The following is a 138,918-nucleotide window of genomic DNA, read 5'->3' as shown; positions in this document are numbered from 1 at the left end:
ATCCGGAGCAGACTTTCAGCCAAAGTATAAATATTTATAATGAAGTTCAAAGTGTGGAGTGACATTGGGAGCGGGGAGGTGCTCTAGTAAAGAGTAAAAAATAATAATAATAAAACACCTTAAAGTGAAGCTTAGCACCAGGTTTCTAGACTAGAACAGCTCTCTGGCAAGCATTGCACACAAAATAAGAGCTCATCTATGCAACACAGAGAGCCTTTAAATTCAGCTAGGGAGAAAGCAGTAACACAACACTGCTTCCTAGGGGTCTCTTCTCTGTTCCCAAAGTTTCGGCACCTGCGGGAGCTCTCCAGGGTCCTGAGAGTTACGTCTTAACACCTTGCCTCTTCAAGGGATGTGTAGCAAACAAGCCATCTCATAATATTTCTTTGAAAAAAGCAAGAAAAGGCTGGGATAACTCTTTGAGGCTCTGGTGGTGGGGACGACCCATACTCAGTAGGGGGATGAGTTTTCTTAAAGGGTAGCTGGACGTGAACAAAAGCATTTAGTTCAGCCTCTGGAGCGGTTCGTCGGAGGAGCTGTCCAGAGTGCTGAAGTCCCTCGCGCCGTCCATTCCACGGAGCCGCACTCTGGAGACCCGTTGACGAGAATCGCGTGCAAAGAGCTTTCCAGATGCTGACGAGAGGACAGCAGTGACCCGGAAAATCCTGAGCGCAAAGACTTTGCTCTTCTCAGCACTTTGCACTGGAGGCTCAGACCCCTGATTTCTGCGCCAGCTCGCCTCAACAGAAACATCCCTTGGTGGCTGGAAAGAGCAGAAGAGTTCCACTCCATCTTCTCCGAAGATGATGCATCTCCGAAGGGAGACGATTCGACAACCAGGAGCTGGCGAAGGAGGTCAGTCACAGCACCTGAGACTTCTCGCAGAGGGAGGTGGGGAGAGGGAGGGAGGGTGTTGTGGACTTTCTCCTATCCCGTCGCTAGTTAGGGCTGCGGGGGTGTAGCGGGACTGTGCATCCTTGCCGGAGACTCGCAAATCCCGTTCAAATTGGACCTGGAGGCCAGAGTAAAGTATGAATCCATTGCGGTATATTTCTTCCTGTGATCGCTCCTCCCTCCCCTTCCCAAAAAAAACATAGTGGGATGTGCAATCAAGAGATAGGAAAGGGGGGGTAAGGAAAGAGGGTGGTCTTTCTGTGTCCGGTGAATTTCAGGGAGGGGAGTAAGCTGACCTGAAAGCTGGGGAAGCGCAGATCCTGCTTGGAGTAGCCCAAAAAGGGAGCTGGGATTACCTCATCTGAGTTGGAGGCGTAGCTGAGGCTGGCTGCCAGCTTGCAGCCAACCACATCTGAATGAAAATTGCAGAGAGCCTGTTACATCAGCATAGCCCAGCATTCCCTGGTCTTTCGCAGGCAACAGCTGAATGCTTTCCCCCAGCTGCATGCGGACCATTCAACAGAAGAGAGAGAGAGAGAGAGAGAGAGAGAGAGAGAGAGAGAGAGAGAGAGAGAGAGCCTTCCTACCTTCCATTTGAGGAATGGCAAGATCCAGCAGGCATATTGATGCTGAGGATAAAAGGTCCGGCTCACCTGCCTAAGCCACCCCTCCCCGCCGCCCTCCCGCCCCCGCGCTTCTCTGTTCTGAACGAGGGGAGACCCATTTTATTCTTCTGCAGTTTTTTCTACAGAGAGGGCACATTTCAGTGGATTTATCAGGATGATGGAGATAATTTTATGCACCACTACTTAAAAAAAAGGAGGGGTGTTCTGAATTAGAATACAGGACTGACAGGGACTCATTAATCCAAATGAATGCTTAGAATGTATAAGATGCAAGGACGTGCTTCATGGGATGTACGAGGAGGTCTCTCTCTCTCTCTCTCTCTCTCTCTCTCTCTCTCTCTCTCTCTCTGTGTGTGTGTGTGTGTGTGTGTGTGTGTGTTTGTGTACAGCCTACATCCCATCTGTTGGGTTACTCATTAAATCCAAGGATGCAATCCTGCTCCTGCTGAGCTCAATGGCAAAACTCCCTAGCTTACAATGGAGATGGCTTGGATCCCAAACTCCTAGTGTTGTGATTGATTGATTGATTGATTGATTGATTGATTGATTGTAATATCCTATGTAACATCATACTCTCTTGGACTGAATAATTTTGACCTAACATTTTTTTGTTTCTGCTCCCAGCCCCTTTTCCTTCTGCAGCAAAAGTTGTTTTGTGAAATATCGTCTTCAGGGTGACAGCACAGGATCTTTGAGTGCCATCCAAGAGTGAAATACGACTGGAGAACCTGGGAAATGTGGATTCTACAGCCATCCATCCTGCCCCCTTGAGATTGCAGAGGAACAGCTCAGTCTAACCACTGCAAGCCACTCAGTCCTACCAGCCACTTTCTTTGATGCTCTGTCAGGTTAATGCAGGCTGAATTAACGGGAATAATAAAGGCTGGCACAGGCTATGTGCACTGGAATTCTCACTGGAGCAGACTTTCATCTGAGGTTTGGTGGGAGAGGCTGAAGAGGGGTGAATATCACTCCCTCACGCCCAGCCCTCACTTCAAATTTGGAAGCTGGAAAAAATCTCAGGCAGAGGCAGCAAGCTTCTGAATGCCAGTTGCAGGAAAGCACTGAAGAGGGGAGTACAGTCATACCTCAGGTTACAGACGCTTCGGGTTGCACGTTTTTGGGTTGCGCACTGTGCCGAACCCAGAAGTACTGGAACGGGTTACTTCCGGTTTTTGGTGCTCGTGCATGTGCAGAAGCGCCGAATCGCGACCCGTGTGTGCGCAGATGCGGCGCTGTAGGTTGTGAATGCTGGGGGTTGCGAACGTGCCTCCTGCATGGATCACGTTCGCAACCTGAGCGTCCACTGTACTCTTGTGCTTGAATCCTGCTTGCTAGTTTCTCACAGCCATCTGGTTGGCTACTGTGAGAACAGGATACTGGACTAGATGTGCTATTGTCCTGATATAGCAGGCTCTTCTTATGTTCTTAAAGAAGCTGGATAAAAATCTCAGTTGGGCAGGGGAAGCAGGGAAGACATTAGAAAGTGCCTTACACCAAGTCAGACCATTGATCTAGCACAGTCCTATCAACACAAGCTGGCAGCTGTCCGGGTTTTCAGACAGGGAACATTACCACTCCTACCTGGAAATGTCATGGCAAAGGTGCTACTACATTAGCTTCCCAGGCAATGGGTTGCTGTTACTTACTGGGAGAGAGCTGGGGTGATGGTGAAGAGGAAGCTGGTGCAGTGCAAATGCACCAGCAGAGCCGCCAATCTGGTGCTTCTGCTAATGTATTTCCACTGCACTGAACTCCTCAACACCTCTATAGCAACCCACTGTTGGGAGGCTGCCCCACCCAGTGAGCTGCTTCTGTTTTCACCATCCCTAACCATTCACCATGCTCTCTGGGGCTAATGAAACTTATATTCTAATGATCTCTGGAGGGCATCGGGTTGGGCTCTGATTTGGTTGTAATCTAATGGCAGTATACCGCCCTTGAAGTGTGCTTCAAGGACTTCAAACTGAAAGCCTTGATTTCAAGTTGCATCTCAGTATCTATTTATTTGTTGCATTTACATTCTGAGTACTAGGGTAAAACTCTGTGAATAAAATGTCAACAAAAACACATCCATTAAACAACAAAACATTAAAACAAGATAAATAAATTGATGCCTAAAACTGCCACAATCAAAATACGAAAACTATCAGTTAAATGTCAAGTAGAAGAGAATTTTTAAAATAAAGCTATCAAGGAGGGGGCCAAAGGTAGTACCCATGGGAGAAAGTTCCAGATATGTGAGGCCATCACTGAAAAGGCCTTGCCCCTGCCAACAGCTTGTCCTTAACAGAGGACTAGAGAGCTCAGCTTGTGAGGTTGATCTCACAAGTGGTGAATTCACTAAGCACCAATGAACAAGTCATTATCTCTCCATCTGCAAAATGAGAAGAGCAGGAAACAAAAGTGAACAGGTGGAAATGGTCATACTTTTTGGAAGGTTCAATGAATATTTTGCCACTGCCATGGCCACCATGATCCAAGCTCCCATTTTGAACCAGAATTTATTATTTTGAGCCAATCTATCCAGTCTAATAACACCACACTCCATTAGGAGAAAAGGAGAATTTAAACATGCTGAAATGTTAACTAGACTGTTCATTATCTAACTACTGGAGGGTGTTTTTTTAGAGTTACAATGAAGAACTAAACGGTGCATGAAACTGTAACTGTCAGTTCAATCCTATACATGTTGCCTCTGCAGTAAGCCTAACTGAGTTCAAATGGACTTACTCCCAGGTAAAAGTGTATAGGATTGCAGCCAATGCTTGTCTTGTCAAGGAAGGGTGGTATTTTTGTTACAATCTTTATCAGGGACACTGTAAAACAAAGCAACACTATGTTTTATATGTGGTCTGTTAATATGTGATTTTTTAAATAGAATTATTGCTGACATTCAGGTAACTCTAACTTAACTTTGTCTTAATGAAGTGGGCTTTGTCTGCATATTAGAACACAAACAGTGAAGCTCCTGGTTAAATTTTGTAAAGTGGGTGTTTAAAGTAGGTTTTGACAGTAATATGAACTTAGAGTATATAACCTCTAATAGCTTCCAAGAAACCATTACTGTTAATTAACAGATTGCATGCTGTGTGCAATGCTGGCAGTTGCTTCCTTTTCTCAGTATTATGAAGATTTTAGATACTTACCCCCTCCTTTAGCACCCATTAAGCTATTTGCATGCTCTGTTGTTTTATTTGTGAACTTTATATACCACCCTTCATTGACAAGACAGTTTACTACATAGCAACATAATAATAAACAATATAATGTACCTACATCATAGCCATAAAACAGAAATAATATAATTATAACACGTCTTTCTGAAATTAGCCAGGCTTCATCCTCTCAGAAAGAGTAACCCTGCCTAGAATTTGCATTAAATTCTGCCCCAAATTTAAATATTAATGAATTGCTTTAATAACAACAACAACAACAACAACAACAACAACAATAAAAGACACAATGAAAGGTTCTCTGCACAAAACGCTCTAGATGGATCTACCTGAAATTTGGTAGACCTAATCCAGGGGGGTAGGGGGGCTCATTTGTCTTCAAATTTCATCCACTTGTGTGAAAAAGAGAAAGTTATGGCTGTTTTCAGACTCCCCATTCCCTAGTGAATCTCAAGCATAGGAAAACTTCAGAGATGGGTGCTTGTTAGAAATTTTCACTTTGTGCAGAGAATAGAAGGGGTGTAAATTGGAAGGATTTCCTCTTGGGTTCCTGTTAGACAGATTAAACTAAAGAGAAGATGCTGTTGCGTTTTGGGAAGCGGTCTGCTTGAGGTGCGCCTATTCTGGGGGGACAAAGGTATTTCTGAACTTTCTCTCATCAGGTTAGGTCATATTTTCTTGCTTTTCACTTTCAGGAAGCTGGAGGAAGATTGTGCCCTTTGGGTACTGAAGCACAGTGAAGTCTGTAAATCCAGCAGCAACTAGGGATGCAACTCAGCAGTAGAGCATCTGTCTTGCAGGCCGAAGGTCCAGGGTTCAATCTTCAGGTAGGACTGGGAAAGATTCCCTGTCTGAAATCCTGTACTGCTGCTACCAGCCAGTCTAGACACTACTGAGCTAGATAGGCCAATGATCTGACTCCGTGTGGCAGCCTCCTGTGTTGAATTGGAGGATAGTACAGCACTGAAGCTAGGTGGCTTTCATAACCATTTGGATCCTGGCCTTTCTTATTTCTGCCCATTTGTGAAACAAAATGAAACTCATTTCTCCAAAGTACAACGTATTTGCCTTGTCCAATTCTAGTGCTGTGCAAAACCACTCTCTCCTTTACCTCTCTCCAAATCTCTATGCTTGAAACTGAAGTTGACATCGTCACTCTCAATCTTGCAGGCTCATCTGTCTTTCAGAATGACAGCTTAGCAGCATGTCAGGATGAATCTTCATATATTTCTAGGGACAATGGTATTTCTGAACTTTCTCTTATCAGCTTGGGCCACATTTTATTGCGCTGGGCTTTCATAAACAGAGAGAGAGAGAGAGAGAGAGAGAGAGAGAGCGCAGTTTGGGTACAGAAACACATTGAAGCCTACAAAAATTCAAGTTTAGTTATATATGATTTGGAAAGAACATCTGGCAACAGTTTTCTAAGTAGATTCCCAACTTATCATTCTGATGCAATGTAACTTTTCTATACCTTTTTTTAATGCTATACCATAAATTTTCAAACTCTCTTGATATACTTTGGCACAGGGATGGACAAATCTTTCATTTTTGATTTCTCTCAGTTTGAGTTTTCCCCCCAAACTTTCTTTTCAAATCTTTCTCCACATTTCTGTAGCTATTTATTTATTTATTTATTTTAAACAATCCTCATTAAAACTAGACAAATCAGACCAAAAAAATTACTTTTCAAAAGGACCTTATATGAGGATATTGTTAAAACTTTTACCACTGCTATTTCTGCTACTACTTTTCTGACAACAGGAAGTGCCGCTTGTTTTACTCCACCATGGACTGGCAGTCTAAATGGCAACCACACTTCTCGATTTTAATACTATTATTTTGCTAAAGCTATGAAAGATGACTTCACTAGAAGCAGCGACTTTAGCCCTGCAATACCTGCCAAACAGCTCCTTGGGAAAACCAAGTTCTACATTAGTTTCATTTAAGTACACTTAACGGGGCAACATTCCTTTCAGACTTTGTGAGACAAACCATTGGGTAGAACTACTCTGTCTCCACCTGCTGGCAAACCTGTATGTCATCTGATGGCCCTTGCTTTGCCTCATGGTTAGATCAGGTGGTAGATCAGCAGAGGCTTTAATTTTTAAAGCACACACTGGTCACCTGTTAAGAACAGCAACAACAACAACAAGCACAGCTGTCTATTCTAGAAGTTAAGGGAGCATGGATTACTGTGGCCAGGTCTGACCTCTCTAAGAAATGGGACAACTGCCTCATCAGCCATCAGATAATTCTTAGTCACTGTGACCACCAGATCATCTAAGAGTGGTGCTACATCAAGAAACATCTACCCAAGCATCAAAGTTGATTTTTTTTTTTTTATAGTAGCATCACCCCATCCAAAACAGAATATGCACTTACTCCCAGATCAGGTGTCCCACTAAACCAGACATTCCTCTGTTTCTTCTGAATTAAGTTTCAGATTGTTCTCTCCCATCCACTCCCATAAAGTTAATTCCACTGCATCCCTAGGATCTGAAAGAAATGAGAGATAGAGCCGAGTGTCATCAGCATACTGATGAGTCCACAGCCCAATTTCAGGACAACCTTACCAAGCAGACGTGGAAGCATTTGAGGGATGAGATCAAAATGTTGTGGCGCAATGAAAGCCAAAGGAAGATTGGTAACCTTCTACCACAAGCATGCAGAATCTTTGAGCCTCCAGGTGTTGCTGAACTACAACTCCCATTAGCATCAGAAATAATGGCCAAGGATAATGGAAGTTGCAGTTCAGCAACACCTGGAGGGACAAAGGTTCCCCACACCAGCTCTTGAAGACCAGTATTCCCCCAGTACCACCTTGCGGGACGTATCCTCCATGGATGAGCAGAGCCACATGGCTCCTGTGCCTGACAAACTCATCCATAAATTGGCACATAAGAATTCCATGATCAGTGACATCAAAAGGATCTGGAGCAGCCTTTTTCAGCCTTGGGTCTCCAGATGTCCTGCTATGGATGATGGAAGTTGTAGTCCAACAACATCTGAGGATCCGAGGTTGAGAAAGGCTGATCTAGAGAAGGTTTCCCAAACTTAGGTCTCCAGCTGTTTTTGGACTACAACTCCCATCATCCCTAGCTAGCAGGACCAGTGTTCAAGGATGATGAACACTGTAGTCTAAAAACAGCTGGGGACTCAAGTTGGGAAACCCTGATCTTGAGAATCAAACAGGGACTTGAAAATCAACAGTAGAGATAGGTAGCAAAACATCCCCAGTTGATTCTGTAAGGCAGTCACAGGACATAGAAATGGATACAGTCTTGTGCATAGGAAGTCTGCTCACGTTTACTCCAAAGTAGTTCTCACTGTGTTCAGTTGGGGTAGTGTGTGCATTCTTTGGTATGTAAATAAAATGCTGATTGCTGGCTTCAAAGCAAAGGCAAACAAGAACAAGGCTTCCTTAGTTTTGTTAGGAATTCTGGGTCTGCAACTACCAATGGCATGCCATTACTGGTTGTTGTGGCACACCCCTTTAAGTGAAGAACAATGAAGCCTGCAATTTAAAGGATGTGTTTGTACATTGAGGAGAAATGTTTGGAGCTGAATGAAAAGGCAGAGTTTACGCTTGAGTACAGCTTGTTGTGCCATTCCAGCTGAGCTGCATCAAATGCAGACAACGGGAGTCATCAAGAAAAAGCAACCTGTGACTCACCTTCCATGGTCCCAGTGAGGTAAAGTCACATGGGAAGTAGGATGGAGTCCTGTAATTTAGAACTGCCAAGACATCCTCCATCTACAATGAAAACAAACGACTAAGGGATGCTATTGGTTTGAGTAGAAAGGATTTTCAAATGACTTACTTTGGAGCATTTCCATTGAAGTCAATGGGGCTACTCTGGCTTTAAACATCATTTAAGGAACACAGCAAGTCCTGAACCCTGTGATGATGATGATGATGATGATGATGATGATAATAATAATAATAATAATAATAATAAATTTTATTTATATCCCGCCCTCCCCAGCCGAAGCCGGGCTCAGGGCGGCTATCAACAATAAAACAGTACAAAAGGACAGCATAAACAACACTCTAAAATCATTCATTATAAAATTAATTAATTCAAGCCACTGGCAACCATTGGGCCAGAGCTCCGCGAAGATTGCCGAGGGAGGGAGTCAGGCTGTGCCCTAGCCAAAGGCCTGCCTGGTGGAACAGCTCTGTCTTGCAGGCCCTGTGGAAAGATGTCAAGTCCCGCAGGGCCCTGGTCTCTTGTGACAGAGTGTTCCACCAGATTGGAGCCACAGCCGAAAAAGCCCTGACTCTAGTTGAGGCCAGCCTAACTTCTCTGTGGCCTGGGACCTTCAAGATGTTTTTATTTGAAGACCGTAAGTTTCTCTGTGGGGCATACCAGGGGAGGCGGTCCCGTAGGTACGAGGGTCCTAGGCCGTATAGGGCTTTAAAGGTTTAAACCAGCACCTTAAACCCGATCCTGTACTCCACCGGGAGCCAGTGCAGCTGGTATAGTACCGGATGAATGTGATCTCGCAGCGAAGACCTCGTAAGGAGTCTCGCTGCAGCATTCTGCACCCGCTGGAGTTTCTGGGTCAGTCTCAAGGGCAGCCCCACGTAGAGCGAGTTACAATAATCCAGTCTGGAGGTGACCGTCGCGTGGATCACAGAGGCTAGGTCAGGGCGAGAGAGGTAAGGAGCCAACTGCTTAGCTTGGCGGAGATGGAAAAATGCCAGCTTTGTTATAGCTGCAATCTGCTCCTCCATGGAAAGGGAGGTGTCGAAAATTACACCCAAACTCTTAACGGACGGTGCTGGCACTAATTGTGCCCCCGCAAGAGATGGGAGTTGCCCCCCCAATCCCATATCGCCCCGTCCCAGCCACAGGACCTCTGGAGCAGCCTGAAATCTGGGATGGGAATTTGTGGCCCTGAAGATGTCCCAGCAGCCTCAGCCAGCATGATCAATGGTCAGGGATTATGGAACAACATCTGGAGGTCAACAGGTCCCCAACCCTTGTCTTAAACATTGTTGGGGGGGTATGCAAAAAGCAGAAGGAAAAACCCTGCCAAGGAAGATATATTTGAAGGGTTCAAAATTTTAATTTAGTACATTTAATTTCAATGGAAGGCTCTATTCTGAATTAAGTTCAAATGCAGTCTAGACCTCAGTTTTTATTATTACATATATCTTGCACAAGAGGTAGAAATCAGATCCTAACTGTTAAATTATTCTAACTATTGAGCAGTATGAAAGGAGGAACTGCTGGTTACATTGACTGTGAAACAAAAGTAATGCTAATAGGAAATAATGTGATCTTTCTCTCTGGTACAATTGTATGCATCCATCTGCAGAGTAACCTGGGGTTAATGTAAGTGCATTTAGCTTTCATCATTTTATTTGTCAGCTACAGAAAGCAGATCAGCCCTGGAGAGGCTGCTGTGCTAACACAATTTGCTTTTCTTTGCAAAGATTGCATGGCTGCTTTGTGTCATATTATACTGAAGTGAAGTGAGATAAGAGGGAAATGATTTTCCTTAACCATTGCACCTTTTAATCCACAGAGGATTATATCTGGCAATCTAACTGCAGGTCATACAAATATGCACACTCATAGACCGGAACAGAGGTTCTCAAACTTTCAAGCCCCACGGCCCACCTGAGAAGGCTGAAAATTACTGAGGCCCAGAGGGTGGCATAATCTCATGGTGATTACAGGCATCGTTTTCTACTGATATCTTATCCATCTTTGGAAATTGGTAAATGCTTTACCACAGCATTTTCCATGTTCCATAGCTCAGCTTTCCACAAGTTAAGTACGGCATTGCTCTGGGTGTATTGTGACTTCCTGCCCTCCCCCTTTCAGGCAGAATTTGCTAATCCAGAGGCTTTAAGTGGAGACCTCCCTTTTATATACAGTGGTACCTCGGTTTAAGAACTTAATTCATTCCGGAGGTCCGTTCTTAACCTGAAACTGTTCTTAACCTGAGGTACCACTTTAGCTAATGGGGCCTCCTGCTGACGCCACGCCGCCGCCACGCGATTTCTGTTCTCATCCTGAAGCAAAGTTCTTAACCTGAGGTACTATTTCTGGGTTAGCGAAGTCTGCAACCTGAAGCATCTGTAACCCAAGGTACCACTGTATTCCCTTCGTACTCACACATGACTCACCAAGTATTTTTCACTCATCTCCTGCAGTCTTTTCCTTCCATTCCCCTTTCGTACCTTATTCTCTCCCCTCCCTCACCCGCTTGACCTTTCTTCCCTGGTCTTTTTAAATCCACTTCTTCCTCCCACAACAGTTCTCTGTTTCCCCCACTGTTACCCTTTCCTCTCAGAAAGGGGAGACCTGTGAGTGTGTTTGTGGAGAAGAAAAGGCAGGCCTTTACAGGGACACAGGAGAACCTAGGATTCATTAATAAATCTGCAATCTGAAGGATAATTTTAATTGAGAGTATATTTAGAGTAAACTCTTCTGCTTCCCAATCATCTATTTCAAACTCTATCCAATGACCCAGATCAAGGAACTGAAAGGACTTTGCGCACACTATGCCTTTAAAGCACTCTCTTTCCCTCAAATAACTCTGGGCAATGGAGTTTACTGCTCAGAGTTGCAAGTCTGGTTGAGACTTTGGTATAAGGCAATGGGCAAACCAAATAAATGAATAAACAATGTGTGTGTGTGTGTGTGTGTGTGTGTGTGTGTGTGTGTGTGTGTGCGCGCAACAAAAAATTGCTCTTTCCTGTCTCCTATCTCTGATTAACAATGTTCTCAAGTGCTACTCTGGCGTCACACCAGTGAAGCTGGCAAAAAATTCATGTCGGCTTCTCATTTTTATTGACCCAGGAGACATTTCTGAGAGTCCCTCCTCTGTCCGGAAGGATGTGGATGTTCTTATCTGAATGGATAAACCCTATGAAACTGGTGAGCCTCTTTGCTGAACTATTGCTGTTCATTGGTCTGGCTGTGAACCAGTCAATGTAGTATTTCTTCTTTACCAGCACTAAAGCAATGTCCTATCTTGAAAACGTAACATGTTCTAGTAATAATGTGACTTCCAGGATACACAGAGACTATGTGCACACTCTCATCCATTGCACCCCTGCCAGTAGTTTGGGAAGAGTGCACATTAGCCACAATCCAGATCTATCCAGTATCTATCCCATTGTTTCTTATGAAACTCTGCCCTTTGATGCATTTTCCCCCAAGCTAGTATTGATCTGAACTGAAAAAAGAACAGCCTTGTGGCATGTTAAACCAGCACTGTGTACACAGCCTTAGATGATTGCAGGTAGACCTAAGGATGTCACAGGTCATCCTTAGAAGTAGAAGGCTTCAGTTTCACCTGTGCCCTCCCTTGTGGCGCCATATCTGTCCTTGACAATTGTGCTTCCTTCAGCACAATTAAAGTTGTTTCCACCGATATCAAGGAAGCCTTTAGTGCAGACTCCCAAAACAAGTGAGCAAGAACTGTCTATAAACAGTGATCCCTTACTTTAGCTCTGCCTCTCCTTCTCTGCCTCTGTTTCCCATTGCCCTTGGCACCTGCTGAAGGGAAAGAGAGAGGAGCTCAGCCCTACGGATCAGATTTTGCAGGGGTGGTGGAAGAGCCATCTGCAAAGTTGACTAAGGGCTTGGCTTGTAGGAGAAAGATGCCATATTAATAAATGTTTCAATTTAACCTTGTAGTCTAAGCCCTTAGACAATTATGCCACTCATCATTCTCTTAGGAGCCTGCAGGGAGAGATGAGCTGTGAAATTGACTTAAGGACTTGGCTTGCTGGGCAAAGAGGTGATAGTGACTAATCCGAGCACTTGGCAGTTACCTAGCAACAACCCCATGTGCTCCTCAATTACTTCTGGATTGGGGAGCCTGCCTAATGTGCACCAGCTTCTCCCTAAACTCTCCAGCAGTGATGACAGACTCTAGGGTTGCATGATTCACTTCAAATCTTTCATTGTGTCAGTACAAAGCTCTCCCTTCACCACCACCTTCCATTTCCCCCTGTATTTAAGTAGGAGTGTGTGGAGAAGAAAACATTTAGCAGGTGAAAACGCCATGAAGATACACACACGCGGAAGTGAAAGCCAAGTGTTTGGGTAATGCCCTCTTCATCTGAAGAAACCCTCCATTTTCAGGAGGACTGTACCAAATTTCTTCTTGAAGGTCATCAACGGTAGCTCCTTATTGCTGCAAGACAGTTACACTTTTCTATTTCAAAACACTGGACCCATGTAACACACTAAACGTCAGTTGTGCAACATCAGTGATTACCTTTGTTTGCTCTCAGCATCCTCCTGAGGCAAAGTAACAATCACAAGTGACAGGGGCCTGGGTGTATCCAAAAGGCTGATCATCCGGACAGAATTTATTGGATGTACCTCCCCCAGGCCAGCTGGACCAATGTGGTTGTGACACATGTAGTCAAAACAAAATAAAAATATAGCTCATTTCAATACCACCATTTTACAGTGCAAGAAGACCCAATTATTGGTCATCATTACTAAGCTGCAAGAAGATGCAGCACACGTGGGACCTGCAACAAAATGTTGTGTTGCATCCCCATATCTGGGCCCACATCTGAAAGGCCACCCTATTGTAATGTTAGCTTGGTTGGATTTCATTGGCCCCATTATGTTCTGTGACCGTGCCTTACAATGTCACTTCTGCTGAGTTGACCAGTTTAATCCCTTTAGCTGTTTCCCCCATCCAGGAGGCCTCCTGAGCCATACTGAAGCAATTTTAAAATCATATAGGCAATACAGGAGCAAAGTGTCTCCCAGGCTCCTGTAGCGAGCAGCCTGCCAACAGGGGCCTATCTAGTAATGCAGGCCTCCTGCCCTCTTCTCCACATACGGACAATGAAAAGGGCCCTCTGCGTTGACCTGGTGATCCCCCCATCTATAGCATTCTTTATTAAACAATTAGTTAATGAGCGGGGCAGGAAGAGTCATCAAATGACAATGAGGGCGAAGAAACAGAAACACAAACAACAAATTTGGAGTCTCATTACAAAGACTGACCACAGTGGGCAAAACGCTAAGCATACACAAGCCTCACTTTGCAGGCCTTCCTTGTATATAACGATGACTTCATTTTCTCTTCTGTGAAGCCCCCAACTTTATTGAAATGATTACTTAGCCAACTCAACCGCTAGCCTTGTTCAAATGGGGATGCTGCTATTCAAATATCCATTAGGAGTGACTCAGATTTCACATCAGCTTCCTGAACGGACAATAAAGATTTGCCTTTCTAATAGTTCTGTGTGGTAATCAAGGGAGGCTCTGGAGACAGTTCTGGAAAATAAGAGACCCAAGAAGACTACATTCTTGTTTGACTTGTTCATATTCATTTCCCCAACTTGAAAAAAGAAGCCTTTTTTTTGCTAGGCAGAGAGAAAACGCAGGGGAAATTTGCTGAGTTTTTGTTTTTTTGTTTTGTTTTTTGTCCCAGGGCATCCCCCAAGTGGTGGGGAAGAGAATTTGGAGATTTGGACTGAGATAGTCTAACCATTTGTTTTAGGTCCTTTTCCACTGCTTTGCAGGTGAACCTCCCAAGCAGTTAACAGAATATATTAAAACAATAAACATCACTTAAAATTGTAAAAGAGCAAAAACATGCTAGCATAGATTTTTTTTTTAATGCTAGATACATGACATGTGAGGGAAAGATAGTCCTTATGTAACCCTGTGGTAATAGTTGGGAGGTGGAGGAGAGACCCCCTCAACTGGAATATGAGATGCTGGACAGTGAGGGCAGCTCTCCAGGCTGTCCTGTTTCTTTCTGTCTGGGAAAAAATGGTCATTTGGTAGTCTTGTTTCAGAAGAGCCATGTTCATGGTAGAGCTGGGGTGAGGATCCTTTTCCAGAGCACTCTGTAGAAAACATTCCATAACTGGGGTACCACCACTGAGAAGGTCCTGTCTTCTCACCTTCACCTCATCAGGGCACCTGCAGGAGGTCTTCAAAAGAAGCTCTTCTGAGTACAAGTAGGCACATACAGAAAGACCAGCGGGTGGCACTGTGGGTTAAACCACAGAGCCTAGGACTTGCCGATCAGAAGGCCGGCATTTCGAATCCCCGCGACGGGGTGAGCTCCCGTTATTCGGCCCCAGCTCCTGCCAACCTAGCAGTTCAAAAGCACCTCAAAGTGCAAGTAGATAAATAGGTACCGCTCTGGCAGGAAGGTAAATGGCGTTTCCGTGCGCTGCTCTGGTTCACCAGAAGAGGCTTAGTCATGCTGGCCACATGACCTGGAAGCTGTATGCCGGCTCCCTCGGTCAATAAAGCGAGATGAGCGCCGCAACAAGGGATCGGTCACGACTGAACCTAATGGTCAGGGGTCCCTTTACCTTTACTTTTAGGCACATATAGAAGCAGCCAATTCTTCAAGGATTCAGGTCCTAAACTATAATGGGCTTTAAAGGTGAAAACCATGACTTTGGGTGGCTTTGGGTGGAATTTGTTGTCCTAAGATTGTCAGCACAAGCATGTGTTTTCCAGATGGAACAATCTCCCTCTGCTTCTCCCTGGGCCCTGTTCTGGAGTTCTGCCCAACCCTCCAGAGATTTGGAGAAAGAGGGAAAGCCCTATTGAGCTAGCAGGAGTCCTTCTGCTGGCTTCCGCTAGTGCGCCAGGTTAGTTGAATCTGGTCCTTTAAAACGAAAGTCAATTATTTATTTGCACAACTGAGATCCTTCTTGTGTGTGAATGCAGTTTTCCAACTGGCTTTCCTCTGCAATGTGGTTTATAAAGCACCACGTAACTTCCTAAACGCAATCTGGAGGGAAGGACAGAGTGTCTCTAGATGCCAAGTGAGGAAACTGAACCCCACAAGGCATTCAAGGTAATCTTTCCATAGCTTTTCTCTTTGCAAGATGCTTGTGAATTTCCATTAGAAAAACAGCACGGCTGTCATTTGGTGTTGCCATAGTGCTGCTGAATACAGAACATAATAAACTAAGCTGCGGTGCCTCTGCCCCACTCCAGCTACTGTGACCTGCAGTTTGTGTGGCAATTCAGAAAGGTTTCTCTTTAAAAGCTGTTGCTTGATGTATACTACCACTTAACAGATGCTGATTGCTGCCTTTCTCCTGCTGCGTTAAGGGTACACCAAGCAGATTTTGGGGTGGGGAGGGGGACACAGTAGCACAATAGGAGCACTTAGCAACAGTGGCATTTGTAATTGCTGCCGCTTTGAAGTGGAGCAAGCGAGCCCATTCCTTTTGCCTGAATCGATAAGCAAAATAGCCCCTTCAGTCATGTCCTGGGTGTGCCAGTCTCCAGTGTCTCAAGCACAAAACGGTTTAACTCCAATAGCTGATTGATTTTTATTTTTTGTATGAAAAGTCATCCTTTCAGGGTCATCTTCGACAAACCAATTTGTTCTTCCGAGCTTCCCTTTCAGGCTTTCCAGCAAGGACCCTTCTGACATTCCCTCAATATGCCACACTAGCAAAGAAAAGCAAACAATGGTGTGTTGGCAAATGGTAAGAAAGGGATTGAACGCTGCTGTAATGTGCTTCTCACTTAGAACATGCTGGGTGTATTTGGTTGGCCACTTCCAAAGGGATCAGGCAAAAACACAGAAAAGAACAACTAAACGATCAGGAAATGTTCCCTTCCAAATGAGGAAAGTGCAAAACACTTGGGAGCGTCTCTTCACATCTGGGACCCAAAGCAGGAACTTTACAGTTTGCCTTGGACTAAGGTTGCAGTCTAAATTAAAGAGAGGGGTCAAAAATGTCAATTTTAGGGTGTTGTCTGCTTGCCCCTCCAAAACATTACCAATCTAAAAACCTAATATAAAAATAAATTCCATTTCTTTATTATGAATCACCCATGAATTGTCACTACTAGCAGAGAAGAAGAGTATGGACTCGATATCCCGCCTTTCACTCCCCTTAAGGAGTCTCAAAGCGGCTAACAATCTCCTTTTCCTTCCTGAGGCTGAGAGACTTCAGAGAAGTGTGACTAGCCCAAGGTCACCCAGCAGCTGCATGTGGAAGAGCGGAGAAGCGAACCCGGTTCACCAGATTACGAGTCTACCGCTCTTAACCACTACACCACGCTGGTGTAGAGGGAGGGGCCAAGCTACCACCAAGTCTCCATTTGCCCTGCTGCTTGCAGAGGTCACTGGCCGTCGCAGCAGAGAATGTGGCCAATGACTCCCCTTTCCATCCTGCCGTTCCTTCCATGGGAATCACTTGACGTCACCTATTGCTAGTGGAGGTGCCAGCTGTCCACTTTCTATTTTGTATTTATTTTTAGCCAACCATTTATGTGACTTTGATTTCTGACAGTCATCTTGAGCTGGATGGTGAGATTTGAATTTCATTAGGGTTTGATTATTAAACAGTGCCCTGCTGGATCAGACCAAAGGCCCATCCAGCCCACCAATATTGTTATCTCAGTAGCCAAGCAGAAGCCTCTGGGGAAGCCCACAAACAGGACACCACTCTCTTCCCTTGCGATTCCCTTCCTGAATCACATTTTCCTGTAGCTCACTATTTATTTTGTTTTGTTCATATGATGTTTGCTGGTTTGGGGACCTTTGGACTGGAAAGTGGTATGTAAATGCATAATATTAATGGCACTAAGTTCTGGTTAGGGACGCGGGTGGCGCTGTGGGTAAAACCTCAGTGCCTAGGACTTGCCGATCATATGGTCGGCGGTTCGAAACCCCGCGGCGGGGTGAGCTCCCGTCTTTCGGTCCCAGCTCCTGCCCACCTAGCAGTTCGAAAGCACCCTTAAGTGCAAGTAGATAAATAGGTACCGCTTTCTAGCGGGAAAGTAAACGGCGTTTCCATGTGCTGCGCTGGTGCAGGCTCGCCAGAGCAGCTTTGTCACGCTGGCCACGTGACCCGGAAGTGTCTGCGGACAGCGCTGGCCCCCGGCCTCTTAAGTGAGATGAGCGCACAACCCTAAAGTCGGACACGACTGGCCCGTACGGGCAGGGGTACCTTTACCTAAGTTCTGGTTGCTGGAACCAGTTTCCCTAGGAAGTCAGACCACTGGTTCATAAGGCTCAGCATTGTCAACACTGACTGGCCGCAGCTCTCCAGGATTTTCAGAAGTCTCTTCCAGCTCCACCTGGAGATGCCAGGGACTGAACATGGGACCTTCTCCATGCAAAGTAGATGGTCTACCACCAAGCTATAGCCCTTCTTTCAAGTTCAGGAAAGGGGTGGGGGGCTCTACACTAGCCAAGCACCAGTCATGACAAACACCTCAAGCATTTCCTCAAAATCCTGTAAAGAAAAGCTAAGAGATTAGGAAAGCAAAGCACTGTAAGACTACAATTTATAGTCTCAATATATATATTGCATATGTGATTTTTTTTTGGCATCATACAGATCTCTCACATCAACGTTCTTTTGCAAAGTACAGGAAACACATTCGCTCAAAGAAACGTGAAACGGATGCTGCTCAAGCCATCGAACAGTAAAATGCAATCCACGTGGGAAGGTTAATTGTCTTGAAAGTGAAGTTGTTGCTGCCTTTCCTTTGCGTCCCATCTCAACATCACTGAACACCTCTATTAAAAAAATTGGTTCGTCGCAGCAAGGCCCACAGATTATGGCTCAAAAACTGTACTGGGCATTTATAGGAATCTATTCAGGCTCTTCAGTCAGATGATGTGTGGCATGAACATGCAATGTTCATTACTTGAAAGAGACACTCAGTACTCCAGGACCGGGGGAACTAATTTGATCTCTCAACCCAAAACATGATTTCTTAGAAGGAATCTCCAGAGTTCCATTGGATTGACTTCCTAGTAACTGTGCTTAGGATTACAGCTTTTGTCCTTCTGAAATGAACACTGAATTTTCCCCAGATCATTGCAAGGTTAGCTGTCAGTTGACTATAATACTCATACAATCACTGCTTAAGCAAAGGCAAGGAAATGCAATGGGGCCATGCATAATATTTTCCTACTTCCTAAAGGTGTCAAAAACCATGATGGATGAACTGGGTTAATAAGGATGCAGTATGACGCACACTGTCCTCTGGGGTTTGCAGTCGTTGATCTTCAGCTCAAGCATTGATCTTCCTGCCCAAACTGTTCAAGGCAGAAAGGTAAGTTTAGTTCGACACACCTAGTTGTACCATGACAGCCCAGTGACAGTTAGCTGAACTTTCTCCTCCCCTGCCCCAAGGCTGACTTGGCCGGAAGCATGAAATCGGTAGCACAGGCATCTCCTGGGCAGATGTACAATCAGAGTGGGCAAGGCTAGCTTTGTTTCTCCAAAGTAAACGTGTCACCAAATTAATTCTCCCGAGTAAATATTAGCTATCGCTACGCTTCCTAGAAGCCACATCACTCAGTTCTTCTCCATAAAGAGTAGTGTTGGGTAGACAAACAACACCCCTCATGAAGGTGCATCCACTTTGGCAGAGAAGTATCACAGGGAAAATGAATATTCTACCCCAATATAGCTTTCCATAAACGGAAAGCTGCACTCTTTGATTAGACCCCCCCCCCCAAGTTTTGCTTTGCCTTAATGCACTTCCCCAACTTGATGCCCTCCAGATGTTGCTGGACTCCAACTCCCATCACCCTGAGACGGCATGGTCAAGGATGATGGGAGTTGTAGTCCTACTAGCATCTGGAGTGCACCAGTTTGGGGAAGGCTTACTTAATATTTCATGCTTTTTTCACCCCAATGGATTCCTGCTTCTTCTCAAGAAGCTGAGCACGATCCCTCATTGCAACTAGGGCTTCCTGTTACATCTCAATTGAACCTTTTCCTTGTATTGTAATCCTATGCATGTACTTACTTGGGAGTCAACCCCACCAATTTCAATGGAATGTATTTCCAAGCCCATGAACAAAACCTAAGCAGCCTCTGTGGCTGGCACCTCATTCCCTTCCCCACATGGCCCTGTTAAGCAAGGCCACCTCCTGCCCTTTCAGGGCAATCCCCACACTTATGGCTTATTTTGTACCAGCAATCCACCTGAAGTGGGAACTTTAGTCTAAAAAGCCTTAGACTAAACTCAATATCCTTCTCTAAGGCATACCTTTAAAAGAATAGTCTGCCCACCACAACCATTATATACATTCCTCTCCCAGTCCAAGGGGCATGTGTATGGGTTGTGAGAAAACTTGAAAGAAAAAAGGGGAAATTCTAAAAATAAAATTTCATTTACCAAAAAACCAAAAACAGCCCACTTAGATGCTGCATCTGTAATCCAGAGAGGCTCTTTGAACAGGCTAGCAGAAGCTGCTGCCTGTTCCAAGGCATTTTGACTCCCCACAGAACCACCATACCACAGCTGGGCTCGCAACTTCTCCAGAAGTTTTGCCCAAGTTACAGAAGCAGCTTGTCAAGAGGCAGTAGAAGGATGATAAAAGCCCTCTCTGGTCACGAGACGCTCACTGTATAGATCTTGTGCATCACAGCCCACATTTCAAAAACATTCAGGGGACAAAAAAAGAAAAAGAAATATCAGAAGGCGATCATGCCAACTTCAGCAGAACCCGTCTAGTGGGACATCCCAAGTCCAGAAACAATCACCATACCTCCATATACATGAAATACGCAACATCACAAGCAGCAGCAACTTTACATCAGGCAATGATTCTCTCCTTCCCTCCCCCATGCCAGTCCAGAATAAGATTGTTGATTTGCTCTCTTTAAATTATTTTGTAGATCTGTGGGTCTTCCAGAAGAAGTGGTGTCAAGTCACACCCGTTGCCGATATCTCACGAAGGCCCACACGGCAGCCGCTGCTATGGCCAGCCCCGGCACTAAGATAACCGCCAAAGGAAGGCCTCCTGGGTCTCCGTCCCCTCGGTGGCTTGAGGGACCGTTCTGGGGCAGCAGCTGAAACAGGAAGGAGAGCAGCATTGAGGACAACCAAGCCAGAGCAAGAAACCTCAAGCAATTTCTAAGGGTCACATACTTCTCAAGCCAAGCAGGAGCAAGACCCTCAAGTCGGGAAACCGGAGGAAGATTCTGCTCCAAGTTAGTATTTGACAAATACTAGACGGCTTGTGCTCTTTGCACAAGAATGAGACTGCCCGAACTTTCTTTTTTATTTTCAATGTCCTACCTTCGCCAAATCTAGCCTCCACATTATGCTTGAGATAAGTCATAAAGTCTCCCACCTCTAGAGAATGGCTTCTTGTCATTGTTGAAGGCAGACTGCAGATGCCTTCCTCAACAGCCACTTTTCCCACAAAGCCCACCAACCACCTTCAACCTCAAACTTTGGATCATATCCTGCTTGGGACAAGAGAGACTTTTTTTATAATTATGATGCCGATGCTGGAAAATCTTTTTCCATGCTACAGTAATCAAGGAGAGGATTTTACCTTCGGCATGTCACATGTTGAGTGAGATTTATTCTGAAGGTGACCACATGTGTGTGGCAACAGCAATCATTTACAGTGTTCGGAAACAAGAGAACTGAGAGACACTCTTGAAGACACATCACACTGCAGCACAGGGCTTTGTAGGTGCTGCCTAACAGGTGCTTGCAAACCCTTTTTAGACGCAGCCACATCTTTACCTTCCCCTCACCTCATGTTATATATGAAGTCAGGTGTGGGGCAGGAGGACGTGGCTTGGCCAATATGGCTTGGCAGGTCAAATGAGGCCACCTGGTGGGACGGATTAGCCCTGCAGGCTCCCCAACACTGCCATGGGGGCATACCAACAACAAATATTTGTTTAGCTTATTACATTTATAGACCGACTTCCTTCCATCATTAAACTCAGGGTGGCAGCCACTGGCTTCTCAGGTTCCCATCCAGATACTGACTAAACCCAGACCTGCTTAGCTTCAGCAAAGTAGTGACCTCATTTGCCTTGAGACTACACAATCCAAAATCTTTCCAGTGGGTGGAAGAACACCAGAAAAAAGGGCACCGCGAGTAACACAGGGATTGAAAAGTTTCATGTTTAAAATATATGTACAGCCAGATAGGAACTCTTTCTGCCCCCCATCTTCTTAAGGCTCCTCACCTTCATGGATTACCTCAGAAGCAGCAGTTGGCAGGGCATAACCTTTCAAGCTATAGCGGTAAGTTCCAAGAAACAAAATAATACACACCCTATGTTGAACCTTTAGTGATACTTTATCGCCCGCAGTCCTGAACAGATCCACAACGTGCTGGTGCAGCATGTTCTTCAGCTCCTTGCCATTAACCTGAGAAAAAACCATTTTAAAACAACAAATTAGGCATACACAGACAAGCCAGGTTAGATGCTGGATTGTACATAGCATTGACACAGTGTGTAAGTGTTCAAAGGGCTTCACACCCTTTTACATTTTGGGAACAGGCAGTGAAACGGCCAGGATTCTCCATATATTCTTGAAACAGAAAATCCATAACTTCTTAACTATAGGCAAACACCCAAGCTTGTGAAATCACGCTGGCATTGGAAAGCTTTACGTGTTCAGCAGTAAGTGTACGTTACTTGGGATAAATCTCATTGAGAACAATTAAGAATTCCTATCTGTTTTAAGTACTGCACTGTAAAATAAACAGCACAATATGATAGTATTCCGACAAGTACCTCTAAACAAATCCAATTTGAATCAATTACTATCCCAGCCTAAGTGTACCTTCTTTTTGTTAGATGCTGTGGATTTGTCATAGGTCACCTATTTTCCAGGTGAGAACAGAAGGGTTGGATGGGGCAGACACACACACATAAACTGAGGCGCAGGAAAGCCTTAGTATCCAACCACATGGGCTTAGACGAAAACAAATCAAAGCAGTAGGGATGTCTACATAGCCACATCACTGCCTCCCAAAGAAAGTTGCTTATAAATGAGTATTTCTACTTAAAATCAAGAGTAATATTTAGAAGGAGGGCTCAATAAAAATACAGCCAATGTAAATATTAAATGTTAGCACATGCCCATTTCCAGAGTCCAGAGCTATGAGAAACGTGGTTACATATCTCCCCACCCTCACAACTGCATGCACACTGTGATGCCCTGAAGACAATTTTCATGTGAAGCAAAAATAATAATAAGTTGACAAATAGAACGAGATTTGGGGCAGGGAAATTCCACCCTCAACCAGTGAAACTTGGTTCTCACACTGCATTTTTGCATCCCTGGTCACCTCGCTTCTCCTTCTGTTTCCCAGCATGCACCAATGTGAGGAATTAGATTTGTGAGCTTCTTAGAGCAGGGACTCTTGTCTTATTTCCTTGTCTTACTCTTGAAAACACCACATACATGAATGGAGCAGCATAAGTTAAACAGTGGCTTCAAACCGAGAGCAATGCATACTCTAGAAACACACTAGGGAAATCTGTGGCTCTTTACAGCGCATTTTTATATGGCTCACATAATGAAAAATGATGTGTGATGACCTAAGGGCATCAGTGAGTACATATTACATTTTCAATGTGCAACAGAGCCTTTACTGTGAGGCAATATTTGCTACTTTAAATTTCAGCTGGGGAGGGGGGGAGAAAACTTGGAAGATATCAGTAAGGTTTCTTTTCCCACAGAGGCAAACAGTCCAAACTTCTAGAAAGGTGGAGGAACAGCATCAGTATCTTACCCGGAAGCTCCCTTCCTTTCACTGCAGAAACAAGCAGCTCTCAGGCAGGAGGAACCTGAAACCATTTCTGTGGAGCCTGAAACCATTTCTGTGGAGGGGCCTAAACTACTTACTGCTAAAACTTTGTCCCCCTCCTGCAGGCGTCCATCAAGGGCGGCAGCTCCGTCTTCTTTGATTCGACTAACGTAGATGCCCGTGTCATTGGAGATGTACTGCTGGTCTGTTCCACCGACTATATTAAACCCCAAACCTAAGAACAAGAACAAGGTAGGCAGAAATAAGAACCAGGACTAGCAATAAGCCAGGCACCCAAAATACCCAACTGAGGCCATCCTTCTATGCCAGTAAAACTCTACGCCAAAAGCTGGGATCGAGGCCAATGCTATATTTTTTTAAAAAACCAAAAACCAATTCTAGTAAAAGCATATTTTTCACTTTAATGTTAAGTAACACGGTTTGGAAAGAAGCCTGAAATTACAATAGTTTTAGGGCCTTCTTTCTGGATACACGATCTTCACATAAGAATGAGGTCAGGCAAATGTCTCCTTATGTAAAATTGAATTTGTACATTTCACATACCTTAATCAGACAAAGCCAGTGTTAGAAACTCAAATATACAGTGGTACCTCGGGTTACATACGCTTCAGGTTACAGACTCCGCTAACCCAGAAATATTACCTCGGGTTAATAACTTTGCTTCAGGATGAGAACAGAAATCGTGCAGTGGTGGCGCAGCGACAGCAGGAGGCCCCATTAGCTAAAGTGGTGCTTCCAGTTAAGAACTGACCTCCATAACGAATTAAGTTCTCAACCTGAAGTACCACTGTATTAGCTATTCACCTAATGCCCCCTTAAAGCTAGGTTATGGGCGTGATGACAGAATATCTAGCTGCAATTTTTTTTGCAAGACAAAAAAATGAATTGTGCATTTATCAACATATATACACAAAATCAAGAGTAATGTTTAAATCACTTTTCTGCCCCTTGTTTACTGTTTTTATATCCTGAGGCTCATCCAAGAAGAAAAGCACACTACATGGTCCCAGAACTTCATGCTCTGTTTTCTCAAGTGGTAGATTCCATGTGTGACTGCTCCCTCGGCTCAAATGCCTTCTGAGCATGGGAAGAAGAAAGGCTAGGATTAAATCTTCTCTGCTCATGTGCAGATAATGATGATGATGATACAAGGTGTTCAAACATGTGATCCTTCATCTGTACTAGAAAATGGCATAATCCTATGAGGATTGTGCAAGATCAAATAGTTCTGATGCAGGTTGCCTTGTCAGTTGCTAAGAATTTTAGCAGGCTAGGCCAGCCTTCCCCAAGCAGATGCCTTGGACTACAACTTCCATCATCCCCAACTACCAGAGATGCTGGCTGTGGCTAACAGCACTTGTAGCCAAAAAATATTGGAGGGCACCCAGTTGGGGGAGGTTTGGCTAGACCAAATTTGGACTGTTAGTGAGAAATTGCTTGTGAGCAACAAGCAGCATTTCAGGGTCAGAGAGTAAAGTGAGTGGATTGGGGCCCAGTCTATGGTCGGTCACATCAGTGGCTCCACTTTGTTAATTTTAAAGGGGAATGATGGTTGTGGTGAGAAATTGTGACCAGATACAGGTGACAGATTTCCTTCACCTATTATATATGTGTCAAAGAAAATATTTTGGTATCTTCACTCTTGCATGTCAAGCTGTGCCCACACAAAAAAATCCCCTCTTTTATACAGCTGTCAAAAATACGGCAGCCCTGCTGCCTTTGCTTCTGGTCACTTTAAAGAGCGAAGGATATATATGGAAGGAAGGAAGAAAAGCCCCATGTTGAGGCATAGTCCTGGCCCTGAAACAGTTGAATCCTACTAGCCTAGAGTTCATTATTCATGCCATCTCACTTTTCCAGGCAGCAAAGGACAGGCAATCAAGAAAGCCAAATTTCTACAGAAAAGTATTCAGGAGATTCTACAAAGAAGAGTTGACAATGAGAGGGGTAAGTGGGGTGCAAATCCAGTCTGCAACCACTAGTACAGTGGTACCTTGGGTTAAGAACTTAATTCGTTCTGGAGGTCCGCTCTTAACCTGAAACTGTTCTCAAATCCCAGATTCCATTCCAGATGCTGCCAATCTTTTAAACACAAAAGTCAGCAGCAGGCTCAAATGCTCCCTCCCTTCCCAGTCAGCCATAATGTGCTTCACCTTTTCCATCCGCACCCAATGTCTAAACCAAGGTTCCAACTTTAATCAAAATTTGAAAGCAGGATTTGCAAATCCTGGTTAAAAAGAGGCTTGCCTTTTGACTATGGCAATGGCAGGGTAAGATATTTTGTGATGTTAATAGGAATCATTTTGAGCCAGAGAGTGATGAGTACACCCAGATTCTACTCTTCTACTGGAGAATGCCATTAGCACAGGTCACAATTCATATTAGCATTGGGATTAGTCCATCGGGCAATGTTAAAAGGAAATAATCAAGGCCACATGATATGAAATTGTCAAATACGCTAAATTAGAAAGCAATCAAAATGAACCAAAGTTGTGAAAAGGTAGCCTGTACTGTATGAATCTTAGTATTCAAAGGAGGAATTATGAGCTTTAATTTGGGGCAAATTCTGAACTGTAGCAAATATGATAGGATATGGGCAGTTCCTTTCTTTCTGCAACAGCTCTATCTCACTCTTCTATCGTGCAGCAAGTGGAAGCCTATACATCTGTGTATATAGGAGGGGTGAGTGCTCTGCTCTTGTGACTGAATCCTGCTTGCTGGTTTTCCACAGGTATCTGGTTAGCCACTATGAGGACAGGCTGCTGGACTGAGGTCTGACCAGAGCAGAATACAGTGGCACTATTACATCAAGGGAAGTAATAGTGCCACAGTATTCTGCTCTGGTCAGACCTCACCTGGAGTACTCTGTCCAGTTCTGGGCACCACAATTCAAGGAGGACACTGACAAACTGGAACGTGTCCAGAGGAGGGCAACCAAAATGGTCAAAGGCCTGGAAACGATGCCTTATGAGGAACGGCTAAGGGAGCTGGGCATGTTTAGCCTGGAGAAGAGGAGGTTAAGGGGTGATATGATAGCCATGTTCAAATATATAAAAGGATGTCACATAGAGGAGGGAGAAAGGTTGTTTTCTGCTGTTCCAGGGAAGTGGACACGGAGCAATGGATCCAAACTACAAGAAAGAAGAATCCACCTAAACATTAGGAAGAACTTCCTGACAGTAAGAGCTGTTCGACAGTGGAATTTGCTGCCAAGGAGTGTGGTGGAGTCTCCTACTTTGGAGGTCTTTAAGCAGAGGCTTGACAACCATATGTCAGGAGTGCTCTGATGGTGTTTCCTGCTTGGCAGGGGGTTGGACTCGATGGCCCTTGTGGTCTCTTCCAACTCTATGATTCTATTCTATGATTCTATGACTAGATGGGCCCTTGGCCTGATCCAGGAGGCTCTTCTTATGTTCAAATTCAGAAGCTCCCTTGCATTCAAGGGAACTTAGTACAAGGGAAGTGTGCACAGGACTGCAATCTCAGTCTTGCATTCTGCTGTTGGTGTGTATGAGTAGATCATACAGAGTTCCACTGCACCTGCAAATACATGCAGTTTGCCTCAAATATATTCTCAGAAAAACAAAAATGTGCTTGCCCTATTAAGAAATCAATGCAATTCTGAGTGAGGCCGAAGGTTAAGTTTAAAGCCTTCGATCCAGTAACTATATAACAACTCAAAATGGTAAGCATGTGATGTAGCGACCTAAAATGGTAGGCAATGTGATGTGAGCCAGATTGCAATGCCGTGGGAACCGTTCTCTCTCGTGCTGCAAGGGGTGCGGGGAGAGAGAGGCCGAAAAAGCTGCACCGAGTCGGCACAGTCTATTATTAACATTTCCAAACAGAGGCGTCCTCTCGCCCACGCAGTGAAGTTCTGTATAAGCGCCTTCGCAAGGACAAAAAGTATACAGGCCTCAGCCGGGCGCTTTCCTACTACCTCAAGAGTCAGGACCCAGATCCGAAAGTTGGTGATTGCTCGGCGCTCGGGGAAGTTGGCCGGGTCAAATCTCGGAAGCGAAAGGCAGCGATCCAAGCCCACGCGGCGGCCGCCCTCTCCCCACCCCACCCCCACTCTGGAGTTGTACCTGAAGGTCCTCTGGTGAGATCGATCACTTCCTCGGAGAGGAGGTAATCCACTCCCCCGTTCATGCTTTGCTCCTCAGCGGCGCTGCCTCCCGCCCGGCCGCCCCTTCTCCGCGCGTTTGAAGGTGAAACAACCGGACCAAAGCGGCGGCTGCCGCAGCAGCAGCAACAGCGGCGGCAGCACTTTCAGTTTTAGCAGCCTCACGACAGGAGGAAAGGAAGGCGGCCGCTGAGGATTCTGGGACTCGTAGTCCTCAAGGGCTTTGGCAACTTGCCCTTCCCCGCCAGACAGTCGCTTCCTCAGGTGCGGGGAGCGGGTGGAGAGACGTGTCGTTTCCGGAGTCCTGAGGGTCTCGTTCGTTTATTATTTATGGAAGTATTTATATTATGTTGTAAGCCGCCCTCTCACGAAATATAAGGGCGGTGGTATGAATAATAATCAATAATAACCATTAATACTAATTAACAATAATGATTTAGACCGCCATCTCACAAAATATAAAGTCAGTCAGTAGCGGCAACATTTTAGGCAGTACTGTTTGCAAGTAGTAAGGAGAGGGCTTCAGGTTCATCGTCTATGAGGAATTGCGCCTATTTTTCAAAAACGGGACGCCACTTCCATCATCTAAATCCCAAATGTTATACATAAAACCCAAAGCGGTCCCACGCCAGGAGACGTGCGCGCCAGGAGGGGTGGGCAGAGCAGAAGCAGCACAGGCCAGGGAGTTCGCCTCATCCATCAGCCCCTCGTCAATTTTATTCTTTTATTTTACGCATGAAACGCAGCATGCAAACTTTGGACGTCTCGGCTCCCTGGCTACTAAACCACCGCTTGGGGGAGGACTTGGACCAGCTGAGGCTTGGAGGGAGCAGGCTGGCACTCTTGAGGCAGGGGAGAAATCCTGTCCTGTGGATCACAGCAAGCGAGGGAGAGAAGTCTAGATCTCTCAGCTCTGAGGGAAACGGCTTGAAGAGCTTCGTGGTTCCAGGAGCCGTGACAAAAACGGCTGGAGCGACCCGAGGTCGTGACGGAGATTGTTAGAGGAACCCCTACGAGGAAAACTGATACCCTGAGCCCTCTGCCAATGGTAAAATGCAAGGATTTTGTTTTGGTTTTTTGCTGTATTCTGGAGGAATGGGAAGCTATGGTAGCTGTATGAAGATGTCACTGGTAGACTACAATCCTAGATCTATTTACGTAGGAGTAAGTCCCATTAAATCCAGTGTGAATTTCTTTTGAGTAGGCATATGTTATACCACTGTTAATGGTATGGTTACCTTATCACTTCTGGTTTGTTTGATTCACATTGTGTTGTATGAAAGAGGAAGGTAAAAGGTGTGTGTGTGTGTACTGATTTTAGGTTGAAAAATCAATTGTAAACATATTATCATTAAAAATCCTTTCTTTTCTGTTACAAAAAGCTTAGCCTTCATTTTCATTTTCCTGTTTTGCTGAAAAAGCAAAGCCTTCTGGCACTATAAAGATGAATATATTTATTATGGCATAAACTTTCGTGGATTACTGTCCACTTCATCCAATACATGAAGTGTTACACAGTGTTATGGAGGTTACTTCACTTTGTGAAGAGTGAGGTCAGAGTAGTCATTGGGGGATTTGGAACATGGGTCTTCAGGATGCTGATGACACTCAAATCTATGGGCAGTATTCAATTACTATGTCCAATCAGTGTAAGGATAGCTGCCTGTGTGGCATGACTTCCCCCATCCTCCCCCTGTATGGCCTCCCAAAATCTGCTCCAGAGAGTTGAGGGAACTCTAGAACAGATTGGGGCACACTGGGGGAGCGGGAGCAGGGAGAGACAACATTCTGTTGCTCAAGAACATTCACTAAATGCTATTCTGCATTCCACTGTTTCTCCATGGCATCTTAAATCTTGTGTTGTCATGCAGGAACTGGGCACAGTGGTGCCTGGGAGCAGTGGTGGACTGGAAGAAGGTCTATAAACAGAGCTGAACAAGATTGCTTGCTTGTTAAGGATGGAGTTGTAGTCCCTTCATAGCAACAGGTATGTAACTTGGGGGTGCACCATCTTTGTTACTGGATATCCAAGTTGCTTCAGTGACTAGGAGTGCCTTCTGCCAGCTTCAGCTGGTGTGTCTGCTATAGCTGTTACTGGATAGTGAAACCATACTAGTCTAGTTAATGGTTACCTCCAGATAGGGTTACTGCAATATGCTCCCTCTGGGGCTGCCCTTAAAGCTGATATAGAAGCTGCAGCTTAGTGCAGAATGTAGCAGCAAGGCTGTTGAAAGGGGTGCTCTACTAATAACATATTAGTAGGGGTGGTGCATCCCATTTTGCCACTTGAGGTGAAATGGTGCCGTGTTGCCCGCATTGCTGCCAGCACTGCCTCTTCTCCACCCACCTCCGCCAGCTGTGGTGCCAATATCTTAGCTCAATGGGATCTCATGAGATTTTGTCCATCGGAGTGGATGGGGTGCCTGCAGGGACAGCACCTTGGGGGCTTCAGCTGCCTGAAGCTGCTGCTTCACCCCCACCTCATGGATGGGCCAGCCATGCATATAACACCTAACTGAAAGAGCTGCACTGACTGCCAGTATGCTACTGAGTCAAGTTTAATGTCTTGCTGTTAGTATATAAAGCCTTGAACAGCTTGGCATCACGCTACTTCTAAGAATGCCTTACCACTTGTATGCTGCTGGTGGTCACTTCATTTTCAGGAGAGATACTCCTGGTAGTACCGTTTGCTCCCAAGTTTGTTTTAGGTTCATTAATAGCAGGGCTTTTAGTGATTTGGCACCTGCCCATTGCAATATGCTTCCAGTGAACATCAAGAAGATTCCTGTACTAGTGGCATTTAGGTGCCTGCTTAAAGCTTATCTTTCCACTCAGGCTTTCCCTGAAGGTCGAACCAGCAATGTTGATGTACTAATCTGATCTATTCATTTATGATGTATTTGTTTTCTCAATGTAATTTTATTGTTGACCAAATCTCGTAGAATTGTAGAGTTGGATGGGACCACGAGGGTCATTTAGTTCAACCCCTTGTAATGCAGGAGTATTTTGCCCAACATAGGGCTCAAACCCACAGCCCTGAGATTAAGAATCCAATGCTCTACTGACTGAGCTATCTCTTTGCCCAATAATGGTGAAGAACCCTAGGTCAGTGGTAGAACATCTGCTTTGTATGCATAATGTCTCAGGTTCAATCCCTAACACTTCCAGGTAAGGCTAGGAGAGACCTCAGTCTGAAATCCTGGAGACTATCAGTCAGTGTAGACCAGGCATAGGCAAACTTGGCCTTCCAGATGTTTTGGAACTACAACTCACATCATCCCTAGCTAACAGGACCAGTGGTCAGGGATGATGGGAGTTGTAGTCCCAAAACATCTGGAGGGCCAAGTTTGCCTGTTCCTGGTGTAGACAATACTGAGTTAGATGGACCAAAGGTCTGACTCAATACAAGGCAACTTCCTATGTTCTTATTTTATGTCATTCATTATCATGGTTTTTTTAAAAAAACAACAACATTGGTGTTACAGAGAGCTTTGAAAGTGTTTATGTGTATATGTATATGCACACATATATACATATTGTGGGTTTTTTTCAGTGAGTGCAATATTTTATCTGGAGATAAATTACATCGAAGATCAGTTTAAAAATGCTAATGAAAACCTTACAGACAAATATATGTTTTGCATATTACTCTACTTAATTTCCTTTCTCAGTTTTTGATATAGCGAGTGCATTGTTCACTTCTCTGATCTACTGTGTGCTTACTTCCTGCATTGATTCTATTGGATGGATTCTTGAAATCAGTCTTCTTAAGTGATATAGCAGTATAGTCCTGTAAAACAAAGTCAGGCCAATAGCAGCAAAAATGACAAATGCAGTTCCTACAATAATTGCTATCACGGTACCACTCATGCCTTGTGGAGCTGGTCCACTGTCAATGCTGCCACCATAGCCTTTATTGAGACAGTCAGGAGGAGCCCAGCCATAATCACAATGACAATGTTTGTGGTTGTTGCATTTCCCCCGATTATGGCACTTTGACACATTACAATCATACTTCAAGAGGGACATGCTCTTGCATTCCCTACTAATGCACAACATGCCAGTCCCACAAGGGGTGCCATCTCTCACTGCTGCAGTATCGATTATATCCATTCCAAAGTGGTAATCTGCACCCCAGCATTGGGTACTGCCAATTAAGGTTTGAATTATGGTGCGGTGTTCCACCAAAGAGGGAAGTGTCTGCACGTTAGTGCACTGGATTTGCCCACACAGGACATTCTCAGCATTACATTTCTTGTAAGTTCCAAGTCCCAGGCCACAGTTGCCAAAGCGATCACCACGAGCATTCATTACTTTGAAGCAATTGTCTGAAGCAGCTGATGCTTTCTTGCCAAAGATCATTTTGCACTGCTCACTGTGAGTAGCGCAATTCCCATGATAACAGTGTACAGCACTATTGCATGGGGCACCATCTTGCATATAAACATCTTCAGGACACAATTGTGATGACCCGTTGCAGTACTCAGGAAGATCACAGTTGCTAGTTTTCGCTCTGCAAATAGTTCCAGCTGGAAGATACTGACACTTAGTGCAGCACTGTCCAAAAGCACAAGTGGCACCTGGACTCAGCCTACAATTAGATTGGCAACATGGATCTGACTTACACTTAGCTGGTGAGCCACAGTCGCATTCCTCTTCATCTTCCACTATTTCGTTGCCACAATAATTGAGATTATTTTTTTGACCAGCTGTTGGTGGAGTGAGCAAGCAGTTAGAGTTCCTTAGTTTATAATAATCGTTATAACTGCAATTGCTAAACTGATCGACTTCATCTGGAAAAGCAGCCATAATGCAGGATTTTCGTTCACAAGTACAGTATGTTCCATCATGTTGCATGCCAAGATTATGTCCTAATTCATGGGCAAAAAGCACAGCAAAAAAGGACACACTGTAACCCACATAAGATTCAACACCAGATGCCCAGTGAGAGCTACAAATTGTTGCTGTGAATGCTAATCCAGCTATCTGTCCATACAGCTTATGTACAAATAAGTGAGCGGCATCATTAGGTAAATGTTTATTTAGTGTGTTTTTTCTCCAAGTATTGAAAGTTTCAAGTAATTGTGACATTTTATCAGTAATTGCTATGAGGTTCTTTTCTGACCATATCTCCAAGCCAGCTACCGACAAAACAACACCAAGAGGCTTAAAGAATGCATTGGCAGTATGGACTATCTCTAGAACACGTGCACTGGTCAAAGTTTGATTTCTCCCAAGCTGTATATATAGTTTTTGTTCCACCACAATTGCAACTTCTACATACCTGGAGTCTGTCCACCAGTCATTTTCAGAACGTTTGGCTGGTAAATGCTCTCTCTCTGGGATCATGGCCTCTTGACGACGTTGTTCTTCCTCTGTTACCCCACACCTCATACGGATAGTATCCTCCTTTTCTTCCAACCTATATACCATGTGCTGAGAAGTAGTAGATCCCTGAACAGGCTCAATTTCATAGGTGTCATTTTCTAAGTGCAGCAGACCCCTGAGGCCCCCTGAACAAGTGCTGAGGGTAACCCAAGAGGAAGGCTTGCCTTGGACAAAGCCACGGTAGAAGCAGTCATCTCTTATGAAAGGATAGTCCGTCTGGAGGTCCCCTTCCTTACTGTAAGTGAAGACAGGGAAATGCTTAGGGACAAAGCCCCTCTTTTGCTTGAGATGAATCACATGCTCTTTTCCCTCAATTTGCAATAGGTAGGTGACATCGTGGGGATTTTGTTCTCCATATCTAGGGGTCAATTTCTTTGGGATGGTCACCTCATAAGAGGCATATCTAAAACCCTGTGGTGGTTTCTGATCTGCATTCCCACTCACAACATTGAATGAAATCAGCACTAGCAGCCACACATGGTGGCTAGTCATTTTCCCTGACAGTGGAAAGCAACCTCCAGAATACCCTGCTCTAGCTTTCTATCCCAGCCCCAAAAGCCTCCCACAACTCAGCTGAGAGCAGACCCGAAAGAAGATGAGAAGGTGGTTGTATGTGAGCTAGACAAGGAAAGGGAGGATTCTGACCCTGGCAACAGTCATTGCAGTTACCTTTAGAATGTAGGCGGAGCCTGGAGAATCAGAGAAATAATAGAATGGAGAATAGGGAAGCACATGGTGGAAGGGGAAAGGTGTAATAGAGATAGCTGGGTTAAAGGGTTATGGGAAGAAGAGGCAAGTGCAATGGGAAGTTGAGAAGCAGGGGACCAAGAAATGGGAGATAGTTCAATATGTTGACAGTGTAATAATACACACATATGGCATGCAGGATTTGGGGTAGGTGCAAAACATCCATTTGATGAAGGGACCTTCTTTGGAATTTTACTAATATTCTGAGAGTAGACTGGAGGGTGTGGGATATGCGGATATAACCCATGGGTTAGTACCTAGGTTCCCCCCTTTTTTTTGTATTTAGATCTTGGTCAAGTTCTCACCCAGGAAAACCCGGGACCTTAGGAGTTAAAAGACCCCTTTTTAGTGTAAGTGAAGACTGGTACATTTTTAGGGACAAGGCCCCTCTTTTGCCTGAGCTTCAGCACATGGCTCTTTCCCTCAAACTGAGCAGCTAGGTAATGTCTCGGGGTTGTTGTTTTCCACATCTGGAGGTCAGTTTCATTGGGATGATCACATTGTAAGAGCTATGCCTAAAGTCCTGAGGCAATGTCTGACCATTGGACTCACTGAGTCTCCTCCATAGGATCATTATCAACACTTTGTCTGATAGGAAAAAGTCCTCTAGAGCACCCCATTCTGGTGCAGAATGGGCAGCGGATGAGGAAATATATTCTGTTCCTTGCAAGGAGTTAGTAGCTTTACAATTGGAATGTAGGTGGAACTTGGTAAAGGACAGAGCAGAATGGTGAGAGAGTAGGTTATAGTTTGAATGTGCATGGAGCTTGGTCAGTGATGGATAGAACGAAATGGAGGAAAATGGCAAAGGAAAGGGAAAGCTGCCTGAAGATGATTGGCTGAAAGCATTTCAGGAAGAAGAATTAGGTGTGATAGGAACATGAGATGCAACAGATAAAAAAAACAGAGAAACTGACAATGGAGTAACAGAGATGTGTGGTATGCATTTACAGAAAGACACTGTAGCCACATTACTAAACATTCTGGGAGTACACATTGTTTTCTTGGTACATGATTTGAAGGAATCATGTAGCATATAAACAGGAGCAACCTCTACCAGCAGAATATGGGATGTGAGGAGCAGCAGGTTGTAATGAGTATACAGCAGAAGTGATACTGGGTGCAAGTTGCAGCAGCTCAGCCTCCCCCAGACTTTAAAATGTATATGTATTTATTTATGACTAGAAAAACCTATCAAAAAATAATTCCTTTTTTTAAAAAAGACAGTCTTCAGATAGGATCAAACATTTGGGCCAGTAGGCAAAATCTTTGTATTAATAAACCATTCATCTTATTGCTTTGTCGAATACAGCCCTTGTTGAACGTACAGGCTAGTCTGGTCAATTGGTTGTGGTCAGAGTTCAGTTTGGCAGGGACCCAGTCAACTGAGCTTCCCATCTCTTGTGGTTGGGGAGGGGCATTGGGCATGATCCATAGTCAAATAAGAGGACCTCTGGGGGCTTAGGCAGGCCACTGTGCATCCAAGTTTCATTTTTATTTTATTTTTTATAAATATTTATTAAAGTTTTCACAGTATTACATAATGAAAAATAAAAAACAGTTAAAAATAATTCCATCTTTTCCTCACTTATCTTTCATTTACTTGTTTCCCGGACCTCCTCATACCTCCCTTTTTTGTATGTGCATCCAAGTTTCATGTGAGATAGCCTACCAGTACAGCCCACGCTAGTGTGGGTAGTGTGCTAAATGAGCACAAAGATTCTGCATGCCAGTGAAAGCTGGGTTTGTGTTAGGAGGGAATAAGTTAATAACAATTATATGTGATGCATTCTGAAGTGCGGGGGATTTTAAGTGGAAATCCTAACCAACCTCAGACCCTCCTCTAAACTGCTTGTCAAACGCTAAATGACTTAAATTGCCCTCTCAGACCTCCTCCTAGACCAAATTAAGTACCCAGTTGCCTTTCAAAGAAATCAAACATACGTTGTACATGACCCAGATTAAATCACTGACTACTGTATTTTATGCTCTCACCCACCCTCAACTACAAGCAATCAAATGACATACACATACATCAGCAATCAGCTGAAATGTTTTGTTGTGGAACTCCACTTGTTATCTCTTATTGATAAACACAAGATTTCCATATACTGATGTGACAGGAATACAAATTACCGTACATCCAAATGCAATTCTTAAGAACTGATGAAAGACTTGCAAAGTCAAATATATCTGCATATTTCCCTTTCACACTTTTTATATATTCTGTCATTGTTCAGTTCAGTAATCTGCTGTGCACTTGCTTCCTGATTGTGTTCAGTTGGATGGGTTCTTGCCCTGTCTTCTCCAGTATTGCATCAGTCCATATCTCAAATAAACACACAGGCAAACATAGTGATGTTAAATTCTAAAGAATAATCTTTTGAAGAATATTCTCAATTAATGAGAATATTAGAGAATTTCCATTTAAAATAGGAGAATATTCATTTTAATGCATTGGAAATGATATTAGTTAATATACATGTTTATTTATGGGTAAACTTGTTCAGATGGCAAACAAAAACTACAGATACTTTTATTTAATGGGGCAATGCGGGGAATTCATATTCTTTGATAAATAAAAATATAGAAATGTCAACTGTTTAAATCAAGGCCACTTCACATGCTGTTACACATAATTGTATAGGTACTTTAAGTGTATAAAGCATTAAAGCTACTTTATGTAAAAAACAAAACAAAACACTGTATGACCAAGGGTATAGAATTGCTAAGAATAAGGTCACACCAGAATATAAAAAAGGCCATTACATATACAGTGGTACCTCGGGTTAAGTACTTAATTCATTCTGGAGGTCCGTACTTAACCTGAAACTGTTCTTAACCTGAAGCACCACTTTAGCTAATGGGGCCTCCTGCTGCTGCTGTGCCGCCAGAGCACAATTTCTATTCTCATCCTGAAACAAAGTTCTTAACCTGAAGCACTATTTCTGGGTTAGCGGAGTCTGTAACCTGAAGTGTATGTAACCTGAGGTACCACTGTAGTTGAAATACATACGAATTCAAATGCTCATGAAATTAAATGAATAGCATTTTTAAAACTAAAATTAAAAATTAAAAATTCTGTAGCTCACATTTCAGAACTGCCAATGATGAGTGACACAATGCCCAGTAATGTAACTCATTTTTCATTACTTACACTGGCAATATCACAGCTTGACTTATTATTTACTAGGTTTTTTTAATGTGGGTTTTAAAACTGGTTCTTACATTTGAATTTACAGTTTGTGGAGAATATTCTCTGATATTCTCTGGATAATTTTCTAGCAGAGAATATTCTCAAGAATATTCTCATTCTCAAGAATATTCTCACCTCACATCACTAGGCACACACCAGCTATAGCGCTAATAACAAATTCAATTCCTTCAGCAGTTCCTGCAATGACAGTGTCCTGGTTTGGTGGAGGAGGGCCACTGTCAATGCTCCCACAATAACCTTCATCTACACATGAATGGCACATTCTAGCATTCCCCTTAATATACATCATGCTCTTGCCACAAGGAGTCCTATCTCTCAATGCTCCAATATCAGGTTTAGACAGTCAGGAGGGGCCCAGCCAGAAACACAATGACAATATTGGTAGTTGTTGCATATTCCCCTATAATGGCACTTTGTGACATTACAATCATATTTCAAGAGGGACCGCCCTCTTGCACTCGACATTATTACACATCATGTTCTTGCAACAAGGAGTCCCATCTCTCACTGCTCCAATATCAGGTATACCCTTCCACTGTGGTAGTCTGTTCCCCAGCAGTTCTCATTGCCAATAAGTGTATTAACTATGGTGCCACATTCTGCATGATATGGTCCATTATTTCATGCACATCTGTTTGGCACATTCAATGCATTGTTCAATTCTGTGATTTAGTCTGGACTTTCTTCTTTTTTAATATCTTGCTCATGCTTTCTTTCTCTCAATCTGACAAACATTTCTCTCAAGTGCTTCCTGAAATAAATACCCAGAACAACAAGAACACAAAAAACAAATATAATTACTCCTATAATTGCTGCTGTGCTGGAATTAGGGCTAAAAATATTCTGTGGTGGAGGGGGTCCACTATCAATGCTGCCACCATAGCCTTCACTGAGACAATCTGGAGGAGCCCAGCCATAATCACAATGACAATGTTTGTAAGTGTTGCATATACCCCTATAGTGGCACTTTTTGAAATGACAATCATAGTTCAAGAGGGATACACTCTTGCACTGCCTATTAATGCAAATCATATCAGTGCCACAAGGAGTCCCATCTCTCACTGCTCCAATATCGAGTATTTGTATCCCACTGTGGTAGTCAGTACCCCAGCATTGTCTATCTCCAGATTGTGTTTGAATTATAGTGTTATGCTCCTCTAAAGAAGGTAATTCGTCAATATTATCACATTGGATTCGACCACACAGGAGATTCGTAGCATTACATTTCTTATAAATTCCATGTCTAAGGCCACAGTTGCCAAAGCGATCCCCTCGACCATTCAGTTCATTGAAGCAAGCCTTTGAAGCAGCTGTTGCTTTCTTGCCAAAGATAATTTTGCACTGCTCACTGTGAGTTGTGCAATTTCCATGATAGCAGTATACACCATCACTACACGGGGTGCCATCTTGTACATGAACATCTTTAGGACACCACTCTGAAGTCCCGTTGCAATACTCGGGGAGATCACAACTGCTGACCTCTTGTCTGCAGACATAATGAGCTGGAAGATACTGACACTCAGCACAACACCGTCCAAAAGCACAAGTGGCACCTGGGCGCAGCATGCAGTTAGACTGGCAACATGGATCCAACTTGCATTGATCTGGTGAACCACAGTCACATTGCTCTCCATCTTCCATTACTTTGTTACCACAGTGTTTGAGTTTATACATTTTATCAGGCTCTGGTGGGATTAACAAACATGGAGTGTTCCTTAGCTCAAAATAATTCTGATAACTGCAGTTGCTAAACTTATCAGTGTTTGCCTGAGCTGCAGCCATAATGCAGGCATGTCGTTCACAAGTACAGTATTTTGAATCATGTTGCATGCCAAGATTATGTCCTAATTCATGAGTAAATGTATTAGAAAAATCAGACAAACTAAAACCAACATATGATTCAACACCACATGCCCGGTCAGTCCAACAGATTGTTCCTAAATATGATAATCCTCGCGTACGTCCAAAGCCCTTATATACAAATAAATGAGCAGCATCATTCTCTAGATGTTTATTTAGGGTGTTTGTTCTCCAGTCATTGAAATTGGAAAGCAGGGTGTAAATGTCGTTATCAATCACAATGAGGTTCTTTTCTGACCAAATCTCCAATCCAACAAGAGTCACAACGACACCAAGTGGCTCATATAATGAATTAGCAACATGAATGACATCTAGAACTCGCATAGCAGCAACAGTTTCATTTCTATCAATTCTCACATATCTTTCGTAATCCACAACAATTGCAACCTCTGCGTAACGGGTGTGTGTCCACCAACCTCCTTCTGGAGCACCCCTAGCCACTATATTCTCTGTTTTTTGGATCATGGTCTCTTGATGCCTTTGCTCTTCTTCTGTTAACCCACATGTCATACGTGCAGCACCCTCTATTTCTTCCAACCTATACATCACATGTTGAGAAGTAGATCTCTGCACAGGCTGAATTTCATAGGTGTTATTTTCTAAATGCAGCAGACCGCTGAGGCCCCCTGAACAAGTGCTGAGGGTGACCCATGAGGAAGGCTTGTCTTGTACAAAGCCACGGTAGAAGCAGTCATCTCTGATGAAAGGATAGTCCACCTGAAGGTCTCCCTCCTTACTGTAAGTGAAGACAGGGAGGTGTTTAGGGACAAAGCCCCTGTTCTGCATGAGATGCACTACATGGCCTTTCCCCTCAATCTGCAGTAGGTAGGTGACATCATGATGTTCTTGTCCATACCTAGGGACTAGTTTTCTTGGGATGGTCACCTCGTAAGAGGCATACATAAAGCCTTGTGGTGGTTTCTGACCTGCAGTCTCACACAAAACATTCAACAAGATCAGCACCAGTTGCCATGTGTGGTAGTTAGTCATTTTCTATGACTGGGAAAGCAACCTCCAGAGCATCCTGCTTTGGCTTCTTATCCCAGCCCCAAAAGCTTCCCACAGTTGAGAACAGACCAGAAAGATGAGAAGGTGGTTGTTTATGAGACCATCAAAGAAAGGGATGGTTCTGTCCATAGCAACAGTCATTGCAGTTACCTTTAGAATGTAGGTGGAGCTTGGAGAATCAGAGAAGGAATAGAATGGAGAATGGGGAAGCACATGGTGGAAAGGGAAAGACGTTGCAGAGATGGCTGGGTTAAAGGGACACAGGAAGAAATGGGTGCTCACTCTTTTCAAGTGGGCAGCAGTTGCAGCCCCTCACTCTCTGCTGCCATCCTGGCTGTCAACTCATGCATGTTTGTCAACTGTTTTGGGAATTCCCCCAGCCAGCATGTTCTCAGGGTGGAACTTCTCTTCTTAACCCCAGCTTCAAAGGGGCCAATCAGAGGCCCCACCAGTTGGGCAGTGCCTTGCTGGCTAGCCAAACATTGGCTTCTGCCATGCCTGCACCAGGCAGCAACACCTTAAAAGAGCTCTCTGCACTTGCCTGCAGATGAACTGGACCATCTTGAGGTTTTGCCTTCCCCACAGCAAAACATCACAACTTTTAGTGATTAAAGCACTGGGTGGAATCCAAGTCTTCAGGTTTTGGGTAAAGTGGTGTATCACCCTGTCCTGACCCAGGAACATATTCCGGGTTACCCATTAGACAGATCTCAGTGGATGTATCTGTCCAGAAGCCAAGAATGAGACTGATGGGCCATAGAGCTTTCAGCGGTGACCCTAGATCAGCAACTTGGTGAGGCCATAATCTTTGGCACTACCCTGAAAATGTTCCAGCACCTCTGGCAGAAGGCTTCCCAGAGTGGCTGGGGCAACCTACTCCAAACGGGCAGGGTACAAATAATAAATTATTATTTATTATTATTATTTATTATAAGGCTGGAATGGATATACACCCAATGCCTGAGCCAAAATTCCACCTATACCTGTGATCAATAAAGTTGTGGCCATTTTTAATCCAAACCACTGTCTGTGCACGTTTGGTCTATTACATCTCAATTTGGTCACATGCTGGGAGGGGAGGCATTGCGACTGGGCCTGCAAATTAAGTGCAATGGGAAGTTGAGAAGCAAAGGACCAAGAAATGGAAGAGAGTCCAATAAACTGACAGTAGAAACATAGGCATGTAGGGCATGCAGGATTTGGGGTATGCACATAGCATGTATTTGATGGGGACCTCCATTTTCACTATTTACTAACATTCTGAAAGTAGATGGGAATATGCAGATATAACCCTTATGTCAGTAACTAGGAATTATTTTCCTATTGTATTTAGAACTAGGTCAAACCCTCATTCCGTAAAATCTAGAATCCCACAAAAGATGTTTGAATAGCAGTTCTTCCATCTCCACTCCAAATGACCATATTTATTCAGCTTAGCAAACCACATTAACAAGAGACTGGTAAAATAGACAAAACCATAAAGTTATCCCAAAGTTCAAAACTGCCCACCTCCTCCCAAGGTTTCAGTGTAATCCTTTGACTTTGTTTGTTCATGGTTGATTCAAGGATGCAGTCATGATGTGGGGTCCTTTGTAATTTGCAAGAAGATGCATAAACTTGATAGTGTTGTAATATAATATCTCCAGTATGTTAATCTGGGTGCATTGCAAATACTTTAGGCAATCAGTGACGGGTGCAGATTTGTATTCCAACCAGCAAGCAGCAGCAAATCATTCCTGTAGCAACTTCTGGTCTTTGCACCATCAGCCAACTGTAAATGCAGGTGAGATCCCAGATGTCGATGTGACTCAAACACGTTCCTTCTTGGTAGAGATTTCAGCCAGGAAGAAAGTGCCCACTTATAGTGATCTTGGCTGATAGTACTTACAGCACAGGTCTTTACTGCAGGAGTTAGCAGATCTCCAAGCTCTCAGCACATCAATAGTACATCTAACAGCAAGCAACAAATCTTCATTTCACAAAGGAAGACCATTTTAATCTTCAGCAGAATTTAACCCTTACACTGCCAGGGGCACTTGTGCTTAGAGTGAAATGAGCTCTTTTAAAACTTATTGAGGGTTACTGGAGAGGAGGCAAAAGTGTCCCAAGCACTCATTTGTTGCTGAACATATATCAACAGTTAAAGTTAAGCATATGTTACAGCTCCACCAAACATGCAAATCAGCCTCCTTCACAGGGATGCATCTTGGGTTTCTTACAATAAGAGTGCGGTACCAGACTTAACCATTTGGCAGCATCTGTTTCTCTGTACACACAGGCGTAGGCTCTATCAGGAAGATGTGGGTTGCAAGGCACAGTAGTGGAAGTAATAACTATTGAAGTAATAACAAATTTAGGTTGCTATAGCTAATATTTGACAACTGGATTTATCAGTTTAGTGCTTTCAAATGTTTATTTGTCTGTTATTTATATAAACATGTCTCTGAACAACAAACGCTACAGATAAAATCACGGAAATCTTTTTAACCGTGCAGTCACCAGATCAAACAGGATAAACAATAAAAGACAGTGAGGAGGAGATACCATTGCCCAGAAATAGCCACAGCAGTGTGTGACCCAAGTAATATCTCACAATCAAAAAAACACCCGTAAAAAATTCACTAAACAGATCTTTGCAAACTGCCTGGAGTGTATAACAATTATACACTGTGAAGTTTCTCATACCGCCACCTTTGCCATATGCCTTGCCTATACTGCAGTGCTCCAACATTATTCCTCCTCAACAGTGGGAAGCAACAGCATCCACACAGAGGAGACACTCTCATCTCCATAGGCAGGTAAGCTTTGTGTTGGTTGAAGCCAGGCACTCCACTCTATAAATATTGCCATTGCTAGCCTTACAGGAGCAACCCTCAAGGGCAGGAGGGAGTAGCAGGGAGATGTGAGGGAGGGAGAAATGGGGGTGGGTGGGTAAATTAAGCCTGTTAGGATGCCAGCCATGAGGGTTGCCTGTTGAACTAAATAGCAGGGGAAGGTTGGTCATATGGGTTGCTGAGAGAAGGTGGGTCAACAGGACTCTTTGGTACATGCATGACTATTGGTTCATGCAGTACTTCTCCTGGTTTGCTTAAGTGTACCTGAATTCAGGGCGAGCCTCCACCCTTTGCTACCCACCTGTCAAAATGGCCCACATGGGGGAGCTCAACATCTGACCCACTGATTATCATCACCTGTTCCCAACACAAGCAGTTCTACAAATAAGGCCTCTTCCTCCAGCCCCTGAGTTTCCTGGCATCCATGATTGGGGCGCAGGAGTGAGAGAGGCAAATGGTCGCTGATGTGTCAGATCGTTAAGTACTTATGGAATTCCCTGTTGTATTTGCAGTCTGCGTTTGAGATCTTGGAACTCTCTTTTCCTCCTGACTCAATCTTTTCTCTTCTTTTTTTGCAAGGCATAAAAAAGATGAGGTCATTTTCTTCCTGGTGCAGCTCAAAATTCCATATTCTGCTTCCCAACCCCATGCTCTATGGCAAGAATGGGGAACCTCCAGTTGTTGCTGGACTACAAATCCCAAAATCTTTAACTGGGGGTTGATCATCCAACACTATCTGGAGGGTGTCTCGTTCCCCATCACTGCCATATGGAGTAAGCCACTGGAGCAGGAATGCTGTCAGTTTGTGTTTGTGGCTGCCTTTATTGCATGGTCTGTCTCCTCCCTTTCACTGCTCATCTTTCCCTACAATGTGTGTGGCTGAAGGATTAGCACCTCCCGTCAGAACCACATCTTGATCCCTTATTCCATTGTCCCAGAGGGCTGTGTGAGCGACTAAAATACCTGCCTGTAAGACTTACAGCAGTTGGGTCATTGCTGGCTCCAGCGTTGATAGATCGGGGGATGCTATAGCATCATCTTATGTGTGTTATGATGCACAACGTGTATTGGGAAGAGGCATTCGCATAGCAGCAGTGCTTATGAAGGTTTCTGTGGGGAAATAATGATATTGGGAAATGTGGCTTTTGCTCAGTGTGCAGTTATCCATTCCAGAAAACAGATGTTTCCCTCGGTATTTAGTGGAACAACATTTCAGAGGATTAGATAGCCTTGATAAAAAGCAGGTTTCTTACCTGTGGATGAGTCCAAGATTTTCATAAACTGATTTGCTAAGGAGAGTAACTCCACAATAGTGAAATAATAATACTCAAAAGCTTTCAGACTCAAAGTTACATTTTTGTAAAATACTGCCTATTATTTTCTTTGTATATTTTTTATACAATGTGCATTGTTGACTTCCATGATTTATTGTGGGTTTTACTCCTGTTTAGATTCAGTTTGAAGGAATCTTGAACTCAGTCTTTTAAATTAGTTTCTCAGTCCATTTCCCTTAAACCAACACCAACAGAAGGAAAAGGATAGATACAATTCCTATAAAAATTCCTACTTTGTAGCCAATCCTGCGTGGTGGAGGGGGGCCACTGTCAATACTGCCACCATAGCCTTCATTGAGACAATCTGGAGGAGCCCAGCCATAATCACAATGACAATGTTTGTAAGTGTTGCATCTTCCCCGATTATGGCATTTTGTCACATTACAATCATATTTCAAGAGGGACACACTCTTGCACTCCCCATTAATACACATCATCCTCTTGCCACAAGGAGTCCCATCTCTCACTGCTCCAATATCAGGAATCTCCATTCCAATGTGGTAGTCCGTACCCCAGCATTTCCTATTGCCAATGGGTATTTGAAATATTGTGCTGTGTTTTTTCAAAGAAGGCAACTTAGTAATGTTATCACACTGAATTCGACCACACAAGCTATTGGTAGCATTACATTTCTTATAAGTGCCATGTCTAAGGCCACAGTTGCCAAAGCGATCACCTCGGGCATTCATCTCTTTGAAGCAAACCTCTGAAGCAGCTGTTGCTTTCTTGCCAAATATCATTCTGCACTGTCTGTCATGGGTTGTGCAATTCCCATGGTAACAGTATGCACCATCCCCGCATGGGGCACCATCTTGTACATACACATCTTCAGGACACCATTCTGAAGTCCCATTGCAGTATTCAGGAAGATCACAGCGGCCAACATTCTGTCTGCAAACAGAATGAACTGGACGATACTGACACTTAGCACAGCAAAGTCCAAAAGCACAAGTAGCAGCAGAACGCAGCATACAATTAGATCGGCAACATGGATCTGACTTACATTCACGTTTTGAACCACAGTCACATTGTTCTCCATTTTCCACTACTTTGTTGCCACAAGATGTGATTTTCTGCATTCTATAAGGGTCTGGTGGAATTAACAAGCAATGAGAGTTCCTTATTTTGTAATAATCTTTATAACTGCAATTACTAAATTTATCAGCGTTAGCTTGATCTGCAGCCATAATGCAGGCATGTCGATCACAAGTACAGTATCTTCCATCATGTTGCATGCCAAGATTATGTCCTAATTCATGGGCAAATGTGTTAGAAATATGGAACAAACTGGAAGTCATATAGGATTCAACACCAGCTGCCCAAAGGGTACTACAAACTGTGCCTATGTATGCTAATCCAAGTGTACTTCCAAAACTCTTATATACAAATAAGTGAGCAGCATCATTCTTTATATGTTTAACTAGTGAGGCTGTTCTCCAACGTGAGAAACTCCTAAGTGTGTCATTTATACTGTTAGTAACTTGAATGAGGTTCCTTTCTGACCATATCTCCAGTGCAGATATAGACAATTCAACAGAAAATGGCTCATATAGTGCATTGGCAGTGTGGAGGACATCCAGAACTTGCATAACAATACGACTTTCATTTCTGCCAAACTTGACATATCGTTCATGTTCTACCACAATTGCAACCTCCACATACCTAGTGTGTCCCCACCAGCCTTCACCAGCAGCACTGTGGGTCAATATATTCCTTGTGGTTTGCATCATGGCCAGCTGATGGCTTTGCTCTTCTTCTGTTAACCCACACCTCATGCGGATAGCCCCATCCTTTTCTTCCAACCTATACACCACGTGTTGAGAAGCAGAAGATACCTCAACAGGTTCAATTTCATAGGTGTTATTTTCAAAGTGCAGCACACCCCTGAGCCACCCTGAACAAGTGCTGAGGGTAACCCAAGAGGAAGGCTTGCCTTGTACAAAGCCATGGTAGAAGCAGTCATCTTTGATGAAAGGATAGTCCATCTGGGGGTCCCCCTCCTTACTGTAAGTGATGACAGGGAGTTGTTTAGGGACAATACCCCTCTTTTGCTTCAGCTGCACCACATGACCCTGCCCCTCAATCTGCAGCAGGTAGGTGACATCACTGGGTTCTTGTTGTCCATAACCATAGGTCAGTTTTCTAGGAGTGGTCACTTCATAAGAGGCATACCTATAACCCTTCGGTGGTGTCTGACCTGCAGCCTCAACCAGGGCATTCCGTAGTATCAGTATTAACAAGCTGGCAGAATTGCTGATCATTTCCACCAAGAGACAAAAATTTCTGCTAAATTACTCTACTCCAGCTTCTTATACAGGGCAAGGAAGCCCTCTGTAGCTGCAGGTGGGCCTGTAGCAAGGCTGGAAGAAGACTGCATGTGGGATAAAGAAGGAGGATGATTCTGACCATAGCAACAGTGAGTAGAATCACTTTTTGGAATGTGGGCGGAGTTTGAAGTATCCATGATGGAACAGAATGGGAAAATAACAACAGAGGGTGTCTAGCAATGGTGGGAAATACTTTCTGGCTGGGAGACCACATTGGCCTGCCAATGGGGAGATATCAAATTTGACAGGTGAGTAGGGCTGCCCACCCATCAGTCACCTGGCATTATAGTGACATCGGGGGATGCTGCTGTGCTTTGAAGCCCTGAGTTGAAGGACTTTAAAGTGTGTGGCTGTTTGAAAGCCCTTTGCAAGCAGCCTCATGTTGCTGCATTAAACCTCTGGAATTTGGATGTTTAAAGCAGAAGTGCAAGGCTGTTTGCTAAGGGCTTTGAAACAGCCCCATGCTGCTCTTTGAACCTCTGGTTTTCCAAAGTTCAAACAGCAGTGCAGAGGTGTTTGAATGTCTGGTTATTATGTACATTAACCACTAAATTTACATTATCCCTGACATATACACAAAAAAGGCACGAAAAGAATGGCAAGTAAATGACAAATTTCTTACAGGCAGGGGGAAATGCCAAATAAGTCTCTTTAGGAAATACGTAGGTTTGAGTATCCTTTACTCTGCAATATTATTGTGTAAATACTTTTGTGAATTACAAGTTGGTTTACAAGAGATGATTTAAATATTTATGTTTATACTGCAATAACAAAAACAAATTGACAGATTTCTAAAATACATTGGGTGAAATTTTGGTACATTATTGTACCCCAAAGCAACCATTCATGTTTTGCGAGATAGACACATGATGGGGCTGAGACTCACAGAGCTTTCATCCAAAATTTTCTAGAGAGAACTCTGTGAGATCCCTTCCTTTGTTTGCCTTGGCAGGAAGCTGTAGCACTATATACGTCCTTGCTGCCTAGGCATCTCTCTTTCTTCATTATGCCTCCAAGTTGAACACACATGCATGTCTGAGCTCTGCAGCTGACACACCATTTTGAAAATATTATTATTATTGTTGTTGTTGTTGTTGTTGTTGTTGTTGTTATTACACTGCCCATCTGACTAGTTTCCCCAGCCACTCTGGGTAGCTTTCAGCAAAATATAAAAACACCATAAAACATCAAACACTAAAAGCTTTCCTATAGAGGGCTGCCTTCAGATGTCTTTTAAAAGTCAGATAGCTGTTTATCTGTTTGACATCTGATTGGAGGGCATGGCATAGGGTGGGCGCCACTACCAAGAAGACCCTCTGACTGGGTTCCTATAGCTTCACTTCTTGCAGTGAGGGAACTGCCAGAAGGTCCTTGGAACTGGACCTATGTGTCCAAGCTGAACGTTGGGGGTGGAAATGCTCCTTCAGATGTACAGGGCTAAGGCCGTTTAGGGCTTTGAAGGTCAGCACCAACACTTTGATTTGTGATTGGAAACGTACTGGGAGCCAATGTAGACCGTTTAGGACTGGTGTTATGTGGTCCCGGCAGCTATTCCCAGTCACCAGTCTAGCTGACACATTATGGATTAGTTGTAGTTTCTGAGTCGGCTTCAATGATAGCCCCACATAGAGCACCACAGGAGCCAACTCCTAGGGGCTGATGTCCCTAACCCCCCCCCCCCCAGTAAAATATTTGAGCGGGCTGGGACCCACCAAAGTTGATGGACATTGCCATTCAATTGATGTGTGGATGTGTGCCGCATCATGTGATAAATTATGTGGGGCGTAGCTTACCTGCCCCCCCCCAAATATTTTATTCAATTTGGCACCCCTGTAGAGCATATTGCAGTAATACAAGCGGGAGATAATCAGAGCATGCACCACTGCGCTGGTCCAGGGGGGAGGTTACCGTGGGGTGAGGTCCAGGACCTGAGTCAAGGGTCAGCAGACAATCCTCCACGGGAACTCTGGGGAAACAGGACTGGATGCTGGCCGAAACAGCTCTTCAACGACGTTGCTCCCGCAACCTGGGACCGGGCTGACTGGCCTTTATCTTCTCTGAGGCCAGGGGCGGTCCCGGCCCCCAGGTGACACGCCTCTCCTGGCCTTAAGGCGAGCACTCCTCCTGTGAGAAACCACTTCCCTCCGCCTCTCTGCCCTGAGCCTCTGCAGCTCAGGAGAAGCCGGTGGGTTACTGAACCCAGGGGGAGACTCACTTTCCCCTGACAAGGCTGGGAGAGGCGCACCTGTAGGCAATGCGTCCTCAATCGCCTCCGGAGCCAGCTCAGCCGGCCCTGGAGGCGGGGACTCCTGTGCAGGCTGGGATTCCTCTGGTTCAGCCTCTGAATCAGATTCCCAGGCCATCACAACCACTCTGGCAAGGCAGAGTTACTTTTGTAAGTTAGATAATACAGTGGCACCTTGGTTTTTGAGCATCTCGGAAGCCGAACGTTTTGGTTTTTGAACGCCAAAAATCTGGAAGTAATTGCTTCCATTTTTGAATGCGCCTCAGAAGTAGAACAGCTTCTACTGTGTGTTTTTCAATTTTTCCAATTGAACTTGCAGCCAGCCCTTTGTGCCTCGGTTTTCAAACGTTTCGGAAGTTGAACGGTCTTCCGGAATGGATTATGTTTGAGAACCAAGGTACCACTGTAGTTATAAATCTGCCTTCATTTTGCTGCTGTAACTGCTTCAAGACCTAGATTATGTAAGTAAATATTACTTTTACTTCTTCACAAAACAGTGTGTGTGTGTGATTGTTACTTTAAAGGGGGTGAAAAGAGGTAATACTAGGGAAGGTCCAGACTGCCTTAAAACATCCCAGATCATTGTTTCTAGAAGGTTAAATTGACCTTATCTTACCAAATTTAAAGCTGCAAAGGTGGTGGTGTTCTGCTGACCTCACTCAAGGAAGGATAAATACAGTAATATCTCCTGTCATAGTGCCTAAATCCATTCCTACAGAAAATTAAAGCTTTCTTCCTGATTTTGGAAAGACTTTTGGCATTATCAGCGCTATGCTCTAACCAACTAAGCTATTCAGCATTGCACCTTCCTTGTGCCATCTGACAGAGCTTTTACTAGAAGTGTGGAGCCTTTTATAGTTCAGCCTGAAGGAGGTGGCAAGAACTGACAGCAACTCACTGAATTGTTTGCAAAGCATTTTGATGATAAAATTGTTTGCATCTACCAAGATATCGACTCTGCTGTTACAGCATATGAACCTCAAGGGGTGTGCAGAGCACTGTCTAGTCCTGTTGTGTTGGATGAGTTTCAGTTAGTAAGGCTTGAGGAAGTGGACAAGTTGCTTGGATTGGTTAAAATAACCACTTGCACTCTGAGGCCTCGCCCCTCTTGGCTGATAAAAACTAACAGGAAGGGGACAACTGAATACCCCTTTTGGACTTTTGTGTGGAAATGATTTAGTATTGAAGATTGGGAAAACACTGCCCGGCATACTAAGGAACAGCTGAATATGATCCTGCAATACAGCTGGATACCATCCTGGAGTGAATACTCTGAATAATCTTTATATTCATAATTGACAGATGGCGAATCAAAAGTCCTTTTTATTTATTTCTCTTTTCTCTCTATTTTTTATGATCTTTATATCTGTTATTTCTTTTCTGTCCACTTCACTCTTGCTTGTTTTGTTTTGTGACATCTTCTCTAGGTTAATGAGGGTTTGCACAGGAAGGTGACAGATGAATGGTGAAGGACCCTGTGTGAGAGGCAGGGAAGAGAAGATCTCCCAGAGTGGGAGGCTGGGAGAAGAAAGGGAAGCCCCCAGGTGAGAGCTGGGAAGGTCCACCCTTTTTGTGTGAGACAAGGGTAAAGATCTACCTCTTGTAGAGGGCTTTTTATTCCTCCCTTCTCTTCTCTTTTCTTTTTTATTTAGTTTATATTTTATTGTATTGTATGCCGAAAGGTTTCAATAAAAAAGATAGAGAAAAAAGACTGAGGCACTGTTAGTATGTGGTTCCCTAGACCAGATGGATGGGAGATCGCCTGCTCTTGGTGGGATTATACTCCCTCTGAAGGTGCAGGTACGTATCTTGGGGGTACCTCTGGATCCTTTGCTGTCACTTGAGGCTCAGGTGACCTTGGTGGCATGAAGTGCCTTCCATCAGTTTCAGCTGGTGGCCCAGCTATGCCCTTATCTGGACAGGTATAGCCTCACTTCTGTAGTCTATGCCTTGGTAACCTCTATGTTAGTTTAATATAATGAAATGCTTAAATATTCAAATATATATCTACATAACAGAATCTGTTGATTCCTCTGTATCTGGCAAGTTGTCCATTGCTCTTTTCTGTGATTTGCTCCAGAATCCAAACTTATTAATTGTGCTGATGGACTCTTCCACTTAAATGTGAAAACTTCTATCTCAGTCTTTTCCGGAAATAAATACCTAGGCCAACACCAACAACAGTAGCAGAAATGACTAATCCAAGTACATCTGCAGTTCCTGCTCTGCTGGCACTACGATTCCAAATGTACCCTCGTGGAGCAGGCCCACTGTCAATGCTGCCACCGAGACCTTTGTTTAGACAGTCAGGAGGGGCCCAGCCAGAAACACAATGACAATGTTGGTAGTTGTTGCATATTCCCCTATAATGGCACTTTGTGACATTACATTCATTCCTCAAGAGGGATATACTCTTGCACTCCCCATTAATACACATCATGTTCTTGCCACAAGGGGTGCCACCTCTCACTGCCCCAGTATCCACTATCTCCAGTCCACTGTGATAGTCTGTACTACAACACATCTTGTTTCTAATTTTCGTTTGAATTATGCTGCTGTGTTCCTTCAAAGAGGGTAATACACCAACATTTTCACAATGGATTCAGCCACACAGAATATTCTTAGCACTCCATTTCTTATAATTTCCATGTCTAAGGCCACAGTTGCCAAAACGATCATTGTAACTGCAATTGCTAAACTTATCAGAGTTTGTGTGAAATGCAGCCATAATGCATTCAGGCCGATCACATTTACAGTATTTTCCATCATGTTGCATAACAGGATTATGTCCTAATTCATGAGTAAATATGACAGAAAATTCGAACAAACTAAAACCCATATATGATTCAACACCAATTGCCATATATTGATTGCAAATCGTTCCTAGGAAAGCTTTTCCAGGTGTAAAGTCAAAATTCTTATTTATGAATAAATAAGAAGCATCATTTTGTATATGCCTAGTGAGTGATTCTCTTTTCCAGAGATTAAAATTCTCTAGTGTAATATCCATATCATTAACAACTTTTATGGGGTTCCTTGCTGACCATATATCCAGTGCAGCTATAGACAACTCAACAGCAAGTGGCTCATATAGTGAGTTTGAAGTGTGGATGACATCCAAAACTTCCATAGTAACATGATTTTCATTTCTGTTAAACTTGGCATATAGTTGATGCTCTATCACAATTGAAAGCTTCACAAACCGGGTGTGTGCCCACCAGACTCCTGCAGCAGCACTTGGGGCTGCTGAATTCTTTGTATTTTGGATCAAGGCCAATTGATGACTCTGCTCTTCCTTTGTTAGCCCACACCTCATGTTAAAAGCATTCTCCTTTTCTTCCAACCTATACACCACGTGTTGAGAAGCAGCAGCAGGCACCTGGATAGGTTCAACTTCATAGGTGTCATTTTCTAAGTGCAACAGACCCCTCAGGCCCCCTGAACAAGTGCTGAGGGTGACCCAGGAGGAAGGCTTGTCTTGTACAAAGCCACAGCAGAAGCAGTCATCTCTGATGAAAGGATAGTCCGTCTGGAGGTCTCCCTCCTTACTGTAAGTGAAGACAGGGAGGTGTTTAGCAGTGAAGCCCCTCTTCTGCCTCAGATGCACAACATGGACCTTCCCCTCCGTCTACAGCAGGTATGTGACATCATGGGGTTCTGGGGGTCAGTTTCCTTGGGATGACCACTTCATAAGAAGCATATCTAAATCCATGTGGAGGTTTCTGACCTGCATTCTCACTCAAAACATTCCATGAGATCAGCAGCAGCAGCCAGGGAAGTTCATTAGTCATTTTGCCTGACGGGTGAATGAATTCACTAGAGCACTCCACTCTTGCATGTCATTCAACACAGGGAAGCTTCTTTTGAACCTCAAGCAAGTTGGGAAGCAAGAGAATTATGTCCGTAGCAACCGTCAGTATATTCACCTTTGGAATTTGGACAGAGCTTGGTTGAGCACCGAACTTAGTACAGTGGTACCTCAGGTTAAGTACTTAATTCGTTCCGGAGGTCCGTACTTAACCTGAAACTGTTCTTAACCTGAAGCACCACTTTAGCTAATGGGGCCTCCTGCTGCTGCCGCGCTGCCGGAGCACAATTTCTGTTCTCATCCTGAAGCAAAGTTCTTAACCTGAAGCACTATTTCTGGGTTAGCGAAGTCTGTAACCTGAAGCGTATGTAACCTGAAGCGTATGTAACCTGAGGTCCCACTGTAGAGAAAATGGATGGAAGAGAGGTTTAGCTGAACAGGCACTTACAGAACATAATAAAAACCCTGCTGGATAAGGCCAAAGGTCCATCTGATGCAACATATTGTTTCTTCAGTGGCCAAGCAGATGCCACTAGGAAGCCCACAATCAGGATCTGTATGTTTATCCCACTTGTGATAGGAAGTGCTATTGAGCCACATGCTGCCTCTAATAATTGAGGCATGCCAGCCATTTTGGCAAGTAGCCTTTGATGCCTTCTCCTTCATGGATTTTGTCTAACTCTGTTTTAAAGTCACACGAGTTGATGGCCATCATTGTACCTTGTGGGAGCAAATTATGCTTCAGGTTACAGAGTCTGCTAACCCAGAAATAGTACCTCGGGTTAAGAACTTTACTTCAGGATGAGAACAGAAATCATGCAGCGGCTGCACACCGGCAACGGGAGGCCCCATTAGCTAAAGTGGTACCTCAGGTTAAGAACAGTTTCAGGTTAAGAACGGACCTCCGGAACAAATTAAGTTCTTAACTCAAGGTACCTCTGTACTGGCAGTAAAATACGCCTCAAGTAGGGGGAAAGGTGTAGGGTCCACCACAGAGGAGGCTGGTAAAAAGGAAGCTGAAAAGCAAATTCAAGACAGTAAAATCACTCCAAAATGTGTCTGAACACCTTTGGAGGTAACATGAACTTGCAATAATTTAACCTGAGTCATTATAAAACAAAGTAGCAGCCTATAGATGGATGGCTATTGTGCTTTAAAAACTGTTAGGGAGGAGAAGTGTGTGTTTTGTGAGGAGGTAAGTTCTGGTTACAGAAAGCTGATTTCATAGACTTATTTTTAATGGTTTAATTTTTTTTCTAGGGAACTTCACCAGAAGCAAAGAAATGTGCTTGTTAGAATTTACAATGAAGAGACAGATAGTTGAAGCTCACAAGAGCTTAACATTCCTTTCAAAACAAGTAGCAGAAGTTGTAGAATTGATAAATTCCCACTGTCCATGTGCAAAGTTTAGACTTCAAATGTTTTTCAGGCGAAAAAGCAGGAGGTCGTTGTGTTAATCCTGCCTCCTGCACTTATGGGCTCAATTTCCTACGGTTTCACAGAAGCATCCATACTTTTGTCTGAGAAATGTTGGATGGGTAGGAGAGCAGCTTGGCCACCTACTCCAATCTTTGGACCAGAGAGGAGAAGGAAGACAAGGTAAGTTGATAACACTGCTTCCTTTTCCTTGGCCTGTTCCCCCTGCAGGCTGCTCCATCCCCACCCTCCTCATCCTCTTCTAATTGGCCTGGAAGGGAAAGAAGATCTGGAATGCAGTGAAATGGTGGGCCTACTATTGGTGGAAAGGGATGGAACTCAGCCACAGGAGACACATACTTGCCTGACTGGCTCCCATCCTCCTTCCTTCTCATACAGGCAACTAGGGGAAACAGCTGGCAGGCAGGCAGATGATTTCCAGAGAAAGTCACTCAGTTGCCTTGGTAAATATGGACATATTTAAATATTTAATATTTAAAGGTTTTCCTCCTTCAGTGGTGGGACCCCCTGGGTGCTTTAAAAATCCACACACTTCCTTAAGAATGGGTTCTTATTTGGGAACTAGAATTCTGCTCAGTGTTTAACACACATACACCCAATTAAAAAACCTGTGGCCCTCTAGATGTTGTTGGAAATGGTTCCCATAATCCCTGAACATGGTCAGTGCTGACTGGGGCTAATAGGGGTTGTTATCCAACAATACTTAGACTATCACAGCTTCTAAATCCATGAGGTAGAGGCAGTGCTATTTTTTCTAGAAAAAGAGGTGCCAGAACTCACTATGAATGTCTCTTTCATTCTCTAAGAATGGCAATGGCACCCACCTGACAGGTGCCAGAACTAAGTTTTGGTGAGTTGCAGATGGAAAAAAAGCCCTGGGTAGAGGGAATACTTTCTGGAAGACAGAGGATGTAGTGAGGCTCAACATATAACGTAATTCTCCCCTGTTGAGAAAACCAAGATTTTCACAACCTAGAGTGCCTAGGAGGAAAATTTAATGAAAATGTTTTTTAAAATAATCAAAAACTTAGCAAATTGAATGTATATCTACATAGTACAATCTATTGTTTGTTCTGTATCTGGCACACTGCCAATTGTTCATTTCTGTGATCCATTTGAGAATTTCTTCTTTTTTGTGCTTGACAAACTCTTCTACTTAAATGTAAGAACTTCAGTCTCAGTCCGTTCCTGAAATAAATATCCAGACCAACAACAACAATAGTAGCAGAACAACAAATCCAATTACTTCTGTTAATCCTGCACTGCGATTGCTACGATCCAGAATGTTACCTCGTGGTGGAGGCCCACTATCAATGCTGCCACCAAAGCCTTTAAAGAGGCAGTTTGGAGGGGCCCAGCCATAATCACAATGACAATGTTTATGAGTATTGCATATACCCCTATAGTGGCACTTTGTGAAATTACAATCATAGTTCAAGAGGGATACACTCTTGCACTGCCTATTAATGCATATCATGTCAGTGCCACAAGGAGTCCCATCTCTCACTGCTCCAATATCAGGTATCTCCATTCCACTGTGGTAGTCTGTACTCCAGCATTTCCTATTGCCAATGGGTGTATTAACTAGGGTGCTGTGTTCCTCCAAAGAAGGTAGTTTATAAACATTTTCACACTGGATTTTTCCACATAGGATGTTCTTAGCACTGCATTTCTTATAGGTTCCATCTCTAAGGCCACAGTTGCCAAAGCGATCCCCTCGACCATTCAGTTCATTGAAGCAAGCCTTTGAAGCAGCTGTTGCTTTCTTGCCAAAGATCATTTTGCACTGCTCACTGTGAGTTCTGCAATTTCCATGATAGCAGTATACACCATCACTACACGGGGTGCCATCTTGTACATGAACATCTTTAGGACACCACTCTGAAGTCCCATTGCAGTACTCAGGAAGATCACAGCTGCTAACCTCTTGTCTGCAGACATAATGAGCTGGAAGATACTGACACTCAGCACAACACCGTCCAAAAGCACAAGTGGCACCTGGGCGCAGCATGCAGTTAGACTGGCAACATGGATCCAACTTGCATTGATCTGGTGAACCACAGTCACATTGCTCTCCATCTTCCACTACTTTGTTGCCACAGTGTTTGAGTTTATACATTTTATCAGGCTCTGGTGGGATTAACAAACATGGAGTGTTCCTTAGCTCAAAATAATTCTGATAACTGCAGTTGCTAAACTTATCAGTGTTTGCCTGAGCTGCAGCCATAATGCAGGCATGTCGTTCACAAGTACAGTATTTTGAATCATGTTGCATGCCAAGATTATGTCCTAATTCATGAGTAAATGTATTAGAAAAATCAGACAAACTATAACCAACATATGATTCAACACCACATGCCCGGTCTGTCCAACAGATTGTTCCTAAATATGATAATCCTCGTGTACGTCCAAAGCCCTTATATACAAATAAATGAGCAGCATCATTCTCTAGATGTTTATTTAGGGTGTTTGTTCTCCAGTCATTGAAATTGGAAAGCAGGGTGTAAATGTCGTTATCAATCACAATGAGGTTCTTTTCTGACCAAATCTCCAATCCAACAAGTGTCACAACGACACCAAGTGGCTCATATAATGAATTAGCAACATGAATGACATCTAGAACTCGCATAGCAGCAACAGTTTCATTTCTATCAATTCTCACATATCTTTCGTAATCCACAACAATTGCAACCTCTGCGTAACGGGTGTGTGTCCACCAACCACCTTCTGGAGCACCCCTAGCCACTATATTCTCTGTTTTTTGGATCATGGTCTCTTGATGCCTTTGCTCTTCTTCTGTTAACCCACATGTCATACGTGCAGCACCCTCTATTTCTTCCAACCTATACATCACATGTTGAGAAGTAGCAGATCTCTGCACAGGCTGAATTTCATAGCTGTCATTTTCTAAATGCAGCAGACCCCTGAGGCCCCCTGAACAAGTGCTGAGGGTGACCCATGAGGAAGGCTTGTCTTGTACAAAGCCACGGTAGAAGCAGTCATCTCTGATGAAAGGATAGTCCACCTGGAGGTCTCCCTCCTTACTGTAAGTGAAGACAGGGAGGTGTTTAGGGACAAAGCCCCTGTTCTGCTTGAGATGCACTACATGGCCTTTCCCCTCAATCTGCAGTAGGTAGGTGACATCATGATGTTCTTGTCCATACCTAGGGACTAGTTTTCTTGGGATGGTCACCTCGTAAGAGGCATACATAAAGCCTTGTGGTGGTTTCTGACCTGTAGTCTCACACAAAACATTCCATGAGATCAGCACCAGTTGCCATGTGTGGCGGTTAGTCATTTTCCCTGAGAGGTGAAAGAATTCACTAGAGCGCTGTACTAATGCCTGTCATTCATGACAATCCCTTTTGGTCTGGAATGGTGGTGGAAATAAAGCTGCATGCTAACTAGAGCAGGAGGATGATTCTGACCATAGCAACACTCCGTAGATTTACCTTTAGAATGTGGGTGGAGCTTAGTTGATTGATGGAATAGAATGGAGAAGGAAGATGGAGGGTGGGAATGCATGAAAGCGTAATTACAGAGCATCAGAACTTAAAAAGCCCTGCTATGTCAGGTGAAAGGCCAATCTAGTTCAGCATCTTCTTCCCAAAGTGGCCAAACTGGGAAGCCTACTGTTAAGACTTAGGTGCTTTCCCTTTTTCTGATTCCTATCAACTGGTATTGAGAAACATTGGATTTCCACTGGATTTTACAAAATCATAGAATTGGTAGGGACCCTTAGGATCATGTAGCCCAGACATGTCCAATGTGTCAATCGCGGGATGGATTTTGGTCGAGCATGACCAAGGCCTCGTCACCTCTGCCCACCGCCCTCTCCCAGCAGCTGCCCTGTACTTAGCTAGGTTTGCTCACCACCGCCGCAGCAAGAGCTCTGGCTGGCGCAGGTGCTGCCTCCGCCTCCTTGTGGCCGCCTCAAGCGCCCTGCTCTGGCTGCTGGCTTTTCCGACACCCAGTCAGCTAGCCGGCCCCAGAAACATGTGAGGTGCCTGCCTCTGCCCCCCGCAAGCCACAGTCCCGGGGCAAGGAGGTGGGGTCGACAATGAGGCACACATGCTCCGCAAGGGCTGCAGTGCTGCAGAGTGAGCCAAGGGAAGTGCAGCGCACAAGAGAGACAATGACACCCCTCCTACTGGTTCCTGTGGAAAGAAAATGCCAGGTCCCACGCCCCTCCAGTCTCCATCTTAGTTCTGCGTGGGTGCTGAACTTTCCCCACCTTTCCAGCTCCAGCCTAGCTGTGTTTACATGAATGTAAGCCACCACCCCCTCTTCCCACGGAGCTCTTCGTCTGGAAAAGGGGAAGTTTAACATTTTGGGGCGTGTTGGCTTCCCACGTGCACCAAGGGCCCTGGGAGGGGCCTGGTGTGGGGGTAATAATTTGTTATTATTTTTATCACCATCATAATTTATTATTTATACCCCGCCCATCTGGCTGGGTTTCCCCAGTCAAATATAATATGTTTAAGTTGAAGAATGACAATGGGAGAGTGTGGTAGATCATTTCCAGTTTTTGATACTGGATAGCAGATCACAGTTGGACATGCGTGATCTAGCTCAACCCCAGGAATATGCAGCTGTCCCATATGGGGATCGAACTTGCAGCCTTGGCGTTATCAGTACCACGCTTTAACCAATTGAGCTATTCATGCTGGATTAAAGTATTATATGTTTCACCTGCATATAGAGTTAAAGTGAACAAGATTATGTCTGCTCTCTTTCCACTGGCCTGAGGAAACAGAAAAGGATGTCCACTTTCACCTTTACTCTTTAATATATTGTGACAAAAGCCATGGCAAGAGCGCATGGGATCTCAGGTGCCCACACAGGGTCTGTGTCCCTTTGGAGAATAGAAGACATGGTGGAGGCTGTTGTGCTTTAAGAAATAGGGTCTATTCACCTATTTACACCCTCAGTTTGCATGGAGGGGATCCAGATCTTACAGCATGGCCCAAAGCATTGCAGGCAGTCCTTCCTTTTCCCTTCCCAAAATGGATCTCCCCCCTTCTTCTTCCCAGAAACCCTTTGCCCTTCCCCAGAGCAGTTACCCTGGCAACCTTCCAAATCTACAGTCTCCGCTCACGCTTGGGGCTAGAAGTGCCATTCTCTTTTTAACAACTCACAATGGCTTTCTTAAGGGACCTAGTTTGGCCAGGCTACCCAGGAATTCCTTTGCAGCTTATATTCTCCCCTCATATCACAAATAACCCCACATCGTAGCATTTATTAATTTCAGTGTTTAGGGGGACCCCCCCCGTTCTGTAACAATATGTTTAAAACTCCTGGCTTGCGCTATCAGACAACATTGTGAGCAATTCACAATTCAGTTGAATATAAATTGTTTTTATTTGCAGATGATCCCCTTCTGTTTATTTTGAAGCCAATAATAATAATAATAATAATAATAATAATAATAATTATTATTATTATTATTATTATTATTATTATTATTTATTATTTATACCCCGCCCATCTGGCTAGGTTTCCCCAGCCACTCTGGGTGGCTTCCAACAAAATATTAAAATACAATAGTCTATTAAACATTAAAAGCCTCCCTAAACAGGGCTGCCTTCAGATGTCTTCTAAAAGTCTGGTAGTTTTCTCTTTGACATCTGGTGGAAGAGCGTTCCACAGGGCAGGTGCCACTACCGAGAAGGCCCTCTGCCTGGTTCCCTGTAACTTGGCTTTTTGCAGCAAGGGAACCACCAGAAGGCCCTTGGCACTGGACCTCAGAACGATGGGGGGTGGAAACACTCCTTCAGGTATACTGGACCGAGGCCGTTTAGGGCTTTAAAGGTCAGCACCAACACTTTAAATTGTGCTCGGAAACATACTGGGAGCCAATGTAGGTCTTTCAAGACCGGTGTTATGTGGTCTCGGCGGCCGCTCCCAGTCACCAGTCTAGCTGCCGCATTCTGGATTAGTTGTAGTTTCCAGGTCAGCTTCAAAGGTAGCCCCACGTAGAGCGTATTGCAGTAGTCCAAGCGGGAGATAACCAGAGCACCACTCTGGCGAGGCAGTCCGCAGGCAGATAGGGTCTCAGCCTGCGTACCAGATGGAGCTGGTAAACAGCTGCCCTGGACACAGATTTGACCTGTGCCTCCATGGACAGCTGTGAGTCCAAAATGACTCCCAGGCTGCGCACCTAGTCCTTCAGGGGCACAGTTACCCCATTCAGGACCAGGGAGTCCTCCACACCTGCCTGCCTCCTGTCCCCCAAAAACAGTACTTCTGTCTTGTCAGGATTCAACCTCAATCTGTTAGCCGCCATCCATCCTCCAACCGCCTCCAGACACTCACACAGGACCATCACCACCTTCACTGGTTCTGATTTGAGAGATAGAGCTGGGTATCATCCCCATACTGATGAAACCCAGCCCAAACCCCCTGATGATCTCTCCCAGCGGCTGCATGTAGATGATGAAAAGCATGGGGGAGAGGACAGAACCCTGAGGCACCCCACAAGTGAGAGCCCAGGGGTCTGAACACTCATCCCCCCCCCTTTCTGAACACGGCCCAGGAGGAAGGAGCGGAACCACTGTATAACAGTGCTCCCAGCTCCCAGCCCCTCTAGACGGTCCAGAAGGATGTTATGGTCGATGGTGTCAAAAGCCACAGAGAGATCCAGCAGAACTAGGAAACAACTCTCACCTTTGTCCCTAGCCCGCCGGAGATCATCAACCAGTGCGACCAAGGCAATTTCAGTCCCATGATGAGGCCTGAATCCTGACTGGAAGGGATCCAAATGGTCCGCTTCTTCTGTCATACCTGGAGTTGTTCAGCAACCACTCGCTCAATCACCTTGCCCAAGAATAGAAGATTTGAGACTGGGTGATAGTTGGCCATTTTGGCCACATCTAAAGATGGTTTGTTAAGGAGCAGTTTGATAACCGCCTCTTTTAGCAGGTCTGGGAAGGCTCCCTCACAGAGAGAAGCATTCACCACCCCGCAAAGCCCATTACCTAGCCCTTCCCGGCTAGCTTTTATAAGCCAGGATGGACAAGGATCAATGAGACAGGTGGTTGGTTTCACTCGTCCAAGCAGCCTGTCCACATCCTCAGACGTAACAGGTTGGAATTGATCGCACACAATATGTCTAGACAGAACTCTAGCACTCTCCCGCCCCAGTCCTGCTCCCATGGTGGAGTCTACCTCTTCCCGAATCTGAGCGAATTTATCTGCAAAAACTTTGCAAAATCATTGCAGGAGATCATGTGGCCTGTACTGGGCCCTGATGGAGCAGGTGGTTCCACTAAATTGCAAACCACCTGAAAGAGTCTCCTGCTGCTGTTTTCTGCAGATGCAATAGAGGCGGTGAAGAAAGTCTTCTTTGCTGTCGCTACCGCCACTTGGTAGGCTCGACATTGAGCTCTAACCCGTGTCAGGTCAGCTTCAGAATGAGTTGGGCCAGACTTATTCAGGGATAGCCCCATGGAGGCCATGCTTTCCACGAAGTCCCGAGCGGCCCCTTGTAAGGTTGTGTCAGCATGGATGTTAAAATCCCCTAGGTGTCTCCAGGAGAATATCTGCCATGACCTGAAGCAGCTTGGGCAGGGAATCCTTGGTGCAGCAGGGAGGTCAGTACACCAAAAGGAATCTTGGCACAACAGAACACCGAAACCAGAGCAAAGCACGGAAATGCCATTTACCTTCCCACCGGAGCGGTACCTAGTTATCTACTTGCACTTTGACGTGCTTTCGAACTGCTAGGTTGGCAGGAGCTGGGACCGAGCAACGGGAGCTCACCCCGTCGCGGGGAGTCAAACCGCTGACCTTCTGATCAGGAAGCCCAACAGGCTCTGTGGTTTAACCCACAGCGCCACCAGCATCCTACCCATTCACTTAAGCAAATTCACTGAAGCAATATCAATTCTAGATTTGTATGTTAACACCAAGAGATATAACTCAGCTAGTAACAGTAAACATAAATGAAATACATAAAATAACAAACATAAATTTTAAAAAAGAGGCTTCCCTAGATATTGATAGATGGGAGCCATTAAACCTTACCACTTGCAGAAAGTTGAATGCTCTCGAAATGAACATTATTCCTAGATGGGCTCCCACTATGTTTCCAAGCACAAATCAGTGTTGGTGCTGACCTTTAAAGCCCCAAATGGCCTCATCCCTATATACCTAAAGGAGTATCTCCACCCCCAGTGTTCAGCCTTGACGCTGAGGTCCAGCGCCAAGAGTCTTCTAGAAGTTCCTTCACCAAAGAAAGTGAAGTTATAGGGAACCAGGCAGAGGGCCTTTTTGGTAGTGGCGCCTGCCCTATGGAATGCCCTCCCATCAATTGTCAAGAAGATAAATAACTATACAACTTTTAGAAGAAATATAAAGGCAGCCCTATATAGAGAAGGTTTTTTTTTAATGTTTAATGTTTTACAGTGGTACTTCGGGTTACAGACGCCTCAGGTTACAGACTTGGCTAACCCAGAAATAGTACCTCAGGTTAAGAACTTTGCTTCAGGATGAGAACAGAAATCGTGTGGTGGTGGCACGGCAGCAGCGGGAGTCCCCATTAGCTAAAGTGGTACTACAAGTTAAGAACAGTATCAGGTTAAGAATGGATTTCCAGAACAAATTAAGTTCTTAACCTGAGGTACCACTGTATATATATTCTATTAATGTAATTCTTGCTTTATTCCACTTTAGAAAACAAAACTTAAAGGTCATTTGCAAATGTTCAAAACTAATATTTAATTGAAATAAGTCACCAGTAATGAAATATAAGCGCACATTGCCCCCAGATTGGTGCACGGTAATTTAAATGCCATTTGAAGGTAAAATGGATTTGCAATCATTCAACCAAAGAATCACAGTAAAAAAGCCCTATACCATATAATATTTTTCTGCTTTTTTAAAAAAATGATGACTTCTGAAAGTAGGGTGTATTTTGTGAAGAGGTAGGCTAATTACCAAGAGCTGATTTCATAGGTTGTATTTAATAGAGCCATGCACACCCCACAGCCCAGCTGTCCAAATCAGGCTGACCTGCCTGGCTCAACCCAGGGACCACCAGCCTGGCTCCCTTGCATGCTCACACAAGCAACATCAAAAGGGAACAACTGGCAGGCACGCAGCTCATTTCCAGAGAAATGCACTCAATTGCCTTAGTCAACAAGGAAAAGGTATAGGACAAAATATTTAAATTCCTTCTTCCTTCAGTGTCACTATCTATGACTAATCTGGTGTGCCATATTTCTGCTTTTTAACAATGAATAATCTCATAAGATCCAGTCACCTTCATGTGTCACATTGAGTTTGAACCAACTTTGAAGGTTCACAATAACTATATACTATTAATGTATGCAAATCACATTCAATACCAGGCATTTCAACACTGCTTTTCAAAATTCAATTGTATTGTAATTGATTTCAAAAAGGATATTTCTAGTTCTTCTATTTCCATAGGTGCCAACCATGTAGGGCCCTGTCGGGATCTCCGCTCGGCCAAGCTTATAAAGCTCATTTTCCTCCGGCCAAGTCCTTCGGAAATGCCTCCGACGATAACAACCTGAGCCTTTGATGAGGCCTCAGGCACATTCCTGTTCAGCAGAGTTTCCAGCACAGGAAAGTGATGAGATTTATGGCTACATCGCTATGCTTTATTTCTTACTACGCAGACAGCAAAGAAATATACATCCTCTCTCTGTGAAAGCAGAGAGCAACTGCAAACAAACAAAGGAACAGGAAACCAGTAACGTCACATCCGTCTCCCTTGAGACTTCCAACAGTATGGAATGTGTGGAATGTAAACAGTCTTGTGACTCCAAAGCACTGCTCAGTGGCAAACAGAAACTAACAGGCCCTGGGTGCCCAGGCACCCACAATTTTTAAATGAAGGGGCCACTGCCCCCAGATTCCACTCTGCAGTGGACACAAACCATGGGGCGTGCCAACACCACATGCATAAGTCGCAGTGATGTCAGCATGCCCATGGCACCCACTGTTGCAGGGTCAAGGCAGCAGGCCTTTCTATTTCCATGACTAAACGTAATTGAAATGAATTTGTGCATCCTTCTTCTTGGCATAGCAGAAGTCAGTAGTTATATAAGGAAATGGTGTTTCCATGCACTCCGGCACTCATCATGGTGCCCCATTGCGCCAGAAGTGGTTTAGTCAAGCTGGCCACATGGCTCAGAAAACTTACTGTGGACAAATGCAGGCTCCCTTGGCCTGAAGCAAAATGAGCACTGCACCCCATAGTAGCCTTTGACTGGACTTAACCATCCAGGCTCCTTCATGGATCGCTGCCTTGTTGTGGCAAAGGGAATTGAATAACTCAGAGAAGCTATGAGCTATGTTGTGCAGGGCCACCCAAGATGGACAGGTCATAGTGGAGAGTTTTGACTAAACATGATCCACCTGGAGCAGCAAGCCACTGCAGTACTGGAGTATTGGAGAAGATCAGTCTACATCCCAATCCCAAAGAAGGACAGTGACAAAGAATGCTCCAACTACCGCACAATTGCGCTCATTTCACACGCTAGCAAGGTTATGCTTAAAATTCTACAAGGCAGGCTTAAGCAGTATGTGGACCATGAACTCCCAGAAGTGCAAGCTGGATTTCAAAGGGGCAGAGGAACCAGAGATCAAATTGCAAACATGCACTGGATTATGGAGAAAGCTAGTGAGTTCCAGAAAAACATCTACATCTGCTTCATTGACTACGCAAAAGCATTTGACTGTGTCGACCACAGCAAACTATGGCAAGTTCTTAAAGAAATGGGAGTGCCTGATCACCTCATCTGTCTCCTGAGAAAACTCTATGTGGGACAAGAAGCTACAGTTAGAACTGGATATGGAACAACTGATTGGTTCAAAATTGGGAAAGGAGTACGGCAAGGCTGTATATTGTCTCCCTGATTATTTAACATATACAGTGGTACCTCGGGTTACATGCGCTTCAGGATACATACGCTTCAGGTTACAGACCCCGCTAACCCAGAAATATTACCTCGGGTTAAGAACTTTGCTTCAAGGATGGGAACAGAACTTGTGCTCCAGCAGTGCGGCGGCAGCAGGAGGCCCCCATTAGCTAAAGTGGTGCTTCAGGTTAAGAACAGTTTCAGGTTAAGAACGGACCTCCGGAACGAATTAAGTACCTAACCCGAGGTACCACTGTATGCAGAATGCATCATGAGAAAGGCTGGACTGAATGAATCCCAAACTGGAATTAAGACTGCCAGAAGAAATATCAACAACCTCAGATATGCAGATGACACAACCTTGATGGCAGCAAGTGAGGAGGAATTAAAGAACCTTTTAATGAGGGTGAAAGAGGAGAGGGCAAAATATGGTCTGAAGCTCTACATCAAAAAAACTAAGATCATGGCCACTGGTCCCATCACCTCCTGGCAAATAGAAGGGGAAGAAAGGGAGGCAGTGAGAGATTTTACTTTCTTGGGTTCCATGATCACTGCAGATGGTGACAGCAGTCACAAAACTAAAAGACGCCTGCTTCTTGGGAGAAAAGCAATGACAAATCTAGACAGCATCTTAAAAAGCAGAGACATCACCTTGCCAAAAAAGGTTCATATAGTTAAAGCTATGCTTTTCCCAGTAGTGATGTATGGAAGTGAGAGCTGGACCATAAAGAAGGCTGACCACCGAAGAATGGATGCTTTTGAATTACGGTGCTGGAGGAGACTCTTGAGAGTCCCATGGAATGCAAGAAGGAAATCAGCCCTGAGTGCTCACTGGAAGGACAGATCCTGAAGCAGAGGCTCCAATACTTTGTCCACCTCATGAGAAGAGAAGACTCCCTGGAAAAGACCCTGACGTTGGGAAAGATTGAGGGCACAAGGAGAAGGGGACGACAGAGGATGAGATGGTTGGACAGTGTTCTCGAAGCTACGAACATGAGTTTGACCAAACTGCAGGAGGCAGTGGAAGACAGGAATGCCTGGTGTGCTCTGGTCCATGGGGGCACGAAGAGTTGGACATGACTAAACGACAACAACAACAAACCATACAGGTTTACTGGAGTGGCTTGCCGGTTCCTGCTCCAGGTGGATCACGTTTAGTCAAAACTCTCCACTATGACCTGTCCATCTTGGGTGGCCCTGCACAGCATAGCTCATAGCTTCTCTGAGTTATTCAAGCCCCTTCGCCACGGCAAGGCAGTGATCCATGAAGGGGTACCTTTACCTTATAGGGGAGTTTTTAATGTTTGATGTTTTATTATGCTTTATGTTTGCTGTAAGCTGCCCAGAGTGGGCAGGGTATAAATAATAAAAATATCATCATCATCATCCTTGAGGATTTACTCGAGGAATTATCCGTATAACTAATATATCTCATTTGTTTGACTTCAGGGCAATTTTATACTTATATTGGATTGAAAACATTGCCATTTGTACTTTCAGTGTTTATGCACTATCTTCTGCATATAAATAAAGATTAAGGAAAAGCTACTTATAAGTAAGGTTGTTGTATATTTTAGCATTATAACATTCATGTTTTTTGCTTCCACAGTACCTTTTTCAACGCCCATCCTACACTGGTGGAAATAACTAAGACTGCATACGTTTCTGCTGTTCAGTAGCTAAGCCAATCAGCTGCAATATTATTGCTAGACAGCCAGCATATCTTAGGTTAGCATCTCAGTTATTTCAACAGAATCACTATGTAAATTTCTGTGTGAATGGGATTTTCTTTTACAGAGGGTTTAGCCCCTCCTGCCCAGGGCTTTTCCTGCTGTGGGCTTGAGGAAGATACATATGAGAGTTAGAGAATATAGACCACATTGCAAAATTTTCCTGTTTGTAGTGCCTAGCTGAAAAAAATAATTAAAAAATACCCTTAACTTTTAAGAGTAATCAAAAGGTTAAAGACTTAAATGTATTTCTGTATAATATTGTCCATTATCAATTTGCACATCAATTTCAGTGCATTGTTCAATTCTCTAATTCAGTTTGGAATGTCTTCTCCTTTTTAAATATTTTTTTCATGCATTTGCTCCTTCAGTTGGCCAAACTTCTGTGTCTAGTGCTTCCTGAAATAAATACCCAGAACCACAAGAACACAAAAAACAAATATAATTACTCCTATAATTGCTGCCATGCTGGAGCTAAATTTAAAAATACTATGTCTTGGAGGGGGTCTACTATCAACACTGCCACCATAGCCTTCATAGAGACAGTCAGGAGGAGCCCAGCCATAATCTCAATGACAATGTTTCTGAGTATTGCATATTTCTCAATCATGGCACTTTGTGATATTACAATCATACTGCAACAAGGACATGCTCATGCAGTTCCCATCAATGTACATCAGGTCACTACCACAAGAAGTCCCATCTCTTACTGCTCCAATATTGGGTATCTCTATTCCAGCGTGGTAGTCTGTACTCCAGCATTGCCTATTGCCAGGGGCAGTATGAAGTATGGTGGTGTGTTCCTGCAAAGAAGGTAACTGATCAACATTTTCACAATGGATTCAGCCACACAAGATATGCTGAGTATCACATTTCTTATAAGTGTCATGTCTAAGCCCACAGGTGCCAAAGCGATCCCCTCAAGCATTTATTTCACTGAAGCAATCCTTTGATGCACCAGTTGCTTTGTTGCCAAATATCATTTTGCATTGTCCATTGTGAGTTGTGCAATTTCCATTATAGCAATATGCACCATCACTGCACGGGGCAGCATCTTGTACGTAAACATCTTCAAGACACAGCTCTGAAGTCCCATTGCAGTAATCAGGAAGGTCTTTGCAAACAGACTGAGCTGGAAGAAACTGACAATTAACACAGCACTGTCCAAAAGCACAAGTGGCATCTGGACTCAACATGCACTTAGACTGGCAACGTGGATCCAACTTGCATTGCTCTGGTGAGCCACAGTCACATTCCTGTTTATCTTCTACTATTTTGTTTCCACAGGATGCAAATTTATACATTAGATCAGGGACTGGTGGAACTAACAAACATTGAAAGTTCCTTACTGAGAAGTAATCCTTATAACTACAATTGCTAAAGTTATCTGTGCTTGCTTGGTATGCAACCATAACGCAAGCATGTCGATCACAAGTGCAGTATTTTTCATCATATTGCAGAGTTCCGCCCTGTTGTGCCTAGTAGACAAATATAATGAAGAAGGGCTTTAAAAAAATTAGAAACTTAAATGTATCTCTGCATAATACTGTCCATTATTTCCTGCGCATCTATTTGACACATTCAGTGTATTGTTCAATTCTCTGATTCAGTTGGGACAGGATTTTCTTCCTTTTTTATATCTTCTTCATATGTTCTTTCTGGTTTTTTTACAAACCGCTCTCTCAGACGCTTCCTGAAATAATTACGCAGCCCAAGTATAGCAACAACAGTAAAAACAAGAAATACAATTGCTGCTATAATTCCTATGATGATGCCAATATGCTGTGAAGCCTTCCCTGGTGGTGGAGGTCCACTGTCAATGCTGCCGCCATAGCCTTCATTGAGACAATCTGGAGGAGCCCAGCCATAATCACAATGACAATGTTTGTAAGTGTTGCATATTCCTCGTTTATGACACTTTGTGACATTGCAATCATATTTCAAGAGGAACACATTCTTGCACTCCCCATTAATACACATCATTTCTGTGCCACAAGGAGTCCCATCTCTCACTGCTCCAATATCAGGTATCTCCATTCCAGCGTGGTAATCTGTACTCCAGCATTTCCTATTGCCTAGGGGTGTGTTAATTATGGTGCTGTGTTCCTCCAAAGAAGGTACTGTATCAACATTTTCACACTGGATTCGGCCGCACAAGATGTTCTGAGTATCACATTTCTTATAAGTGTCATGTCTAAGCCCACAGTTGCCAAAGCGATCACCTCGAGCATTCATTTCACTGAAGCAATCCTTTGATGCACCAGTTGCTTTGTTGCCAAAGATCATTCTGCACTGCCTAGTGTGAGTTGTGCAATTCCCATGATAGCAATATGCCCCATCACTACACGGGGCACCATCTTGTACATAAACATCTTCAGGACACCATTCTGAAGTCCCGTTGCAATACTCGGGGAGATCACAGCTGCTGACCTGTTCTCTGCAAACCTTATGAACTGGAAGATACTGACACTCAACACAGCACTCTCCAAAAGCACAAGTGGCATCTGGACTCAACATGCAATTAGACTGGCAACATGGATCCAACTTGCATTGCTCTGTTGAGCCACAATCACATTCCTCTTTATCTTCCACTACTTTGTTTCCACAGTATGCAAATTTATACATCAGATCAGGGTCTAGTGGAACTAACAAACACCGTCTGTTCCTTACTGAAAAGTAATCCTTGTAACTGCAATTGCTAAACTTATCTGTGCTTACTCCATATGCAGCCATAACGCAAGCATGTCGATCACACGTGCAGTATTTTTCATCATGTTTCATTCCAAGGTTATGTCCTAATTCATGGGCAAATATAACAGTAAAATCAAACAAACTGTAAGTCATATATGACTCAACACCACTTGCCCAGTGGGCAAGACAAATTGTTCTTACGTACGCTAATCCAAGTGTATTTCCAAAACTTTTATATACAAATAAGTGAGCAGCATCAAGATCTATATGTTTACTTAGTGACTCTCTTACAAACGTGGCAAAATTGATCAGTGTTTCGTCTATTGTGTCTTCGATTTTCATGAGGTTCTTTTCTGACCAAATCTCCAGGCCAGCTATAGACAACTCAACAGCAAGTGGCTCATATATTGAGTTTGCAGCATGGATAATATCTAGAACTTGCAAAACAATACGACTTTCATTTCTGTCAAACCTGACATATCGTTCATGTTCTATCACAATGGCAAGCTCCAAGTATCTGGTATGTGTCCACCAGGCTCCTCTCGCATCAATTTGAACTGTTACATTATTTGTGCTTTGGATCATGGCCTCTTGGCGTCTTTGCTCTTCCTCTGTTAGCCCGCACCTCATTCGTTCAGCACCCACCATTTCCTCCAATCTATACAACACATGCTGAGAAGTAGCAGATGCCTGAACAGGTTCGATTTCATAGGTGCGGTTTTCTAAGTGCAACAGACCCCTGAGTCCCCCTGAGCAAGTGCTGAGGGTGACTCGAGAGGCAGGATGGCCTTTTACCAAGCCGCGGTAGAAGCAGTCATCTCTGATGAAAGGATAGTCCATCTGAAGGTCCCCCTCCCTACTGTAAGTGAAGACAGGGAAATGTTTAGGCACAAAGCTCTTCTTTTTCCTGAGCTTCACAATGTGGCCCTTCCCCTCAATTTGCAGCAAGTAAGAGATAGTGTGGGGGTTTTGTCCATATCGGGGGGTTAATTTCCTTGGGACAATCATCTCATAGGAGGCATACCTATAGCCCTGTGGAGGGTTCTGACCTGCAGTCTCACTCAACACATTCCATGAGATCAGCACCAGCAGCCAGGGAAGACTGCTTGTCATCTTCCCTGACAGGTGAAAGAATGCACTAAGGCACCCCATGGGATGGCCTGTTGTGGGCCCAAAGCAAAATGGGAAGGAGACTCCTATAGAGAGAGGAGGATTCTGATGATAGCAACCGTCTGTAGATTTACCTTTGGAATGTGGGCGGGCCTTGGTGATTAGGGACAGAATAGAATGCAGAGACTGGGCGAGCGGGAAGCGGGTCAGAGTGCCTTACAGGGGACTTAACAGGAAGAACAGAAAGGAGTCCTGATAGGCTGAGGACCATAGTGTCAGGTAATCATGGGAACTGAGTGCAGGGCAATGGAAGAATACCTAGTCACATAGCTGTTAACTTTTCCCTTTTCTTGTGAGGAATCCTATTTGGAATAAGGGAATTTTCCTTAGAAAAAGGGAGACGCTGACAGCTATGCGCTAGTAGGAGTTCCTATGGCCTTGTCATGAACAAATTTGGTATAGATATAGTATTTCTTGTGCCACTGAAGGGCTGGAAGCAGGATATGTGAACAGCAAGTTGCCTGCTCTACAGATATTTGGCCAGAAATATGCAGCAATAGCAGGTAAGGCAAAAGGGGAGTTTTTAATTATTATTACTTTATTAAATTTGTATAATGCCCTAAATCCATAGATCTCATAAATTTACAAGCCAGCACCAGCGCAGCACACGGAAACGCCGTTTACCTTCCCGCTAGAAAGCGGTACCTATTTATCTACTTGCACTTAAGGGTGCTTTCGAACTGCTAGGTGGGCAGGAGCTGGGACCGAAAGAAGGAAGCTCACCCCGCCGCGGGGATTCAAACTGCCGACCATGCGATCGGCAAGTCCTAGGCACTGAGGTTTTACCCACAGCGCCACCTGCAGGTTGGAGTAGTTTGTATCAAATGCTATAAATTTTATATGAAGGTGTTTTTTAAACAAATTATAGGAAGTCTTTACTTGTCCATCTGGTCCACAGAGTCACACTGTACCTGTTGCATACGTGCTCCTTTTGATGAAAAGGCTCACATTCAAAATTCTCCAATGCGTCTACTCATTTTGAGGTGGCTCACTCCTTGCCCCACAAACACACATGCAGGGCATAGAGGGCAGCTGCCCCTCATCCCAAGGGCATCTTGGCGGTGACTCTTGGCTGCGAGTCCTGGAAGACCTGCTCTCTGCCTTGCAGCCTTTTCCCACCTGACCTAGGAGGGAGGGGCCCTGACTGACTTCAGCTACAAAAGCTGAGACTGCTGAACACACCCTTGAGCTGGGGTGTTGTTTGCCGGATTTTGTTGGAAGGGGTGGTGGTTGCTGCTGTTGCTGGTTATTTGTATCATTATTATAGATCATATGATTTATGTGGAAATTGTTCAGTTTGGTTGTATATTTTTTATGTTCTCTTTATTGCTTATGACTACTTTAGTTATGTTGTAGTTATGAGTCCAGCTACAAAAGCTGAGGCTGCTGAAGAGGCCAGAGACCATCTTGGCTGTCTCTTAGTGCAGACCCAGGTCATCGAGCCTGAGCTTCCTCATGAACTACCATTGGCAGTATTGTTTGCATACCACTGCAAGTAGATAAATAGGTACCGCCTTACTGAAATCAAGATAGACTATATCCACAGCATTCCCCTCATTCACTAAGTTTGTAATTCCATCAAAAAAAAGAAATCAGATTGGTCTGGCATGACTTATTTTTGAAGCTTTTAAGGCACTTTTAACACCAGAAATCTGACATGGCTTTTAAAAATTCCATTGCATTTAAAACATGATAATGGATTTCCAGAATATGTTTTTCTTTTATTTTCATGACAAATCAATTTTATTTGTGACAAATAGATTTGTTTTGATTTACTGAGTGTTACGGGTCACACTCTAAATATTTATTAAGCAGAATACATTTTTATAAAGAAATTAAAATACTCTCTTATCATAAAATCATAGAATTGTAGAGTTTGAAGGGATCATGGAGGTCTTCTACTCCAGCCCCCTGCAATCCAAGAATCTTTTGCCCAACATGGGCTCAAATCCACAACCCTGAGATTAAGAGTCTCTGCCCTACTGACTTAATCTAGTTCTTTTTAAATGTAATTTTGATTTTAAAAAAGATGACGGCAACTGCAAGTGTTTATTTTTTATTTAATAAAATTTATATACCACTTGATTGTTGGGGGGGACGACCTCAAAGCACTTTTGAAAAGTAATATGTAATTGAAATATGTCACAAAGAGTTACAACATAATACAGAAAAAAAAATTCCTTCCAGTAGCACCTTAAAGACCAACTAAGTTAGTTCTTGGTATGAGCTTTCGTGTGCATGCACACTTCTTCAGATAATACAGCACACACATACAAACTGATTTAAATACATCTTTGGGATAATATGAATTTGTAGTAAATCAGCAGAGTGTCTTGGTAGAACAAATTGTTTTATTTTTTAATAATATTTTATTAAGTTTTATCAATAGGAAGGTTTAGAAAAGTTTAGAAAAATACATAGAACAAAAAGATACAAATTACAAAATACAAAGATACAGACATTAAACACAAAAATAGAAAGGGGAAAAAAAATCCCTTTCTTAGTTTCTCATCTTTCGTTAACTTATTTTCCTGACTTCCTCACATCTCCCGTTTTTGTATCCCTTTTAGAAATTGGTTCAGAAAATTCATGTCCTATTGGTTTATCTATTATTAATCCCATCTTACATTTTACCTTGTTGCTAAAACCTCTTCAATTCATTTCAATGTTATCAGCATTCAAAAATTTTACAACATTTCTGCAAATAAGTTTTAAATTTCCTCCAATCTTCTTCCACCAATTCTTCTCCCTGGTCTCGGATTCTGCCAGTCATTTCCGCCATCTCCATATAGTCTATTAGTTGCATCTGCCATTCTTCCAGGGTGGGTAGGTCTTGTGTCTTCCAATGCTTTGCGATGAGAATTCTTTGCGATGAGAATTCTGCTGTAGCATACATAAAAAAAGTTCTATCCTTCTTTAACACTGATTGGCCAACTATGCCCAGGAGAAAGGCCTCTGGTTTCTTTAAGAAAGTATATTTAAATACCTTTTTCAGTTCATTATATATCATTTCCCAGAAGGCCTTAATCCTTGGGCACGTCCACCAAAGGTGAAAGAATGTACCTTCAATTTCTTTACATTTCCAACATTTATTATCGGGCAAGTGATATATTTTTGCAAGCTTGACTGGAGTCATGTACCACCTGTACATCATTTTCATAATATTCTCTCTTAGGGCATTACATGCCGTAAATTTAATCCCGGTGGTCCACAACTTCTCCCAGTCAGCAAACATAATGTTATGTCCTATATCTTGTGCCCATTTTATCATTGCAGATTTTACCGTTTCTTCCTCAGTATTCCATTTCAACAGCAGATTATACATTCTTGAAAGCATCTTAGCATTGGATTCTAACAATTCTGTTTCTAACTTTGATTTTTCCACCTGGAAACCAATTTTTTTGTCCAAGTTATAAACCTCTCTTATTTGAAAATAATGTAACCAGTCTCGCACCTTCTCTTTAAGTTTGTCATAACTCTGCAGTTTCAATTTGTCACCTTCCTGTTCTAAAATTTCCCAATATTTTGGCCATTTAGCCTCCATATCGAGTTTTTTCAAAGCTTTCGCTTCCATAGGTGATAGCCACCTTGGAGTTTTGGTCTCCAGAAAATCTTTGTACCTTATCCAGACATTAAACAGTGCTTTCCTGACAATATGGTTTTTAAATGCCTTATGTGCTTTTACCTTGCCATACCATAAATATGCATGCCATCCAAATGTTATCATACCCTCCAAGATCCAAAACATCTGTATTCTCAAGAAGTAGCCATTCCTTCAGCCAGCAAAAAGCTGCTGACTCATAATAAAGTTTTAAGTCTGGCAGGGCAAACCCCCCCCCCCTGTCTTTAGCATCAGTAAGGATCTTAAATTTTATTCTGGGCTTTTTGCCCTGCCAGACAAATCTAGATATGTCTCTTTGCCACTTCTTGAAACAGTCCATGTTATCAATAATAGAACAAACTGTTTTATAGGCTTTAACAGACTAACTTTTTCTAATACGTTTTCTGGCAGAAAAACATGTTATCTCTGAAATGAGGGTGTGTGTTTTTTTACAGCGGTACGTCCTGGTTTTCTACACTTGCTTTTTATTTGTAAGGAACCTCTGTAGAAACAAAGAAAGGTGGTTTTCTCCATTTACAGTGGAGAGATGGATAGCTGAGGACCAGGCTCAAAACAGTGCCAGCGTGGACTCTGAGCAAGTGCAGACCTCAGACTATAAGCAAAAAGCCAGATGCCACTGTGTAAGATGAGCTGTCTCGGTGACTAGCAGCCTCATTCCCTGGGCTTTACTTTCCTATTGTTTCAAATAAGTGTGCCTACTTCACCTATGAAATTTTGGAGAGCAAAAGAGCAGCTCAGCCCCACATTCCAATTTCTAGTCTGGAAAGAGGAAGGTCTAACAAGGGCATAATACTGCTTCCACCTTCCCCTTTTTCCTCTGCAGGCTGCTTCACCTTCAACTGTACTGAAAAGGGAAGAGCTGGGATGCTGTGGAATAGAGCATTGAAGCTCCTTCCTCCCTCAGCTGCAGTATCTGTGGCCAGTATTTGCAACTCCGTGTGTGTGTGTGTGTGTGTGAGAGAGAGAGAGAGAGAGAGAGAGAGAGATGAGATCCAGTCACCTCTATGTGCAACACTGAAATTGGTCCCTATGTAAGAAGATCAGTCTGCTATTAGCAGAACTTTGGAACTTAAGAATTAAAGCATCCCTCTTTTGTCCATAGCAACGTTCAGTAATCTCCCTTTAGGGTTTATTCAGAAGAAATTATTCATAACATTAGGACCTCTCAACCATTTTACACCTATTTTAATAAAAAATGTTAGCATTTGTACTATCAGTGTTTTTAATCACTGCTTTTTGCCTTTTAAAACAAAGAAATAAATGCTTACTTGTATATTTTGAGCGACTGGTTGTGAGCCAGAGCCAGGCTCTCTTGGATGAAACCAATTTTCTGCATCCATTTTAATCAAGGTTTAGGTCTGTTTGGCCATGGAAACTGCTTTTGTTATGCTGTATGATGACCTCAGTCAGGAGAGGGATGGGAGAATGTGTTAATTCCCTGTTAATCCTATTGATCTCTCAGCGGCTTTCAATACCATTCACCATGGTATCCTTCTGGAGCAGTTGTCCCAGTGTGGGGGTGGGCAGCACTGCTTTGCGGTGGTTCTGGTCCTACTTGGATAGTCATTTCCACAGGATGATGCTTCGGGAGTGCTTTTCAGCTTCACAAAGTCTTCAATGCAGGGCTCCTTAGGGATCAAGCATGGCCCCCATGCTGTTAAACATGTTAATCTACAGGAAACTGCTGGGTGGAGTCATCCAGAGTCTTGCAGTACGTTGACAGTAATATGTTGATGGCACATCTGGATTTCTCAACATCTACAAGTGTAGCAGTGGATGTGCATGACTGATGTCTTGACTCAGTAATAGACTGGATGGGAGCCAATAAACTGAAGCTCAGTTCAGATTAAACTGAAGTGAATGGTTCTCTAGACTGGATGGATGGGAAATGGCCTGCTCTTGATTGGATTACACTCCCTCTGAAGGAGTAGTTACATAGCTTGGGGATACTTCTGGAAACTTCGCTTTGCTGTCACTTGAGGCTCAAGTGGCCTTGATAACATGAAGTGCCTTCCATCTGCTTTCGCTGGTGGCCAGCCATACTCTGATGACCTCTGGGTTGGATTACTCAATGTGTTATACATGGGGCTGTCTTTGAAGGCAATTCAGAAGTTGGTACAGAATTCAGTAGCCATTTGTGAGCCTAATTGTCTTAGTCAGTCATCATTACTCTGTAAGAACCTTTCTGATAACCTAGAAAGATACCATGCAATCCACGCTTGCCTAACTTGGAGCTTTGTGGTGTGTGAACCCACATGTCAGAACCAAAAATTTTCATGTATTTGATGTAAGTGTTGGGAAACTGCCAGGGAGATATAGTCCATCATGGCCCAAGCCGGAGTTCTGGGCGTCCATCGATCTCCCGTAGACAGGCAGATCCAGCAGTTAGCGGCACGAAGCCTCTGGAAATTCCTAGCCACATTCCAGGCTTGTGCACACTGTTTATCAGCAGAAACATAGCCAAAAGCTTGCACCGCAGAAGAGCATATTTTACAGACTTTATTTAGCGTGGAACAGAACAAAGAAAAACATGACCGTTCTGTGTCAGCATCTTCGGCCAACTGAGAAAACGAAAGGAATCAGCAAACATAAACATCCTGTGAATAGGACATGCGCAGACTCTGTAACTTACAAAGCCTGCTCCCTTTTAAGGTGGAACGGAAATATCCCAACATCCTCCCCCTTTCCGTGTAACCTGTAGTACCTGTGGTTCAACCCAATTGCAACCTTTGTACATAAACCTTAAGTTGTTCTCTGTTAACAACCTTAGACAACAGATCAGCAGGGATTTCATTTCCTGCCATGTAGGACACCCGAATCAGTCCTTTCTGAATACACTCTCTTGCACGATGTAGCTTAATCTGCAAGTACTTGGTTCTCTGCTTGCAACTCTCGGAGTTCAGCAAAGCCAAACACGATCTATTGTCTTGATACACTTGTATAGGACATTTCACAGAAACCCCGATGTCCTTAAACAGTTGCATCAACCATTCACAATCCATGAGTGAAAATGACAGAGCATTGAGTTCTGCTTCACAGGAACTTAGGCTCACTGTTGTTTGCTTCTTGCACAACCAGTCAAACAGGCAGTGGTTGTACATGTAGCATACACCAGAAGTGCTTGTACCATCCGTGGTGTCACTTCCAAAACTAGCATCTGCAAAGATTTCAAGACCTCCAGTCTTCTGACTGGTGAACCTCAGCCTGTAGTGCATAGTCCCTTTCAAATAGCGGGCTATGCGCTTCAGAGCTTTCCAATCCTGAACCGTAGGATTGTTGGCATGCCTGCTAAGCAGATTACAGCTTACAGCTATGTCAGGTCTTGAACATCCGGCAATGAAATTCAGCTTGCCTAGAATGCATCTGTACAGCGTTGTGTCAGAAAACGCTTCAGCAGTACTGTCTACCTAGTAACCTGTCACCATCGGTGTGTCTGCTGGGTTTGCATCAACCAAATTCAACCTGGTTAACACATCAGCAATTTTCTGTGTTTGGTGTACCAGAAAATTACCTGCTTGGTCTCTCTCCACCTGCAGAGAAAGATAGTTGGATACCTCACCAAGATCCTTCATGTCAAAGTGCTCCTTCAGCTGAGCTAGGGTGCTTTGGTAAAAAGCCTGATTCTTCCAAAACATCAGAAGATCATCAACAAAACATAAACAATACAGTTTGTTTTGCCCCTCCTCCTTGACAAACACACATGGATCAGCTTTGCCCTGGTGAAAACTTAGAGAAAGCAATGTCTCAGTGAGTTTTGTGTTCCAACACCTGGCACTCTGTTTGAGACCATATAAGGATTTCCGCAGTTTACAGACCATTCCCTTCTGTATCTCCATCCCATCAGGTGGAAGCATGAACAGCTGTTCATTCAAAACCCCGTACAAAAAGGCTGTATTAATGTCATGATGGGAAACATGCAGTTTCTCCTCCGCAGCAATCTTGAGCATCAGCCGAATGCTCTCATATTTGACTGTGGGTGAGTAGGTCTTGTGGTAATCCTGTCCTGGTACCTGTGAAAAACCTCTGGCAACCAATCTGGCTTTGTGTCTGACTACCTTGCCATTCTGGTCTGTCTTGGCCTTGAAGACCCATTTGCTGCCAACCAGTCTCATTCCTGGGACTACCGGTACCAGTTCCCAAGTTTGGTTCCTGTTCAAGGAATCAACTTCAGCCTTCATGGCATTAAGCCAAGGCTCAGCATCTTTAGAGGTTAACTCCTGAACCTCTTTGAAGCTTGAAGGTTCCCATACCTTCTCTGAGCTACTAAGAACAGCAGTTGCTGTCTTAGCAAACTCATCAGCATACCTCTTTGGAGGCCTGCCTTTGGTCGCCCTTTCAGACCTACGTACTAGACGCAAGTCTTCTGGACTCATCTCCTCCTTCTTAGGAGAAAATTGACCAATGGTGAACAGTGGTTCTTCCAGTTCATTGTCAGACGCATCAGATGGTCCGACTGAGGCCTTTGCGCTCTGGTAGTCTGCTGTGTCATCACTGTCAGTGACACCAGCAGCCGCGCCGCCCACTGAACTGGAATCCGAACTCTGATCATCATCATCATCATCATCATCATCCTCATCCTCAGCAGCTTCCTCAGCTTTAGCTGCTTGCTTGACATCACCTTCATCCTCCTCTGGGTAACTCTGGAAAATTCCCACATTTCCCCTCCACTTAGGATTGTACTCAACACTCCTTGTGAACTTAATGGACTTAGAGTTAGTCATCCATACCCTGTATGCACCTTTTTCGTACCCCATGAACAAACCATGTGCCCCACGCTTCCCAAGCTTGTTGGTTTGTTGTGTGTGTATCCACATGTCAGAACCAAAAATTCTCATGTGTTTGGTGTTGGGTTTCTTGCCAAACATCTTCTCATAGGGGGTACAACCAATGGGTGATGACAATCTGCGATTAAAGGAATAAACCAAATTCCCCAGAGCTTCCCCCCAAAACTTATCAGGGAGATTGGCATCATGCAACAAGGTTTTGATTCCTTGCAGCAATGTCTGATTTGCTCTCTCCGCAAGTCCATTCATCCATGGCGATCTGGGGGTTGACATGTCATGCTGGATTCCCTTCTCAGTCAGAAAAGCCTCAAACTGCTGAGAAGTAAACTCCCCGCCCCGATCAGTAAACAAGCAGGAAATACGTTTACCGTGCACATTCTCCAACCAAGCACAGAATGCCTTAAACTTCGGAAACGCTTGCGATTTCTGTTCGAGCAAATACACATGAATGTACCTAGAAAAGGAATCAATCAGAATCATGAAGTACCTTGCTCCTCCTAAAGAGGGCGCAAGTGGACCAACCAGGTCCGCATGCACTAGCTGGTAGGGTTTGGAAGCCTGCCTGCTAGACTCCTTGCCTTTTGGAGCAACCTTCACCTTGTTCTCTGCACAAGATACACATTTCATGTGAAATTTACAGGGTTTGATGTTCAAACCCTCAACCACCTCTGGCATCTTGGCCAGTGCCTTCCAAGAGAGGTGACCAAACCTTCGATGTGCATCGTGAATGCAAACTGCATGAAGAACTTTGTTAGTTTGTGCAACACAACAAGAATCAGTATTAGATACAACAGCAGTGTCATCATAAGTTATATGGAACAAACCATCCATAAACTTTGCATGCAAATAGTCCTCTTTGCCTTTACTGATGACACAGACGCTCCTCTTGAAGGAAATCTGAAAACCACGCCCAGTAAGCTGTGGGACACTCAACAAGTTGCTTGCAGCACCTGGGACAAAAAGTACATTACTGATGGTAGTGTGCAGACTTGCAAGTTTCACAGTCCCTTCTCCTGCAATTTGCAATGTCCTTCCATCAGCCAGGTGGATCTCACCTTCCTGAGGCTTGAAGGAGATAAAGAGGTGGCGATCCTTCGAGATGTGGCGCGTACAGCCTGAATCAACAACAAAGCTGCCTTTGGCTGTTGGAGCAGTCTTTACAGCAAGCAAACCCTTGTTTTGCACTGGTGTGGGCTTTTGGAGCTTGCCCCCCTGCTGCTCCTGGCCACCAGACTTGCCTTTAGCCTTTGGTGAAGCTGTGCCAGCAAGCAAAACCTTGCTTTCCACTGGCGTGGGCTTTTGCAGCTTGCCCCCCTGCTTCTGGTCAGCAGACGTGCCTTTAGCCTTTGGTGAAGCTGTGCCAGTAAACAACGCTTTGTTTTTCTCTGGCGCGGGCTCTTCACCCTCCCTCTGCTTCGGGCCATCTGCAGGCGTCTGCATATGTTTACCTTTGCCTTTCCGGCCTCTGCAAAGGCGATGACCTTGGTTCTCACGAGAAACAGAGCTCTCAGCTGCCGACTCCTTGGCTCCCCCTGGAGGCTGGAATGCTGCCTGGGATGACGTGACGGTCAGCTCCCCCTGCAGCTTGCAACTGGTGCCCTCAGCATCCCTGCATTCACTCGCATTCTGGGAAACAGCCAGGACCTCCGATGCAGTCAAACTCTGGGCTGGGATTATTGGCTTGTGAGCTTTCATCAAAGCATACCACATTCCACGTGCAGTGGTGTTGCCAGCCAGCGTCTTAATTTCCTCAAGAGATACGGATAAGACTATTACGTCTATCGCCTTCGAATCATCGGCTTTCCATCTCTCTGTCAGAGGAACTGGGGGGGGGCCTCAAATATGGCATGCCACACCCCAAACTGACGCAGCAAACTCTCACACCATTTTGCCCAGGTTTCATAATTCTGCCCATGTAACTTAAGGCATTCAGCATTTCCAGAAGCTTGGAAAAACTCCATTTCCAGCTTTTGCTTTAGCCGTGAGTCTTTTTTTAACTTCAGAGACTCCTTATCTTGGCAGCCATTAATCACGAAGCCTCTTTGGCGCAGCTCCCAGGCCAATTAAGCCTTGCCGGAGATCAAAGGCTCCTTGCCGAGGTAAACAGAAAAGCGTCCCTTTCTTTCGCTTTCCCCACAACATACCTCTCTGACGCAGTCTGTTGCAGCTTTTACTCTCCTGTAGGTGCTGTGAATCTGGGCCCGAAACCTTGTTGTTGGGAAACTGCCAGGGAGATATAGTCCATCATGCCCCAAGCCGGAGTTCTGGGCGTCCATCTATCTCCCATAGACAGGCAGATCCAGCAGTTAGCGGCACGAAGCCTCTGGAAATTCCTAGCCACATTCCAGGCTTGTGCACACTGTTTATCAGCAGAAACACAGCCAAAAGCTTGCACCGCAGAAGAGCATATTTTACAGACTTTATTTAGCGTATAACAGAACAAAGAAAAACACGACTGTTCTGTGTCAGCATCTTCGGCCAACTGAGAAAACGAAAGGAATCAGCAAACATAAACATCCTGTGAATAGGACATGCGCAGACTCTGTAACTTACAAAGCCTGCTCCCTTTTAAGGTGGAACGGAAATATCCCAACAGTAAGGCTTCTTGCCAAACATCTTCTCATAGGGGGTACAACCAATCTCTGAAGATAACTTGCGATTGTAACTGTAAACAAAACAGGCCAAAGATTTTGCCCAATAACTCTCTGGAAGATTGGCATCATGCAGCAAGGTTTTCAACCCTTGAAGCAATGTTTGATTTGCTCTCTCACAAAGTCCATTCTGCCATGGCAAACGAGGACTAGACAAATCATGCTGAATTCCTTTCTCAGTCAGAAAAGCTTTAAACTGCTGAGAAGTGAACTACACCCCCCCCCCGTGATCAGTGAACAGCGTCTTTATCTTCTTACCATGCACATTTTCCAACCAAGCACAGAATTCCTTGAACCTCTGATATGCCTGATTTCTGCTTGAGATTGTACACATAAATATACCTGGAAAATGCATCAATGAGAACCATGAAGTAACTGTTGTCACCTAAAGAGGGCGATAGTGGACCAAACAACTCAGCATGCACTACCTGGTATGGTTCTGTAGCTTGCCTACTAGACACCTTACCTTTCACAGTCATTTTCACCTTGTTTGCTGCGCATGCCTTACACTTCATGTGGTACCTGCAGGGTTTAATAATCATACCTTCAACCAAGGCAGGCACTTTGGATACTGCCTCAAAATGTAAATGACCAAATTTCCTGTGAAAATCATGAATACATCCTGCATGAAAACCTTGTTAGAACCTGCAATGCAAGAAGTTTCATCCTGCACAACATCATCAAAATACAACACAAACGATCAACATATTCAGCATACAATACATAATTGTTTTTCTTTGTGATAGTGCACTTCTTGTTCTTGAAAGAAACGTCAATGTTCCTAGTTCATTCAGCTGCGCAACGCTGAGTAGATTGTGTGCAGCATCTGGAACGTAGAGAACATCGCGTATCGACAAGTCCAAACTGTGAAGAACAACAGTTCTGTAGCCTTGACTGGAGATCGTGTTGTCATCCGCCTGATGAATCGCACCTTCCTGCGGTATAAAAGACACAAACAGTTGCTTGTTGTTGCATATGTGTCTCGTGGCTCCTGAATCAATTACCGGACCTTTGCCTTTGCCTTTTCCACGTGTTGAGCTTTCGCTGCGCTGCTCTGTCTTGGCCCTGGGATATTTGCATTCCCTCTTCATATGGCCTAGACGTCCACACGAGTAGCATTTCACTGCCTTCAAAGCTTTGGCGCCATCTGGTGGTTCCACTGCATTCTGGGATGACGTCTGTGAAGACTTCCCCTTACCAATGCAGCTAGCACCTCACCTGTCCGCTTCATTCTGAATCACAGCAGTAACAAGCTCTACCGTGATCTGAGCAGTTGGCAGAACAGCAATCTGAGTGGCAACAGACTCCCAACTTAAACCCAAAGAGTGTAGTATCATGAAGGAATACACAGCCTATGGAAAGGTGAGTCCTCTCTGTTGCAGCTCATGTCTCAGATTCTGCATCTCCATCAGATGAGCATGCACATCTGCACCTTCAGCAAGTGCCATATCATGCAGCTTGGCATAGTAGAACAAAGAAGCACCAACCTCTGTTCTTAAATGAGAATCTCTCAAAGCGTCCCAAATCTCTCTGGCTGAGGTCTTATCACGCAACAGACAAAGCTCTTCTGGGGATACTAGCAATGTAAGAGTTCCCCTTGCTTTGGAATCCTTAGCTGCCCATTCATCTGTCATCGGATTTCAAGCCTCTACCGAGCCTCTGAGCCTCTGCCGCGGCAAACGGCTTAAAAAGTTCAAAGCCCAGCCTTAAAGCCATTAATTAGGAAATGGCAGGCTTCCCGGGGCAAGAACACATACCTCTCATCAATCTCATGATTGTAATTTGTGTGTAATTTTGTATTTGTGGTTTTTTGTGCTTTTTTGTTGTTATATAAATAAATATTTTTTAAAAAGAGAGAACACTGAAAAACAGGAAACCAGTGTACGTCACATCCAGTCTCCTGTGGGAACCCAACATTAACTGAACTGTGGAATGTAAACAATGTCTTGTGACAAGCATTTTGCTGCTCAGTGAGGAAATAGAAACCAACAAGCACACCGACCGTTTGACCCAGTCGATCTTAACATTGTGTGTCTCCAGCCAGTCCATCCCAAGCACCAGGGGAAACCAGGGCATGGTAGCAATGTCCAGAGTTCGCACCTCCCGATGTTGCTGGAGACACAGGACCAAGGGCTGGGTCTCCCGAGTAACAGCACCCGAACGCAGGAGCCGTCAGTCAATTGCCTCCACCTGTACTGGTTCCGACTTATCCTGGAGTGGCACCTGATGATGGGCGTCAAAGGCAGAGTCCATATACGAGTGGGTTGCCCCCGAATCCACCAGAGCGTGGGTGAGAATCCAGGGCCCACCGGGGGGGTATAGGCGCACTGGAACCATGAGGTGTCACAATTCCACCAGTGAGGGCCCCTCTTGCATGGTTTGGGACCCTGGGTACCCAGGGCCTTCGACTACCGGGGTTGGCTGTTTCCCTGTGGCCTGCATCTTCTCGGGACAGGATCGGGCGTAATGTCCACTCCCACCGCGGTAGAGACACAGGTTTCCCTCCCGATGCCGCATCTTCTCTGAGGGGGAGAGGCATGTTCGTGCTCCCCGAGCTGCGCTGGCTCGTCCGGCAACTCAGCTGTGGCTGTGGATCTGCTCGGAAGGACAGGAGCCGGGAGTGCTGGCGATCCCGGGCCTGATGACGGTCCTCCAACCAATCGTCTATCTGTAGGCTCCGCTGAATGAGGGTGTCCAGCATGATGGGACGATCCATCGTGGCCAGCTGGTCCAGTATCTCGTCCGACAGTCCCTCGAGATACTGGTCCCGAAGTACAGTCATTCCAAGACAAGTCCTGTGCCAACAGCTGAAATTCTGTGGCGTAGGCGGCGGCTGTGGACTTGCCCTGTCTCAACCGACGAATCGCCCGATTGGCTTGGCTCCCCTTCAGAGGGTTGCCAAACACATTCTCCAAGTGGATACAGAACCCCACATAGTCTGTTAGCAAAGGAGAGTCTTGCCGGAGCAGTGGCAAGCCCACTTGGCTGCCTGGTCCTTTAAGAAACTGATGAAGAAGTGCACCTTGGTGCGATCGTCAGGAAAATTCCGGGCTGGCCCGTGAATATACAGGTGGCCTGGGCAAGGAACATGGGAAAGCTGGCTGGGGACCCATCAATTTTCTCTGGCAGGGCCACTGGGTACTTGCCAGAAGCTGGGGCATCAGCCCCAGGAGCCGGTAAGGCGTCCAACCGCTGCTGAAGTGTCGTAACCACATTGTTTAGCTGTTGAACAGTGTGAGTCAAGGCCTGGTTCTCCTGGGCCAATGCCACCAACGCAGCTGCCTGGTCAGCCATGGCTTCTGGCTCTTCCCGAACGCACCCCAACAAAGGGGGAGTGCGGGTGGGTTGGGAGCAAACTGTGCTGGTCCCAGGGGGGTTACCGTGAGGCGTGATCAAAGTCCGGTCCTGGGCCGAGGGTCTAGAGACTGTCCACAGGTCTGGGTGCTGGCAGAAACAGGTTTCCAATGTTGTTGCTCCCGCAACCTGGGACCGGGCTGACTGGCCTTTATCTTCTCTGAGGCCAGGGGCAGTCCCGGCCCCCAGGTGACCCGCATCTCCTGGCCTTAAGGTGAGTACTCCTCCTGAGAGAAACCAGTTCCCTCCGCCTCTCTGCCCTGAGCCTCTACAGCTCAGGAGAGGCTGGAGGGTTACTGGACCCAGGGGGAGGCTCACCTTCCCCTGACAGGGCTGGGAGAGGCGCACCTGTAGGCAATGGGTCATCAATCACCTCCGGAGCCAAAGTGGATTCATCTGGTGTCTGCTCCTGAGGATCCAGGAGATGGTGCAGGCGCTTCAGATTCAAGGCCCTGCCCCAGCTCAGCCGGTTCAGCCTCTGAATCAGATTCCCAGGCAATCACACCAGGTTGTTCATGGAGGCAAAACAGTCTGAGCACATAACACCAATCCTGGCCCACCCACACTGGTTGCCAATCAGTTTCTGGGCCCAATTCAAAGTGCTGGTTTTGACCTACAGAGCCTATTGTGGCTCAGTACCCAAATACCTGAAGAAGCAACTCTCCCCGTATAAACCAGCATAGACTCTACAATAATAATCTGAGGCCTTTCTTCTTGTGCCTCCTCCTCAGGAGTTCTGGGGGGTGGCAACACAAGAAGGGGCTTTTCAGTGGTGGCTCCCTACTTATGGAATGCTCCCCCTGAGGAGGCTCACCTGGCATCATGAAGAAATAGCTTTAGGCACTAAGCAAAAACTCCCCCCCCCTCTTTTGCTAGACCTTTGTTTTTAGTTATCTGTGGTCTCCAATGGTTGGAATGTTTTAATCCCGCCTTTTAAAAATGGGATTTTATTTTACATTTATCTTTGGTTTTTATTTTCTGCTGGTTTCAATGTACAGTATGTGTTTGTTTTTATATTATAAATTACTTTGGATTACCTTCTTTAAAGTATGAAGAATAAATTAGATAAACAAATCAACATTTTGTCATTTTAACATTTTGTTTCCACGGTTCTCTGCATTCTTCAGTTGCTTTGATATGAAGACATGGAATCACTAAGATTATGTAACATTGTGATGCTCAGCTGTTAAAGTGTTTTGTTGCCTTTTTATCTCTGCATAATACTGTCCATTATTTCCTGCACATCTATTTGACACATTCAGTGTATTGTTCAATTCTCTGATTCAGTTGGGACAGGATTTTCTTCCTCTTTTACACCTTCTTCATATGTTTTCTCTGGTTTTTATACAAACCACACTCTCAGACGCTTCCTGAAATAAATACCAAGCCCCAAAACACCAAAAATAGTAGGAACAAGAAATACAATTACTGCTATAATTCCTGTCATGTTCACACTATGTTTTGAAGTGTTCCTTGGTGGAGGAGGTCCACTGTCAATGCTGCCACCATTACCTTGGTTTAGACAGTCTGGAGGGGCCCAGCCATAATCACAATGACAATGTTTGTAAGTGTTGCATATTCCTCGATTATGACACTTTGTGACATTGCAATCATATTTCAAGAGGGACACATTCTTGCACTCCCCATTAATACACATCATTTCTGTGCCACAAGGAGTCCCATCTCTCACTGCCCCAATATCAGGTATCTTCATTCCAGCGTGGTAATCTGTACTCCAGCATTTCCTATTGCCTAGGGGTGTGTTAATTATGGTGCTGTGTTCCTCCAAAGAAGGTAGTTTATAAACATTTTCACACTGGATTCGGCCGCACAAGATGTTCTGAGTATCACATTTCTTATAAGTGTCATGTCTAAGCCCACAGTTGCCAAAGCGATCACCTCGAGCATTCATTTCACTGAAGCAATCCTTTGATGCACCAGTTGCTTTGTTGCCAAAGATCATTCTGCACTGCCTAGTGTGAGTTGTGCAATTCCCATGATAGCAATATGCCCCATCACTACACGGGGCACCATCTTGTACATAAACATCTTCAGGACACCATTCTGAAGTCCCGTTGCAATACTCGGGGAGATCACAGCTGCTGACCTGTTCTCTGCAAACCTTATGAACTGGAAGATACTGACACTCAACACAGCACTCTCCAAAAGCACAAGTGGCATCTGGACTCAACATGCAATTAGACTGGCAACATGGATCCAACTTGCATTGCTCCGTTGAGCCACAATCACATTCCTCTTTATCTTCCACTACTTTGTTTCCACAGTATGCAAATTTATACATCAGATCAGGGTCTAGTGGAACTAACAAACACCGTCTGTTCCTTACTGAGAAGTAATCCTTGTAACTGCAATTGCTAAACTTATCTGTGTTTACTTCATATGCAGCCATAACGCAAGCATGTCGATCACAAGTGCAGTATTTTTCATCATGTTTCATTCCAAGATTATGTCCTACTGCATGGGCAAATATAACACTAAAAGCAAACAAACTGGGAGTCGTATATGACTCAACACCACTTGCCCAGTGGGCAAGACAAATTGATCTTAAGTACGCTAATCCAAGTGTAGGTCCAAAACTTTTATATACAAATAAGTGAGCAGCATCAAGATGTATATGTTTACTTAGTGACTTTTTTACAAACGTGACAAAATTGAGCAGTGTTTTTTCTATTGTGTCTTCGATTTTCATGAGGTTCTTTTCTGACCAAATCTCCAGGGCAGCTATAGACAACTCAACAGCAAGTGGCTCATATATTGAGTTTGCAGCATGGATAATATCTAGAACTTGCAAAACAATACGACTTTCATTTCTGTCAAACCTGACATATCGTTCATGTTCTATCACAATGGCAACCTCCAAGTATCTGGTATGTGTCCACCAGGCTCCTCTCGCATCAATTTGAACTGTTACATTATTTGTGCTTTGGATCATGGCCTCTTGGCGTCTTTGCTCTTCCTCTGTTAGCCCGCACCTCATTCGTTCAGCACCCACCATTTCCTCCAATCTATACAACACATGCTGAGAAGTAGCAGATGCCTGAACAGGTTCGATTTCATAGGTGCGGTTTTCTAAGTGCAACAGACCCCTGAGTCCCCCTGAGCAAGTGCTGAGGGTGACTCGAGAGGCAGGATGGCCTTTTACCAAGCCGCGGTAGAAGCAGTCATCTCTGATGAAAGGATAGTCCATCTGAAGGTCCCCCTCCCTACTGTAAGTGAAGACAGGGAAATGTTTAGGCACAAAGCTCTTCTTTTTCCTGAGCTTCACAATGTGGCCCTTCCCCTCAATTTGCAGCAAGTAAGAGATAGTGTGGGGGTTTTGTCCATATCGGGGGGTTAATTTCCTTGGGACAATCATCTCATAGGAGGCATACCTATAGCCCTGTGGAGGGTTCTGACCTGCAGTCTCACTCAACACATTCCATGAGATCAGCACCAGCAGCCAGGGAAGACTGCTTGTCATCTTCCCTGACAGGTGAAAGAATGCACTAAGGCACCCCATGGGATGGCCTGTTGTGGGCCCAAAGCAAAATGGGAAGGAGACTCCTATAGAGAGAGGAGGATTCTGATGATAGCAACCGTCTGTAGATTTACCTTTGGAATGTGGGCGGGCCTTGGTGATTAGGGACAGAATAGAATGCAGAGACTGGGCGAGCGGGAAGCGGGTCAGAGTGCCTTACAGGGGACTTAACAGGAAGAACAGAAAGGAGTCCTGATAGGCTGAGGACGATAGTGTCAGGTAATCATGGGAACTGAGTGCAGGGCAATGGAAGAATACCTAGTCACATAGCTGTTAACTTTTCCCTTTTCTTGTGAGGAATCCTATTTGGAATAAGGGAATTTTCCTTAGAAAAAGGGAGACGCTGACAGCTATGCGCTAGTAGGAGTTCCTATGGCCTTGTCATGAACAAATTTGGTATAGATATAGTATTTCTTGTGCCACTGAAGGGCTGGAAGCAGGATATATGAACAGCAAGTTGCCTGCTCTACAGATATTTGGCCAGAAATATGCAGCAATAGCAGGTAAGGCAAAAGGGGAGTTTTTAATTATTATTACTTTATTAAATTTGTATAATGCCCTAAATCCATAGATCTCATAAATTTACAAGCCAGCACCAGCGCAGCACACGGAAACGCCGTTTACCTTCCCGCTAGAAAGCGGTACCTATTTATCTACTTGCACTTAAGGGTGCTTTCGAACTGCTAGGTGGGCAGGAGCTGGGACCGAAAGAAGGAAGCTCACCCCGCCGCGGGGATTCAAACTGCCGACCATGCGATCGGCAAGTCCTAGGCACTGAGGTTTTACCCACAGCGCCACCTGCAGGTTGGAGTAGTTTGTATCAAATGCTATAAATTTTATATGAAGGTGTTTTTTAAACAAATTATAGGAAGTCTTTACTTGTCCATCTGGTCCACAGAGTCACACTGTACCTGTTGCATACGTGCTCCTTTTGATGAAAAGGCTCACATTCAAAATTCTCCAATGCGTCTACTCATTTTGAGGTGGCTCACTCCTTGCCCCACAAACACACATGCAGGGCATAGAGGGCAGCTGCCCCTCATCCCAAGGGCATCTTGGCGGTGACTCTTGGCTGCGAGTCCTGGAAGACCTGCTCTCTGCCTTGCAGCCTTTTCCCACCTGACCTAGGAGGGAGGGGCCCTGACTGACTTCAGCTACAAAAGCTGAGACTGCTGAACACACCCTTGAGCTGGGGTGTTGTTTGCCGGATTTTGTTGGAAGGGGTGGTGGTTGCTGCTGTTGCTGGTTATTTGTATCATTATTATAGATCATATGATTTATGTGGAAATTGTTCAGTTTGGTTGTATATTTTTTATGTTCTCTTTATTGCTTATGACTACTTTAGTTATGTTGTAGTTATGAGTCCAGCTACAAAAGCTGAGGCTGCTGAAGAGGCCAGAGACCATCTTGGCTGTCTCTTAGTGCAGACCCAGGTCATCGAGCCTGAGCTTCCTCATGAACTACCATTGGCAGTATTGTTTGCATACCACTGCAAGTAGATAAATAGGTACCGCCTTACTGAAATCAAGATAGACTATATCCACAGCATTCCCCTCATTCACCAAGTTTGTAATTCCATAAAAAAAAAAAGAAATCAGATTGGTCTGGCATGACTTAATTTTGAAGCTTTTAAGGCACTTTCAACACCAGAAATCTGACATGGCTTCTAAAAATTCCATTGCATTTAAAACATGATAATGGATTTCCAGAATATTTTTTTTTCTTTTATTTTCATGACAAATCAATTTTATTTGTGACAAATAGATTTGTTCTGATTTACTGAGTGTTACGGGTCACATTCTAAATATATATTAAGCAGAATACAATTTTATAAAGAAATTAAAATACTCTCTTATCATAAAATCATAGAATTGTAGAGTTTGAAGGGATCATGAAGGTCTTCTACTCCAGCCCCCTGCAATCCAAGAATCTTTTGCCCAACATGGGCTCAAATCCACAACCCTGAGATTAAGAGTCTCTGCCCTACTGACTTAATCTAGTTTTTTTAAAATGTAATTTTGATTTTAAAAAAGATGACGGCAACTGCAAGTGTTTATTTTTTATTTAATAAAATTTATATACCACTTGATTGTTGGGGGGGACGACCTCAAAGCAGTTTTGAAAAGTAATATGTAACTGAAATATGTCACAAGAGTTACAACATTATACAGCACACACATACAAACTGATTTAAATACATCTTTGGGATAATATGAATTTGTAGTAAATCAGCAGAGTGTCTTGGTAGAACAAATTGTTTTATAGGCTTCAACAGACTAACTTTTTTTAATACGTTTTCTGGCAGAAAAACATGTTATCTCTGAAATGAGGGTGTGTGTTTTTTTACAGAGGTACGTCCTGGTTTTCTACACTTGCCTTTTATTTGTAAGGAACCTCTGTAGCAACAAAGAAAGGTGGTTTTCTCCATTTACAGTGGAGAGATGGATAGCTGAGGACCAGGCTCAAAACAGTGCCAGCGTGGACTCTGAGCAAGTGCAGACCTCAGACTATAAGCAAAAAGCCAGATGCCACTGTGTAAGATGAGCTGTCTCGGTGACTAGCAGCCTCATTCCCTGGGCTTTACTTTCCTATTGTTTCAAATAAGTGTGCCTACTTCACCTATGAAATTTTGGAGAGTAAAAGAGCAGCTCAGCCCCACATTCCAATTTCTAGTCTGGAAAGAGGAAGGTCTAACAAGGGCATAATACTGCTTCCACCTTCCCCTTTTTCCTCTGCAGGCTGCTTCACCTTCAACTGTACTGAAAAGGGAAGAGCTGGGATGCTGTGGAATAGAGCATTGAAGCTCCTTCCTCCCTCAGCTGCAGTATCTGTGGCCAGTATTTGCAACTCCATTTGTGTGTGTGTGTGTGTGTGTGTGTGAGAGAGAGAGAGAGAGAGAGAGAGAGAGAGAGAGAGAGAGAGATGAGATCCAGTCACCTCTATGTGCAACACTGAAATTGGTCCCTATGTAAGAAGATCAGTCTGCTATTAGCAGAACTTTGGAACTTAAGGATTAAAGCATCCCTCTTTTGTCCATAGCAACGTTCAGTAATCTCCCTTTAGGGTTTATTCAGAAGAAATTATTCATAACATTAGGACTTCTCAACATTTTACACCTATTGTAATAAAAAATGTTAGCATTTGTACTTTCAGTGTTTTTAATCACTGCTTTTTGTCTTTTAAAACAAAGAAATAAACGCTTACTTGTATATTTTGAGCGACTGGTTGTGAGCCAGAGCCAGGCTCTCTTGGATGAAACCAATTTTCTGCATCCATTTTAATCAAGGTTTAGGTCTGTTTGGCCATGGAAACTGCTTTTGTTATGCTGTATGATGACCTCAGTCAGGAGAGGGATGGGAGAATGTGTTAATTCCCTGTTAATCCTATTGATCTCTCAGCGGCTTTCAATACCATTCACCATGGTATCCTTCTGGAGCAGTTGTCCCAGTGTGAGGGTGGGCAGCACTGCTTTGCGGTACTTCTGGTCCTACTTGGATAGTCATTTCCACAGGATGATGCTTGGGGAGTGCTTTTCAGCTTCAAAAGTCTTCAATGCAGGGCTCCTTAGGGATCAAGCATGGCCCCCATGCTGTTAAACATGTTAATCTACAGGATGTTAATCTACAGGAAACTGCTGGGTGGAGTCATCCAGAGTCTTGCAGTACGTTGACAGTAATATGTTGATGGCACATCTGGATTTCTTAACATCTACAAGTGTAGCAGTGGATGTGCATGACTGATGTCTTGACTCAGTAACAGACTGGATGGGAGCCAATAAACTGAAGCTCAGTTCAAATTAAACTGAAGTGAATGGTTCCCTAGACTGAATGGATGGGAAATGGCCTGCTCTTGATGAGATTACACTCCCTCTGAAGGAGTAGTTACATAGCTTGGGGATACGTCTGGAAACTTCGCTTTGCTGTCACTTGAGGCTCAAGTGGCCTTGGTAGCATGAAGTGCCTTCCATCTGCTTTGGCTGGTGGCCAGCCATACTCTGATGACCTCTGGGTTAGATTACTCAATGTGTTATACATGGGGCTGTCTTTGAAGGCAATTCAGAAGTTGGTACAGAATTCAGTAGCCAGGTTGCTCATGGAGGCAAAACAGTCTGAGCACATAACACCAATCCTGGCCCGCCCACACTGGTTGCCAATCAGTTTCTGGGCCCAATTCAAAGTGCTGGTTTTGACCTACAAAGCCTATTGTGGCTCAGTACCCAAATACCTGAAGAAACAACTCTCCCCGTATAAACCAGCATAGACTCTACAATAATAATCTGAGGCCTTTCTTCTTGTGCCTCCTCAGGAGTTCTGGGGGGTGGCAACACAAGAAGGGGGCTTTTCAGTGGTGGCTCCCTACTTATGGAATGCTCCCCCTGAGGAGGCTCACCTGGCATCATGAAGAAATAGCTTTAGGCACTAAGCAAAAACTCCCCCCTCTTTTGCTAGACCAGGGGTCTGCAACCCGCGGCTCCGGAGCCGCATGTGGCTCTTTTACATCTTTGCTGCGGCTCCGGGGCGGATACTAGCGAAGGGAGGAGGCGCATTGTGCGCCCCGACACTCCTCCCTGTGGCGGGCGCTGTACTGGCTGTGACGTCGCATGGGGGCGGTGCGTGCGTTAGTCACGCACCGTCCCGACGTCACCTTCCCGCCCGCTGTCAGATCGTGGCACCGGAGATATATTTGTTTTAAATGTCGCAATGGTTTTGCGGCTCCCAGTTGTTGTTTTTTCTTCGGAAACAGGTCCAAGTGGCTCTTTTTGTCTTAAAGGTTGCAGACCCCTGTGCTAGACCTTTGTTTTTAGTTATCTGTGGTCTCCAATGGTTGGAATGTTTTAATCCCGCCTTTTAAAAATGGGATTTTATTTTACATTTATCTTTGGTTTTTATTTTATTTTCTGCTGGTTTCAATGTATAGTATGTGTTTGTTTTTATATTATAAATCACTTTGGATTACCTTCTTTAAAGTATGAAGAATAAATTAGATAAACAAATCAACATTTTGTCATTTTAACATTTTGTTTCCACGGTTCTCTGCATTCTTCAGTTGCTTTGATATGAAGACATGGAATCACTAAGATTATGTAACGTTGTGATGCTCAGCTGTTAAAGTGTTTTGTTGCCTTTTTACTGCTCTACAACAGGCATATTTTAGGTTATCACCTCAGTTACTCAAATGACATCAGTGGTTATGTTGGTTTCTGTGAGAATGGGATTTTATTCAGAGCCTGGCTTTTGCTGAAAGTATTTAGCATTCCTCCACATTCTTTTCCCCAGTAGGTTTAAGGGAGATACTTCTGAGAGTTAAGAGACTGCAGACAACATCAACACATTTCAGAGTTCTGTCCTATTGTGCCTAGTAGACAAATGAAGAAGGGCTTTAAAAACTTTAGAAACTTAAATGTATCGCTGCATAATACTGTCCATTATTTCCTGCGCATCTATTTGACACATTCAGTGTATTGTTCAATTCTCTGATTCAGTTGGGACAGGATTTTCTTCCTCTTTTACACCTTCTTCATATGTTTTTTCTGGTTTTTTTACAAACCGCTCTCTCAGACGCTTCCTGAAATAAATACCCAGCCCCAAAAGAACCAAAATAGTAGGAACAAGAAATACAATTGCTGCTATAATTCCTGTCATGTTGACGCTACGTTTTGAAGTGTTCCCTGGTGGAGGAGGTCCACTGTCAATACTGCCACCATTACCTTGGTTTAGACAGTCTGGAGGGGCCCAGCCATCATCACAATGACAATGTTTGTAGGTGTTGCATATTCCTCGATTATGACACTTTGTGACATTGCAATCATATTTCAAGAGAGACACATTCTTGCACTCCCTATTAATACACATCATTTCTGTGCCACAAGGAGTCCCATCTCTCACTGCTCCAATATCGGGTATCTCCATTCCAGCGTGGTAATCTGTACTCCAGCAATGCCTATTGCCAAGAGGCGTATTAATTATGGTGCTGTGTTCCTCCAAAGAAGGTACTGTATCAACATTTTCACACTGGATTCGGCCGCACAAGATGTTCTGAGTATCACATTTCTTAAAAGTGTCATGTCTAAGCCCACAGTTGCCAAAGCGATCACCTCGAGCATTCATTTCACTGAAGCAATCCTTTGATGCACCGGTTGCTTTGTTGCCAAAGATCATTCTGCACTGCCTAGTGTGAGTTGTGCAATTCCCATGATAGCAATATGCCCCATCACTACACGGGGCACCATCTTGTACATAAACATCTTCAGGACACCATTCTGAAGTCCCGTTGCAATACTCGGGGAGATCACAGCTGCTGACCTGTTCTCTGCAAACCTTATGAACTGGAAGATACTGACACTCAACACAGCACTTTCCAAAAGCACAAGCAGCACTTGGACTCAACATGCAATTAGACTGGCAGCATGGATCCAACTTGCATTGATCAGGTGTACCACAATCACATTGCTCGCCATCTTCCACTACTTCATTTCCACAGTATGCAAATTTATATATTTTAGTGGAGTCTGGTGGAATTAGCAAACACTGCTTGTTTCTACTGTTGAAATATTCTTTATAACTACAGTTGCTATACTTATCAGAGTTTGTTTGATATGCAGCCATTATGCAAGAACTTCGATTACAAGTACAGTATTTACCATCATGTTGCATTCCAAGATTGTGTCCTAATTCATGGGAAAATGTGTGAGAAATAAGGAACAAACTGGTTGTCACATATGATTCAACAGCAGATGCCCAATGGAGGTTACAAACTGTTCCTGTGTACGCTAATCCAAGTGTACTTCCAAAACTCTTATATATAAATAAGTGAGCAGCATCAAGTTGTATACGTTTACTTAGTGAATTTTTTAAAAAGTGGGTGAACATATTATGAGTTTCATCTATGCTGTTAACAATTTCTATGAGGTTTTTTTCTGTCCATATTTCCAAGCCAGCTATAGACAGCTCAAGAGACAGTGGCTCATACAGTGAGTTTGCAGTATGGATGATATCCATAACTTGCCTAGCAACACGACTTTCATTTCTGTCAAACCTGACATATCGTTCATGTTCTATCACAATTGCAACCTCTAGGTACCTGATGTGTGGAAACCAGGCTCCTCTAGCAGCAGTTTCAGTCAATACTTTTCTTTTGTTTTGGAACATGGCCTCTTGGCTCCTTTGCTTTTCCTTTGTTAACCCACACCTCATGCGAACAGCACCTTCGATTCCCTCCAATCTGTACAGCACATGTTGAAAAGTACCAGGTGCCTGAACAGGTTCAATTTCAAAGGTGTAATTTTCTAAGTGAAGCAGACCTCTGAGGCCCCCCGAGCAAGTGCTGAGGGTGACCCTAGAGGAAGGCTTGTCTTGTACAAAGCCATGGTAGAAGCAGTCATCTTTGATGAAAGGATAGTCCACCTGGAGCTCTCCATCCTTACTGTATGTGAAGACAGGGAGGTGTTTAGGGACAACGCTCTTCTTTTTCCTGAGTGTCACCACATGACCCTTCCCCTCAATCTGCAGCAGGTATGTGACAACATGAGTTTCCTGTTCTCCATATCGGGGAGTCAGTTTCCTTGGGACGATGACTTCATAAGAAGCATATCTAAAACCCTGTGGTGGTTTCTGACCTGCATTCTCACATAACACGTTCCATGAGATCAGCACCAGTAGCCAGGCAAGATTGCTAGTCATTTTCCTTGATCAGTGAAATAATTCACTAGACCACTCCACTCTTGCTTGTCTTTCTCAATAGGGAAGCTCCTTGTGGGTGCAAGGCAAGATAGGAAGAAGGCTGCATGTTAGATAGAGGAGAAGGATTCTGTCTATAGCAACCGTCAGGAGATTTCCCTTTGGAATGTGGGCGGAGCTTGGTTATGAACAAGACGGAATGGGGAGAGAATGGAAAGGGTGGGGGAGAACCTAGAAGATGATTAGCAAAAAGGGCAGTTACAGGAAGAACAGGATGTTCTGTGGACAATTTTCAGACCAAGATGTTAGGGTAGTGGAAGATAACCAAAATCACTAACCTCATATTAATACAAGATATATGAACTCTATTTAGGAGAGGCTCCTTGGGGGTTGTTACTATCTTGCTTTCACTGGAGTGATCCTCTTCAGAGATAATTTTAAGCTCCCCAAACACAATGTTATAGGGAGACGGGCCATGTCAAGGAACATTAAGCCACATCAATTGAATCCTGTGTCATTGATGGAGATAGCAGTACATGTTTCCTCCTAATATGTGGATAACCTCCTCTTGGAATCTGAGACAAACATCAGGCATCACCTAGTTCTCCGGACCACAGGAGCCTAAAGTTGCAGGCTTGGTTGGCTACCAGGTGCAGAAATGCACGCCTGGTGAATAAAGACTTTGCATGAGTAAAAGGAAACTCATGAGCAAGTCAGTCTTCATAAGCAGACCAATTCCTCAGACAATACTTAATGGACCATAGCTATGCTCTTGGTGGGAATCTGAAGGTTCAAGCTTAAGTTATAGGCAGTGGAATTATGTCTGTGCACCACCACCACCCAGATTCCAGTCTTAGGACATTCCAGAGCTAGATGGATCAATTATCAGACTCAGTATAAGGCATGCCCCAATGTTCCTATTCCTGCTGTTGAGTCTTCAGGATAACTGTTTTTTTCCCTCCTGCCTGCCGGTTTTCGCAGCAGGAAAACCCTGATTAGTATCATGGCAGTTTGCACATTGAAGTAAATGGTCATAGCCTGAGGATTTGTCATGTTTTTTATTTAATAACTGACAAAAGTTTCAGGGTAGGGAGGAGGTCACTGAGGTAACATAGGGGCTGTTAAAAAGGGGTTTTGAATACTTGAATGTGATTAATCAAATCATGATGTGCTGTGTATAAAGGCTGTTCTGCTGCTAGAATCTGCTGTTCCCCTTACCACAGACAAGATAACTTTACAATTAGACGACCCTTGCACTTGGTTTGGTAGCTGCAGCTAGTACAAAATGCAGCTGCTAGGTGGCTTAGTGGAACAACCTGTAGTGGTCAGTGTTAAAAACTCATGTATATAAGCCAGGCACCAAATGGCTCCTTAAACCAAGGTTACAGTCGCCAAAATGTAATGTCCAGTTCCCATTTTAGCATCAATGGTTCTAAATTCTTATTTTTCAAATGATGGACTGACTGTGATTGATTATCAGTTAAATTTCTGGCTCGTTCAGATGACTACCTTGAGCTAGGTTAAGAAATTTGAGAACTTAAAGAAGAAAAGTCACCTTTATCCAAGTACAATTCACAAATATATTGGCCTATTCCAATCTTTTTTTCTTATTGGTGAAACAGACCATTCATAATGTTGAGATATTCTTCACAACTGTGAGGTAAGTGAAGACAAGCTACAGTAATGAACCATAACAATGTTCACTGCTCCTGCTCAAAGCTGCACAGAAAAAAGCACTTTGGTTCCTGAAATTAATTCCAATTGTGCAAATAAAATATAACTGATAGAATGACTTGCCTGTCTGGCTCCCATGCATCTTCCTTCCTGCTTGCTTGTTCTCTTCCATGCTCGCATAGGGGGAACAACGGCAGAAAGGCAACTCATTTTCAGGTACATACATTTAATTGTCTTGGTCGACAATGAAAAAGGATGGAATATTTGTAAGACTTTTAGGTCTATTTCTAATGAGGTAGATGATAGATAGATATAGATAGATAGATAGATAGATAGATAGATAGATAGATAGATAGATGATAGACAGACAGACAGACAGACAGATAGATAGATATTCCAGTCACCTATCTGTGTTACGAACTCTATATGGACCACCCTCAATGTAAGACAAACTATCAGCAGAATTTTGGAGTTTCACAATAACTTTATACAACTGGGGTATCTATATCACTTTTTCAGTACAAGGGAATTTGACATTCCTTTTTAAAAATCAATTTTATTTTGAAAATTGTAATGTATTTCCAATTGGACAGTTATTTATTTTTCTCCTATTTCCATGACTAAATATAGTTGAAATTGCTTGATGCATTATTATTTTGTCCACATCAGCTGTCAGTACAGTTATCTTTCTTGAGGATTTATTCAGAAGAGATTATTCAGAAAATTAAGAAATCTCATTTAATGGACTTCTGAGCCATTTTACACCTACCGTATTTTTCGCCCTATAGGACGCACTTTTTCCCCTCCAAAAATGAAGGGGAAATGTGTGTGCGTCTTATGGGGCAAATGCAGGCTTTCGCTGAAGCCTGGAGAGCAAGAGGGGTCGGTGCGCACTGACCCCTCTTGCTCTCCAGGCTTCAGGAGAGCCCCGTCGCCAGCCCCGCAAACTCGCAAACTCGGGGGACAGCGGGAGAGGCGCAGCGCGCCTTTCCCGCTGTCCCCCGACTTGGCTAGAAGGCTGGCGGGGGGGGGGAGAAGCCTGCTCCTCCCCATCGCCAGCCCCGCAAACTCGGGGGACAGAGGGAGAGGCGCAGCGCGCCTTTCCCACTGTCCCCCGACTTGGCTAGAAGGCTGGCAGAGGGCTTTCCCCTCCTCCAGCCCCGCAAGCTCCCAGAGCGATGCCAAAGCTGCACGCAGCTTCCACATGGCTCTGGGTCCCGTTCTGGGGGCTGGGGGAGGGGGAAGCCCCGCAAGCTTCGGCATCGCTCTGGGTCCTGTTCTGGGGGCTGGGGGAGGGGGAAGCTCCGCCCCCAGCCCCACAAGCTCCCAGAGCGATGCCAAAGCTGCCAAAGCCCGAGCTTCCCCAGTCCCGTGCCGGGGGGGGGGAATAATTTTTTCCCCTTTATTTCCCCCCCCCCAAAAAAATCTAGGTGTGTCCTATAGGGCGAAAAATGCGGTATATCAGATAAAAAATGCAGGCATTTTGCTTTTAGTTCTTAAGCACTGTTTTTTTCTCATTTTTAAATAAACAAATAAATAAATGCTTCTTATTGGTAAGATTGTTTTATATTTTGTCCATATAACATTAATATTTTTGCTTCCACAGTTCTCTGTATCCGCTTTTTAGGTGGCTTTGATATGATGGTTTGAATTTGCTCATTAGCAACCCAATTAGACAGGAAGCAAATAGTAATAAATGACTAGAAACCAGATTATTTCTGTTTAATGGTACACAGTTCTTCCTGTAAGGCATATTGTCATACAGAAGATAATTTAATGTGACGTTAAAATAAGTATTTTTTATTTATGTAAAATAAATTACTGTAATATTACATTGCTTAAAGTTGCTTCATTTTCTTCAAAATTTGAGAACATTGTCATTGTAGTTGCACTGACAAAGCAAGCAATCAGTGCATGCCATTGGCCATCCTCTTTGATACTTCCAGACTATCCAGTTGTGAAAATGAACATGTAAGTTCCATAGCATATCTTAATTTCCAGGTTTCCTGACATTTTTAAAATAAAGTTCATAGTTCCTCAGCCAGGCTTATGGGCCAGAATCCTGGGGCCTTCAGCAGGGTGATGACATATAAAAATGAGTTAGACAGCAAACAGAGAAAGAAAATGATTCCCTGAACACCATTTATACTGATCAAGAGCAGGAGGATAGAATATTCTATTTCATTTTTGTTTGTTTTTGAACTTATATAAGATATCGGCTATGGCGGGGGTTCCCAACATGGTGCCTCCTGTGATGCCTGTGAAAGGTCTCAAGAAGTAACCTCTCAAAACTGCAATGCATTAGAGAATGTTTGCTCTTCCTGCTTAGTTCTTGTTTGAACTGGTTTGGCCTTTACCACACTGAATACCTTCGCCCCTTAAACATGCCCACCCCTTCACTGAATGCCAGAACTGGACACTCACCATCCATTCTGTTCTAAACAGAGAAGTGATGGATTCTCACTGCAAGCGAACACAGCGGGGGATTCTGTTGGTGCCCTCTCTCCATTGATGAGGTGGCTGACCATTTTGTGGCCCTGTCTCTTTTTCTACTTTAAGATGTGGCAGCCATTTTGTGACTGGTTAAAAACATTTGGTTTAAAAAGGAAACATCCATAGGGCATTAATTCTACAGTTAATTCACTGCCCATTGCCTTATCCCTTCTTAACACCCACCGTCCTTTCCCTTGGTTACAAAAACAATCCCATTCCCAGGGGCTAAATTGACCTTTCCCTTTCAAATTCCTGCTCACTGGAATTTGAGCCATACCCCCTGATTTCACTAACTGCATCAGCAGCTGGGGGAAGCTAGTCAGGCATATAAATTTAGATAAGCCTAGTGAGTAAGCCTGTTCAATTGGCTAGAAGCAGATACAGGAAACCTTTTTGACTCAACAGCCAAGATCTTTAATGCCCCCACCCCATGGGCCACCTTCGACAGGTACGCAGTAGCCACACACCTGTCAATAATAATAATAATAATAATAATTTATTTGTACCCCGCCCATCTGGCTGGGTTCCCCCAGCCACTCTGGGTGGCTTCCAACAAAGATTAAAAATACATTAAAATGTCACACATTAAAAACTTTCCTAAATGTCAGGTAGTTATTTATCTCTTTGATATCTGATGGGAGGGCGTTCCACAGGGCGGGCGCCACTACCGAGAAGGCCCTCTGCCTGGTTCCCTGTAGCTTTGCTTCTCGCAGTGAGGGAACCGCCAGAAGGCCCTCGGCGCTGGACCTCATCGTCCCGGCAGAACGATGTGATTGGAGACGCTCCTTCAGGTATACAAGGCCGAGGCTGTTTAGGAATTTAAAGGTCAACACCAACACTTTGAATTGTGCTCGGAAACGTACTGGGAGCCAATGTAGGTCTTTCAATACCGGTGTTATGTGGTCTCAGCGGCCGCCCCCAGTCACCAGTCTAGCTGCCGCATTCTGGATTATTTGACATAATGATGTCAGGTAACTGATAAGTGTGCAGTACCATGCACATGCTAAAGTTGACTTATAGGGTGAAGGGAGAGGTTATTTGCATAAAATGCAGTGGCAAAGCAGCACCCAGCAAGATTAAGTGCTCCACTCACCAACTGGTGAGTAGAGGATTCAATTTCGCTCTCTGCAGGGATTTACTTTGCTAATGTACTCCCCACTAGTGAAGCAGCACCCAGCAGGATTGAACCCTGCCCATGAGCTGATGCCACCGGTGGGTGTGGTTTGTGGAAAATGTCCTCATGGGCTAAATTGGAACCCCTGATAGGGCCAAGATTGACCTGTGAGCCAAAGTTCCCCACCCCTGAGCTAGAGGGAGTCCCAACCGGCAAAATGTCAAAATAGGTCTGCTAAGTAGCCAGGAACATTTGACAGCATAAATGACACTGGAGTGGCAAAACCCAATGAGGACTGTACCAACTCTAACACTGTATGTGTTTCAAACTGTCACTTTCATAGATATCATCTGCTTTGCTCTCATTAAATTCCTTGAGGTGTCCCAATAAAAAATATTGCACTGGCTGCAGAAGGCATGACTACCAAATAATCTACAGTAATTTATGTCTAGAGGCTATTATTACTTTGAATAAAAGGCAAAAAATTAGCTGTAATTGTAGACAACTATACTGTTCCAGGAATGATTTGCATTCATAAAACCAATCACAATACCAAAACAAATTGCTGTTCACTTGATGAAAAGCTGATATACACCTTTTTATGAAGACATCACTATTGCAGAGTGTTTAACTAGCACCAGGGAAATCTACGTTAAAATTCCCATGCTGCCATGAAATTAGCAGGGACAGTCACCAAGATCTATCTGAGACCAGATGCTATTACCTACCTCACAGGCTATTGTGAGGGGGGAAATGAGATCTATGTATGCTTATTTGAGGGGTCCATGGATGAAAGGTGAGATACAAATGTAATAAATAAAAATACTTTTACATAAAATATTTTTATTAAGTAATCTAAAATAATTTCTAAGCGATAGTTTTCATGGTTGTACATCAGTAAAGGGCATTCAAAACAGTATATTGTACAATATGATAAAGATAAATTACGAAAGATGGGTGATATATATATATATAAACTCTCACTGTTCTGAGCAAGTATCACTGTTAAGAACTGTAAACTGATTCTTCCAGGAAATATCCAAGTGTTAAACAATGCAGTCCTGATGAAGGGTTTGTGAGAGGGAAGTCAAAGACGAATGCTTTCGGTTAAATTAGAATGCAAGACAGACTGAGACAGAAAGGCAAAATTTGTATTTAATTGAACCAGTTTCACTAGAGCAAATTTCTTACATTACACAGGCCCATAAATAATGTTTTCACCCCAGATGTTTGATTGTTCAAAGGGCATACAATACTGCTATAGAACATATACCACATAGCTCTGCTGGCTTGCACTTTTGTGTTCTGCAAAAGCCATACATGAAATCTCCCAGAATTTATATTGTATGCCATTGCAAATCAAAAGCATGAGTTTACATTTATTCTTGTGAGGCAGCTTATGAATAGTCATAACATACTGGAGTTATGTATAGAGCAGCAGTGTGTCAGTTATACTACTAATGGATGCTGCAGTTCCCAACACACTTACACATGATTAAATATCATTTAAAGAGCTACACAAATCTTGAGTAAGAGGTTCGTGAATGTGCAATTGTCAGATGTTTTACCTCATTCCTAAAGGCATTTCAGATGTGTGAAGAAACCAATTGTATTGTCATTATTGCAGTTAAAAGAATTGTTCATAATTCTTTTTGAATGTATCATCTTTCTAGGTTTGTCTCTGGATGGCATTCTCTTGCTACTTCAATTTTTTTCCAAGCTTCCAATCCTGTCTAATTTACAGTGCACAAAAGTTAGTTTCACTGTATGCTTTTGCCTCCACAAAATGGCATTTAGAAAGATTCTTGTGGGCTTGAATATATTTTATTAGAATGGGCATATACATAATTTGCTTGAAGATGCAACTGTAAAACACTGTCCAGTTTAATTCTTTGAGCAAACTTTGTAAATGTCCACTTCCAATGGAATGTTATTAAATGCATGCATAAATTGTTACATGAGCTTTCTTGTGGACCCAACATTTTGTTTTGGAAATTAACTACTGATATGCTTGGCCTTCAACAAGAACATGGAACTTCAGTTTCTCCATTCAGAGAGCAGAGGTACATTGTTTTTAAAAACCACAGGTGCCAATTAGAATAATTGGTCAGGTTTCAATTTATTTCCCTAATAAACAATTTGCATTACCTCCACATGACCTGCAAATAAGATCAGTCTGATAGGACCTGTTTAAACAGGCCCTGGTCAGCCCCAACCCACACTAGAGTGCTCTGTTTATGTGATACTCCACAGTAATTATGTTACAACAGGCCCCATGGGAAGTCATCCTCAAACATTCCTATCTAGGTGCCCAAGTATTTTCATAAGCTGATGAGCCTAGAAAATTAATAGCAAGTCAGATTTTTAAATTACTAAGAGAGGCCAGACTTGTTTTACAAGCAACAAAATACATTATTTGCAGCATAATGTACTGAGTGAAATCCTTTATAAGCTCAACATCTCCTAAGTGTTTGCAATGTCAGATTAGACACTTTAGGACTTGCTGTCTTTTGAGAGCTTACTGGAGTCTGACACTTCAATGAGTAATATACAGTAAGTAATTTCAACCCTTCTATCAGTGAAATTCCTTATATGATTCCAACCCCAGCTCCAATAACAACAGTAAAAATAACTATTACAATGCTTATAGTCATACCTAAATTGCCACTCTTAGGTGGAGGGGGTCCACTGTCAATGCTGCCACCATAACCTTCATTTAGACAATATGGAGGGGCCCAACCATAGTCACAATGACAATTTTTATGAGAGTTGCACATTCCTCTGTTGTGGCACTTTGTTTGATTACAGTCATAGTTCAGAAGGGATACCTTGATACAATACCTATTAATACATATCATGCCATCACCGCATTGTGTGCCATCTCTCACTGCTCCAATATCAGCTATGCCCATTCCACTTGGGTAGTATGTACCCCAGCACAAGTTGTTGTTAACAGGAGTTTGTATTATGGTGTTATGCTCATTCAGATTGGACACTTTATCGATATTTATGCACTGGACTCTTCCACACAAGATACTACTTGTTTCACATTTCTTATAAACATCACCAGGAATAATGCCACAATTGCCAAAGCGGTCACCTCGCGTATTTATTTCTTTGAAGCAATCTAGTGGGGCAACCGTTGCTTGTTTGCCAAATATCATTTTGCACTGTTGAATGTGAGTAGAGCATTTCCCATGATAGCAATAGGCACCATCATAGCATGGAGCTCCATCTTGCACATAAACATCTTCAGGACACCACTCTGAAATCCCAGTGCAGTATTCAGGAAGATCACAGATGTCAGTCCTTTCTCTACAAACTGTTCCAGCTGGAAGAAACTGACAGTTGGCACAGCATGTTCCAGAAGCACAAGTGGCTCCTGACCGCAACATACAATTCGACTGGCAACATGCATCCAATTCACAATGAAATTCTGAACCGCAATCACATTGTTCTCCGCTCTCTACCACCTTGTTTCCGCAGTTTTCGAGCTCATACAGTTTCTCATGCTCTGGTGGAATTAACAGACATTGTTTCCTACCACTATTCATTAGGGTAGAATAACTATCAAAACTGCAATTGCTAAACTGACTTGTGTTGCTCTGTAATGAAGCCATAATGCAAGAATGCTGACTACAAGTGCAGTATTTCTCATCATGTTGCATGCCAAGGTTATGGCCCAACTGATGAGCAAAAGTTATAGTGAATGAGAACAAACTAGAAGTAATAAATGCCTCGACAGCAGATGCCCAAATGGGATCACACACTGTTCCCACAAATGATAATCCAAGCTTATCTCCAAAATGCTTATATACAAATAAGTGGCCAACATCATGCCTTAGATGGTGGATGAAGGTCGTTTTTCTCCAAGTATTAAAAACATCAAGCAGTTCATCTATACTTTTAGCAATTGCCATGAGGTTCTTTTGTGACCATATTTCCAGTCCAACTAGGACTACATGAATCCCAAGAGGCTTATAGAGTGAATCTGCAATATGGACAATATCCAGTACTTCTCTAGCAGCAAGACTTTCATTTCTGCCAGTATGGACAAACAGCTCATGTTCCACTACAACTGCAACCTTCACATATCTGGCATGCGTCTGCCAGAGTGCTCCCTGGGAACTTTTGAGCTCTACATTCTCTGGGATCTGGATCGTGGCTTCCTGGAGATTTTGATCTCCCTTAGTGAGCCCGCACCTCATGCGGACGGCGCCTTCCTTTTCTTCCAGCCGATAAACCACATGTTGAAAGTTCGTGGGTGCCTGGACCGGCTCGATTTCGTACGTCTTGTTTTCCACCTGCAGGAGGCCCCTAAGGCCTCCTGAGCATGTGCTGACCGCGACCAGAGAGGAGGGCTGGCCTTGCACAAACCCGTGGTAGAAGCAATCGTCCCTGACGAAAGGGTAGTCCGCCTGGAGGTCTCCCTCCTTGCCGTAGGTGAACACCGGGAAGTGCTGAGGCACGAAGCCTCTCTTCTGCCGGAGGTGCACCACGCGGCCCTTCCCCTGCAGCTCCACGAGGTACGTGAGGTCTTGGGGCTCCCGCCCGCGACGTGGCGCCATCCTCCTCGGGATGATCACCTCGTAGGAGACGTATCGGAAGCCCTGAGGCGGCGCCTGGCTCGAGGCCTGGCTCAGGAAGACGCCCGAGGCCAGCAGCAGCCACGCCAGTCCCCCGCCGGCGCCGCCCGGCCCCATATCTCCCCTCGCGCGCGGGCCGGGGGGCGGCCGGAGGGCCTCCCCTCACGCGGGAAGGCGGCAGCCAGGCAGGGAGTGGGAAGAAGAAGGACGAGGCTCCTCCGCTGCTGCCGCCGACGCCACCGGCGCCACCGCTGCCCTGCGGGGAGGAGAGCAGCCATCGGTGGTGTCCTCCGCCCGGCGCTCCAGCAACCGTGGAACTGAGCCGCCCGAGGGGAGGGGCGAGCGCGGGAGCCGCGGCGGCGGGGGGGGGGCGGGAAAACGACGCCGTTCCAGAACAAAACAGTGGCTTACCTGGCTTTTCCCCTCCAGGCGGGGCGCTCGGCCTGATTTTGCGGTCTCGCCGCCGCCCTTCTCCCGCCGCTGTTCAGCCGCCGCGCCGCTCTCCCTCGAGGCTCCCCTGAGAGGAATTCAGCAGGTGCTTTGTTTCCCACGCGCGCTGCTTTCCCGCGCCAAGAACAAGCTCCCCGCGCCTCGTTTCTCCGCCTTCTTCTCAGGGATTTATTCGGAGGGTGTGGGCGCGAAAAATAACAAAAGTCTCTCTGTGGCGCCTGCGTGAACCGAGAGGGCGGCGAAGCACGCGGAGCCGACGGCTGGTGGGTCCAAGAAGGCGGTGCAACCCACGAGGTTGCCTCTGGCCCTTTCCTCTAACAGCGTCGTCGCCTCTGAGGAGGAGGAGCCGTGATTTTGCCGCCAATGGAAGCGTGTAATCCGCCGGGGTCCAAACGGCTCCCAGGCGGCGGGCATGACAGATTTAAGCTCCTGGGTGGTGGGCGGCATTCGGTCCTTAATAAACGGTTAGCGAAAGGAACCTCGCCTGGCCGCCCCGAAGCCTCCCGCCGGCGACAAGTGTGCGCCCTTCGCTGAGGGAAGCATCTTGGACGGCTAGAGCAACGCCGTCGCCTTCGAGGTCGGGGAGCATCTCGCTCCTCGCTTACCTCTCTCGACGGCGCGGCGGGTTACAAGGTGTGAGGGAAAGGATGCTTGCGTGAGAGAAGCGGCTGGAAGTGCCCTTGAACCACTTGCGCGCTCTCTACCCTCTACCTCTCGGTGTTATCGTGAGTCTAAAAAGGAGAGAGGGACAGAGAGGATGTAGAATTAAATTTTTCAGTTAGGGGTAGGTACGATCATAAGAATAGCCTGCAGGCATGGGGGATCCTGGGACTCTCAACTGTTGTTTCATTGCAGCCCCCATCTTCCTTGATCAGCGTTTGCATTGGCAGGGAGTAATGGGAATTGCAGTCCAGCAAGATCTGGAGGGCAACAGGTTCCTCATTCCCGCCTCACAAGGCTCACACCTCCCTATTAACAGTCTATGAAAGTTAGATTTTGATAATCTCTGAAACGGAACAATTCAGGAAAATTAGGAGAAGATACAGTCAGCCATCTACCCACTTTCTTATTCCAGAATATGGTGCAACTATTTTTTTCTGATCATTTATAGCCATTTAAACTGTGCTCTTCTCTACATCCATGTGAGATACGCTGAACACTTAACTTTGAAACACTCCATATGCCACAATAAAATGTGTTAGTCTTTAAGATGCCAAAACCCCTCTTCATTGCTTTTGCTAACACAGCTACTGCTCTGGCAATTGTTTTAATATGTAATTTTAGCTGCCATATCATATAAAAAAGCACATTGAACACTTTCCAGTTTCTAGCTCAAAAGGCTTTGGTTATTTTCAAAATAAGCTCTGCTTCTTTCCTGATCAGCTGCTTAGCTTCAGTTTCAATCTACAGTGGTGCCCCGCAAGACGAATGCCTCGCAAGACAAAAAACTCGCTAGACGAAAGGGTTTTGCGTTTTTTGAGCTGCTTCGCAAAACGAATTTCCCTATGGGCTTGCTTCGCAAGACGAAAAACGAAAACGTCTTGCAAGTTTGTTTCCTTTTTCTTAACACCATTAATACAGTTGCGACTTGACTTCGAGGAGCAACTCATAGAACGCGGTGTGGTAGCCCTTTTTGAGGTTTTTGAAAACTTTGGTGATTTTTGAAGCTTTTCCTAAACTTCTTTCGCAGCCATTTGGTAAGTTAAACTTTTAAAACTTTTTTGGGGGGGGTTGGATTTTAGGTTGGGGTGTTTGGAATTCAAGGACTTGGTGTTGGGAAGGGGTTTGCAAGAATCTGGAAGCTTGTGTGTTTTTTCTGCATTTTTATGATTTTTCTGTGACCATTGGGCCACTCTGCTGTTTTTTTAAAAAAAATCTGGATTTGAATTTCTGTGTGGTGGGTGGCTGGGGGAACAGTTGAGGAGGGGTTTGCAAGAATCTGGAAGCTTGTGTGGTTTTTTTCTGCATTTTTATGATTCTCTGTGACCATTGGGCCACTCTGCTGTTTTTATAAAAAATTTCTGGATTTGAATTTCTGTGTGGTGGGTGGCTGGGGGAACAGTTGAGGAGGGGTTTGCAAGAATCTGGAAGCTTGTGTGGTTTTTTTCTGCATTTTTATGATTTTCTGTGACCATTGGGCCACTCTGCTGTTTTTTTTAAAAAAAAATTCTGGATTTGAATTTCTGTGTGGTGGGTGGCTGGGGGAACAGTTGAGGAGGGGGTTCTTCAGCAAGAAGCAAAGAGTGGAAGAGGAACCTTCTTCAAGTTGTCCCCCAGAGTCTTAGAAAATGTACTGTACACTTTGTTGATTTTTAAATGTTTTTCTGTCATGTTTAGAAACTTAATTTATTGTTCCTTCAATTTTTGAAATGCTCTTTACAGTATGTGTGACTTTAAAGAGCACTTAATAAACTCTTGTTGTACCAAATTTGGCTTTGTTTGGACTTTTTTTGACCATAGGAACGCATTAATTGAATTTCAATGCATTCCTATGGGATTTCGTGCTTCGCAAGACGAAAAATTCGCTAGACGAAAAAACTCGCGGAACGAATTAATTTTGTCTTGCAAGGCACCACTGTAAAAGGTGCTCAAATTGCCTGTTTGTTTTCCGAGTTGAGAAAGGACAAGGAGAGAAGGGATTTCCTCCACTGCCATAACCACATTTCTCTTCCCTCTCACCCTCCACCCCACCCAGAGACAGCTTGGCATTGTCTCAAACATTTACAATCTGATTTTCACCATTCTCTGTACTTTGGTGTCATCTGCAAGCCTGGCTACCTACTGCTCACCTGATTGGAACTTGGAAAACTAAATAACACCAGCTCTAATAAGGATCCTTTGGGGGGTGGGGTTTCATTTTTTGTGAAAACTTTCCTGTTCTTCAACATTTTACCAGTCCAGAAAAAAATCTGTCCTCCTGTTCCATGGCTGCCAAGTTTATTCAGAAGTCTGTATGTGGGAATGACTCTTAGGACTTTTTCCTATATATATGACACCTAGCATGTCATGCTTAGTAGTAGCTGTCAGGGCTGCCTCTGGTCTCAGCTCACAAAAGACCAACGCCAAGTTCTTCTTATATACAAGGATGTTTATTGCAGTTCATTATTAGTTCCACAACCGAGGCGCGCAGCCCCACGTCTGTTAGCCTTAGACTGTTGAAGTCCCCTCTGAGTCAGTCCCTCCCCTGCACCAGTTTAAGAGGCTTACGCTGCTCCACCTCTTCCTCTCTTTCCTTTTCCGCAGGGTCTTCCTGCCCGCTGGGGTTTCGCCCCTCCTGGATTCCCCTGATGCGGAATCCCCAGACTGCTCTTCCCCCCTCCTGCGGGCTTTGGGAGCTGGCTCCTCCTCCGGGCTCCCTGTTCTTCCGCGCGCCTCCACATTTGAACTTGGCGCGCGCGCCCAACCTCTATCCTTCCTTTTGACAGTTACACCGCTCCCTTCACTACTCCCCTCCCCTTCCGGGAGGGTGGTTCGCTCCGACCTCCCTTCCTTCTCTGCTGCCGGAGCTACTTCCTCTGATACACTGGAACCTCCACCCCCTTCGCTGCGCTCTGGCGGGGAAGCTGGTTCTGACGCCCAGCTGCCACTTTGGGATCCCCTGCTGGCCCCCTGCTCCTGACACGTTCCCCCTGGGGCTCCCCTTGCCTTGACCACCGGCGCCCCCTTCTGGGAATCCTCTGATTCGCTGGAAAGACTCATAGAATCCCTTGAGTCATTGTCATCCTCTTCCTCGCTGTCCTGGGATTCATCCCCATCGCTCTCCATTTCCTGCCTCCCCTGTGCCTCTGTCCCTGAACCCCTGACAGTAGCAATAGCAGCAAATTCCAGATAATGTAAAGTTTCAAATGTTACACATGAACTCACCAATCTCCTTTGATTAAGGTGATGGTACACCTACTTTGTGGACCGAGAACTCCCAGAAGTGCAAGCTGGATTTAGAAGAGGCAGAGGAACCAGAGACCAAATTGCAAACATGCGCTGGATTATGGAGAAAGCTAGAGAGTTCCAGAAAGACATCTACTTCTGCTTCATTGACTATGCAAAAGCCTTTGACTGTGTTGACCACAGCAAACTATGGCAAGTTCTTAAAGAAATGGGAGTGCCTGATCACCTCATCTGTCTCCTGCGAAATCTCTATGTGGGACAAGAAGCTACAGTTAGAACTGGATATGGAACAACTGATTGGTTCCAAATTGGGAAAGGAGTACGGCAAGGCTGTATATTGTCTCCCTGCTTATTTAACTTATATGCAGAATTCATCATGCGAAAGGCTGGGCTGGATGAATCCCAAGCCGGAATTAAGATTGCCGGAAGAAATATCAACAACCTCAGATATGCAGATGACACAACCTTGATGGCAGAAAGTGAAGAGGAATTAAAGAACCTTTTAATAAGGGTGAAAGAGGAGAGCGCAAAATATGGTCTGAAGCTCAACATCAAAAAAACGAAGATCATGGCCACTGGGCCCATCACCTCCTGGCAAATAGATGGGGAAGAAATGGAGGCAGTGAGAGATTTTACTTTCTTGGGCTCCATGATCAGTGCAGATGGTGACAGCAGTCACGAAATTAAAAGACGCCTGCTCCTTGGGAGAAAGGCGATGGCAAACCTAGACAACATCTTAAAAAGCAGAGACATCACCTTGCCAACAAAGGTCCGTATAGTAAAAGCCATGGTTTTCCCAGTAGTGATGTATGGAAGTGAGAGCTGGACCATAAAGAAGGCTGATCGCCGAAGAATTGATGCTTTTGAATTATGGTGCTGGAGGAGACTCTTGAGAGTCCCATGGACTGCAAGAAGATCAAACCTCTCCATTCTGAAGGAAATCAGCCCTGAGTGCTCACTGGAAGGACAGATCGTGAAGCTGAGGCTCCAATACTTTGGCCACCTCATGAGAAGAGAAGACTCCCTGGAAAAGACCCTGATGTTGGGAAAGATGGAGGGCACAAGGAGAAGGGGACGACAGAGAATGAGATGGTTGGATGGTGTTCTTGAAGCTACTAGCATGAGCTTGATCAAACTGCGGGAGGCAGTGGAGGACAGAAGTGCCTGGCGTGCTCTGGTCCATGGGGTCACGAAGAGTCGGACACGACTAAACGACTAAACAACAACAACAACACACCTACTTTGGAAGATGGAACCTGTTTTTACTTCTTTGAAAGCCAACGGGATGTTTATCCAAGGATTGTTGGATGGTTTAGCTGAGATTCCTGCATTGCAGGGGGTTGGACTAGATAACCCTTGTGGTCCCTTCCAACGCTACAATTCTATGATATGCAGCAGGCAGGTAGCAGAAATTTATCCTGACTTTTTGTCTAGTAAAAATTGTCCCACCAGTAAGGTAGTACAGCACATCTAGAGATGTCACCTGCTTTGATCACTGTCTTTGTCCTATTTGCATAGCCAGGCAGCTATCAATACTGTGCCAGTAGAACCAGGGCCGGCAACATTAATTTGGACAACTTGATGTTTGTGGCTTCATCAGAACACCATTTGACTTAAAAGGAGCTCACCAGTGTAATTCTTCATACTCCATCTTCCTATTACCGTATTTTTCACTCCATAAGACACACCTGACCATAAGATGCACCTAGTTTTTAGAGGAAAACAATAAAAAAAATATTCTGAATCACAGCCTCCTCAGGAGAGCGGTCCCCTCAGAGGCTTGGGAGGGAAGCTGTGTGCCCGTCAGCCATATGGTTGGCGGGCCACAGCTTCCATCCTAAGCCTCTGCAGGGATCTCTCTCCTCCCGCGGAGGCTTGGGAGGCTTTCCTTCTCCCCACTTTTTTCTCCCCCTCCCCAAGCAGCACAGGCCCCTTTTCCAGCCTCCTCCTCTCTATCCCTTTTGCCCAAACGCCTCAGCCGACATCTGCAATTTCTCCCCTTCGTTGATGCCTCTCTTTTGAATTCTACCATGACTCTCCACTCATGGCAACCTACCTCCTTTCCTGCTTCTTGGTCCCCCTCCTCTCTGTCCTCTTCCTCCCCTCTCTCGGAAGCTGCTTCTTCTCACCATCCTCCGGCCAACATTCCCAGAGCCATCAGGGGAAAGGGGAGTCCATTGGCAAAGCCTCTCTCAAAGAGAGCAGCCCAGGAGTGTGGGGCAACCCAGGAGGGTGTGGCAACGGCGCACACTGCACTCGGGTGATTCAGCTCCAGGCACCACACATTTGCTTCATAAGACACATAGACATTTCCCCTTACTTTTTAGGAGGAAAAAAGTGTGTCTTATGGAGCGAAAAATACAGTATCTGGGGCAATGCTAATTACATAAAAGGCTCAACTTTTTATATATTATTTCTTGCCCTGATATTAACCATAATAAACAGGTCAAATTACAACAGGCAAATACAATATGGTAAGTTCATTATGTGGCCAAGATGATAAGTGCAACTTATTCTCTCACCAACTTTAATTCGAGGGTAATATGGGGTAGAGTCAGGAATAAATTTAATATGTAAGTTCAAAAACCAGAGTACCTGAGTTTATTTCAACATTACACTGTACTGTTACGAAAAATTAACAAAGGTAAAACTTTATTGATATATAAAGCATTATGGACTCAAAAGCTTATAAAGAGAGTGATTGTTCCAATTATTTACTGAGATAGTTACCAAGAAAATTTTGAAATTTCAGCCTACATTTCACTTCCAATTATATGGATTCTGTAAAACAGTTTTGAAAATATTTTCATCTACTGCCAACACCTTTCTTCAAAGCCCAAAGCATAACTTGCTCATTTCTTCACATAATCCTGCCACACATTTGTTATTCTGTAGTACATGTAAAAAAGAGGGGTAAAATGAAGATAATGATCAAGGAATTAGCTAGTTTTGCATTTGTTTTTTCTTGATGGTCTTTCCTGAAGCATCTTTTTCCAAGGTCTAAGCTTAATAAAAGAGGACAGGTTTCTAGCCAAAGATATGACATTGGGGGTTAGGTACACTAGATGAAGTACAGCCTTCAATATTAAAATAGGGAAAAGGCCAAACTATTTCTTCCTGTATGTAGCTAAAGGTTTGCAGCTAACAGGTTTGTAAACAGTTCAAAAGAAAAGAGCCTTGAAATATCAAAAGTCCACCATGCAGTTGTCATTCCTTTCCTTGCTGTATTGCAGTTTAAGAGTATAATCTTCCCTTCTGTCATTGCAGTCTCATCCGTTTCTCTGGCGGTCCTTTGGTGCTAGTGCTCTGTTGGGTGATCTTAGCTGTGTCTTTCTCCTCTTGTTTTGTAGCTTCAGGGGTTGGCTCTGGCTCCTTCTTGATCTGATCCACTGGAAAAATAAAACCAAGAAAATCTAATTCTAACAACTTTATATATCTGATTCTTCTGTAAGATTGTTTTCCAATGCAAAACTGCCAGAATAAAGCAGTAACTTGAATTGCTGCATTCAGATTTTCTATTCGTACTGGAGAATCATAGTTTCCTGCACCCAGAATGTTTATAAATAAAGTGGTGATTTTTTAGGATCCCAGCACAGGGGACCTCACTATCTTCCCCCACTCACTCTCTATAGTGAACATGACCTTAGACAGTGGCAATATTCCCATAAGCCTCAGTTGAAAAGAAAACTGCAATGTCTTTGGATTTGGTTCTGTTTAAAAACAATGACTGAATTCTCACCTGGAATGGGTTTTTCTCCAGACTTTTGCTGTGAAGAAGAAAAAGAAAAAAAGTCACTAATAAAAAAATACATGCATCTGGCTTTGGCATGATCTTGCTATTGTCCTACTAAGAACTGCTGCCCTATATAAAAAACCATTTAGTTGATTTTTTTAATTAAAAAAAATCAAGTACAGCATGTCAATTAGACAACTTCTGTCTATGTATATGCTTGTTGACACTCTCAAATAATAGGTTTTTGAGGCAGAACTTAATCTTGTAGAAGCCAAATCTATAGCCTTGTGCAATGGCTTTCATTACACAAGAGATTTCCAAGTTACATTTTTGCACAGGAAAGTCAAATTATATCACTTTTAATAATCACACTTTTAAAAATCAAGTAACATATGAAACCAGCTAAGAAGAGATGCCCCTGGGTATAGGGCAGTATATAAATTCAATAAATAAATAGGTTGAAGATGCCAACCATAACAGATGCCAACCTTTAGGCTTGAATGACAGCTCTAACACCTACAGTACATAACCTTAATACATCCAATTGATGTACAGTGGTACCTCTGGTTACGAACTTAATTCGTTCCGGAGGTCCATTCTTAACCTGAAACAGTTCTTAACCTGAGGTACCACTTTAGCTAATGGGGCCTCCTGCTGCCACCAGCGCACAATTTTTGTTCTCATCCTGAGGTAAAGTTCTTAACCTGAGGTACTACTTCCAGGTTAGCGGAGTCTGTAACCCGAAGTATTTGTAACCCAAGGTGTTTATAACCCGAGGTACCACTGTATTATCAGTTAAAGTGTTAGCCCAACTAATACCTGCACAAACTTCGGGGGAAATTTTTGCCTCAGATCTAGGAGTAATGCATCTACACGTTGTCTCTGGAAAATGGAGCTTGGTTCTTCCTTTTTTTTGGCTTTGGGTTTGGCTTTATCTGAAAATAATTTAGAGATTGTAATGAAGCATCCCATCAGAACATAAACTTTTAACTTTCTTTTATCTGTCCATTCTTCATTTACAAAATAAAGCTTCTTGTCTTCCTTAGTTTGTTAGTTTTGCAGCAGAAGCTAACATTTAATTTTCTACAACTTTCCAGAAAGGTTTCCCCTTCTGCTTACTTTATATCTTCCCTAAGCTCCTTCAATTGATTTGGTATCCCTGCAGAATTCCACCAACAGTGCCCCATCCTACATGCCCAGACACCTAAAATGACACTGTGTTGACACCATTACTTTTCTGGAATGTTTTAACTCTTTCCAACTCCTGTGGTACATTCATTCATTCACTCATTCATTCATTCATTTATAAACCAGCAGAACAGACAGGCATTTCAGAGAAGTCAACACACCAAGCCCACAATTTCTATCAAAGGAGAAAGAGCATGTATTTTAAAGCCTAGAAGGCTACCTCGTTCCTCTTGATCTTTGAAATGCCACCAATAGCCTTTCGAAGGGTGATAGCGGCAGTAGGACATGGCTTCTTCAAAAGCTGACTGGATTCCATGTACTGCACTGAGCTTGAAAAAAATAAGTTTGTAACAAGATACATGATTTCCCACATTGTGCTATATTTTAGCCAGCCAACTCACAAAATAAATACCATTATACATAGGTAGTCCAGTACTCTGAGTTTGGGGTGGAATCTCCCTGTACCTTCATGCACAGAGGCTGGAAGATTGGGAGGGGGATTGAATAATACCATTGAGCCAGATCTTTCACTTAGGAGGTGGGAACATATGGAGTAAATGCAAGGTAGTCTGCACATGCTCAGAAGTAATTTCTGTACTACATATACATCTTCAGGGATCAAATATCTCCATCTTCTGAAGTTAGGTAGTTGGTAACCATTGAGGGGGGCCTTCTGAGATGTGGTACCCCACTTTGGGAACACTCCCTCTAAGGGGGGGAAACCTATTCTGATACAGGGCATATTCAACCTTAAACATAAGAACAATACACCATTCAAAAGTCAACAGTCCAGAACAACAGTAAATCTTCTTACTTCCTACAACACATACATTTTTCACACACAAAAAAGGTGGAGATCCTTTTTTCACACATTTTGCCCCCAAACCTGAGGACAAACAAGGGGGGGAAACCCCAAAGCACTTGCATTGCTAATACCTTCATTATAAGAATACAGGACAGAGACTTACCACTCTGGAGTTTACAACTGACCCCAAGTCAGGGGCCTGATAAATCACTCCAGCAATAATGTAATAATCAGCCAGTGGGGTAACTATAAAAGAAAAGCACAACATTAGTCCAGCTACCAAAACACTAGATGAGCAACTGTCATTGCAAGTGTATTTGGTACATCGGTCATGGGACATTCAAGCCTACTATCCAAAATCAAGCAGAGTGCCTAATTTCTCTCATATGTGGATCAGACACACATGGCACAGAAGGGCTCAGTTTGTGGGGGCTCAGTCTTCTTCCCCTTTTTTTACTTTTGAAGCAAGTATTGGGGAGAAAAACTCAATGGTTAGAGCAAATCTCAACCCATGATTAAAACATGAAGAAAGCCGGGGGGGGGGGCGGGACGGGATTGAATGCCTTTCTCCTCATGCTTTATTGCCAGCCCAACACTTGAGCAAAATAACATGGGAAAGAAAGCATTTTGAGACTGTACAGTAATACCTCCATGAATGTCCGCCTCGTCTAGCGTCCATTCTGGCAAACGTCCGCAGCAAAACCGGAATTACCGGAACGGGTTACTTCTGGGTTTGCAGCTTGCGCATGCGCAGAAGCGCTAAATCGCACTTTGCGCATGCACAGAAGTGCAAACTGCTCTGTGTACGTGTGCAGGCACAGCGCTTTGCCCTGCGTCTTTTTGGCTAGCGGCAGAGCCTCCGGAATGGATCCTGGTTGCAAAACAAGGTACGACTGTACAGGCAAGCCTCAACCTGAGCTGTATATCGAGAACAAGGGAGAGGAGTATTCCTCCCTGTGTTTAGTGTGTGTGTGTCCCTCCCATTTTTTTAAAGGGAAAACATCCACCTACGGTAGCCCCCTGCTATGCTTTCATCACATCCCCGTTCATGTTAATATTGTCTCCAAGATCTCCTACATGGTGAAGATACATGGTGTCTTTTCATGCCTTTACCTTTTTATTAAAATACCTTTTTATTTTCCCTAGACCTTTAAAAAATCTACTTTTTTTAGTCTGCTCTTGGCAATATTGCCATGCTGCATTTTGCTTTTGTTCTTTTATCCTTGTTACTTATGGGTATTTTTATTATTTCTTTTATTATGCGATTGCGCTATCCCCTGCCCTAAGAGAATTTTTAAACAGAAGGTACAAGCTGTAAAACTATAGAAAAAAATGAAATGACTGCTTAATGGTTTCAAACAGTATGTTCCTACAGGACTGCTTTGTGTGCATGTAGTCCTTATTGTAAGTTCTTTTTTAAAAATCCTGTTACTTTTCTTACATTTTTCTGAACACCTGGGGAGTCTTTAAATGAAACATGCAAATGTTCACTAGGAAAAGGAAAAGAAACCTGCATCTGTGTCTGGATCTTATCCCTGCAGACTACAGACCTTCAGGTTTGTTTATATCTGAGAGTGTGCACTTGTAAAATGAATTTTAATGTTATTTTATATCTGGCTTTTACTTTCACTCAGTCACAGTATATCAGATGGGAAATTGCTGCTGTACTGCTCTCCAGGCTGCACTTGTTTACACTGACATGCATTTGCCATTTTACTGCCCATTCGCTCAGCTTGGAGAGGTCCTTTTGGAGCTCTCTGAATTCCCTTTTTGTTTTAATGACCTTAAGCTGTTTTGTACCATCAGCAACCTGGCCTCCTCACTGCTCACCCTAACTCTGGGTCATTCATAAACAACTTAAGAAGTTTAGATTCCAATACTGATTCTTGGGGGGTCTCTACTTTCTAGATGTCTTCATTCAGAGAACTGTCCATTCTTCTCTGCTTCCTGCACCTTAACCAATTCCTGATCCACAAGAAGTCCTTTCCTCTTATTCCGTGGGAGCTAAGCTTACTCGGGAGTCTTGGGTGAGGTATTTTGTTAAAACTTTTTGAAAGTCCAAATGCACTGTGTCAACTGGATCACATCTATCTATATGCTTGCTGACACGCTCAAAGAATTCTAATGCATTAGTGAAACAGAACTTACTCTTCCAAAAAATTATTAATGATATTTTACAACTGCATTCAGAAGTTGTTCTGTTTGTTGTCACATCACCTGGTTTTTATTTATAATTATATATTGAGTTATATACTGCAGGTTTTGTTTTTAAGATTGACTATGCAGTGGCTTATTGCTCAGTGGGGAGGAATTACTCCTCTTTACATACAGAGATTATACATGACAAGCAATACATAGTTATAACAAGTCATCAACACTGCTAAAAACATAAGACTGCAAATAGGCATGTTTTTACCAGCACTATTTGCCTTTTGCCACAAGAGGGCATTCTTTTACTATTTCAAAAAGGAAATTAGACCATAAAACAAAATTCAGGAAGAAAATGTAACCGCAACATGAATTCTGGGAGCTAACATTTCTACCTATGCTTCCGTGAACAGGAAAACAAAAGCAGGTGGAGTATTCAGAAGTATGCATAGGCTATGATCCTTTCCTGTGTGGGCACAGCACCTAAACACAGAATTCTCATTTCTTTCCACCCCCCCACCCCCCAAAAAAGCCACAAGCTGATATGAGGAATTGGAGGTAGAATATGCTTCTTCTGTATGCCCAGATTCCTCCCTGTTTGCTCAAGATATGAGAGCTCCAGAGGGAGGTTAACTTGATCAAGCAGAACAGAAAGCCTGGATGGGGATATGCAGAGACCTCTTGTTCTTCATAAACAACAAATCACTTCCTGTATGTGCACTGAGGGGAGGTTGAAGAACATAGCTTTGCTTAGCCCTGTGAAGATTCCTCTGTATGTGAGCACTGTATCTGCACAGGGAAGCAATGTACCTATCCTTTTTTTTGTTTTTTGTTTCCATCTTGTCCTCCACAAAATACTGTACAAATCCTTACCATGCGTCGGACTCTGTCTTTGCTGCTTACGAATAATGAAGAGAATTGGCTCTTGTGCATGTAAAAGGATATATTCCACTCCAACCATTTGACTGAAAGAATAAAGACAAGACTGAACAAGGAGATAAGACTACTATTTATTGTAGAGGCTAAAGAAGCCAACTGAAAGTACAAGTCTCCCACTGACAGATCACACCTATAGAATCATATTTATTATAGAATTAGGAGAGACCCAAAAGGTCATCTAGTGCACACTTCCAAGTGTGCCCCCTCTTGGACCAAATCATGTAATAAATTGTCCTAGATCCTAGTAATTTTCTGACAGTCACCTGATGGATCTATTTGCTCTAAATCTATCGGGTTTCATACTGCTGTCCTTAATAAATTTGTCACCAGCTGGACTCCCACCAAATTCACCGATAGATTAACAGCACCATAGGTAAAGGGACTCCTGACCGTTAGGTCCGGTCGCGGACAACTGGGTTTGCGGCGCTCATCTCGCTTTACGGGCCAAGGGAGCCATCATACAGCTTCCGGGTCATGTGGCCAGCATGACTAAACCGCTTCTGGCAGACCAGAGCATCGTACAGAAACACTGTTTACCTTCCCGCCGGAGCGGTACCTATTTATCTACTTGCACTTCGTGCTTTCAAACTGCTAGATTGGCAGGAGCAGGCAATGGGAGCTCACTGCGTCTCGGGGATTCGAACTGCCGACCTTCTGATCGGCAAACCCTAGGCTCTGTGGTTTAACCCACAGCACCATAGGATGATTTAAAATCAAGTGTTCATGTTTGGATTTGATTAGTGTGGTTATTGGATTCTGAATCTCTGCAGGTTTGGAAGTGCAACACTATAAAGGATCACAGCCACAAATCGTACTAACAAGGACTTCATTAGGAAATTTCAGAATATTCAAAAAGAAAAGAGTTATCTTATTGTACAGCATTTTCAGAGCAAATAGAAATAAAAGACAAAGGAGGTTTCAAGGTAACTGCTTACTAATGAGCCCACTTAAATTGCTCTCTAGGCTCTTTTTCCAATATAAAAAAGAAACAGCGCTTGCTTCCTTGGGCTCATTAGTATGTCTTTCCCAATAAATATATTTGTTCATTGTTTATTTTGAATATACTTAATAAAGCTATCCTTTAACGGCAATAGATTATCTGAAGCAGTTATGATGCTCTTCATTTTGAAATGAATTTTAATTTAACATTAATTAAAGCAATCTTTTATAGCTCCAACTTTAGTTGATGTTAAAATATGCAAACAGTTGTGTTGCAGAGCATTCTATAACCAACAGGAAGGTTGTCAATTTCTCATATGCATGGAACAAAGTAGATTACAAATGTAAATGCTTTAATCACTTTTGACACACAGTATCTTCTTATTCAACATCTACCATTTCAAAACAGAATAAGAAATTTTCAGAAGACCACCAGTTAACAGCCATTTCTCTAATCTTACATAAGCCAAAATCATTGAACCCATATTTCATCCATAGCACAAGACAAATTGGGTGTCTTCTGCTTATATAAAAGGGCAGGGCAAGCAGTTTAAGTGAATCAGCTGTCAAGGCAGACTAGGGACAAAGAGAGGGGGAAAGTTCTATAATCTCTGGCTTTAGTACTTCAATTGGTGGTAGTGTTTACTTTTCACAGGTGACAATTTCCATTCTAAACCTTGTTTTATAACCGCAGGAGGAAACTTTTAGTCTCAACAGCCCAGATCCTCTTCTTTCCTCACTCCAGCGGGCCAGTTGTGAAAGGTGGGCTGGACATAATTACATCAGGTGACTGGTGGGTGTTTAAATCCCTTGCATAATGCTTCCAAAGCACGTGATAACAAGGTGGCTGTCAGGCACTTGGAAAGAGCTGCACTAGAAGCTTTGCCATCATTTCTCACACTCCAAGCAAAGAGCTAGCAAAATGCTTCACCCAGCAGTTTCCAATCAGCCAGCTGGTTGTCAGGAAACTGGAAACTGCTGCAGAACAGGGCTTGCAGGCAATGCCAACTAACATATATATGAAGAGAGATGTAGCACTTGGCCATGGTGTCCCTGAAACAAATAGGACCAAATAGAGAGAGCTGCCGGGATGAATTAGGTCTGTAGGCTGAACATTCCCTATTCCAGTTTTATAGGATTACTTTATCAATGTCTAGCAGTAACTTACTTTAGGTGATCCAGCGATAGCCTTTGCATTTTGACCATTTCATTGTTGCACGTTCGATCATAGAATGGGTTGCTACGCTCTGAGAAATAATCCAACACACTTCCACTGTTTAATATTGGAATCCAAGCACTATCAACCCAGGAAATTCCCAAGAGGTTATCTGGAGGAGAAAGAGAAATGAATGGTTAGCACAAGTATAGTTACAATAGCGATAGTCTTCATCAGTGTGAGAGATTGTGTCTCACTGGTCAGCTACTGCCCACCTTAAGCCGGGCAGCCCTGGTCGATAAAATGCTGGTCCACCACTATCCACCTGCTTTAATGGGTGCTTGGAGCTCAGAGTATGGCAGGATCCCCAAGGACCTGCTCTATGGGGAACTGGTTTCAAGCACCAGGAAGTTGGCAGACTTTCTCTAAAGGGTAGTCAATCTCTCAACTTTGTACAAAACTTTTGTTGTTGCTGTTGTTTGTTGAATTTGTATACCGCCCTATACCTGGAGATCTCAAGAAGGGACGAAGCACACAAGTTTTAAAGGTGAAACTGTTATTTTTAAAATGTAATGTAGAAAGTAAGGTTTGAGGAAGCACTAAATTAATATGCAGAACATGTCCTCTGTGCTGGCTTTGATATGGGGTTTGCAGCAAGGCAAGTGTAGTGATACTTCTCAATGCTTAAGAAAGTGGATAAAGAAAGTTTGGAGCCAAAGCACAACCATTTTAAACCACAGTGGGAATCACAGAAGTTCCACTTGACTTCCAATCAGTGTTAGAAACTGAGATATGAAAGCTGGGCACTAAATGGCACCTTAAACCTACTTTATGGGCCCAACAATGGAATATCTAGGCACACATTTTTATAACTGGAATACAAAGCTGAAAATGAATGAACTGAAGCTAAAATCTTAAATTCATTTTTCACATGGTCTAGTCCTCATCTGAAGGCTGCAAAAAACAAAGTCATGCTTCCCCTGCCTGCCCTCCTAATATTCTTAAGAGGGTCTCTTCTCCAGTCTTCAGAGAGTAGCTTCAAGTGGGGAAGCAGAAAAAGGTCCTCCTTTCCTTCCACTGTGCAGTTTTAATCTGAAATATTAGGTGCAGTACTGCACCCAGAGCTCAGAAACTGCTTGCTCTAATGAAATTCTTTTTCGCAAAATGCACCTAGAACAATGGGAGTTTCCAACACTGCTTCCAATGCAGGAAATGTATCCATAGTGCAAGATAAAAGGGTATGCAGAAGTGTCAGAAATGATGCAGGAACATACAGTAATATGTTTCCACCAATACTACTTGCAAACCTAGGACTTCCACTGCAACTATTCTAAGGTGGATGTCTGACTGGAGCGGAAGTTTGAGTGAACACAGATTGATTGCACAGTCACAAAAACAAATTGGTTGCAAGAGAGCTCCTGAGATGAGATGAGCACAGATTGATTGCACAAATAAGTACAAATAAGCCCAAATATCACCTCCGTGTAGTGTGGGTGCTCAGGACTCAACAGTTGACAGCTAGGCCTCAGGATCTTGCACTCAGCCGAAGCCGTGTGGCATGTTCGACTTCTGAGGTGTGTTTGAAAACTGAAGCATTTACTTCCAGGTGTACAGCGTTCGTAAACCGAAATGTTCGTCAACGGAGACGTTCGAAAACCGAAGTACCACTTTACATTGTTTCAGCAATCTTATAGAAAGCATATCTAGATGCTTAGGAAACCATGATTAATGCAGCATAAATAGGGCTATGAATAATACATATGCTGCATCAACAATGTGCTGCTCAAACTCTTGCATAAAGCAGAGGCAAGCAAAGAGATGGTCTTATTATTATGTAAATGTGCCTTGCTCCATTCTACTGCTATAGAGAAAGGTTTCTCTCAATGCAGCAATTTACCTTCTTTCATAAAAGCAGATTAAAATGTGGGAATTAATGAAAGCACAGATGCCACAGATTCAGCAATACATATCCTCAATATTTTTTTAGTATATCTGTTCACTGTGGGCTTCTACCCATACAGTGGTACCTGGGGGTTAAGTACTTAATTCATTCCGGAGGTATGTACTTAACCTGAAACTGTTCTTAACCTGAAGCACCACTTTAGCTAATCCTGCTGCTGCCGCGCCACCGGAGCATGATTTCTGTTCTCATCCTGAAGCAAAGTTCTTAGCCTGAAGAACTATTTCTGGGTTAGCGGAGTCTGTAACCTGAAGCGTATGTAACCTGAAGCGTATGTAACCCGAGGTACCACTGTAGTACAAACTAAAATACAGGAACACTTCAAAAAGTCACTCCTTTATCTTCAAGTGCAGTACAAGACGGGGGAAAGCATTCCCACATTAGGGAATATCAGTGGAAACAATGGAACCTTTCCTGTGAAATTAATTAATAAAGTAGGAATCTGCCTGCAGTGGAAAATATCCACCTATACAGCACAGCACGAAGCCACTGCCATATGCTGATTTCGCAGACGTAGAGGTTCAGCAACATATTAGCATGACACCTGCAAAAATCAGTGTCAAACAGAATGACTTGAAAAGACTAGCTTTGACTGCTATTTCTAAATACTTCTTAAAGTAACTACAGTGGTACCTCTGGTTGCCAATGGGATCCATTTCGGAGGCCCGTTCACAACCTGAAAAGAATGCAACCCGCGTCTGCACACACGCGGGTCATGATTCACCGCTTCTGCGCATGATGTCATTTTGCGTATCTGCGCATGCGCGAGCACCGAAAGCTAGAAGTAACCCTTTCCAATACTTCCGGGTCGCCACAGGACGCAACCTGTAAACGCTCAACCTGAAGCAAACATAACATGAGGTATGACTGTACACTCATACCTCGGGTTGAAGTAGCTTTGGGATGAATATTTTCGGGTTGTGCTCCGCGGCGACTTGGAAGTAACGGAATTTCGTCGCTCGCGTATGCGCAGACGCTCAAAATGATGTCACGCGCGTGCACAGAAGTGGCAAAAACGCGAGCCACGCACGCGCAGTCGCATCTTACATTTACTTCAGGGTGTGAACAGGGCTCCGGAACGGATCCCGTTCATATCCAGAGGTACCACTGTATAGCCAGCTCAAAATGACTAAGAAATCCTAATCAATACAATCGGACCTTGGATCCTGAACGCCTTGCAAGTTGAACGTTTTGGCTCCCAAATGCCGCAAATCCAGAAGTGAGTCTTCTGGTTTGCAAATGTTCTTTGGAACCCAAATGTCTACCATGGCTTCCGACTGGATGCAGGAGCTTCCTGCAGCCAATCAGAAGCCGCACCCTGGTTTCCAGCCATTTTGGAAGTTGAACAGACTTCTGGAACAGATTCTGTTTGACTTCCAAGGTACAAATGTAATCATTCTCTTCTTCTTTGAGGTGTCAGAAATTCAGTTTTAATCATTTCAAAAATTAAGCTTAATGCCTCAAAGTTGTCTGCACTTCAGGTTATTCTTATAACAAAAAATGATGCAAAATGGGAACATGCCATCCCACCCCATTGGTGTCCCACCCAGTGTTAGAAAATCAGATATATAAGGTAATCGCCAAATGGTACCTTAAACCCAAGTTGCGACTGCCACAATGGTATGTCTAGGTGCCATCCCCGACCCCCCGTGGAGATGATGATGATTCATTTCATTTCTATACAGCTTTATATTTTTTTAAAAAAATGTTAAAGTAGTTTACAACACACTAAAACACTTTTTAAAAATCCAGAACAAAAACAAATTCAAGCTTCAAGGAAAGTATTTCAGAGCCTTCTCTAAGTGACATTTTGCTTTCCCCATATTTATTTGCCTACTTAATTTATATACCTGCCCCAAAGCAGAAGCACTCTAGGAAGCCAGTGTGGTGTTGTGGTTAGAGCGTTAGACTAGGATCTGGGAGATCAGGGTTCAAAGCCCCACTCAGTCATGAAGCTCACTGGGTGACCTTGGGCCAGTCACAGCCTCTTAACCTACCTCACAGGGTTGTTGTAGGTATTAACTGAGGAGCAGGGGAAACCATGTATTCCTTGGCGGGGGAGGTGGGAGGTGGGATATAAATGTAATAAATAAGCTCTTTTGATTACCTGCGTAAGAAAGGGGAGGCAGTCAAATAGAGATGTCAGTTGCCAACTTGGCATCCAGATATCTCCACATGGTCATAATTGGACCCGCACTAGTCGCAAATGGATATTAATAATAACAATAAATCTCATAGGGGGGAATGGTACCTAGACACTCTGTTGCGGCAACCATAACCTAGGTTTAAGGTGCTATTCGGCAATTACCGTATTTTTCGCTCTATAACACGCACCTGACCATAACACGCACATAGTTTTTAGAGGAGGAAAATCCGTAGGCATGCCACCCGTAGGTATTCCCTCCATAACACGCACAGAAATTTCCCCTTACTTTCTAGGAGGAAAAAAGTGAGTGTTATGGTGCAAAAAATACGGTAACTTATGTATCTGAGTTTATAACACTGCAGGCAACATGCCACTCTAGCTGGAATCTCAAGGATATATATAGTCCTCATGTAATGAAATAAAACTGAGAAGAGTACAAGCCCAGAAATCCTTTCTGATTCAGTTTCAGTCTTTTTTTGAAGTCATCTGAACCTGGTGACTATTGCCACAGTGTGGAGTAGTGAACATGTTATTCGCTATGAAAGACCTGTTTCTTTTGAATTTGTCCTGAACCTCCTGGCAATTTCATTAGGTGATCCCGAGTTGTAATGTTATTAGCGTCTTTCCTTTCCTTTCCTTTCCTTTCTTTGTTTTGACTACTCTCTCGACAACAGAATAATGTTTATAATTTCAAAAGCCCCAAAGCCACTAATATCGCTTCTAATCTCAGCCGCAGATCGGCGCAATGTTACAATGTCTTTGGGCGCAGGACTTATTGGGAGTCTTATTAAAAAAAACGACAACGACACTTGATTCCACTGCGTCTTTAAAAATAAATAAATAACTGGAATTACTTTTATTCTGCGACTCCCACAAAGGTTTCGTCCACTCCCTCCTTTCCAGTCCTATGGAGACGACAGACGCCTGTCGACCCTGCTTTCTGCATCTGCCTGAGGGGCCCTGGCGGACATGGATGGCAAAATGGAGACACACGGGGCGGGAAGGGAGCCGGGAGTCAGTGGCCTGTCCTTAAACAAGGTGCCTAAGCAGATACAGTAAAGCAAAAGAATCCAGTCTCCATTACCTCGTATGTCCACCGCCGCCATGGTTTCAGCGCCGCGCGTCGCATCCGCCCCGGCGCAATGCTATGACCTCACCGCACCATAGAGAGAAGTTGCCTAGGATGCCGAGCCTCGGAGATGAGGAGGAGCGAATGGCTAGAGCGGCGACGAGAGAGCCGAGCAGGGAGTATGCGTAATTGTTCCTTCAACGACTGGAGGACTAAGGCGGTTGTATTTTGGGTTCCAGAAGGATTGCGCATCCCTGATGGGCGCTAAAAAGCAAAGGGGGTGAAATATAACTTTAGGAGTGAAAAGTAAAGGGTGTCTTTTTAAGGATTTACATAAAAAGGTCTAAGGATGCGATTCTAGCTCCACACACGGGAATAAGTCCCATTGGATATCAAGAGGATTTGCCTCTTGAGTCGACGTGGTCAGGATTGCGCTGAAAAGTAAATCACATACACACACCAGCGCTTCAAATGCAACACATATGAAGTATATAGTTGCATAGTTGGTTGCAAATCTAACCCGCCAAAAAACAAAAGGCTAACATATGCTTCTAAGAGCACATTTGATTTACACTACAGAAACCAGGTTTGGGGGCATGGAAATAAGGACCAGGGGGTGATGGCGTTTCTCATGTCTGCTATATTTCAAATATGGTACTGTTGAAGTAAAAAAAAAAAAAAGCAGAAACTCATGAACAACAAAAATTGGCAACCTTAATTACAGAGGTGGATTGAGGGGGCACGACCGATTCGGTTGCACTGTGCACGGAGCCACAGGGGTGCCACTACTACGATGAATGAAAGGTGGGGCTAAAATTTGAGGCCCCAAGGTCTGCCACTCTAACTACATGCTATTTAATCTTGAGCCCAATACTCTACAAAAATGTGCTATGGAGCCCATTTAAATCATGCCTCCTAAACTAGTTGGCTGGGCTTAGTTGCTTGTGATCTGACCTCTGTTCTTTTAGGGCACATTCTTGAGAGGTATTACAGTGAGATGTCTTCTCAAAAATAAGTTCCACTGAGTTAAGTTGGGTACATTCCAATATAAGTGGATATAGGACTGCAGCCTTAGAATGGATTGTCTGCTGCTTAACACCTGTAACCACTATTTTTTCCTCAAAAGTTGCACACACACTTTCCCCAGACCCGAATGCATTTCATCAAGTGTTTATAGGTTAAGGTTTCCTAATTCGTATTCATGATTATCATTCTACAGTCCAGACCCATGTTACTGAGTCAGTGTTTTTTCAGCTGTGCTTCCAGAATGGAAGGAGGTAAGCATGTGTGGCGCCTGCAGAGGAACAACAAGAGGTAGGGGATTGCTCAGAATCTACATCAGAATTATTGGGTATGCAAATCACATCCAGTGCAGAGATAGGACTACTGATCTATGGTAGGCAGTGGTACAGTTAGGTAATTTCAGACTCTAGGTTTAATAGTCTTGGGGGTGGGAGGAAGCTTTTTAGATGGCACTGTGTCATCTCTTACTTCTGACACCAGTGTCGCATGCCATACCAATCTCTGAGCAGCAAGAGATTCCCGGGGTCCAGGTGGTTGCCCAGGGTTCCTGTTTCCTTTTGGAAATGAGGCACAGCAGAGACTGTGGTGTCTTTATGATATATGGCTTATTTGCGCGTGTGCACACACACACAAACACACAGCCTGAGCCTGTGATGGAGGGGCTCCCAGCATTACACTCTGGTTTCTTCCATAGCTGAAGCCTTGGATTCAAACAGACTTCAAACATGATATAAAACATTCTAAACTCTCCACTCTGTTCCATAAAGTCTCCTTTTGTCTTCTACCTGACACAAGGCTGGAAGAGAGGCCCCTCCCATTTTTATTCTGGCGCAGAGCCTTTGTCCTTTGTCGCCTTTTAATGCCCATCTCCACAGCGAATTATTTCATCAGAAAGCATAACTGTCAACGTTTCCCTTTTTTTAAGGGAAATTCCCTTATTCCGAACAGGATTCCTCGCAAGAAAAGGGAAAAGTTGACAGCTATGTCAGGAAGCCAGCCTGGCTTATATTTTAACATTTGCTGGGTCCAGGGGTTAAAAGATCTGGCACCTATAAGCTTATAACAATCAGCCCTGCTGAGTTTGGTGGTCGTCTTGCTAATTCTGCTGAGCAGGGCCCTGGGATTTTGTCCAAAGTCCTGTCCTAATTGCATCCCAACCCAGAAGAGGCTAATTGGAAGTAGGTATTACCATATCAGTGAATTATACAGGCACAGCGGGCAAGCCCATTGGTCGGTGAATACTTTGAATTCACAGGAGCCTTTCATTATTTTTAAATTTTATTTGTCATGACAGATTGTAGTTTCCTCATGGCACATAGTTTGTATTTACTGGCATAGGAAGAATACTTAGGAATGCTGCCTTCCAAACTTCAAAAGTATTTTGTAAATCATTGACCAACAAAGCTGATAGTCTAGTTCTACTTCATGATGGCAGATGAGAATGACAAAAGGGCTGGTCATTCTCAAAAACTGTCCTATCCATGTCTACTAAGAAGTAAGTCCTGTTGAATTCAATGGGTCATGCTCTTCGGTGGAGGTGAGTAGGGATTAATCAGTGCTCATGTTTTATATTGCTTTCAAAGTGCATTGCTAGCAAAGTTTAAATTACAGGCCTCAAAAGCTACAGAAGCACCTGTAACACCTGGGCATCATGGGAAAAAACAATGTCCACCAGAGACTAATTAGAAACATCCTGGGAAGCAACACTTACTATACCTCTATGATTCTCTATGTCTGGCAACAGATCTTGGTGACTTTCTAGTTTCTGCTGATACTGATTGGAGGAAGGGGGGAAATGGTTATATCTATAGTATGTTGTCTTCTTTATTAACTTCTCTCATTCTTACCTTAAATTAAACTATACAAATATGGGGGGGGGGACTTGAGAGGAACACCCTTCTTCCCTGTATCATTTTGGCTCTCTGTCATTCTCTGTTGTGAATGGCAAGAGCACCGTATTGCAACAGAGTGGCCATATGTTACCTGCCCCAGCCCACCCATTTATCTGTAGGGATGGGAGTTGTAGTTTGACGGGCCCCGGTCTACAGCAACAGATACTAACAGTGGACTTGTGTTACAGAGTTGTTGCAAGTCATTCCCTGGTCACTTCAATAGATAATGAGTTTCAAACAACTGCAGGGTAATTTAGTGCCTATGCATAGTAGAGGCTGTCAGGCAGAAGTGCATTTAGACATAAGGGAGATGTGCCAGGGTGTTTCTGCTTTTCCATCTGGTGGCCTCAAGAAACAGCAATCTGGAGATTGCTATAGTGGTCTGCACTGCAAGGCTGTCTTTGGCCATTCTCTCTCAGCCTTAGCTCCTTGTTCTCAAATGTAGAGGAATTAGACCTTTAAAAATAGGGCACAAACATTTCAGCATGTTTTATGACTGATTTTCATTTTATAGTATGGCCTTGCTGGCTTTTATTGGTATTATGACTACTAGTTCTATGCCTTTTATTTGTTTGTATGCTTTTTTATTGTAAGCTTATTAGCAACTATACACTGCCCTGGGAATACTGAAGGGGGACTCTAGAAATTACTTAAATAAACCCCATCTCTCAGAATGCCCCACCCCCACCCCATGATCTGCAAAAGCAGATAATAATATTGGACCATTTATTTCTACCCAGTTAAGTAAAGGGTACATACACAGCCAGGGCTTCAAACAAACAAACAAACAAACAGGAAATCCTTTTGTTAATCAGGAATCCCCAGCCAGAAAGACCCAGAAATGGGACTCATAAAAGGTTCATTTAAATTTGCAATAGCAGTCCAGAGCTGGAAGATGCTACTTTAAAGGATAGTCCCCAAGATTACCTAAATGGCAGAGAAATGCAAATATATAATATAGAAATCCTTCCCCTCACCTGCACCTGGGATTTGATGTTATGATGCATTATGATATGTGGCTATGTTGTGTAGTTGTGTGTATGCAGTATATGTTATTTTAGAATATTACTTGCTTCTTAAAATAAAAGCTGATGGAAGCTGGAGCTCAACAACCTCTGGATGTTCCCATCTATGTTCTGTGAAGCAGCAAAATTGCCCCCGCCCTCTGCTTAACTTTCATCTTGGTTTGTGCCCTGTTGGTCCATTTATTTCCATGGTCCTCAGTACCAGTGATATATTTTCAACTGATTTCCTAACCTTCTATGGAATGTGACAAATAAATTAATCACTTTTTCCAGAAATCTAATTTGCTCCGCCAGTTCTTTGCTTTGAAGCCTTCCTCCCTGCTGTCCTTTCATGTTATTCTTTACTAGTTCTGGTTGCCTGGTAACCCCAACCTCTATCTTTCTCTCTCACTAATTTCCTTTCCTCCTCCACCCCCTGCTCCCCTCCCTGTAATACATGATAACATTCATACGCACTGTAATATGTTTCTTCACCATCTGCGCCTCTTTGACGCTATCTCTTCCAAGACTGCCAAGTGACCAGCATATGGAGCTCAGCCTGTTGTTTTGCTTTTGCAAGAGATTAGAAGCCGTTTAATGACCTTTTTTCCCACTGAGGGGAAGAAAAATTTACACAGCTGAGAAGGCAGAAGGTTTCACCCTCATGTCTTCGAGCATCACACGACATCACCCTCATGCTTCCACTTCCAAAAGGCTGTGCCTTGCAGTTTGTAGTGAGGGCCTTTCCTCACATCATGCTTCCCCTCTGTGTTTGCTCCCACACAGACAGCCTCCACACCAGGCGTAATAAGCATGTCCTTTGTTTTGAGTGTGCCCCTGTATATTCTATATCCATATGCACAGAAAAAGCATGGGGGTGGGCAGGTTATACTGGGAGAACAAGCAGCCATAGCTTGTGGCAGAAGAGACATTGTGTCCCTGGGCTGAATCTAGACACAACAAAGAAGCGTTTCATTTTAAATTTGTAAATTTTCAGTTGTAAATTTAAACAGGGAAAACGGGTAGATAAAAATGGGACACCACGTCGCCATCTGGTGGCACAATGTTATATTACACATATGATGCATGTAAATCGCTTTTTCTTTACCAGTCTAGCCAAGTCCCTGGTTTCCATATATGTAGCTTTGTACTTCCCTTTCCCCCATTGTTATTGCATGTGGCAAGGACTGGGGGCAGACCTAACTTTTCCCTCAGGGTTTCCAGTGGCTATTTAATTGGGTTCTCCCTCCTGCTGCAATTAGTGAGAAATGGCCAGAGGAAACTGTTCCTAATTAACCTAGGTTGAAAAGATAGGTTGCATATCTTTGTGACATTCCCCTACAGAAAAAGAGCAACAGAGCCCTGTAGCTGCTGCCTGACAAGCCCCTGGGAGTTACTGCAGAATGTGCTAAACAAACTTCCCTGCTTAGTGTAAGGGAAATTTGTGCTACTTCAGTCTGTGGTATATATAGCTATACTTCAGGCCTGGAGGCTAATTGTGGCCCTCCAAGCTTCTCTATCTGGCCCCTTGGAACCACACCCTCTCCTTAGGCCATATACCTCACCAGCCCTGCTGTGCACCCCCCATTCCCCGGTGACACTAGTCTACTACATCAAAGTGAAATTGACATTAACTGCCTTGCCTACTTTTGCCTCTGGCTCTGCCATGTGAACCCGATAAAGCACTCTGGTAATTTTGTGTGTAACCCTAAGGTCAGGCCATGGCATTTTGGTGCCTGAGGAAGACAATAGAGATGCCCCTCCCCCTTTCACACCAATGAACTTGGGACACGATCCTAGCAGGATGCTATCCTGCACAAGACTTGACGAAATGTAGAAGAGCACTTCTTTTTCCATTGGGGCTTCTGCAGAAGAACTTCCCTGTGGATTCTGCCTCATGGCTAGGTCTTGGAAAGGTCCCTATCTGAAACCCTGGCAAGTTGCTGCCAGTCAGTGTAGACAGTATGGAGCTCTGCGAGTGCAGCTTTCTCCCGATTGAAGTGCAGAGTGAGGACCGGGACATTCACAGGGAAACCAAAATGCTTGTTTACAAAGTTATTGTACTACCAACCTTACTGTATGCTTGTGAAACATGGACCACTTACAAACGCCATCTCCAGCTTCTTGAAAGATTCCATCAACGGTGTCTCCGAAAAATCTTACACATCACTTGGGAAGACAGGCGAACTAATATCAGTGTACTGGATGAAGCAAAGTTCACCAGTGTTGAAGCAATGATTCTTCAACATCAACTTCGTTGGACTGGTCATGTTGAGCAGATGCCTGATTATTGTCTTCCAAAGCAACTACTCTATTCCAAACTTAAAAATGGAAAGCATAATGCTGGTGGTCAACAAAAGAGGTTTAAAGACTGTCTCAAGGCAAATCTTTAAAAATGTAGTATAAACACCGACAACTGGGAAGCACTGGCCTGCAAGTGCGCCAGTTGAAGAACAGCCTTTACCAAAGGTGTCATGGACTTTGAAGACGCTCAAACTCAGAACACAAGGGAGAAACATGCTAAGACGAAGGCACGTTTGGCAAATCCACACTGTGACCAACTCCCATCCGGAAACCAATGTCCCCACTGTGGAAGGACGTGTGGATCCAGAATTGGCCTCCACAGTCACTTACGGACTCATTGTTAAAACCGTGTTTATGGAAGACAATCTTACTCGGCTACGAGTGGTTGCCAAAGAAGAAGAAGAAGAGATGGACCAATGGTCTGGCTCATTATAAGGTAGCTTTCTATATATATATTAACCAGTTCGCATAGCATGGTCATCTCAAGCTGGGCTTGTTCTCCTCAGTCTTTTTTCTCCGCTTTTTCTTCCCAGCACACCTTCCTCTAAAGACTCTTTTCCTGTCACTTCACACCCAGTTACCCTGGCAACCTTCTGTTTTGCCAGGCCCAAGAATTCCTCTCAGATGGGCTATCAATACCTTTTGTTATGTTGATCCCAGGTGAGGCCCTGGCTTAGAAAGAAAGCTGAGCCCCTCCTTTCCACCGGCCTGCAGTCTTCCTTTCAGTATTCCAAATAATCAAAATCCTACCAATTATTAATTGTTAGAACAATCTATAGCAATATAAATTCAAAAGTCAGGGATATTGTGCAGTCTTTGTTCAGTGAGCCATGATACAATACAGGGTATCCTTCAAAACCAGTGTTTCCCCAAACTTGGGTCTCCAGCTGTGTTTTTTTGGACTCCAATTCCTATCATCCCTACCCACTGGTCCTGGTAGCTAGGAATGATGGGAGTTGTACTCCAAAAACATCTGGAGTCCAAAGTTTGGGAAACAAAGCCTCCAGGGCAACCTCCTTGGGACTAAGCCATAAACTAGCATAGAGGCACAAAGGCCTGGCCATATTCTATTGGGGTGGGGGAAGATACAAATATACCTGATATTCCAACAAAGAAACAATGTTCTGCAGATCCTACTGAAATACTGTACTTTTCAGTAGGTCCCCCGCCCCCTTTAAAACCATGCTTAAAAGTGGGAGTCATCTTATACATGGGTAGTGCATAGAGTGGACATTTGATTGGTTGCTGCTACGGCTGTCAGCAGCTATTGTGCGTGTTATTGGTTGCTGCATCAATGGCTGGTGTCGATTGGCCGATGCTGCGGCAATTGGGCGGGCAATTGGCAGCTTCTGCTGGCAAGGAGACAGACGGGAGGCGGATTTTGCGATGCATGTAGCGCTTTTCCTTAAAAAAGCTCAACAGCTCTCAGTAATCCTCCCCCAAAAAAGCTCAACAACTTTTTGCCATCCCCCCCCCATTTTCTGAAATTTCAGTCCCCCAAAATAGGGGGTGTCTTATATATGGGGGCGTCTTATAGATGGAAAAGTATGATAACTCGAACTCAGAATTTGTAAATCGCCTGGGAAAGGGCATGTGATTTGAAACAGGCATTTCTCTATTCTGCCCATACTGTGGAAGGCAGCTGATCCACCAAATGCAGAGCTGGTAACAATCCAGTATGAGAGGTGAGGGAAAGGCCCCTGAGATGCAGGTGGGTGCTTTCCAATGCTTTGCACACATCAGTGAATTTCCATGTGGTGGAATTCTCTCTGCAGGGCCAGATGGGGCCGGTTGCTTAGCATTTAGAATAGGAATAATTCGGGGCGGGGGTGCGCGTAATTAATTAGCCTCACAGTACACGGAAAAGAAATGCGTTCCAAGTACATAACTAACCTGCTCTTATGCAAAGAGCCTAATTTGTATAATTAAAGTTCCATAGTGGCTTCCTGCTTTCCATACCAGATTAAGACTCATCCTTCTCTGTGCAATGCAATTGTTCTGCAACCTGCAGAGAATCAGTATTTTTCTAGGAGGACGGAAGCAACGTAGCACAGAACATTACTTATTTATATAGGCAAACAACTCTCATACAGGTCCGGGTTCTCACTTCCCTATTTAAGAAACAGGAAAAAAGGGAAGGCAGAAGAAAATGGTAATTATGTTAATTAGCATCTATAAGACATCAAAGACTTAGTGCAGGCAACTCATTTGTAGAAAGCCTTCCCCAGAGGGGTTCATCTGGTCCTTTTAACACAAGGTGAAGACTTTTTTATTCCCCCCAAGCCTTTGAATTTTAGTGCATTTTAAATCCGTGACATTTACTATTTTCTCCTTTCTTGTTTTTTATGATGGTTTTGGGTGTCTTGGGTTGGTTTCATAGCCATTTCTGTTTATTTTATGTTGCTACAGATATTATATTAACATTGCTTTAGTTTATTTTTATTGCATTCTTTATTTTTCATGGGGTTTCTTTTTGTAAAGTAACCATGGGATTTGCTTCATAGATGTATAAAATGCCATAAATAAAAATAATGCATTAGCACATTTGCACTGTTTCATGTATCTCCTAAAAACAAAAGAAGAGGCTGCTGGATCAGACCTTTTTTAGTCGAGCGTCCTGTTCACACCATGGTCAAGCAAATACTTCAGGAAAGCCCACAATCAGGACCTGAGCCCAGCAGCACTCTCCCTACCTGCAGATTCCAGCAACTGTCATTCAGAGACATACTGCAAGTCAGTACAGGCAGGTGGCGCTGTGGTCTAAACCATTGAGCCTCTTGGGCTTGCTGATCAGAAGGTCCGTGGTTCAAATCCCCGTGACGGGGTGAGCTCCCATTGGCTCTATCCCAGCTCCTGCCAACCTAGCAGTTTGAAAGCATACCAGTGCAAGTAGATAAACAGGTACTGCTGTGGCGGGAGGTTAAGCAGTATTTCCGTGAGCTCTGGTTTCCATCATGGTGTTCCATTGCGCCAGAAGCGCTTTAGTCATGCTGGTCACATGACCCAGAAAGCTGTCTGTGGACAAACGCCAGCTCCCTCAACCTGAAAGCGAGATGAGCGCCACAACCCCATAGTCGCCTTTGACTGGACTTAACCACCCAGGGACCTTTTATTATCCCTACATTGCTAATAAGACCTGAGGCAGAGAGCACCAAGCTAAGATCACCAAGTGAACTCATGGTAAAAGTGAAGTTATAACAATGGCTACCTGGTTCACAGCTTACTTTCTGAGTGACTGTGCTACACTAATTCACAACATGTAACAGTCTGTTCATTATATCTTGACAATGGCATTTGGAGCTTAATAGTACTAAATTTGCAGTGCCACCTTCCAGTTTATACAATATCTCACCTCCCTCCATAGAAATCAGGGTGACATAAGTGGAAATTCCTCCCATTTCAACCTCACAACAATACCCTGTGAGGTTAGGTCCAAAGTCACCCAATGAGTTTCATTTGTGAGCCAGCATTTGAATCCAGGTCTCTGATGCCAGCAGGGCTTTCTGGGAGTGCTAATCAGTTGATCAGTGAACCCCACTGAGTAGGGATTGGCTGCACTAGGGAGCTTCCTCTGCTGGCATCAGGGGTGGGGCAGGGGGGCAGGGTTTGGTGGAAACTGCCAAATAGGGATCCCTGCCTTTCGGCATTTTAGCACCGTGGAACATCTGTGGCATGCATGCTCATCACTGAAGGCTGCAAAAGAGCATTGAAATGACAAATGGCCAGATAATTTTGTAAGATTACTCACAGTGTTTCACTATTCCCAGAAATACATTATTGGCACTTTTCTCGTCTTCATGGATGCAGCCAAAGCACTCAGTCATGTCAAGTAGTTTTTGTATCCCAAGCTATAAAAAGATCTGGAGGTGAGGACATCTTTGGAAATTAGCCAAAGCAATTGGACAGGCACTAAGACACCAGAGTGGTTCAAAACACTGGACTGGAGAGTTGCATGGTGTGAGTGTCATGGAGAATTGTCTGGTGGGAGAGAAGTACTCAACTCTTGCTCTGCCCACACTTTCCCCTCTGCACAAACTGTGAGTCTAGTTTAAAGATAAAGATAAACTGTGAGTCTAGTTTAAAAATAAAGAACTATAAGCACAAGCCTTGAAGTTGATCATCTGAGGAAGCATGAGCGCCTGGTTATTGTCTTCTCCAATATTTCTTTAGAGAGAGATTTTTACAAATAATTTCCAAAAATCATATCATATACTTTCTTATCTTATACAATGTTTTGGCCTTCTATCAACCACATCTGAAGATTTTTCAACCTTTATCACTTAATCTACATTTCTTAATTTCTCTATTATTTTTAATTATCCTTAATTATCTCTTCATAATCTTCTCTGCAATACTTTGCATAATCCTCCTTACAAAACTTCCTGAAGTCCTACTAGCGTAATCTGTTTATTACCATTGCTTTTCAAATAGTTCAGATATTTACTCCAGTCTTCTGAGAATCTCTGGTCCCACAGACCAGATCTTTCCTGTCAACTTGTCTAATTCTGCATAGTCCATTAATTTCGTCTGCCACTCTTCTTTTGTTGGTAGTTCTTCTTGTTTCCATTTATGTGCCAGTAATATTCTTGCTGCCGTTATTATCCTGTTACAGATAGGTAGCCGTGTTGGTCTGCCATAGTCAAAATAAAAAAAAATTCCTTCCAGTAGCACCTTAAAGACCAACTAAGTTAGTTCTTGGTATGAGCTTTCGTGTGCATGCACACTTCTTCAGATACACTGAAACAGAAGTTGCCAGATCCTTCTATATAGTGAGAAGGTGGGGAGGGGTATTACTCAGAAGGGTGGTGGGAATGGGAGATTGGCAGATAGCTGAGATGAGCCTGTTGACGACTCTTAACGACTGTAATAGGTCTTACAGGAAAAGGCAAGGGGTGAGAAGGTGAGAAATGGCTTAGTCATGTATAATGAGATAAGAATCCAATGTCTCTGTTCAGACCAGGTCTCTCCATGGTTTTAAGTTTGGTAATGAGTTGCAATTCAGCAGCTTCTCTTTCCAGTCTATTTCTGAAATTCCTTTGTAGTAAAACAGCTACTTTGAGATCTTGTATAGAACGTCCTGGGAGATTGAAGTGTTCTCCTACTGGTTTCTCTGTTTTGTGATTCTTGATGTCAGATTTATGTCCGTTTATTCTTTGGCGTAAGGTTTGGCCTGTTTGTCCAATATAGAGAGCTGAAGGACACTGTTGGCATTTGATGGCATACACAATGTTAGACGATGAGCAATTAAATAGTCCCGAGATGGTATGTGTGATGTTGTTGGGGCCAGTAAGTTTATTATCCTGTTTGTTAATATCCTCCCCTACAATACCAAGTAAAAATGCTATTGGTTTTTTTATAAATGTATATTTCAACATCTTTTTCATCTCATTATATATCATTTCCCAGAAGCTTTTCACTGCCTTCTCCAATGTTTCTAGATTCACATCTATACATCTAAATCAGCATGTTACGCAAACTCATGTGTGATTCATCTCCCTCCTTACTTTGTAGATGTGTGAGTGCCACGCTGGTGAGCTCTCTTTCTGTACTGCTCCGTGTCTCTGAATCTCAGTCACTCATACATTCTGCTGTGGGGAAGCAAATTTGAGGACAGGCCCTGATGCTGTTAAGAGCTCTGAGGACCCACTTGGACAGCCCACAGCCAGGAGAACCCTCCCATTGCATTCCTTTCAATGCGCTACACCCCCCTTGAGGTTTTTATGCTCGACTTCCAGTGTGTCCTTATCCCTCTGGGGAGAGGAAGTCCAGTGTGACCGATACTTATGCTTCTTTATTCATTACTTGGCACCTTTTCAGCTGCAAAGCAGGCACATCCCTCCCTTGAAGAACTTGTCTAAAAGCCTCGCATGAGAATTTAAATAGAATCTGTGCATATTGCTATTACAGAAATCATGTGATGGAGTTGGCCGCTTGAGAAGTCCTTCCAGAACATAATTTCCAGGCATGCAGTTCAAGCTGTCAAAATACAGATCTATGCTGCTTTCCCTTGCAATATGTTTTAATAATTTGACTGCAGTGAGAGGGCAAGAGTCAGCAGAGGGGCCACAAATGTGTGCTGGGGAAGGTGCAGACAAGAGCAACAATGGGAAAGATTATGATAGGGCAGAGTTCGGCTTCAGTTGTACCAACTGAACCTTGGGCCCTCCAGAACTCCAGTTGGCCATGAGTGATGGTGCTGATGGGAGCTAGCGTCTGAGACATCCAGAGGGCCACAGGTTCCCCATCTGTGATTTAAGATGTGTACACCTGGAGCTGGTACAGGTTTGTTTCGTATTGTTGCAGGAGACACTCGTGCTGTGACATATGCACCTAACTCTGTTCAGAAGTTTGAATAATGAACACATAGCAATCAGATTCAGTAGCCATGATCCTCTTCTTCCACACATTCATATCAGCATGAATGAGCATGTGAATAGGGCTAAATACAGCAACACATCTTTGCGACTTACGAAGTGGATGGTTCTGTAAGACTGTTTAAAGTGTGAGATTGAATTCCTCTTGCTCTCTTTTTTACATCTTTAAAAAAGAAAGAGAAGAAATAAAATTCTTTCCATGTGAACCTACCCAGACCCTGAGATAATCTTCTGAGGCCCTCCTTTGTGTGCCTCCTCCTTGAGAGGTCCAGAGGGTGGCAACACGAGAACGGGGCCTTCTCTGCAGTGGCTCTCTGTCTATGGAATGCTCTCCCCAGAGAGGTTTGCCTGGCACCTTCAT

General features: G+C 43.9%; 11 protein-coding genes across 15 annotated transcripts; all 11 read right to left on the bottom strand.

Moving 5' to 3' along the window:
- Positions 1 to 17,972: 17,972 nt before the first annotated feature.
- SYNJ2BP (synaptojanin 2 binding protein) lies at positions 17,973 to 27,560 on the bottom strand. Its single transcript, XM_083510800.1, has 4 exons — positions 27,328 to 27,560; positions 23,317 to 23,453; positions 21,733 to 21,828; positions 17,973 to 20,501 (listed from the first exon to the last, which is right to left on the bottom strand). Exons 1-4 carry the CDS (start codon positions 27,389 to 27,391, stop codon positions 20,361 to 20,363), a joined length of 438 nt encoding a protein of 145 aa, XP_083366926.1. The 5' UTR covers positions 27,392 to 27,560; the 3' UTR covers positions 17,973 to 20,360.
- Positions 27,561 to 30,997: 3,437 nt separating this feature from the next.
- LOC310686102 (uncharacterized protein) lies at positions 30,998 to 106,581 on the bottom strand (the record flags this gene model as incomplete). Its single annotated transcript, XM_083459241.1, has 4 exons — positions 30,998 to 31,155; positions 32,650 to 32,988; positions 105,954 to 106,306; positions 106,477 to 106,581. The coding sequence occupies 4 exons, from the start codon at positions 106,579 to 106,581 to the stop codon at positions 31,074 to 31,076; spliced, it is 879 nt and encodes a 292-aa protein (XP_083315367.1). The 3' UTR covers positions 30,998 to 31,073.
- Positions 31,161 to 32,174, bottom strand: LOC310711024 (disintegrin and metalloproteinase domain-containing protein 21-like; the record flags this gene model as incomplete). The annotated part of the gene is made up of 1 exon (XM_083512450.1): positions 31,161 to 32,174. A coding segment is annotated over one exon (1,014 nt), but the record flags the coding sequence as incomplete, so codon positions are not given.
- Positions 37,100 to 39,725, bottom strand: LOC310708733 (disintegrin and metalloproteinase domain-containing protein 20-like). Its single transcript, XM_083507463.1, has one exon. The coding sequence runs from the start codon at positions 39,565 to 39,567 to the stop codon at positions 37,387 to 37,389; it is 2,181 nt and encodes a 726-aa protein (XP_083363589.1). The 5' UTR covers positions 39,568 to 39,725; the 3' UTR covers positions 37,100 to 37,386.
- LOC310708788 (disintegrin and metalloproteinase domain-containing protein 20-like) lies at positions 43,828 to 47,142 on the bottom strand. The gene has a single exon (XM_083507603.1). The coding sequence runs from the start codon at positions 46,012 to 46,014 to the stop codon at positions 43,930 to 43,932; it is 2,085 nt and encodes a 694-aa protein (XP_083363729.1). The 5' UTR covers positions 46,015 to 47,142; the 3' UTR covers positions 43,828 to 43,929.
- Positions 50,928 to 52,830, bottom strand: LOC310711015 (disintegrin and metalloproteinase domain-containing protein 20-like; the record flags this gene model as incomplete). Its single annotated transcript, XM_083512441.1, is given in 3 exon segments — positions 50,928 to 51,953; positions 51,957 to 51,978; positions 51,980 to 52,830. Coding segments are annotated over 3 exon segments (1,185 nt in total). The 5' UTR covers positions 52,117 to 52,830.
- LOC310708750 (disintegrin and metalloproteinase domain-containing protein 20-like) lies at positions 53,017 to 58,249 on the bottom strand. Its single transcript, XM_083507521.1, has one exon. It carries the CDS (start codon positions 56,866 to 56,868, stop codon positions 54,748 to 54,750), a length of 2,121 nt encoding a protein of 706 aa, XP_083363647.1. The 5' UTR covers positions 56,869 to 58,249; the 3' UTR covers positions 53,017 to 54,747.
- LOC310708716 (disintegrin and metalloproteinase domain-containing protein 20-like) lies at positions 66,617 to 70,632 on the bottom strand. The gene has a single exon (XM_083507413.1). It carries the CDS (start codon positions 70,030 to 70,032, stop codon positions 67,783 to 67,785), a length of 2,250 nt encoding a protein of 749 aa, XP_083363539.1. The 5' UTR covers positions 70,033 to 70,632; the 3' UTR covers positions 66,617 to 67,782.
- Positions 66,617 to 97,651, bottom strand: LOC310708721 (disintegrin and metalloproteinase domain-containing protein 20-like). Of its 4 annotated transcripts, none has more exons than XM_083507427.1 (3): positions 95,615 to 97,651; positions 91,204 to 91,336; positions 85,369 to 87,688 (listed from the first exon to the last, which is right to left on the bottom strand). In XM_083507427.1, the coding sequence occupies exons 2-3, from the start codon at positions 91,269 to 91,271 to the stop codon at positions 85,804 to 85,806; spliced, it is 1,953 nt and encodes a 650-aa protein (XP_083363553.1). In that variant the 5' UTR covers positions 91,272 to 91,336; positions 95,615 to 97,651; the 3' UTR covers positions 85,369 to 85,803. The 4 variants fall into 4 exon arrangements, 3 of the variants coding, with proteins under 3 accessions (XP_083363551.1, XP_083363553.1, XP_083363552.1); XR_014527163.1 differs by having other exon boundaries at positions 85,430 to 85,831; positions 92,956 to 97,645; XM_083507425.1 differs by lacking the exons at positions 91,204 to 91,336; positions 95,615 to 97,651 and adding an exon at positions 66,617 to 67,882 and having other exon boundaries at positions 85,860 to 88,453.
- LOC310708756 (disintegrin and metalloproteinase domain-containing protein 21-like) lies at positions 101,782 to 105,947 on the bottom strand. The gene has a single exon (XM_083507533.1). It carries the CDS (start codon positions 105,657 to 105,659, stop codon positions 103,545 to 103,547), a length of 2,115 nt encoding a protein of 704 aa, XP_083363659.1. The 5' UTR covers positions 105,660 to 105,947; the 3' UTR covers positions 101,782 to 103,544.
- A 5,870-nt stretch (positions 106,582 to 112,451) lies between the features above and the next one.
- Positions 112,452 to 126,124, bottom strand: MED6 (mediator complex subunit 6). Of its 2 annotated transcripts, none has more exons than XM_083510137.1 (8): positions 125,976 to 126,124; positions 120,798 to 120,957; positions 118,625 to 118,716; positions 115,767 to 115,849; positions 115,019 to 115,127; positions 114,430 to 114,545; positions 113,617 to 113,644; positions 112,452 to 113,266 (listed from the first exon to the last, which is right to left on the bottom strand). In XM_083510137.1, exons 1-8 carry the CDS (start codon positions 125,995 to 125,997, stop codon positions 113,136 to 113,138), a joined length of 741 nt encoding a protein of 246 aa, XP_083366263.1. In that variant the 5' UTR covers positions 125,998 to 126,124; the 3' UTR covers positions 112,452 to 113,135. The 2 variants fall into 2 exon arrangements, with proteins under 2 accessions (XP_083366263.1, XP_083366264.1); XM_083510138.1 differs by having other exon boundaries at positions 125,746 to 126,006.
- Between the last annotated feature and the right edge of the window lie 12,794 nt (positions 126,125 to 138,918).

The sequence above is a fragment of the Podarcis liolepis genome (assembly GCF_965112155.1).
Source record: "Podarcis liolepis genome assembly, chromosome: 1".
Classification (NCBI taxonomy): Eukaryota; Metazoa; Chordata; class Lepidosauria; order Squamata; family Lacertidae; genus Podarcis; species Podarcis liolepis.
The sequence above is the reverse complement of the archived record's forward strand: the minus strand, read 5'-3'. Positions and strand labels throughout refer to the sequence as shown.

Excerpts from the sequence above, each read along its gene's own strand:
- SYNJ2BP (XM_083510800.1), bottom strand. The coding sequence starts at position 27,391 with ATGAACGGGGGAGTGGATTACCTCCTCTCCGAGGAAGTGATCGATCTC. Across the intron at positions 23,454-27,327 it reads TCTCACCAGAGGACCTTCAG|GTTTGGGGTTTAATATAGTC; the intron begins GTACAACTCCAG and ends TCTTGTTCTTAG. Across the intron at positions 21,829-23,316 it reads AGGGGGACAAAGTTTTAGCA|GTTAATGGCAAGGAGCTGAA; the intron begins GTAAGTAGTTTA and ends GTTTTTTCTCAG.
- LOC310708733 (XM_083507463.1), bottom strand. The coding sequence starts at position 39,567 with ATGACTAACTACCACACATGGCAACTGGTGCTGATCTTGTTGAATGTT.
- LOC310708788 (XM_083507603.1), bottom strand. The coding sequence starts at position 46,014 with ATGATCAGCAATTCTGCCAGCTTGTTAATACTGATACTACGGAATGCC.
- LOC310708750 (XM_083507521.1), bottom strand. The coding sequence starts at position 56,868 with ATGACTAACCGCCACACATGGCAACTGGTGCTGATCTCATGGAATGTT.
- LOC310708716 (XM_083507413.1), bottom strand. The coding sequence starts at position 70,032 with ATGGGGTGCCTTAGTGCATTCTTTCACCTGTCAGGGAAGATGACAAGC.
- LOC310708721 (XM_083507425.1), bottom strand. The coding sequence starts at position 87,981 with ATGGGGTGCCTTAGTGCATTCTTTCACCTGTCAGGGAAGATGACAAGC.
- LOC310708756 (XM_083507533.1), bottom strand. The coding sequence starts at position 105,659 with ATGGGGCCGGGCGGCGCCGGCGGGGGACTGGCGTGGCTGCTGCTGGCC.
- MED6 (XM_083510137.1), bottom strand. The coding sequence starts at position 125,997 with ATGGCGGCGGTGGACATACGAG. Across the intron at positions 115,128-115,766 it reads CAGTTGTAAACTCCAGAGTG|CTCAGTGCAGTACATGGAAT; the intron begins GTAAGTCTCTGT and ends ATTTTTTTCAAG. Across the intron at positions 113,645-114,429 it reads TTCCCCCGAAGTTTGTGCAG|CAAAAGTCTGGAGAAAAACC; the intron begins GTATTAGTTGGG and ends TCTTCTTCACAG.